This window comes from Hyaena hyaena, unplaced genomic scaffold, assembly GCF_003009895.1.
Source record: "Hyaena hyaena isolate Hyena2069 unplaced genomic scaffold, ASM300989v1 scaffold_125, whole genome shotgun sequence".
Taxonomy (NCBI): Eukaryota; Metazoa; Chordata; class Mammalia; order Carnivora; family Hyaenidae; genus Hyaena; species Hyaena hyaena.
In genome coordinates this window covers 3,346,930-3,491,108 of record NW_024080757.1, presented here as the reverse complement: position 1 = coordinate 3,491,108, position 144,179 = coordinate 3,346,930, and the positions used below count along the sequence as shown (strand labels likewise).

The window sequence follows — 144,179 nt, the reverse complement described above, 5'->3', positions numbered from 1 at the left end:
GCAGTGAGATGTTTTACCTTCCAGGGAGTACTAGTGGGCAGTTTTCTCTCCTCACTCTGAGAGGCACTAACACAGCTGCTATGGACATGCTCATGAACAGGGTTAGCCCACCGGCTGTCTGTCTCCAATTAGCCACTGTGACAGTTGTGGGTGCACTGAAGGACAGGACATACTCCCTGCACAGCCCACCTGGAAGGCCTATCTGTAGGGAGAGTAAGAGCATGCTCTGTGGGGTTAGCTACCCCCTCCCCAGGGCTGGAGCAACTTTGGAGTGATGCTTGTCATGGCCAGAATTGCCTGTTGGGTGTGACAGAATGGGAGCCACTTTGAGCTGTCTCTTCCAGGGCAGGTGGCCAGGGTGGAGAGGGTTTTCTGAGGAAGACCAGAGCAGGGCATATACTGCTAGTGAGGTAGCTGGAGAGTCTTAGACCTGGCGCTCACAAGCACCTGACTACTTAGGCGGGGCAGGGCTGTAGTTCCTGGAGAAATCTGTAGTCGCTGCCCATGTGGCACATGTCCCAACATTAGTCAGTTAATCTCCTGCACGGATACTCCAGGCACTTTTCACACTGTGCTTCTGGGAAGTGTGTCTCGTGCAGTCATTTAGCAGGTGGGCTCTTGAAGGGCAGAGACTCGGTTTCCAGTGGCCTTCCAGCTCACCCGGAGTTAAGCCCTGCTGATTGTCAAAGCTGGACATCATGTGGATTTGTCTTCCCAGTGCAGGTCCCCAGGGCCAGGGGTGTCCAGGGAGGGGTCCGATCCCCTTGCTTTCCTGGACTTGTCTTTCCAGTTTGTGATTTGTCACTCTGGCGTTTGGTTCCTAAGTATTACCACTCCAATTCTTTTTGATGTGGCCTTCTCTACAAGGTTTCCGTGGAAGATCTGTTTTGATGGTCTTCACGTCATTTTTACAGAGAGTTCTAACATGTGCAGTACTTGTTTTGGGGTGTCTTTTGGACGAAATGAGTTTAGAATTCTCAAAATTTACTTCTCCAGGGCTGACGTCATCACTCTCTGGTTGTGTAGCCAGGGGAAAGCCACTCAACTTCTTCAGATATCAGGTTCCTAACTTAAAAATGGGTGGTAATACTTTGCTTTTGTTTTTGTTTTTTGTTTTTTCTAAGGTAGAGGACGGCGCAGCATTTGACCCTACAGGAAGACAGTCATCAGTATCTGACCTTTACTCCAACAGTCATTTACTGTTTAAACAACGAACACCCAATAGGTTAAAGTAGCAATTATATTAAGTATTAAGAGTATGAATGAATGAACTAACAAACCTATCAAGGAAGGAACAGTGGTAGGGAAAATAATGAATGAAAACTTGGCTTTGTAACGTAGTATGAACTCCCTGCAATTACCTTAAATGTCCACAAGATGTCATGACTTTCCACCAATTCAGAAAAACCATTCTCATGCAAGTCCGTTTTCGATCTTTGAACAGATTCAATTTATCACTTGTAACTGTTCTGTCGTTTCTAATGTCTTTTAACTGCTTCCTTGTTTTCTCCTAAATCTTCTTCGGGAAATACTGTAAAACCTAGACTAAATGAGGCTTGAGGCTCCCTGCTCGAGGCTCCCTGCTCTAATGCTGGGAAACATGAAGAGATCACCTACTAGTGGGGTCCCCAGGTGACTGAGGTAAAACCACAGAAAGGCTGGAGACCTTGCATTAAACCTTTAACCTGCTCAGTTGTAAAGCTCCCCCCAGCACTTTCTGGTAATTCCACCACCTTCCCTGCTTCTGACTCCTGGGAAACAGTGATTCGGCAACACACTGGACTTGTAAATTGTGCTTTCTTCTTGAAATACTTCTCACACTTTGCCTCACAGGACTAATATTCAAATGACTGTAGTGAGTTTATGTGTGAGGTGTATGCATTTATCCAGTTCGAGCAGTTCTATGCTTATTAGCACGGAGTTTGCAAATCATTATTGCAAGTTTTTACACATTTAAAAAAAATAGCAAAATTATGTTAACCAGGCTCAATATTTTTACTTCAGCTATGTTTAGTATTAACAAACCTTACGTCTAATTTAAATACTTTATTCACGCAAGATCTACTAATGCAAAATATGCTTATGGATTAAAGAGTTTTAAAGGCCCCAGATAATTTTGAGGTTTTGTGTACTTTATTACTATTCTCTACTAAGATTCTTTCTCCTAATCTTTGGGATACATTATCTTCATTAATAGCAATTCAAGTCTGGTGAGGCAGTGAAGGCAGTGATCTTACTCTGTTGTAAAAAGAAGTTTCTTGGTAGGTTTTCAGAAGATCATTCAACTTTATAGACCCAAAGGGTGGTTTTGCTTTAAAGGACCGTATTTCCTATATAGACACATCCCACTTACCAAGAGGCCAAATCAAGTCACTTAGGAGGTGGCGGGTTAAATGGGGCTGCAGAGAAGCAGACCTCAGCTTTATGTTCTAATGGATTGTGAGATATGACTGAGTTATTTCTAATATATTTATTCTCAAAGTTTAATTGATATGAAATGTCATATTAGTTTCAGGTGTACAACATATTAATTTGACAGTTCTCTGTTACTCAGTGTTTACCACGATAACTGTAGTTACCATCTGTCAGTGTGTCACATGATTACAGTATTATTGACTATATTCCCTATGCCACACTTTGCATCTCTGTGACTTACTTATTTTACAACTGGATGTTTGTAGCTCTTAATCTCCTTGACCTACTTCACACATTCCCCCAATCCACTTTCTTTTTGGCAACCACCAGTTTGTTCTCTCTGAGTCTACTTCTGTTTCATTTTATTCATTTGTTTTGGTTTTTACGTTTTCTATGTAAGTGAAATCGTATATTTGTCCTTCTGTCTCTGAATTATTTAACTTAGCACGATACCACAATACCCTCTAGGTCCATCCATCTATGTTATTGTAAATGACAAAGTTTCACATTTTATACAGCTGAATAAAATTCCATTATGTGAGTGAGTGAGTGTGTGTGTGTGTGTGTGTGTGTGTGAGAGAGAGAGTGTGTGATCTTTATCTGTTTATCCTTGGATACTTAGGTTGCTTCCATATCTTGATTATTGTAAATGCTACAATAAATAGAAAGGTGCATATATCTTCTTCAAATTAGTGTTTTTATTTTCTTTGGGTAGATATCCAGAAGGGCAATTACTTGATAATACGGTATTTCTAGTTTTAATTTTTTGTAAAACCTCCGTATTTTCCACAGTGCTTCTAGCAATCTGCATTCCCACCAACAGCACATGAGGGTTCCCTTTTGCCCAAACCCTCATCAGTTCTTAATGTTTCTTGTCCTTTAGGGTCTAGCCATTCTGACAGGTGTGAGGGGATAGCTCGTGGTGATTTTGATGTGCATTTCCATGATGATTAGTGATGGTAAGTGTCTTTATCTTGTGTCTGTTGCCATCTGTATTTCTTCTTTGGAAAAGTGTCTTTAGACATTTTTTTAATGCCCATTTCAAATCAAATTATTTAGGGGGCTGTATTCGGTATTCGTTTGTATAATTTCTTTACATATTTTGGATACTAACCCCTTACAGATATATTATTTGCAAATACACTTTCCCATTTAGTGACTTGCCTTTGTTGCTGTGTTGATGGTTTCCTTTGCTGCGCAAAAGCTTTTTATTTTGGTGTAGTCCCAGTATTTGTTTTTGTTTTCATTTTGCGTTCCTCAAGAGGAATAAATAAATAATACATAAATAAATATATTGCTAAGCCAGATGTCCAAGAGATTACTGCCTATGTTTTAAGAGTTTTATGGTTTCTAGTCTCACATTTAGGTCTTTAATCCATTTTGAGTTTACTTTAAAATGTGTATAATGTGAGACAGTGGCCCAGTGTTACTCTTTTACATGCAATTGTCCAGTTTCCCCAGTGCCAATTTTGGAAAGATATTCTTTTCCTTATTGTATATTTGTGCCTCTTTTGTCATAGGTTAACTGACCATGTAAGCGTGGGTTCATTTCCGGGCTCTCTATCCTTTTCCACCGATTTATATGTCTATTTCTGTGCCAGGACAGTCCTGTTTTGGTTGCTATGGATTTGCAGTTTATCTTGATATCCAGGGTTGTATAACTCCAGCTCTGTTCTTTTGTCTCAAGATTGCTTTTGCTATTTAGACTCTTTTGTCATTCCATGCAAATGTTAGTCTTATTTGTTCTAGTTCTGTGAGAAATGCTGTTGGTATTTTGATGGGGATTGTGCTGAAACTGAAGATGGCTTTGGGTAATATATAGACCTTCTGACAATACTAATTCTTCCAATCCCTGAGCATGATACATTTTTATTTGTGTTATCCGCAGTTTCTTTCATCAGTGTTTTATCATTTTCAGGGTACAGGTTTTATCTCGTTGGCTAAATTTATTCCTAGGTATTTTTTTCTTTTTGGTGCAACTTTAATGGGATTATTAATTTATCTTTCTGCTTTGTGAATGTAAAAAGCAGCAGAGCTCTATATATTAGTTTTGTATCCTGCCACTTTACTGAATTCATTTATCAATTCTAATAGTTTTTTGGTAGCATCTTTAGGATATTCTATAGGTAGCATTATGTCATCTGCCAATAGTAACAAGCTTACTTCTTCCTTACCAACTTGGATGCTTTGTATCTATTTGCTGTGGCTAGGACTTCCGGTACTATTTTGAATAACAATGGAAACTGGATCTGTATTTTGTTCCTTATCTTACAGGAAATGCTTTCATTTTTGTCATTGAGTATGATGTTTGTTGTGGGATTTTCATATATGGCCTTTATTATGTTGAGGTTTGCTGCCTCTAAATTCACTTTATTGAATGTTTTAACATGAACAGATGTCCTGTCTTTTCAAATATTTTTTCTGCAGCTGTAGAAATTATATAATGTTTATCCTTCCTCTTATTAATGTTGTCTATCAAATAGATTGATTTGCAGATATTGAGCCATCCTGTAGTTTGGAATAAACCCCACCTGATCATGGTGAATGATTTTTTTAATGTACTGTTGAATTTCTTTTGTTAATATTTTGTTGAGGATTTTTGCATCTATGTTCATCAGGGATGTTGGTCTGTAGCGGTTTTTTGGTAGTGTTTTTGTCTGCTTTTGATATTTTGGGTAATGCGACCTTGTGGAATAGTTTGAGAAGTAATAATTCTTCTTTAAATGCTTAGTTGAATTCACCTGTGAAGCCACCTGGTCCAGAACTTTTGTTTGACTGATTCTATTTCATTACTAGGAATCTGTCTTATCAAAATTTCTATTTCTCCCTGATTCCGTTTTGAAAGATTATTATGTTTCTAGGAATTTATATGCTGCTTCTAGGTTGTCCAATTTCTTGACATATAATTTTTCATAGTATTTTATAACCTTTTTACTTATGTGTCTGGTTTGTTATTTCTCCTTCTTTATTTCTCACTTTGAGTCCCCTCTCTCTTACTTGATGAGTCTGGCTAAAGGTTTACCAATTTTCTCTTTCCAGAGAACCAGCTCTTAGTCTCATTGACTTGTTGTATTCTTTTAGACTGTATTTATTTCTGTTCTGCTCTTGATTATTAACTTCCTTCTACTAACTTTGGGCTGTCTTGTTTGCTCTTCTTTCTACTTCCTTTAGGTGTAAGATTAGATTCCTTATTAGATATTTTTTCTTGTTTCTTGAAGTGGGCCTGTATCACTAAATTTTCCTTCTTAGGACTGTTTCTGCTGCATCCCAAAGATTTCGTATCATTGTGTTTGCATTTTCATATATTTTTTATTTCCTCTATGATTTTTTTTCATTAAACCATTGGTTGTTTAATAGTTTGTGTTCTTTTCCAATTTTTTTTCTTATAATTGATTTGTAGTCTTACGACATTGTGGTCATAAACCATACTTAGTATGATTTCAGTCTTAAAGTTATTGAGACTTGTTTTGTGGCCTACCATAGTCTATCCTTGAAAATATTCCATATACACTAAAAAAGAATGTATATTCTGATTTGGGGGGAGATGGAATATTCTGTAATTATTGGTTAGTTCCATCAGATCTAATGTTTTATTCAAAGCCTGTTTCTTTGTTGATTTTCTGCAAAAGGATCTATACATTGATGTACATGGGATGTTAAAGTCTCTTACTATTATTGTATTACTCAGTTTCTCCCTTTATTCATATTTGTTTTATGTATTTAGGTGCTTGAATGTTGAGTGCATAGATATTTATAATTATTACATTCTCTTATTGGATTGTTCCATTTATTGCTGTATTGTTTAGTGTTCCCTTTATCCTCACGTAATGCCTTTGTCTTTTGATGTTTTTGTTTTAAAGTGTATTTTTTCTTTTTTTCTTTTTTTTATGTTTTTTTTAAATTTTTTTATTTTTTTTATTTCTAGGAGAGAGAGAGAGAGACAGCATGAGCAGGGGAGGGTCAGAGAGAGAGGGAGTCACAGACTGAAACAGGCTCCAGGCTCTGAGCTGGCAGTCAGCACAGAGCCCGACGCGGGGCTCGAACCCACGAACCGCGAGATCATGACCTAAGCGAAAGTTGGACGCTTAACTAACTAAGCCACCCAGGCGCCCCTAAAGTGTATTTTTTCTAATATAAGGATAACTACCCTAGCTTCCCCCCACACACACCCGCACATTTATTTCAGTCTGTATGTGCTTTAGGTTAAAGTGGATCTCTTAATAGGAAACATATAGATGGCTCTTGTTTTTTCACATATTCAGTCACCCTATGTCTTTTGATTGGAGCATTTAGTCCATTTACATTTCATATAATCACTGGTCCATATGTATTTATTGCTTTTTTCTTTTTTCTTTTTTGTAGTTCTTCTAGGTTTCTTTGTTATTCTCTGACTCTTTTCCCTTGTGGTTGAATGTCTTTATATAATGAAATGTGTGCATTATTCTCTTTATTATTTGTATATCAATTATAGGTTTTTGTTTGTGATTACCATCGAGTTCATATAGAACATCCTATGTGTATAGCAGCCTATATTAAGTTGATGATCTCAAGTTCACATACAGTGTAAAAGTCTATATTTTTACCTCTTTCCATGTTTTTAGGTATATATCATATTTTACATCTTTTTATTGTTTGTATCCCTTGACTAACTTTTGTAGATATAATTGTTTTGGCTACTTTGTGACTTGGCCTTCATACTGGCTTTATAAGTGATTAATCTACTACCTTAACTTTATGTTTGCTTTTACCAGTGAAATTTTTTTCCTTTCATAATTTTCTTCTAGTTGTGGCCTTTACTTTCCACTTAATTTCCTTTAACATTTCTTGTAAGTTGGCTTAATAGTGATACACTCCTTTAACTTTTGTCTGGGCAACTCTTTATCGCTCCTTTGATTCTGAATGATGATCTTGCTAAGTTGAGTATTCTTGGTTGTGTGTTTTTGTTTTTTGTTTTTTCCTTTCAGCAATTTACCTATACTATGCCCCTCTCTTCCAGTCCACAACATTTCTGCTAAAACATTACCTGGTAGCCTGATGGAATTTCTTTAATATGTAACTGTTTTCTTTTCTCTCACAGCTTTTAAGCTTCTATCTTTAATTTTTAAAATTTTCATTATTATGTGATTTGGTATGGGCTTACTTGAATTTACATTGTTAGGAGCCCTCTGCTTTCTAGACCTCGATGTTTGCTTCTTCTATGATTAGGGAAGTTCTGCTATTATTTCTTCAAAAATTCTCTACCCTCTTCTTTCTTTTTTCTCCTTCCACTGTCCCTATAACATGAATGTTATGCTTGATGATGTCACAGTGGCTCCTTAACCCATTCTCATTTTTTATTATTTTTTCTTTTTGGTGTTCAACTTGGTTGCTTTCCATTATCCCATTTTCCGGACCACTAATCTGTTCTTTTCCATCCTCTATTCTAAATTCTCTTATTCCCTTAGTATATTTTACATTTTAGTCACTGTATTCTTCAGCTCTGTTTTCTTTTTATATTATCTATATCTTTGTTGAAGTTTTGAGTTTATCTACTTTTTTCTTTAGTCCAGTGAGTATCTTTATGATGGTGTCTTCAAACTGTTTATCAAGTGTATTTTTTATATTTGTTTTCCATAGCTCTTTTTCTGTGCTTTTTTTTTTTTTTTTTTTTTTTTTTTTTTTTTTTTTGGACCTATTTTCTGTCTCTTCATTTTGTCTATTTCTGTTTTTCTCTGTATATTAGGTATGTTATCAAAGCCAGGCGGTCTTGAAAGTAGTGGTCTTTTGAAAAAGGGGTGCTGTGTTGTCTTGTAGTGCAGTCCCCCTTGGTCACTAGAACCAGGCATCCAAAGCTGTTCTTTCTATGGGCTCTGTGCCCACTACTGTTGTGGCTCAGCCACGGTTGCCATGGGCATGGTGGTGGGTGGGTCTGGTCTTCAGCCCAGCTGGTTGCCGTATCCCACTTCATAGTCTCTGGGCACATTGGCATGGTTCACTCCCTGTTAAATTGTGAGGCTCAGCTGCAGCCACCATGAGCTCACTGGTGGGTGGGCTGGCATTCAGCCTAGCTGTTTGCACTTCGCCTCTGTGACAGCTGCATGTACCCCACAGGGTAGGACGTTCTCCTTGCACAGCCACCTAAGAGGCTCTGCCTCAGGGACTGAAGTCATGCTGTGTGGTGTTATCTCGTCACCTCCTCAGTTACAGGACTTGCTTTGGAGCGATGCTCATCGTAGCTGGGGCTGCCTGCTTTGGCAAGACGACTAGCTGGGGTACGAATTGCTTTGGAGAGATGCCCGCCCCAGTGGCTGGGTCGGTTGGGACAGGTCTGCAGGGGAATGCCAGAGTGGAGCTTGCAGTGCCAAACACTTAGATGGAGGGTGTTAGAATTGGCTCCTGCAAGCAACTGACTGAGCTGGGGGTGGTGCAAGGCCAATGGCGCCCACTGGCATTTTTGTTCCCAGAGAAACAGGCAGATCCCACCCCTCCAGCACATGCCTTAGATTAGTCAGTAAATCTCCTTCACACATACCCCAGGCATTTTTCAAACTGCTGCTCTCTGTTGTGTCTCCCACTAAGTTATTTGTGATGCTGGCTCTGAAAGGGTGCACACTCAGTTTCCTATCTCCTCCGGCTCTCCTGGAGTTAGGCCCTGCTGATTTCTAAAGTTCCCCAAATTAAGCCCCACTGATTTTCAAAGCCAGTGTTTTCCCACTGAGGATCCCCACAGCCAGAGGTACCTAATGTGGGTTCTGATCCTCCTCGGTGCTGGAGGTGTCCCTCCTCTTTGTGGCTCATCATGCCGAGGGTTTGGATCCCAATGGCATCTCCATGCCCCCTTCCTTTTTAATGTGGTCTTCTCGCTATGACTAGCTGCGGAAGATCCGCTCAGCCAGTCTTCAGGTTGTTTTCAGAATCCGTTGCACTGATATAAGTGTTGCCTCAGGGTGTCCATGGGACAGGGTAAGCTCAGGACTCTCCTATTCTGTCATCTTCTTCCTCTCCTATCAAAGTCATTTCGTACTGACAGTAATTTTAGAAGATAAAGTTGGCAACTGACGTACCTTTTAAGCATTTTAAAAAATTACAGACCATGTTCAAGCCAGTCCCCAGTATGGCCTCACTGGCTGTTGTTCCTTGATGTGCTCACCGAAGCAGAAAAGTATGGAAGATTTTGATCACTTGGGTGTCCTCACACTGAAAAGTTAAATAAGAAAAAAAAATCCAAACTCTGTAGGAAAGTATTAGACTTTTATAAGAATAAGTGCCTATAAAAGGAATCACTAGAAAAATCACTAGAAAACAGTATATAAAAATCTCTTAAACTGCAAAAGAAAAGCTAGAAGCACAATAAAATGTTAACAGTTACTGAGATTATGGATGCCTTATCCTTTTCATGAATTTAAAACTTTCTAAAAGGAATTTTTTTAACTGAAGCAACATCAACGTCCAACAATTAGAAGCGGGTGTTTTTCAAAACTATGGCACATTTATTTACAGAATAGAAAGCAGCTATTTTAAAAAGGCTTTTAGGAAGTTTATTTAATAATGTAGGAAATGCTTATGATATTTCTGAAAATCCAGACGTGGGGTACAGAATTCTCTGAAAGACTGCACACAAAAAAGATAATAGTGGCCGCCTCCAGGGAATGAAACAAGATTGCCGAGGACAGACTTAGGAGGGAGAATTACTTTTCTCTGCAGATTTTTTAACATTGATCGGACTGGCAAAAACAAAAGTCTGGTAATACCAAGTACCGACGTGAATGTGGAGAAAGAGCTGTTATACATTGCGGGGCAAAGGGAAATTCCAATAATCGTTTGGAGGGCACTCACAGCTTGGCAGGCTGAAAAATCCCTTTATTCTGAGATCCTGTGATTCCACGTCCCCACATCTAGCTTATCATCCCCATGTGTGCAGAGACTATGCAGAGGGTGTTTTTACTGCTGCCTGGCCCAGTACCATGGAAACAGTGAATAACCTAAAGGTCTGTGGTGGACTGAATTATGTGCCCCCAAAATTGTTTTTTGATGTCCTAAACCCCAGTACTTCAGAATGTGACTATATTTGGAAATAGGGTCTTTTAAAGAGGTCATTAAAATGAAGTCATTGAGGTGAGCTCTAATCCAATATGGTGTCCTTATAAGAAGAGATTAGGACCCAGACGTGTACAGAAAGAAGACCATGTGAAGATGGAGAAAGACGGCCATCTATAGGCCAATAAGAGAGGCGTCAGAAGAAATCGACCCTGCCACAGCCGTGATCTCAGACTTCTAGCTTCCAGGACTGTGAGACAATAACTTTCTGTTGTTGAGGCCACCTAGTCTGTGGTACTTTTCTATGGCAGCCTGAGCAGAGGAATGCAAAGTGCACCAGTAGAATATGGATAAGTAAAGCCATGGTTATGCAGAAAGTAGTTCCACCAACCCCCAAAGTTGTAGAAGATGAGGGTCCCAGCAACATGGAGTTCTGTGAGTGGACAACCCCCAGGAATGTAGTTCAAGTATGTTGATCTTGTCCCACCTGAACCGCAGTGGCCAGGAGAGTTTTGGGGGTTTTTCCCCCTGTTTGTAAAATTATTTATCTTTAATTTTTAATGTTTAAAAAAAATTTTAATGTTTATTTTTGAGAGACAGAGCATGAGCAGGAAAGGGGCAGAGAGAGAGGGAAACACACAATTGGAAGCAAGCTCCATGCTCTTGAGCTGTCAGCACAGAGACTGATGCGGGGCTTGAACTCCTGAGTGGAGATCATGACCTGAGCTGAAGTCAGATGCTTAACTGACGGAGCCACCCCAGGCATCCCCAGGAGTTTGATCTAGCACCATCTCCAAAGGAAAGCCTAGGTGGTGAAGGACAAGGGAACACTATGCCTTTGGTCATTACTAAGGAGATGTATAAGACAGAGGACAGAATCCCAAAGCCAGCCTGCTTCTCCAGCATGCCCCCTCTCGCTCATCCCAGAGAAATAATCCTGCCAGGGTGAATGAAATTCATTCTTCCAGTCATTTGTTCAACCAACACTGACTCCAGTACCCCTTTGAGCCCAGCACCTTGCTAGGTATGAAAATATAAAGATAAACACAGTCTATAGTTGTCAGGTAGCTGGCTGGGGAGAGACCAATGAAATCGAGTCACTACACAAGGTATTATTGGGGAGCTATGAGCAAAACCCAGAGATGAGTGGAAGAAGACATCACAGTAAAAACAGCACCTTGCACATTGCATTTTCTCTGCTGGAAAGGGCTTTTTTGCTTTGGGAGGTGCCTGTTCAAAACAGGGAGGTCTTTCAGGCAGCAGCAATGAAAGGTACAAGGGCACAGAGCGACAAGGGCCCCGGGCTGGTTGGGGCAGGGCTCTGGGTGGGGCAGCTGCATTGTCTGGCATGAGGCGTAGGAACCAGTCTGGTGAGGGGCAGAGGGGAACAAGGTGGGTTTTAAGCTGTGGATACTAGGAGTTAGAATTCTTTTCTGAAGAAAGCTGCCTGATTGGCTGTCTAGGAAGATTCTCTGGCAGTAGCTTGCAGAAGGACTGGAAAGAGAAGGGTCTGATGACCAGGCAGAAAACCTGTCCCAGCATCCAGGGGTTTTCCAGGCCGGTGCACACAGAGAGGATTGTGACTCGGGACTGCAGCTGGAATTGCTGAAAGGTCATTTTGCCTGTGAAACACAAGACAATAGATGGAAAGTGGACCCAGAATGAATGGATGAGTGTAGCCAGCAACTGCTTAGACCGTGCACATTTTAATGTCAAAAGTGCTTATTCTGTATGAATTTTCTTTGAGAACAAAGGGGCCATTTGATCCTCGGAGCTCTGTGGATCCAGAAGGGCATAGAGAAAAGTGCTGTGCTATCCAGAAAAATGTTCCCCATCTGCCTCTGCTGGTTGGTTCAGCAGTTCTGGAAAAACTGAGAGGCGGACATGATGCCTCAGCACGTAGAAACCAGCTGGTACCCAGGTGATGCAGGTGTCCAGGCCACTGAAACACCCAATCACTCACCTGTGCTCCCATTCTCAGGCCTTAGAAGGGCATGCTCTTCCGAGAAGGCGTCATTAAAATTTAGGAGGCTTGTTTGTCCATGAGGTGCACTCTGCTGGGTCAATGAATTTGTTTCTACCTTCAACTCTACTACAGAAGAGTTCTGTGATACTTTGGGCCTCCTCAAATTCCCTGAGCCTCAGTTTCTTCAAATGTGAAAATATGAGATGAACTCAGTTGTTCCCAAACATGGCTGCACATCAGAATTACATGGGGAGTCAGTTAAGACTAATGATTCCTAGGCACAACTCCAGACCAATGGAATCAAGAAATCTAGGGAGGGAGACACTTAGAGACTGTAACCAAGTATTTGTTAAGGTATCAGTTACCTGACTATCCCCGAGGTCCCTCGCTTTGTAAGATATTCTTGTACTTACAGATTCAAATTATAGGAATCATGGCACCACCCCTAACCCTACTGGCCAACATTCTGGCCAGAATTCAGGGGGATTCTCACAGGAGGCTTAGGTGACTCCCGGACATACCTGCTCTAATCTCTAGCACTTACTGTATTCTCTGTCTCACTGGGTCTCTTCCTTTCTCTTTTCCAATGCCAGTCAAACTTGAACTGAGTCCACCTTTGTTAAGATTAAGTGTGTCTCCAGTCACGGTGGTAAGAGATAAATATTCCATAACTATCCAGTGGTTCTGCCATGTCCGATACGTAAAGGTCATGCTGACCAGTCCACCTGTGGGGATTTCCCCTTCCCCTCAGGTCCCAAATCTCTCCCATGCCACTCTTCTCCTGAGCAGTGTGCACCTAATTCCCCCCAAGTCTTGTCCATTTCCCCCACGAGGCAGTTTGCTCCATACAACCTCCATCTACTACTGAAAATCTCGGCCAGCTTTGCATATTTCAAAATGCACTAAAGATCATGGTAAACAAAAGGTCTTTGAGGAGCACAAGCACTGACGAAAGTTTCAAAACACCTTCTCTTGAATAAAATAAAATTATTTATTTTATTTTGATTCTCACCTCATGGGTTTGTTCCTTCCCCCAACCAGCAGAGAGTAATGGCAAGGTTACCACTACCTTTCATTGACAGGTACCGCTTCCCTTAGAAGATGGGAATAGTGGCAGTTGGCACTTTCTCTTCAACAATGATTTAGTCTATCTTCCTACTCCGGGTGAATTATACAGTTACCTTCAGGTTTAAAATTCTTTGTCTCTCTGAAAACAGAAGTGCTTCTGTACCAGGGGGTGAGATGGATTTGGGGGTTACCCGGACAAGGATTCAACCCCCAACTCCTCCACTAACTAGCTGGGTCATCTTGGGCAAGTGACTTCAAATCTCTGGGCCTTGGCTTCTGCATTTGCAAAAAAGAGGATAATAGTACCAAGTTCATGGAACCGTAGGAGGTAACATTAGATGGGATGGGAACCATCAGTAGTGCTAGCTTTTATCTTCTTAGCATCTGGTAGGCAACCTTGCATAAGTTTAGGGAATTAGACAAAAGCTTATGTGGGATGAGCTTTCTCTTTGCAAATACATCTTCTCCTGGACCTCATGAAGTCATGTACTGAGCATGGGACCTTTACTAAATACCCTTCCAGGGGTGCCTGGGTGGCTCAGTTGGTTAAGTGTCCAACTTTGGCTCAGGTCATAATCTTGCAGTTTGTGGGTTCGAGCCCCGCACTGGGTTCTACGCTGACAGCTCAGAGCCTGGAGCCTGTTTCAGGTTCTGTGTCTCCCTCTCTCTCTGCCCCTTCCCCATTCATGCTCTGTCTCTTTGTCTCAAAAATAAATAAGCTATAAAAATTAAAAAAAAAAAAATACCCTTCCGGGGGGGCCTAGATACCTTACTACCGCTATGCACAACTGTGAAAGTGCAGCCTGCTCCACTGGGTGGCCACTGCATTAACAAGTACTGATAAGCTACAAGGTCAACTAATTTCAGGACAAGGGCAGGCTCGATCCCAAAAGGTAGGACAGGAGTTCTGGACATGAGGCTGGAAAACAGTAATGTTGCCGTGCAGGACAGCCATCAGGCACCATGAAATGACATGGCTCCAGACTTATAAGAAGACAAGGGTGTAAGGCAACGAGTCACTGAATAATTGTGGACGCTGGGGTTGCGCTGGGCACTCCAAACCACACACCTGGACCATGTCTTTTTAGTCACACTGTGGGCTCTTTGAGGACAGAGAATGAGTCTTCAGCATCTTTTACCTACAGTACCTAACACAGTTCCAAGCCTGACCAGACATAGTAATAGTTCAGAAATTAAGTGAATGCAGGGACGCCGGGGTAGCTCAGTTGACTGAGCTTCTGACTCTTGAATTTGGCTCTAGGTCATGATCCCAGAATCAGGGGATTGAAACTCGTGTCAGGCTCCATGCTGAGCATGGAACCTACTTAAGATTCTCTCTCTCTCTCTCTCTCTCTCTCTCCCTCAGCCTCTTTGCCTGCTCACACTCTCACCCCCTCTTTAAAAAAAAAAAAAAAGAAAGAAATGAATGTGTTCATTAACGGATCAGATAGATGGACGGATGAGGGAAATTTGGGCTATATAAACTGACTGCCTGAGTGGTTATTTCACATAACAGACTTTGTGAATTCCCTGAAAACACAAACCTTTATTTCGCAAACTAGTTCTGAAAACCAGAAAATGTTTCCCAGTGCAAAAGTGACTCCATCAAAACTGTCAAGTGCAATGATGCATTAAACGAATTCATTCAATACTTCATTCAACAAACACTTACTAAATCTTTATATACCAGGCACTATGCCAAGTGCTGAAGGCAAGAAGAGAAATAAAATATTGTCCCTCAAAGGGGCTGAACACTGGTCAAATTTTTTTTAAACTTCCCATGTGGTTCTACTATGAAGCCAGGGTGGAGAAATGTTGCCCAGGATGGCTATCTTCCCAGAGCCTGCACAATGATGGAGGGCACACCCCGGCCAGTTCTGAGACCACCGGCCAACCCCTCTTTTCATCTCCGAATTTCCCAGTTTTCTCCATTTCTACTTTTCTCCCTTAAATGGCAAACATCTCAATGAATTATTTACTGCTTTTTGCAACTACTGAATAATGGTCACCTTAAAGAGAAAAAGAAAACCTGCAAAAAACCAAACTATGAAATGTATTTCTTCTATTTAATTCCAGTGTAGGTAACATACAGTGTTATATCAGTTTCAGGTGTACAATACAGTGATTGAACAATTCCATACATTACTCAGTGATTATCCTGATCAGTGTCCTCTTAATTCCCTTCACCTATTTCACCCATTTCTCCACTTACCTCCCCTCTGGTAACCATCAGTTTTTTCTCTATCATTAAGAGTCTGTTCCTTGGGTTATCTCTTTCCTTTGTTCATTTGTTTCTTAAGTTCCACATATGAATGGAATCATATGGTATTTGTCTTTCTCTGACCTATTTCACTTAGCATTATACCCTCTTGAGCCATCCATGCTATTGCAAATGGCAAGATTTCATTATTTTTATAGCTGAATAATATACCATTGTATAAATATATCACGTCGTCTTTATCCATTCACCAACTGATGTACACTTGAGCTGCTTCCATAATTTGGTTATTGTAAATAATGCTGCTATAAACATAGGGTTGCATGTATCCCTTTGAATTCGTGTTCCTGTATTTGGGTAAATACCCAGTAATGCCATTGCTGGATTGTAAGGTAGTTCTTTTTTTTTTTTTTTTTTTAATGTTTATTTTATTTCTGAGAGAGAGATACACACACACAGCATGAGCAGGGGAGGGTCAGAGCGAGAGGGAGATACAGAATCTGAAAGAGGCTCCAGGCTCTGAGCTAGCTGTGAGCACAGAGCCCGATGCGGGGCTCGAACCCACGAACCAGGAGATCATGACCTGAGCCCAAGTCGGCCGTTCAACCAACTGAGCCACCCAGGCGCCCCAAGGTAGTTCTATTTTTAATATTTTGAAGAACCTCCATACTGTTTTCCACAGTAGCTGGACCAGTTTGCAGTCCCACCAACAGTGTATGAGGGTTCCTTTGTGTCTACATCTTCAACAACTCTTGTTTCCTGTGTTTAGTCAGGAATAAAATCTATCAGAATTTAGCCATTTTGACAGATGTGAAGTGTTAATCTTATTGTGGCTTTGATTTGCTTTTCCCTGACGATGAACAATATTGAGTATACTTTCGTGTGTCAGCCATCTGGATGTCTTCTTTGGAGAAATGTCTGCTCATGTGTTCTGCCCATTTTAAATTGGATTATTTGTTTTTTGGGTGTTCAGGTGTATCAGTTATTTATATATGTTGGATATTATCCCTTTGTTGGATATGTCACTTACAAATATCTTCTTCCATTCAGTAGGTTGCCTTTTAGTTTTGCTGTTTCCCTTTGCTGTGCAGAAGATTTTTATTTTAATGCAGTTCCATTAGATTGTTTTTGCTTTTGTTTCTCTTGCCTCAGGAGACATATCTAGACAGATGTTGATATGGCCAATATCAGAGAAACCATTGCTTGTGTTCTTTTCTAGGATTTTTATGGTTTCAGGTCTCATAAAAAAAAGAAAAAGCTGATAGTATCACAATCCCAAATTTCAAGTTATAATACAAAGCTGTAGTAATCAAAACAATATGGTAGTGACACAGAAATAGACACATAATGTCTAATGGAACAGAATCAAAAGCCCAGAAGTAACTCCACAAATACATGGTCAATTAATCTTTGACAAAGGAGGCCAGAATACGCAATGGGAAAAAGACAATATCTTCAAGAAATGGTGCTAGGAAACTGTATAGCAACATGAAAAAAAATCAAGCTGGACTACTTTCTTATACCATATACAAAAAAAAAAAAAATTCAAAATGAAATGTATGTCTTTTAAACTGAAAGTTCATTGATCCAAAACTGTTTAATATATTTTTAGGACAACTTGGGTCTATAAGGTAATAGAAATAGTTCAAACCTTCTTTCTAAACTTTGGTCCTAAATTGAAACTTTTCTATGTATGAATGGTTCTCATGAGGAAAAAGTTGCTAATCACCCTTCTAGGAGGTGTCCTTTTAGTATAAGAAGACCTCAGAGATATTTCGGGCCCAGTTCTAGACTGCTGCAATAAATACTATAATAATTATCACAAATACTACAATAAAGTGAGTCAAATGAATTGTTTGGTTTCCCAGTGCATATAAAAGTTACATCTACATTATACTGCCATCTGTAAGTGTGCAACAGCATTATGTCTAAATAAAGCAATGCACATCCCTTAATTCTAAGTATTGCTTAAAAATGCTAACCATCATCTGAACTTTCAGCAAGTCATAATCTTTTTGCAGGTGGAGGGTCTTGCCTCAATGTCATTGGCTCTAGACGGATCAAGGTGGTGGTTGCTGAAGGTAGGGGTGGCTGTGGCAATTTCTTAAAATTAGTCATCAGTTAAGACTGCCACATAAATTGACTCTTCTTTTCATGAACAATTCCATTGTAGCTTGTGATGCTGCTTGACAGCATTTCACCCACAGTAGAACTTCTTCCAAAATCAGGGTCAATCCTCTCAGAACCTGCTGTTGCTTAATCAACTAAATTTATGTAATATTCAAAATCCTTTGGTGTCATTCCAAAAATCTTCACAGCATCTTCACCAGGAGCAGATTTCATCTCAAGAAATCAATTTCTTTGCTTATCCCTATGAAGCCAACTCTTGGTCCATTCAAGTTTTATCATGAGATTGGAGCAACTTAATCACATCTTTAGGCTCCACTTCTAACTCCAGTTCTTCTCTTGATGTTTCCACCACATTTACAGTTACTTCCTCTATAGAAGTCTCGAAGCCCTCAAATTCATCCATAGGGGTTGGAATCAATTTCCTCTGAACTCCTGTTCATACTGATTGTTTGGATCTCTTCTCATGAATCACAAATGTTCTTCATGGCATCTAGAATGGTGAATCCTTTCCAGATGTTCTTTTATTAAATTAATTTTTGTTGACATATAGTTGGCATGCAATGTTACATTAGTTTTCACAAATGCAACATAGTGATTCAACAAGTCTATATACATTATACAGTGGTCACGAGTGTAGCTACCCTCTGTCACCATACAATGCTATTACAATACCATGGACTATATTCCCTATGCTGTATCTTTTTTATCTCCGTGATTTATTCATTTCATAACTGGAAACCTGTGTCTCCCACTTACCTTCACTCATTTTGCTTACCCCCCCCACCTGCTCCATTCTTAAAGCCTTAAGTTTATTCTCTGTACTTATGGGTTAGTTTCTGATTTTGTTTGCTCATTTGTTTTTTTAGATTCCCATATAAGTAAAATCATATATCACTTGTTTTTCTCAGACTTCTATCACTCAACACACACTCTCTATAGCCATCCATGTTGTTGCAAATGGCAAGGATTCATTCATTTTTATGACTAAGATTTCATTGTATACATCCATTCATTGTATATATCCATATTTTATCCATGCATCTATTGATGGGCACTTGTGATGTTCCCTTATGTTGGCTTTTGTAAATAACAGGGGTATATATCTTTTTTAAAATTAATGTTTTCTGGGGCACCTGGGTGGCTCAGTCGGTTGGGCATCTGACTTTGGCTTGGCTCATTATCTCACAGTTCATGGGTTCAAGCCCTGCATCTGGCTCTGTGCTGACAGCTCAGAGACTGCAGCCTACTTCGGATTCTGTGTCTCCCTCTCTCTCTGCCCCTCCCCTGCTCACACTCTGTCTTTCTGTCTTAACAGTAAACATTAAAAACAATTTTTTTGGATCAGTGTTTTCGTTCTCTTTGGGTAAAAACTCAGAAGTGGAATTACTAGATCATGTGGTATTTTTATTTTTACTTTTTTGAGGAATCCCATTTTCCACAATGAGTTCAGCAATTTACATTCCTACCAACAGTGTACAAAGGTTCCTTTTTCTCCTTATTCTCACCAACACTTATTTCTTGTTGTGTTTTTTTTTTTTTTTAATCTAGTCATTCTAACTGGTGTAAGATACTATCTTGTTGTGGTTCTTATTTGCATTTCTTTGGGGATTAGTTATGTTGAGCATCTTTTCATATGTCTGCAGGCCAGCTATAAATCTTCTTTGGAAAAATGTTTATTCGGGTTCTCTGCCCATTTTTAAATCAGATTATTTGGGGTTTTGGGTATTGACTTGCATAATTTTTTAATATAATTCGGATATTAACCTCTTATTAAGTATATAATTTGCAAATATCTTCTCCCGTTCAGTTGGTTGTCTTTTTGGGGTTTTGACAGTTCCTTTGCTGTGGAAAAGCTTTTTATTTTCATGTAGTCCAAATAGTTTATTTTTGCTTTTGTTTTGCTTTCCTGAGAAGACATATCTAGAAAAATGGTGCTAAGGCTGAAGTCAAAGAAATTACTGCCTATGTTTTCTTCTAGGAGTTTTAAGGTTTCAGGTTTCACACTACGTCTTTAATCATTTTGAGTTTATTTTTACGTATAAGAAAGTGGTCCAGTTTTCCTTCTTTTCATGTAGCTATCCATTATTCCCACCACAATTTATCAAAGAGACTGTCTTTTCCCTATTGTATATTTTTGCCTCCTTTGTTTTTGATACTATAAGCATGGATTTATTTCTGGCTGTCTATTCTCTTTCATCGGTCTAGTGTTTGTTTTTCTGCCAGTAGCATACAATTTTGATTACTACAGCTTTGTAGTAAATCTTGAAATCTGGCCTGTGATACCTCCAGCTTTTTTGTTCTTTCTCAAGATTGATTTGACTATTTGGAGTCTTGTGGTTCCATACAAATTTTAGTTTTTTTTTTTTTTTCTAGTTCTATGAGAAATGATGTTGATATTTTCATAGGGAATACACTGAATCTGTAGACTGCTTTGGGCAGTATAGACCTCTTAACAATATTAGTTCTAATCCATGAACATGGTATATCTTTTTACTTGCTTGTATCATCTTTAATTCCTTTCATCAGTGTTTTATAGTTTTCAGAGTGTAGGTCTTTCACCTCCTTGGTTAAGTTTCTTCCTGGGTATTTTATGATTTTTGGTACAATTACAAGTGGAATTTTCTTAATTTCCCTTTTTCCTACTTCATTATTAGTGTAATGAGATGCTACAGATTTCTTTATATTAATTTTATATCCTGCAACTTTGCTGAATTCATTTATTCCAATAGTTTTCAGTGGAGTCTTTAGGGTTTTCTTAGTATCATGGCATCTGCAAATAGTGACCATTTAACATCTCCTTTTCATCTCTGATTGCTGTGGCTATGACTTCCAGTACTGTGTTGAATAAAAATAGTGAAAGTAGACCTCTTTGTGTTGTTCCTGATCTTAGATGAAAGACTTAGTTTTTCCACCAGTATGAGATTAGCTGTAGGTTTTCATATGTGGCCTTATTACTTTGAGGTATGTTCCTTCTTTTTATTTTTATTTTTTTTTAAATTTTTATTTCTAGGAGAGAGGGAGAGAGACAGCGTGAGCAGGGGAGGGGCAGAGAGAGAGGGAGACACAGACTCTGAAACAGGCTCCAGGCTCTGAGCTGGCAGTCAGCACAGAGCCCGACGCGGGGCTCAAACCCACGAACCGCGAGATCATGACCTAAGCGAAAGTCGGACGCTTAACCGACTAAGTCACCCAGGTGCCCCGAAGTATGTTCCTTCTAAACCCACTTTATTGAGAGTTTCTAACATGAATGGATGTTGTATTTTGTTAAATGCCTTTCCTATTGAGATAATTATATTATTTTTATCCTTCACTTTGTTAATGTTGTGTATCACATTGTTTCACAAATATTTAATCACCCTTGCATCACAAATCCCACTTGATAAGTGGTGAATAATCCTTTTAATACATCATTGAATGTGGCTTGCTAATATTTTTTTTGAGAATATTTACATCTATGTTCATAAGGGATATTGCTCTATAGCTCTGTTTTTGGTTGTGTCTTTGTCTAGTTTTGATATCAGGGTAATTCTGGCCTCACAGAATGTATTTGGAAACCTTCTTCCATCTTCTATTTTCTGGAATAATTTGAGGAGAATAAGTATTAAATCTTCCTTAAATACTTGGCAGAACTTACCTGTGACACCATCTGGTCCTGGACTTTTGTTTGTTGGGAGTTTTTAGATTACTGATTTAATATGGTTATGACTAACTGGTCTGTTCCAATTTTATATTTCTTCCTGATTCAGTTTTGGAAGACTGTATGTTTCTAGAACTTAATCTGTTTCTTCTCTGTTGTTCAATTTGTTGGCATATCATTTTCCTTACCAGTTTCTTAAAATCCTTTGTATTTCTGTGGTGTCAGTTGTGATTTCTCTTTTGTTTCTAATCTTATTTATGTGGGTCCTCTCTCCCTCTTTATTTTTTTCTTGATGAGTCTGGCTAAAAGCTATCTATTTTAAGCTTATTTATTTTTGAGAGAGAAAGAGCACAAGCAGGCAACGAGCACAGAGAGGAGCAGAGACTCACATGCAGGCTGCATGCTGTCGGCACAGAACCCAACATGGGGATCAAACTCATGAACCCATGAAATCATGACCTGAGCTGAAATCAAGATGCTTAAACGACTGACACCCAGGCATCCCTTTTGTTTCGTAAGGTAGGCCTGTATCACTATAAATTTCCTTTTAAAATGGCATTTGCTGTGTCTCAGATTTTGGCCATTGCGTTTTCATTTTCATTTGTCTCCACGTATTTTTTAATTTCCTCTTTTACTTCATTGACCCATTGGTTCAACAGCATGTTGTTTAGACTCTACATGTTTGTATTTTTTCCAGTTTTTTCCTCATGACTGATTTCTAGTTCAACCCACTGCAGTCAGAAAAGATGAAAATGATGTCAACCTTTTAAAATTTATTAAGGCTTGTTTTGTGGCCTAACATGTGATCGATCCTGGAGAATGTTGCATGTGCACTTGGAAAGTGTATTCTGTTGGTATTTTGTGGATGGAACGTTCATACCTGTTAAGTTCATGTGATCTATTGTTTCATTCAAAGATACTATTAGTTTTTGAGTTTCTGCCTGGATGATCTATCCATTGATTTAAGTGAGGTGTTAAAGTCTCTGTCAGTTTCTCCCTTTTTGTCTATTAATATTTGCTTTATGTATTGAGGTGTTCCAATGTCTTGTACATAGATATTCACAATTGTTACATCCTCTTGTTGGGTTGATCCCATTATCATTATGTAACGTCCTTTATGGTCCCTCACTAGTCTTTGTTTTAAAGTCCATTTTTTCTGATGTTAAGTATTGCTACATTAGTTTTTTACTTTCAGTCTGTGTCTTTAGATCTATATGCTGCTAAGTCTCTTGTAGGCAGCATATAGAAGGATCTTGTTTTTCTCTCCATTCAGTCACTCTCTGTCTTTTAAGTGGACAATTTAGGCCATTTACACTTAAAGTAATTATTGATAGGTATGTACTGAGTACATTTTGTTCACTGTTTTTTATAGGTTTGCCAGGTTTCTTTCTTGCTCTCTCCTTATGATTGGTGACTTCCTGTAGTGTATGCTTTTACTACTTTCTCTGTATTTTTGGTATATATATTTTAGATTTGGAGTTTGTGGCTACCATGTGGTTCACATGTAAAATCCTAAGTATACAGCAGTCTATATTAAGTTGATAGTCACTTTTTCACTCCCCCCTCTACATTTTATGTGTATGTTATTCCATTTTACATCTTTTTATTTATTATTTTCCTCTAATTACGGCCTTTTATTTTCCACTTAAAGAAGTACCTTTAGCATTTCTTGTAAGGCCAGTTGAGTGATGATGAACATTTTAGACTGCTGTCTCAGAAACTCTAGCTCTCCTTCAATTCAGAATGATAACCTTGCCAGGTAGAGTATTCTTGGTTGTAGGCAGGGTTTTTTTCCTTTCAGATAGGACTGGATTGTTCTGGGATGCTTTGTGACTGTGTTACCTTGGTGAGATGGCTAAAGCTGTAGTGAGCATTGACGAGGGGTATCCTGTTACATACCGTGCTGGGGCAGCCTTGGTGGGATGGCTGGGGCTGGTGTGGACTAGGTGCCTGGGTTCACAGAGGCAGTAGGCTGGCCAGGATATCTAGAATGCTGCTCCTACCCATGCTGTCATGGTGGAGGAGGAATACTAACCAAGGTGCTCATCAGCCTCTGTGACTTGAAGAAAGTTCCATCAGCTGCCCTTCCATTTGGCAGTGTACTAGGGCTAGCTCCTATATATAGTAGTTGATTCTTTAAGCCATGTTCCTGTGCCCCAGGACATCTGTGGCTGGTATGTACTAGGCACCCAGGACTCACCAAGGTGGCTGGCCAGCTATAGTGCCCAGAACCTTCCTTCTATGTTATTAAGGTAGATGGTAAACATAAACCATGGTGCTCCCCAGCCCTCCAACCTGGATAGAATTCCAGTAGATATGCTATTCTAGGGATGGATCTCTTCTCTTCTAGGTGCTCTTTTAAACCTCTTTTTTTTTCTGTGCCCCAGAGCATCTGGGGCTGGTGTGGCTAGGGGCCCAGGGCTTTCTGAGTTGGCAGGCCAGCTCTGGTGCCAGAACTTTGTTCCCAGCTGCACTGTCAAGAAAGAAGGAAAACGAGCCTGGGCGGCTCAGTCAATTAAGCATTCAAGTCTCGATTTTGGCTCATGTCCTGATCTTGTGGTTTGTGAGTTTGAGCCCCACATTGGGCCCCTCACTGGCAGTGCAAAGCTTGCTTGCGATTCTCCTTCTCTGCCCTTCCTCTGCTCATGCCTGCTCTCTCTCTCAAAAACTTATAGCAGTTCCTTTATATTCTAGTTGCCCTTTTAAACCACAGGTTTTTTTTTTTTTTTTTTTCCTGTGCCCCACATCAGATGAATCTGCTTTATGGTCCCTCAATACTATTCCTTCCCCTCTGCAGCATTGCTGGGGGGGAGCTTCCCTTCATTGCCATGCCTCCCATTTCTCTTGCCATTCTCTGTGACGTATCTTTACCTGGGCAAAAGCTGCTCAGTCCACCCCCACTCGTTCTTCAAGAGAGACTACTCTATAAATAGGTGTAGACTTCTGTATCCATGGAGGAGGGGAGTTCAGGGTCTTTCTAGGTCACCATCTTGGACGAGAACCCCAGAAAGTTTTCCATTTCCTTTGCCTGGATTCTTCAGAAGAATCTTTATCTATGGCAGCTATCCCTGCAGAGATGGAGTCCTTAATGTAAGACTTAAAAATCAAAATTCCCCCTTAATCCATGGGCTACAGCATGGATGTCGCATTAGCAGGCATGAAAACAACATTCATCTCTGTCCTCTATCAGAACCCTTGGATGACCAGGGACACTGTCAATAAGCAGTAATATTTTGAAAGAGATCTTCACTCCACCCACCCACCCCAACCCGAGAACTAGCTCTCAACTGTGGGCTTAAAATATTCAGGAAACCATGTTGACTGTTGAGTGTCCCCACCTGTATCAACTGCCTTAGCTGGATCTTCTGGAGAACTTGCAGCTTCTCCCTCTGCACTTGTTGCGTCGCCCTGCACTCTGATGTTGTGGAGATGGCTTCTTTCCTTAAACCTCATGAACCAACCTCACCTGGCTTCAAACTTTCCTTCTGCAGCTTCCTCACCTCTTTCAGCCTTCAGAGAAGTGAAGGGAGTCAGGGTCTTGTTCTGGATGATGCTTTGGCTTAAGACAGTGCTGTGGCTGGTTTGGTTTATCCAGACCACTCAAACTGTCTCCATATTGGCAATCAGGCTCTTTTGCTTTCTTACCATTCATGTGGTCATTGGAGTGACACTTTCCGTTTCCTTCAAGAACTTTTTCTTTTAAACACAGCTTGGCTGTGTGATGCAAGAGGCCTAGCTTTTAGCCAGTTTTCAACAGGACTTTCTCACCATGTCTAATCATTTCTGGGTTTTGATGTAAAGTGACAGATGTGTTTTTATTCCTTTCACTTGAACACTTAGAGGCCATTGTAGGGTGTCTAATGGGTCTGGTTTCAATATTGTGTCTCAGGAATAGGGGGATATGAGGGAACAACTGGTTGGTGAAGTCAGAACACACACAGTTCTCAAGTTTGTCGTCTGATGGGGGTGCTTCTTAGCATCCTAACACAGAATAGTAACATCAAAGATTACCATAAGAAATAGAAAATAATAAAGACGTCTGAAATATTGTGAGAATCACCAAAATGTGACAGACGTGAAGCAAGCAGATGGTGTTGGAAAAATGGTGCCAACAGACTTGCTCGACACAGGGTTGCTATTAATCTTCCATTTGTAAAAAACTAACTAAATAAATAAAACACAAAAACCTGCAGTATCTGCAAAGCACAATAAAGTGTTTGCACTGAATAAAATCCCACAATAAGAAAAACATGTCTAGGAGCCGAGCACTTTCTGACATACAGCATCTACAGGCCCAGATTCCAAAGGCCTGACTCTGGCTCCATTCTGGAATGAATCCTTGATTCTTGGCAAACACTAGAGGGGCCAATGGTTCAAGTCTGCCCAGGACTGAGGGGTCAGTAAAGTCACTGGTACCACAGGATGGTCACCCTGATGATCATTCCTCCTCTTGCTAGCAAAATTCTTCCCTCAGAAATGAAGATACTTAGATACAGTGAAACCTGAATATAAGTCATGTTGCAAGTTCAAAGACTTCACTGTAATACGGATTACTCCCAAGACTTTGTGCCCATGGTGATATAGACCATTTTTACTGGTGTGCATGTTTCTTGATCTTGTACCTCTAAATGTTCCTGTTGGAGAGAGACCCTGACAGACTGTAAGTACACATATCCCCTCTCCCCTGACATTCCTCATGGGACCAGCAAGGTAGGACTGCCCCAAGGTTACCCGGTTAAATTGGGGTGAGCCTCAAACACTGGCCAAAATGTGCTGCTGCTTAACTTCCATTATCTTACCTAAATCCTAGAGTTTAGGTTCTAGTATTCTCTGTCGGCACCATACAAACTCTTCAAGGGACAAGTGCATCACTTCACATTTCATTGCCCGAAGCAGCGGCAGGATACCTTCTGGAAATTACCAACCTGCCAAAAAGCTTTCTTGGAACTTGGATTTTAATCTCTGCTCCTTCACGAACTCTGTGACTGTGGGGCACTTAGCAAACCTCCCCCCGGATTCTCTGTTTCCTCATCTGCAAAAGGGGGTTAATCCTACCTGCAAAGTTGGGAATGAAGATAGGAAATCAAACCAAACCCTCTAAATACCTGACATATACGACAAATTGAACATGTTCATAAATGGTCAAATTTTAAGCAAGTAAAACCTGAACTTTGTGCATTTGTTAAAACTTAGAGAAACATGCAAATATACGCACGTGAGGCAGAAGGCTTTTTGTTTCAGCAAGGGGAGACTTGGCAATTCCATTCAGGAATGTTTCCTTTATATAGAAACACAGTACTCATTTGGTAAGAAACCAATTTTTGGCCATCTGATTTGAACAAATTCTCTCAACCATTCTTTCAGGGGCACACCATTGTAACATATAATTTATTATTATCAGCATCATCATTATTTTACACATTTAACACCATGTTTCTTTCTCCCACATAGACTATTACCCAGTAGAAGTCCCCGAAAGGAACCACGGCACATTCATAATAAGGATAGAAAACGGTCTTCAATATCTGCTTTCCAATATGATGATTCAACTAAAACAGATTTAATCAACTGCAAAACCAGAAAAGTGAAAATCAGCCCCTGTGTGTTTCATAGCCATGATCATTAACACCTCCATGAAATGAGGAGAGCAAAGAGAAAAATGTCTGCTGCTTCTTACCAAGCTGCTATGTAACTTTAAATTACTTTTTAAAAAACTTACTTAAAACGCATTCTGCTGCCTTTGATGGTGGAAATATTTGGGTGTTTTCTCAGGGCCATCCGTAGGCACGCAGATGGCATGTATGATATGGAAAATAGTCGCCCTTCCTAGACTCCTGGGGTACAGGAGACTCTGATTTCCAATCTTGGCTCAGTTCAGAAGAAAAAAACGGAAGAGTTCTATCTCTAGGGGAAAAAACGCAGCCTGCTTTAGGGCATGCCTGACTGTCCGTCCACTCGAGTGTTCATGGCCAAGTCCTCCTGGCTCTTTCCTTCAGGATCCCTCTCCTCCGTGGTCTTCTGAGTGCAGTCACTGGGGTCAAAGGGTCTGGGGCTTCTTAAGGAACAACCCTATCTGGATATGTTCTGGAAGATCAGCTCTGTCAGCAGCCATCTTCTGCCTTCCGGAGCAGGTGCATGGGCTCCAGAGGCTGGAAATCGTGCCAGAGGAGCAAAGCCCCAGCAGCCTGGGATGGGCAGTCTCTGGCCCCTTCTGCACACACCTCCGCACCACTCAAAGGTCCTAGGAAACATCAGATCAACTCGGCATGGCTGACTTCATGGTACAAAAAGGCTTTATAAAAATTCTCCCTGCACTTCAAAAAAAAAAATGCATGTAAACATTGCTTCTAAGGCACTGAAGGACCCTTGAGCCTTTTGGTCTCCATTTTCCAATGTTTTGCAGTTTTACATGCTCAACTTTCCTTGGAGGTATCAATCTTTTTTTTCCTTATTAACAGAGTTCAGAGTTTGAGGCTGCCTTTGAATATGAGCGTGTGGTTTGACTGGCAGAAAGAGTATTATCAGGAGACTTATGATGTGTAAATAAAAGTACATGGACCTAAAATAAAACACACACAAGAATTATATTTCACACAAGGATGCAAATAGGAAATGTCACATGGATGGGATTTCATCATCTGTAGGCCGACAAATGAAGGCACTGTTCTGGGAGGCATCTGTACTCCAGAGCTTGCCTCAATCCACCCCAACGGTGCTCCTTCGGTAGAAGAGCAGGCCAGGGATGGACTGAAAGCCCAGGACTGAGCAGAGCAAGCCCATCTGCCGATGGACACACAGTACTGTACCCCTGCCATATTCAGATTAAGAGCATTAATCCCATGATGGCCAGAAACTCCTAATGATCTGAAATCTAAGAACACACAGGACCAAATTGAAACACTATGCTCTGTTCCGCAACCACAAATGCAACTTACACCATAATCGATGAGCTCAAGGGTAACGGGTTCTTCTTGTGTGTGGTAGGAGCCAGAAGCATTCAGATTTTCAAGACCTACTCCGTTAACTTTGAAAATCGCTTTCATCCAAACGAATAAGAAAGAAGAGCTACTTTTGAGTGTGTGGATTTCTATTGTGTAAACGTGGCATTCGGCACACTGAACACAATGCAGATAATACATATCTGTAAATGCAAGTAATTAGAAACAGCTCACATTCATATAACTAACTGTTCTGTAGCCTCTTGGAAAGGCTGAACTTATACACTGTCCAATGTTTTTGGAAGATCAGAGGAAAATGTTAAAAGGAGGAAAAAAACGCAGACTGGATTCATGTATCATTCTCAGACACATTAGAATCAGATAATTCACAGAGCCCCTAAATAAATTTCCCTGAAAGTGTTTACAGAATAGTCGAGAGTTCTAACAGAAGCAAACACATCTTTGCTTATTCTTTCAATAACCATTGACTGCCTGGGATGTACAAAGCATTAAACCAGGACCTACAAAAGGCAAAGCCCTTCCTTCCTTTCGGGGGAATGGGAAACAATGTGAGCACAGGAGTAAGGGTACAACAGTGGTCCCTCCCCGTCGCTGGAGGCCAAGTTCCAAGATCCCCCAAACAGATGTCTGAAACTGGGGATAGTACTGAAACCTATATAGGGTTTTTCTCCCTGTACATACATACCTCTGATACAGTTTAATTCTTAACTTAGGCAGAGTAAGAAATTAACAATAATGAAACAGAATAATTATAACCGTGCACTGTAACAAAAGTAGGAGAGTATGGTCTCTCCTCTCTCAAAATACAGTACAATAGTACTGTATTCACCCTTGTGGTGATGGGAGATGACAAAATTAGTGACATTAGGCTACTACCAACCTTCTGACCACACATCAGGAGGAGAATCATCGGCTTCTGGAGAGTAACTGACTGCAGGTAACTGAAACAATGTAAAGCAAAACCAGGCATAATGGGGCTCCTATAATAGAACCAGCCCCAGGCAAGTAAGCAATTAATTTGCTGTCTAAATCAGGACACTGAGAGTGAAAAAGAGCTCTACAGATAGACACAGTGGCTCGACAGGTGGAAACTGGGGTTCTCAACAGGCACCCCAGCAATACTTTGTTCTTGCATTTTGCGTTAATCTTTCATGCATGGCCAAATGTACACTGAAACAATTGTTAGATTAAAGCCAAATATTTTGGAAGCCCAGGGGAAACTATTTCAATCCCCTCCTGAAGTTTAGTAACCTATTCTGCCATTCCATATTTTTCTAAAATTTTAAGAAATACTTCATTTCTTTATTATGGAAAAACTCAATATTTGTTGAGCACGCTGGTTCTGAACTAGGTACCCCAGATACACAGATGAATAAGGCATAATTCTCTCAAGGAGATGCTATCTGCAAAAGCTGCCTATACATGGCATCCTTAGACACTGAATTTAAGAAAGTCCACTACTGGGGCACCTGGGTGGCTCAGTCAGTTAAGCTTGGGCTTAACTTGGGCTCAAGTCATGATCTTGTGGTTTGTGGGTTCAAGCCTCTGTGCTGACAATTTGGAGCCTGCTTCAGATTCTGTCTCCTCCTCTCTCTGCCCCTCCCCTGTCTGTCCTCTGTCTCTCTCTCTCTCTCAAAAAATAAGTATACATCAAAAATTTTTTTTTAGTATCCTCTACTTAAAGACAAGTTCATGGGCAAGGATTTGCTTTTCACAATGAGTTTACAAAAAGGTCGGGCCATGGACCAAATGTGCCCCAGCCCTCCAATGTATGTACTGAAGCCCTAACGTCCCAAGGGAAGTTGGAGAAGTGGACTGTGGGAAGCAGTCTGGTTGGGGTGGGGCTTGTGATGGGATTAATGCCTTTACAAGATGAAAAGCCCAGAATGTGAGCTGTAGCTCCCTGTGTGTCTCTGCCACCATGTTAGGACACCGTGAGAAAGCAGCTTCCGTAAGCCAGGAAGACCGCATTCACCAGAAACCACGTCTGCCACACTTGATCTTGGGACTTCCCGGCCTCCACAACTGTGGGAAATGTGGAACTCACTTGGTCTACATTTAGTCCTAGCTGCCTGAGGTAAGACAGGTTCTTTCCTAATACATTTAAGTGTTTACTTGGGACTCATTGACAACTTAAAGAAAGAAGATTAGACAATAATTTAAAGCTGAGAGAGAAGTCACCATAGATTGAAAACCGACTAGACATAAAAATAAAGCGCATCTGAAATTTAAATGTTAAGCAGCGATGGATGTACAGAAGTGATTTACATACAACTGCCATTCATCGCCAGTCACCGAAATTAGCCCCAAGTGAGGAACAGATCTGGAGTGCAACCTGCCCCACCTCCGCTAAAAAGAAAACCATTCAATTTTCATTTCTTTCATCAGATTCAGTGATTCTCTTAAGAGATACTGAAAACACTTTGTGAGATGCAATCTATGCATATGGCTACATTGGCAACATAGGGCGGTTACAATTCAAATTAATTAAAATTAGGAAAACTCAGTTCCTCAGTCACACCAGCCACATTTCAAATGCTCAGTGGTCACAAGTGTTGGCGGCCTGATGCACTGAATAGCATTTCTATCCTGTAGAAACTTCTGGACAGAGCTCATCTGGGCAGAGAATTTTTGTTTTTGTAAATAACGGGAAATCTACTTGGGAGATCTGGATTGGTAACTATTCGATTCTCTTCCTCTAGAGCCCGAATGGAGGAGTCAGCATATTATCTCCAACAAATCACTAAGCATTATCTTCAACCAGAAGCATTCTTCCCAAGTAGCTTCTACAGAAATATTTAGTGACTGCACGCTTGTTCTTGGTCTTAAGGAGCTCCGGGTCGGAAAGTCAGGTCTAGGTGTGTGAGTTTTGTTCACTTACCCTCTCTGAACCTCCACTTCCTCTTACGACAAACAGGGATACTGATGCCTACCTCTCTCTCTCAGCTTCCCATGATCTACCCTGGATTCTTGATTCTGCCAACACGCATGTTACTCGGGGCTTCAGCGCACAGAACTTCCTCCTAGCACATGGGCCTTTTCAATGCTGTTCCCTGTGTCTGGAGCACATTCCTAGAGTGAATCAGCCTCCCATCCTCACACACACCATGCCTGTTTCACTCCCCAGGTCGTAGCACGAAGGCCGTTTTCACCCAAACGCTGCCCTTGATGCTGTGAGTCAGATTCCTATGACACGCTCTCATAAGTCTCTGTCCTGATGGGGGAGCTTAAGGCAAGCTGAGGGCAAAGCACGAGCTAGCACCCCTCCCACCTCACCCCAAGGGGGCTGTGTGTGCTACTCCTCAGACACTCTGGGCTCCCCAAGAACAAAGGAAAGGAAACAAATGGCTAATAGAGATCACAGTCATGCAGAACATGAGTTTGTCAGTTTACAAGTTTCTTAGTAAATTACAAGAAAACTTCAATCTTATCAATAGCCTGATCTCCAGAAACCTGTAGAGTCGGTTTCCTGGAGCCCCAACATTACCCTCCCCTCCATAGTGATATGGGGAACACAGGCAAGAAGGAAAGGGCAGATAAAATTAAATTTCCTTCTAACCTGCAGCACGTTGACAGATACTTGAGGCAAATACAGAGTACTGTCCTAATATTAACGTCTTACTGGGGGGTGGGGGGGGGAGCACCTTAGCTTGACAATGGCAAGGCCTCAGCTATTTTAGGAGTCCTCTTTAGCATACCAAAGTCCTTCTGGAGGCCTCCCTTTTGACTCTACCTCCCCCAACTCCATAGTTCGCATATGCATTTAATGAGTCACTCTTCACAACTCCAGTACAGCTCTTTCTGCCCACGGGTCCTGTCCCTGTGTTTTAATAAAATCACCGTTTTGCATCAAAGACCTCTTCATGAATTCTTCCTTGGCCATCAGCTCTGAACCCCAACCACTCCAAAACCTCATCAGTACCATTTACTCGGAGTACAATCTTAACGTCTGTCTCCTCTATCAAGCTATCCCCTCTCCGGGACCAGGAATGACTTCTCTACTTCTCTCACCATTTTATCCCTAGTTTCCAGGACAGTGCCCAGCAAGCAGAAGGTATTAAATGGTTTTGAGCTGAATGCAGGCATTTCTGATATAAAGTGACCCATATCTCGCATTTCGGAGTACCCTCTGCTTAAGATACTGGGGCTTGCAGAGGTACGGGGGGGTCGTGTCGGAAGCAGACAACTCAGAACCTGTGACACTTTGTAACCAGAGCCCTAACAAAAACAGCACGTAAGCCCGGCAGGTGGCTCAATGGAGCTCAAGGCAAAGCGTAGCATGTTAAAATGTAGAAGACTTGAAATGGCAAATGCTGGCTGGAGTGTATGGAGACCAGGGCAGGAAGATGGAGCTGGGAGCAAGTGGGGTCCCTATGGGTGGGTGTGGGAAGAAAATCAGCAGAGAGCCTGGGCAGTGCGGGGGGCTGGGGGAGGACCTCTCAGAAGAGGAAGCTTGGTGAAGAGGTGCTCAATTCGATGTTCTTAATCTAGAGCCAACGTGGCCTGTGCGCCTGCCTCTGTAGCAGCTGCATGCATGCAGGGCTCTTCTCGAAGATTATTTTTCCCCACTATTCTGCATCCTATGAAACATCTGTATATAAACCAGCTCTACTTCCACATTATCCTGACCTAACTCCTATGACCTAAGTGGTTATAGAACAGACGTCACTGGTAAGTGTTACACAATTCCTTCCACCTTCTCCTCCTAGGATCTGCACAAAAAAACTCTACTTACAGACTTTGGTATCTGTGTCTCACGTAGCAAGAGCTTGGATGCATTCATCAACTACCAGGAATCCGCCCCTTACAAATAGGGCATGTTTGCATTTTTTATTTTGATGCCGCTTTCCTGACCACAGCTATGCTCCAAAATTAATCTACCAAGCCCGTGCAAGCATTAAAGAATACAGGTCAGTATTTACTGAGTACAGACCCTAAGCCCAGCACCGGGCTAACCCCTTTGTATGTTTACCTCATTCAGTCCTAAAAGTGGTGCTTTGTGATGGTGAGGCTAAGCTTCATTTACAGGTGAGAAAAGCCAGGTAGAAGTTAAGCACTTGCCAGAAGTCACACAAGCAGTTGGCAAGGGTAGAAAAATATTAAATCAACAGAAGAGTGAAATAAAGGTCAGCAAAAGTAGGTTTACAGTTCATCAGGACCACTAGGGGAGGAATATAAAGAGCTCACATCCTTTCCCTAGAGGCCTCTGACTCTGGTGGGAGACATCTCCTCCGTCTACCCCGTGAGCTCACACCATAAAGCCCCCCAGGCTCCACCAGCAGTGCCACCCCACTAGCACACCGAGCACCCCTGCAGACCCCACCCACAGTCATCCCATCCAGTTCCCGCCCGTTCCTGTCCCGCTCTCAGGATGCACCCCCAGCCCCCAACACAGCCTCACCCCAGGGGAAGGAGGCAAGTGCAGCACGCTCACCCTCTGAGTTTACAATCCAGGTACCAACATAGCATCCCTTAGGTATGTCAGCAAAGCAGGAAGGGCTTCCTGTCAGCTCTGCTCGTATATAGTAAAACCTTGGTTTGAGAGCATCATTCATTCTGGAAACATGCTTGTAATCTAAAGCACTCATATGTCAAAGCGAATTTCAAGAACCATTGGCTCAGTTGTGATCATGTGACACTGGGTGGCATGTACCACTTAACATTGAGAGACGTCACTCATTTATCAAGTTCAAATTTATTAGAAGTGTTTGCTCACCATGCGGAACACTCGCAGAAGTAGTAACTTGCAATCCAAGGTTTTACTGGGTACGGCTCGGTGTATGTTGGGGTGTCTGGGATAGCCATTTCCTCCCAAAGCTTTCTATGGATACTTGGACATGGAAGCCATATTTAGAAACTCAATACTGACTGATTCAATTTGCCAACTCCCAAGTCAAACACAGAGAAGACCCACACGTTTATGAAATGGCAATGGAGAACAATGGAAACTTACTTGTATAAGCTGATGGTTGGCTCAACGGCTAACATAACAAAGGGTGCGACAGTGTAGGAGACGGCCAGCTGAGTGACTGCCCAGGTGACTACGTCATACGCAACCTTGAGGGCTTTTGAGGAAAGGAAGTAATGTCTGTAGTTGTTCCTCATCTGCAAGCCAAAGAAGGCAGAGCCAGGGTTTAAAAAAAAAAAAAAAAAGAGTTTTTTTTATTCCATGCATACAGGCAGGATACCCTGGGAACGCGGTTGATCAAAAATGCCACTATGGTTTTTACTATTGCAAATATATATATTTATGTCCACTGTTGACAAGTGTTCAAAGAACTAAGCAAAAAGGAATGTTACCTTTTGATACCTCCCAGAGAAAGGCCCTGTTTATAACCTTGGCACATTATTTTCCCATGCCTCTCTGTGCATACACATCCACATTTATATTTTCACTGATGGCACAGATTTATTTTCTAGGCTGTTTTTTTTTTCATTTAGTGAAAATTCTATTCCATGTCAAAAATATTAATTTTTAAAAAATAGTTTTTATAGAGTGCAAGCAGGGGAGGGGCAAAGAGAGGGGGAGACACAGAGTTCAAAACAGGCTCCAGGCTCCGAGCTGTCAGCACAGAGCCTGACACGGGGCCTGAACCCACAAACCGTGAGATCATCACCTGAGAGGAAGTTGGACGCTTAGCCGCCTGAGCCACCTAGGTGGCCCCCATGTCAAAAATATTAACCCGTGGGGCGCCTGGGTGGCTCAGTCGGTCAAGCATCCAACTCCAGCTCAGGGCATGATCTCACGGTTGGTGGGTTCGAGCCACGTGTTGGGCTCTGTGCTGACAGTTAGCTCAGAGCCTGGAGCCTGCTTCGGATTTTGTGTCTCCCTGTCTCTCTGACCCTCCCCTGCTCAAGTGGTCTCTCTCTCTCAGAAATAAAAAAGCATTTAAAACAATTTAAAAAAATAACCTGTGATATATTGTGGAAAAGCTAACTCTTCCACAATTAATTTGTAGGTCTTTTAATAAACGGGACTAGATTTGCCTCTAGAAAGACATCTAATTCCCAGATGCAAGAACCAAAGGCATGGTTGGAACAATGGCCGGCTTACAGGTAGGTTAGCCCCAGACCAGGCTTCCTGCAGCTTCCAGCCGAGCTAAAACACTCCTTCTTGGCCTTGAGTTCAAGATAGAGCCAGAGCCCCACCCACTGCGGGAGCACGAGCAGTATCAGAAAGCAAACTCATACCCAAGTTCATTCTCCTGGGAACACTCATCTATCATCCCCCACCTAACTTGTTTGTGAAAAATATGCCCAGGCCCCTCAAAAGAAAGGCTTGACATAAATCAATGCTTTTATACAGTTGAAATCACAGAGCTTTAAAGGCATTTTAAGGAATAATACTCTGGATAGATTAACAAATCAAATTCTGGTCTTTGTTTTAGCTTGTCTTGGCCATCTGTTCTTTACTTGTATAATCTACGGGGTATATGAATGGAAGAAAAGAAATAGTGTCCCTCGTTTTCCATGTACAGCTATATACAATATAGACTTTATTTTAAAAGTGCAGTAATCAGCATGAGTAGTAATCAATTACTCTCATTCACACATATATTCCAACAAACATTCATCTAACTAAGCAGGTAATCCACAGGGAAGTGACTCTTGTTTGGCCGTGTTCCACTGCCTAACACACAAATTGGCACAGTGGATGGCTCCTGAGACAGTCACAGGATACATGAATTAAAGAAAGAGTGAATAGCTATGCTGGGGCTCCTGAATTCACATCCAAAATAGTTTGACAAATGTCACTAAAAATCCCTGGCACCAAGGACGCCTGGGTGGCTCAGTTGGCTAAGTGTCTGACTTCAGCTTGGGCCATGATCTTGCAGTTTGTGGGTTCGAGCCCAGTGTCCGGCTCTGTGCTGACAGCTCAGATTCTGTGTCTCCCTCTTTCTCTGTCCTTCCCCAGTCTCTCTCTCTCTTAAAAATAAACAGGGGCACCTGGGTGGCTCAGTCGATTAAGCGTCCGACTTTGGCTCAGGTCATGATCTCCTGGTTTCTGGGTTCGAGCCCTGCGTCGGGCTCTGTGCTGACAGCCAGCTCAGAGCCTGGAGCCTGTTTCAGATTCTGTATCTCCCTCTCTGTCTGACCCTCCCCTGCTCACACTGTCTTTCTCTGACTTACCATTACTTACATACATGTTCGTCTCATTCTTTAAGGGCAGGTAGAATTTGTGTTTCTTTAACATGTGCTGTACAACCAGCACTAGGTAGGAATAGTCTAGGGCCAACTGATGGCTACCCAAACAAATTTCACAAAGAATTCCACACAAACTAATTTAATCGGATCAGGCATGAGTGTGTGAAGAGGTAGAGCTATCTCTAACAACACAACGTTATTGGCTGCACAGACTTTGTGAATTATTTCTCAGCTTAGGATAATGAGATGAGAAATTGAGTCTAAGCAGAATGAAGCCTGTGGAGCCTCTATTATAAATCGTCATCTATAAGTGGTAGACTGCTTAATGATTAAAACTGTTTTCATCTCTTAAGGTACAAAACATTTGTCACTCCTAAAATTCCTTGTTTTGCAAATACCATCTGTAAATAACATAAAAACAATCATTTCATGGCCAAAAATTCCTATATATTGAAGTATTTGTCTAACAGGAAGACTTTTGTTGTGTGATTTTTTCAAAAGATCACTCCCATCTCCCCCACCTACTTACGGGACCAGAAGGTAACAAACATGGAGGCAGCAGATTATTAAGGAAAAGATCCTACCACCGAAGGAAGCTTACCGTTCTGGCCGCTACTGTGACGAGGGTTCCAGTTAAGAAGGTAAAATAGTATCCAGGGTAGACGCCATGCCACAAGGCAGACAGGACAAAGGTTAGCACCGTGGGGTACCAGGGAACCCGCTCGTAGCACACTCTAGGAAGAGAGCAAGGTACAAGAAGCTATCAAAGGACCAGAAACATCTAACTACACTTGTGTCTTCAGACCACACGGAAATCATCTGATCCATTACTGATGGAGATCACGCCTAACCTCATCAGGGCCTTGCAATGTGATCCCAGTTGGCTGAACTCCATTTCCTAAATGCTACCAGACGAATTGCCTGTTTTAATCCAATCGTTTGGGGAGTAGAATATGAAGTTTTAAGCTTCATGGAACTAAATGATCTGGACCACGTCATAATGTATCTAATCAAAGTCCAAGTGGTCACTGCACCCAGCAAGAGCTCCCGCCTTATGGACGCTCACTCCACCTGTGCCCTGATCCACCAAGGATCCTGACGGATCAGTGCCACTGGCACTGATACTTTTTAAGTCAGGACAGCATCTTTAGAACTGGGTATCTTCATTCAGTCAAAATTCCAACCTGGACTTCATGCCGTCTCACGAGGAAACACTGCAGACCTGTTCATTGCTCTTGGCAAGGACTCCAGCACAAAATCAATGTGTCGGTTACATGACTCATCAGCTCTTCCAGTGTCCATTGGATTTCAATCCACAAGTGTGCTTTAAAGAATGATACTGTGAGGACTTAGACACTGTCAGCAAACACCCTGGAGATCTTTGACTTATTGCACGATTAAAACAAAGTGATGGGAACTTTCTCCCAAATTCGATCTATACATTTCCAGGGGCAGTGTAAGGAAGCCACGATGTGGTTTACTAAACAAGAGGACCCAAATAAAAAATAAAATAGAAATTCAAACAGTTAACACCAATCCACCTTGTCAAAAGTAACAGATTTGAACCCAAACTAAGGATTATGGCTTCCTCTTCACACAAAGAAAGTGCATTTGGGGAGAGAGACACAGAACCTGGGGAGCCACTTGCAATGTTTCTTTGAAATGGGGTGGTCGGCACAGGTATTTGTTCCTTACCCTCTGTATCTTTTTGTATGAATTAGATACTTTGTTTTCTAAAATGCTTTTAAAATATTTGTTACATTGTTATGTGCTCATTATGTATGTTCAGTGTTAGAACATAAATTGCTAATGGAGACAGGACTCCTGGTACACTGGGATTACCTGACACAGAAATAGAGGGTCAGGGGTGCCTGGGGGGCTCAGTCGGTTGACCATCTGACTCTTGATTTAAGCTCAGGTCATAATGGCACTGTTCATGGAATCAAGCTCTGCGCCAGGTTGTGTGCTGGCAGCGTGTAGCCTGCATGGGGGTCTCTTTCCCTCTCTCTCTGTCCCTCCCCAACTTGTACTCTCTCTCTCAAAATAAATAAACATTGAAAAAATAGAGGTTTATGCTAAGATTTTATGGTCAAATTCATAGAACAATAAGTGCAAATTTCCCAAAAGTCGCATGTTCAGCTCACCTCTCAGACAACACTGCATGAGCTAACGTTGGAATGTTCCTGTATATTGTCTCCCACCCCAATATCGGGACCTATGAAAAACGCTATGTATCAAAAACTGAATCTATAGCGTGACAGCTTCACACTCTCTCCTTGCACTCACATGATCAGAGTATTCACTAGCTAGGGTTTTCTGCTTCAAGGATAGCAGGTTATTCATTCCACATTAAGTAATGTTTCCAATTTTGGAATGTGGAGGCAAACAAAGGACAGAGGAATATGAACACAAATGTGAGGTTAAAAAGCGTGTATCTTTAAGGTACCATCAAGCTGTAAATGCCAGGGGTAAATGGAGATCTTCAGTGATTTGATGCTGCCATTGACCTTCCCTGACCTAATCTATAGGTAAGAAGCAGCACGACACAAAGGTTTAAGAGCCTGGCTCTGGAGACAGTCTGTTTGGGCTCTTATCAAGTACTCATTAGCTGTGTGACTGTGAGCAAGTGTCATAATCTCTGTTTCACTGTCCACGTCTGTAAAGTAGGGCTAACCACCATCTCGTGGCACTGATCTGAGAACTCCATGAGTGGCTGCTAGACAATGGCACTAGTAGGGGTTTAAGAACTAAAGTAAATATGCCACGCTGTGACCTCCTCACATTATTTCGGCTTTTTCACTGACAGGGCAGAGATGTTAAGGCAAAAGTGACAGAGGACACAGTGCTCCTGGCAGACGCCCATCTAAACAGAACCCAGAGCCATGAGGAATGAGGTCATTTCTTATTTTTCTTACCGCTTGAGCCAAGCAGCTGTCTGAATATTCCAGTTTTCTAAGTACATTTTGAAACTTGTGGCAGTCTAGAAAGAAGAAAATAACACCTATCATTAGCTTTAAAAATACCCCAAGTAATGGAAAGTCCTCCCCAGAATTTCCCTGGCGGCAAAGGAGATGTGCTATTTCAAACAGAGTGCTCTCTCCAGCGAGAGCACATCAGCGGGTCCATCCTGCGCAGTACAACTTTCTGGTGTTCAGACGATTCACTCTGTGCTAAAACTTGGCTTGCAAAGTCTTCATTTCCCTCAGAAAGTATTTGCAAATTATAGGAAAATTGAGGGAATGTCTTGTAGGTTTTTCTTCCCCTCTGGTTAAAAAAATTTTTTTTAAGTCATATGAGTTTTAAAAAGTAAACACTCTAAAAGGGGATTTGCCATAGGAAAAGTTTAATCCTATTGATTTAGGGCCTTTCTGGAGACAGCCCAAGTTTAATTGTCATCTTTCACTCTGTGGCCATCGGTAAACGAGGTCAGTCTTGTGAAGGGATTCTACAAATAGCTGCTCATGTTCTAGGCTTCCAGTTGGATAGAATAGGGAGAGATTTCACACATGAGGGAGTCTCTGTACAGAAAAGAAAACAAACGTCACCCAACTGGCAATGACACGGGTGCCACAAAGAGAGTTTCCAAAATAATCTATCAATTGGGTTTTCTCATTAAAAAAAAAAAAAAAAGTCTTGGGGTGGCTGGGGGGCTCAGTCTGTCAAGCGGCAGACTTCAGCTCAGGTCGTGATCTCAGAGTTCATGAGTCCAAGCCCCACGTCGGCTTCTGTGCTGACAGCTCAGAGCCTGGAGCCTGCTTTGGATTCTGTGTCCCCTTCTCTGTCTGCCCCACCCCTACTCGTGCTCTCTGTCTCAAAAATAAAAATTAAAAAAAAAAGTCTTATCAAAGGCTGGTAGTAGAAAGCATGAAGCAAACTTTCAAGAACCAGAATTCTTGGGGGTGCCTGAGTAGCTCAATTGTTTAAGTGTCTCTTGATCTCAGTTCAGGTCTTGATCTCAGAGTTGTGAGTTCAAGTCCCACATCATGATGCCTACTTAAAACAAACAAAACAAAACAGAATTCCTAATAAAGGTGGAATACAAGTGCCACTTTATTTTAGCCATAAGGAAATCTTGGGCCATACACTGGCCTAATGTAATATGTTTGGAGGGAAGGAGAGAGATGATAAGTAGGCAGATAGATTGGAGAGAAATATAATTAGATAAATAAATAGATACAGCATTTTAATTCAAAGCCCTAAGGGGTTTTATTTATGTCGTCTTTGGCTAATACAGTATGTACAGCTTCAAACTGCCTTTACTAAATCAGACTGCCTTGCTTTTCCTTAGCTCTTTGCTCTAGATCAGCTCTACTGAAAATGCAAACTTCTCTTTCTGGCTTTCTTTTCTCCCCTGACCACATACCCCTAACAAGAAGACTGTGTCTTGGTGCACAGCTGAGGGGACTGGTGAGCAGGCAAAGGGGGGCCGCTGTGAAGGACGTGTACCCGTGGCAGTGACCCAAGATTTTTGTGGAAGCCAAGAATTTTGGTGGGAAAGGAGTCATGACGTGACTCACTCAGACGTCATCTGTATAGGAATGAGGAGCTTGCAGAGTATCCACACTGCTCTTCCCAGCACGAGAAAGGTAGTGGAGGCTGCTGCTTGTCCATTTAAGATGAAAAGAAGTCCCGGGCACCCAGAAAGTGGAGAATGTCCACCATGTCCCCTTCCGGCCTAGTGTCCACCTAACAGGAAGCAGGTGGTCGGTGTCCACATCCCTGGTTTCTTGCTCTACAGGCACAGCCTATTCTGCTCAGACCCTCCGGTGGCACCCTGCCTGCCTTGGGCAGAGGAGGGGGAACCAGAACCGACAGCAAATATGAGTCCCCCAGCTACTGGACCAACCCTGCTGCATGTGGAGAACCGTGTCCTTACTCCCACTCAGCAGCAAGGAGGACCGGGTGGAAAACAGGGCCTTCCCATCCGCTCTGAGTGCTCACACAACGCCAGGGAAACCAAGGCTGACGGGGCCCGACGAGACCACCTCTAGAGACAAGGACACGTCGAGAACCGTGCTCCGAGAACACAGCCGGGGAAAAGATAAAACAAAACCCGCACTGATTCGAGTGGCGTAAATGCTATGTTCCGTGACAATTATTCTTAAAAGCAAATGGATTGGAAATGTTTCAAAAGGAACCGCGCAGAACGCTTGCAATATCACAATCTAAATACAGGAACTTCCAGTCTGTGTCCTTGACTAAAGAAAGCAGAATGTGAAATAAGAGAAGATGACATCTGTACTTTCTAGTAGAAAGAATAGGAATGTAAACAACAAAATGATTTTCCTGGCTCTTTTTCAGATTTCTGCATGTCATTCCTTGAACCATTAAACAGTCAAAAAGTAGGGATCTTCCAAAAAAATACAAAAAAACCAAAAACATGAAAAAAAAAAAAAAACAGGAAAAAGTCCAAGAGGCCACTAAACCTGGAGTTCCCTGATCCCTCAGACACTCTGAGGAAGACTATCCAGGGACACCACACTCAAAGCAAACCATTTGCTCTGTTTGCGATGGAAGCTTGATTCAAACGTGTAACAGACTCACCTCAATTTTCCAGATGTTTAGGTTAGAAAGCAGATCCCAACAGAAATTTCCATTCTTATCCACTCCGCTGAACCCAAATCCAGCTGCATTATTCACTGCATCAGCTATGGGTTTTAAAACGACACATTAGGCTACGGAACAAAAGCCACATTGCTGCTTTACAAGATATTAAATGTCTGTCTAGCTTTAAGATGGAGAGACAGGCAGCGGTCTCTCCTTGGGGAAGGAAACTGAGACAATTTAAAGGACCTGGTACCTTTATAAATGAAAGAAACATCAGTGGCTCTTTGGTGGTCTTAATGTTCATGGATGCATTTTTATTCATTCACTAGCAGTGAGTGAGCACCTGTGAACAGTAAGAAGGCACTCGATGCTCATAGAACACAAAATGAAAACAAAAGAGAAATGAATCAGAACAAAGCAATAAGGATTTAGTGACCAATTTGACATAAGGGGAGAAAGGGAGGAAGGTAAACAGACATCTAAGCTCAGAAGCAGAGGCCAGAAGAAACAGAAGATCCAGGGGACTTGGGTCCAAGAGTTATCATTAAAGATGGCACAATATGAAGTGATGGTATTAGTTCTGAAAGAGGGACTGGAGCTCATTCTAGACATACGAAGGGTGACATGCCAGTAGGTATCAGCCCAAGCTGTCAAGATACAGTTAGAAAAGTCTAGAGCACAAGACGAAGAACAGAGCCAGAGACATGAATGTGGGGCCAGCAGCCATGGAGGCCACACGTGGACCCAATTACCAAAGCATCCTACCCACAAAGCCAGCCTGAGAAAACTCCGGTTTCCATCTTTATTGCACTTCCCTGAACTTTAAGATGAGCCCCTGCAGTGAGTGTAACATTTCTGATTCCTTAATTGTGTGATTTTGTAATCAGAGACCTGATGAAATCAAGATACTTCCATTATGATGACCAGGAGACTCACTTTCTCTTTTCACTTCGTTCAAGTTAGTTCTGTTAGACTATTTTCTTAAAAAAAAAAAAAAACAAACTTCAACACGCCCCAAAAAATAATAGTCCAGATTAAAAAAAAAAATAGTCCAGATAAAAAGACACGGACAGACATTTCTCCAAAGAAGACATACAGATGGCCAAAAGACACATGAAAAGACGCTCATCATCACTTATCAGGGAAATGCAAATCGAAACTATAATGAGATACCACATTGTTACTTGTCAGAAAGGCTAAAAAACACAAGAAACAATAAGGGTTGGTGGAGAAAAAAGAACCTTCGTGGACTGTGGGTGGGAATGCAAATTCCTGCAGCCACTGTGGAAAACAGTATGGAGGTTCCTCAAAAGGTTAAAAAAAAAACACAAAAAACCTTATGATCTAGTAATTGCACTACTAGGTATTTACCACAAAAATACAAGAATACAAACTCAAAAAGATACAGCATTTATTTACCATAGCCAAACTATGGACATAGTCCAAGTATCCATCAGTGATGAATGAATAAAGGTGTGTGTGTGTGTGTTTGTGTGTGTGTGTGTGTGTGTGTGTGTGTACACATACACACAATGGAATATTATTTATCCATAAAAAATCATGAAATCTTGCCATTTATAATAACATGGATAGAACTAGAGGGTATTATCCTAGGTGAAGTAAGTCAGAGAAAGACAAATACCGTAATATTTCACTCACATGTGGAATTTAAAAAAAACAAATGAGCAAAAGGGGAAAAAAATCCCCACAAACCAAGAAACATACTTTTAACTGTAGAGAACAAACTGATGGTTACCAGAGGGGAGGTGGGCAGGGGGCTGTGAACGAGGGCCCTTGCTGAAGTGGGGAAGTGTTGAATCACTATATTCATACCTGAACCTAACATAACACTGTATGTTAACTATACTGAAAATAAAACAATAAATCACAGCACTGTCTTAGGTCTGGGGAGATCTTAGAAAACTCTTTCTTGTAGCTCTATTCATTCTTTTCTATAGGAGTTGAGGGCCAGCTCCACAGTGACTTGTGAAGGGTTACTCTAAAGAAAAACAGCCTGTTCTCTGTTTGTCTCCTTTCCTTTCGGCATGGCGGGTGACCAAACGCTGCTCCTCTGTGCTTGGCTTCACTGCGAAATGACCTGGCTTGTTTTAGGATGAGGGATGAGAAGTACTGAGCACTGCTAGGGCATTCTCCCATGCTGACTGGATGGAGACTCAGTGAACAAAGAAAAGAAGAACACAGCAAGGGTGTCCGTTAAGAAACGAAGTTTTAGGGGCACCTGGGTGGCTCAGTCGGTGAAGCATCCGACTTTGGCTTGGTCAGCACCTCGCGGTTCATGAGTCCTAGGCTCCACGTCGGGCTCTGTGCTGACAGCTCGGAGCCTGGAGCTGCTTCAGATTCTGTCTCCCTCTCTCTCCACCCCTCCCCTGCTCACACTCTGTCTCTCTCAAAAATAAGGAGAGGAGAAGCAGTTGGGGTCTTCTGGGACCAGAAGCAGGGCTGGGAGCAGCACAGCAGCCCCTCAGAACCTTCCGCCCCTCCAGCTTCATCTGAAAAGCATGGGAACAACTTCTCTTTCTGGTTCTCACTACCTTTCCGGGATGGTACAAAGCTCTCACCAGGTGTTCTCAGTGAGTGCTCCCTTCTCAGTCAGTCCTCCTAGTGGGGTGAAGGTGGTGGAGAGGGCGAGCTCCTGAGGCAGAGCCCCCGGCTTCCTGTCTCAACTGAGCAACATCCTGAACGAATGGTCCCGGGACAGTTGTCTAACATCTAGAAACCCATTCCCTTGAAAGGAAAATGGATAGAAGAATGGTACCTATTTTAAAGCCATGTTGAAAGACTTAAATGAGATATGAATAGAGCACAGAGCACGTGGTGCCTAGCCCATCGGCGCTCAAGAAATGTTAGCTTTTGTTATCACCATCCCCGTCTCGCCCAGGCTTAGTGATGCTAACATTTAACATTCTCATCACGCAGGTGGTCAACAAAGCCAGACTCTGAATGCCAGAAGAATTCTGATCCCACAGCCTGAGTGGCTAGCAGCCACTCTGCGAGAGGAATGAAAGATCAGAAATAGTGACTCTAGGATGCTACATCTCTATAGAGGATAGGGATGCGCCCTGTCTCCGAAGGGCATTCTGCCACCTCTGAATCGGATTTGGTTTTGTCTCCAAGCAGTTAGAGGTGCTAAATTCACCAGCCCCAAGCTGGCTTTACTTATATTGTCTACTTCATGATCATAGATAAATTGGACACCCGTATTTTGGAGGTTGTGATCCTTGGAACACAGCCTGGGCTGAAGTTGAGTCTCGCTAATTAGTACTAATTAGTAAGGGAAAAACAACCAGAATTGTACATGAAGTCCAAAGAAAATAGCTTTAATTATTTCAGTATATATAAACGAGAAAACGAGGCAAACACCGTGTAGCTCAGCTGAGATCCATCAAGAGGCCAGCTTTAAGGATTAAATTTATAATCACGTATAATTAGTGCATCAATTATATGTAAATGATGTTTCAAGGAGCTGAATAAAACAATTATTTGGTAAAGCAGTTTAAACATTCCCTGTTATACTATTCATTGCTTCTTTATTCATAACACAAAGGTTAATTTCAGACCAGCCCAAGCAATCCAAACTAACAAGGTTCAAATTGAGGCCATACAAATTAATGAAGTGTTTCTAGTGAAGCTATCAAAAACAGATAAAGGGAAGAGGGTACAGAAAAGAGCCAAGTCCAAAGAAAAAGCTACTCCCAATATCTGGGGCACTCCCCAAAGGGCAGAATGACACCAGACACCCCCTGTTCCCTAGAATCCCCTCCCCACCCACAGCCCCGCCAGCACAACCCACCTCGTGTTAGACTTTCCCTATGAGGCCACGGAATGGCCTTTCTTTCCTCCTAAAGCAGGAGCTGATTTAGTCCAGAAGCCAGCCCTGAAGCCCTAGGGTACAGAACATGGGAGAGGGAAAAGGAGGGAGGGGGAGAGAAAAGGAAAGTAAGTGAAGGAACAGGAGGCAGAAAAGAGCATAGGTATCAGCTCTTCCTCTCTCGCTCTCATTCTCTTACATGTGCGCGCACACACCCAGGTTAGAGCAGAGGGAAGATATTAAGTATTTCACATAGAAAACTAAGCCCGGCGCTCCAAGCATCATGGCAACCTCCTGAAGAAATTCTCATTCTCAAGTCATCAAGCAATTGCACCAAGAAAACAGGACTTTTGAAGCCTTCCAAAACAACCCGTCTCTACTCCTGGTCCCTTCTATCCTCCTCGCCTGGGGACAGCTCTCGATGTGTCCTGCCCGGATGCCGTGCACATCTCTGCGCCCACAGAGTGTAACAATCTTCACGGTAGAGAAGAGCTCTGACTCCCGCTTTGTGTTCCTCCTGGCACAGCACCTGGTACTCGACAAAAACTCCCCGAACTGAACTGAAGAGGATGGACAAAATTTGCCACGCTGCAATCTTGTTAAAAAGCCCGAAGTTAGATCTTTCTGGCCAAGTATTACATCAATACAGAGATGGTTAAAATGATAAATTCTAGTTATGTCTATTTTACCACCAAAAATAAAAGTTTAGAAGCTATAAGTCTTAATTTGGGGATAAAAACTTGCAGCATGAAATGAGGGAAAAAAACGAACTCAACTAAGTGCTATGTCTTCACTGATGGAATATGGGCTAGGCACTGAGTTTAATCATCTGTTTGACTTAATAAACCAAATCACCGCTCCCTGACATCAAGCCCCAGGTCACGCTCAGCTAAGAAGTTAAATATCCATTCCTGAAAGGGTTCCAAGTGCCAAGTAGACATGGCTGGTGTGCCTTATCAAACTCCCTTACCACACCTGGTAAGTCAACAGAAGGACTCACAGCTCACTGCAGCAAAGCTTTAAACTTTTCCAGTCTAAGATTTTTTGAAAGGAAAGAGAGAAAATCAAATTAAGTTGAATTTTCTACCACAAAAAAAAAAACAAAAACAAAACCACACACACTTGAAAAAGCTTAACCAACAATTAAGAAGCATAACCTAAACCAGCACATGCATTGGTAAATTATCCAAGCATGTATCCTGGGTTATGTACAGCCCATAAAAATTACAAGACAACCAAATCATTCTAGAATTTCCCCCTAACTTTCTGCTGTGCTGTTGGCCAGCTTTGACTGGTGGAGGAAGCTTCCAGATTTAGACATCTGTTAATAACATTGAGTTTAAATGCAACGCAGGACTGCTTTCCTCTTATCGTGGGTAATTGAGTTTGTGGATGGAGGGAGACAGAAGTCCTATGCAGTAAAATACGAAATGATACTGGCTCAGCCACCCCATTACGTATTGGATTGTGTTTTGATTAGGTGTCCCCAAATGTGGTTCTGTCACGTGAGGCCATTCCGTTGAACATACCTAACGTCCAGGCAAAGTAATACTTGGGCTTCGAGGCTTGCATGACAATATATAAGTAGCACAGTCGACTCAGAAAGCTTGCTTTATGAACAAACCAGTCATCAACCAGGCAGGTGACAGGGAAGGTCTTCGTGAGGGTCAAAAACAGAAGGAGAGACACCAAGGTCATGTACAACTTGTGGATCACAGCTCCCTGAAAATGTGGAAAAGAATCGGTGTAACCATTAGAGATTCCAGCATGAGGAAAAGCCATTTCAGCAAGGGCACGTTAAGAACAAAGCTGTGCTCAATAAACTATTTGTAAAAAAAATAAATAAATAAAAAAATAAAAGACAGAACTTTCTGGGGGGAAAAAAAAAAAAAGAACAAAGCTGTGCTAAGGCAGTATTCCCTAGAAGAGACAACAGGCATGCGTAGGACACAAATTGGATGCTGGTGAGATGGGCTACGTGTAAAGGAAGAATCCTCCCCTGACCCTTGGGGACTGAATGTGTCTAAAATGGAAGACAACTCTTACCAGCACATTCTACCAACCAGAGGTAGGTGTTTTATTACCCAAGACATAAGAGAAATAGCATTATAGGGTGGCAGTCTTCCATCAGAAAGAACCATTTCACTTGTCTTCCACTTCTGTCACCAGCAGAGCCGAGGAAATGGGTTTCAATCACCACGAGGACGACAGAGGCTTAGTTAGGAAGGATTCTGTGCAAGTTTTTAAGTGCCTGAGCCAGGACATGAGCAGGTAACGGAAAGCTTTAGGAAGGCTTCCAGGATGGTTTATGTGTAGTCTGCTCTGGCATTAAGACATGCTAGTGTTTTTTGTTTTTGTTTTTTTATGTTTATTTTTGAGAGAGGGATAGAGTGTGAGTGGGGGAGGGGCAGAGAGAGAGGGAGACACAGAATCCGAAACAGGCTCCAGGCTCTGAGCTGTCAGCACAGAGCCGGACGTGGGGCTTGAACCCATGAACCATGAGATCATGACCTGAGCCGAAGTCAGATGCTTAACCAACTGAGCCACCCAGGTGCCCCATGATGTGCTAGTGTTTTAAATGCCTCTGGACCAGGTGATTTTTGCTCAGCTTCCCTTACACTCCAGGCAATGTCACTGAACATCAATAGAATTCTAGTTCCCAACTTTAAAACAATTGGGCCACTTTCTTTTTGTAACATGGGGATATAGCAATAGCACCTCCCTCAGAGCGTTTGAGGGTTAGGTGATGAATATCTGCAGGGTGTCCAGAACAGCGTCTGGGTCCCAGTCGGATGCTCACCAGGCTTAGCCACGATGATAACAGCCCACTGGGGAAGTACCAGATTGTGAGTGCCAGCCCCCTCCCAGCAATATGTCTTCAGCCAAAATACCACCTCACCGCGTCATGTTCTCCAGGCACCAACATGCAACAGTCCCCCGGAGAGTGCTGTTAAGACTCCCCGATAACATTCTCTAAGAACATGTGAAACACAAAAGCACTACTGTGGCAGAGCCTGCCAGGACACACCTGTGGGTACCCTGATGTCTCATGGTATGGCGACCTCACTCCTACATCGCCTCAGTGACGCAGTGAGGGCGGAGACAGTGGACAGACCATAAACTGCGTAAGACCCAACACTATCAAAACTATCTGAAAATGCATGCTCGACAAGTCACTTAAATTTTCAAGTAAGTTTGCCTAGATTTTAGCATTTACAAAATATTTAACTCCAGTTTCCTGATTTTCTCCTTTTTCCAATTTTCCCTATTCCTGCAGCTAATTACAAACGCCCCATACATATAGGCTACGTGACTGGAATAAATGTAGTGTACTTGTAAAGTTCAAGAAGCGATCCTATTGTTGAGTAATTTGAAACTAATAAAATTCAAATTAAAATGAAAACGTTAAAAAAAACTCTCAAAGTCCATAGAACCAAGATTTAAGCATGCCGACGTAAAACTGGTTTCCCACACGAGAAGCAAGCTCTGCAATAAAAATCACATGTATTCTGGTTCCCATCCCTTCCCATCCCCTTTCATGACATCACCCTTTGGCTGGATATGAACTTCCACTCCTGAAGACAAAACACTCATAAATCCGAATGTGTTAACGAGCACAGTGTCAGGCACACTGTAAGCATTAAATATTGGCTGGCTGACTAATGGATCGATTGCCTTAATATTTCCAGCTAGCGAGCTCCTCTGCGAAATAAACATCTGGTGTTCCAACCTGGAAATCTGCTGCAAATCAATACCAATTCCAGTATTTTAAATGAATAGGGGTGGTGGTGGGGGCTGTTGGCCAAGCTTTTTGGTAAAGTGTTTGGCTTTTTAATTAGAACAATTACTAGGGAGAGTCAGCCCTGGCAGCAGAACTCTATGTTTCTGGAGCTCTGGGTAAATACTTGGCACTGAAAACTTACAGTGGGAGAAGGCTCCGGCAGGCTGTGGAAACCTCTCTGCTTCCAGTTCACTTCCAGCAACTTCATGTGCGTATGTCTCCCCTCAATAAAGGCTATATAATCCTTGAAATTGTTGCAAGGGCCAGCTATGACACTCATGAAGTTGAGAAGATAGCTTAAGTATTCCAAAAAAGAGGGTTTTACTCTGTGAAAATAAACAACAAGTTGAAGTCTTCGGTCTTTTTCTCTTAGATGCACCAGTAGGCCAATTCTAAACGGGTGTTGTCTCTGTAGAATATAACAGGACCTGGTCTTTCTAGGTTCCGTTTCTCCAAAAATCCACCAAAGCTAGAAACTCTGAAAGGGCAAGTTAAATCAGGGAGTGGCTCAGAGAAGGCGCGGCGCTCCGGGGCGCCCCCTGCTGGCCAGCCGCGGCTATCGACATGGAGGGTGAGGTCCGGGGTAACTGAGGCTGGAAGTCCACTTTCTCATCAACCTTAGTTGTCTAACAAGAGAAAACGAAGGTAATGAAACCTAAGACAGGGTGGGAACCTGGCCTAAAGTTAGGTGATGGAGACGCTCTGAAATGGGAAAACTCCCTCCCGACTGCCAAAACAAGTACTAAACAAATGATGGGTGGAACCCTTTTCCACTCGAAGAGAACACGCGAAACCACCACTGCAGCAGTCTCTCGTCTGCTTCGGCCCGAGGTCCTGAACAAATGACAGAAGTAGGGGCAGGAAACGAATCTGTAGAGACCGGTTCTGTGTAGTGTTTTAATGGCATTCAAAAGGGCGGGCTGGTGGTGTGGGGATAGGCTCCCTAAAATGCCATTGCTAACCAGTCACCGGAATTATGTCCTACAGCATTTACACCCTCATGGTACGGAGCAGAGAATCTGATTCATTAGTCTCTAGCAGTGGGTCTCTAATCCTTTAATGTGAAAATGAGGCATTCAATCTCCTTGGTAACTCAGGACCCTCTCTTACTTACCCTATTTCCTACACGTCTCCGGTAGGAACGCGCCACCACGGCTGTACCACCTTCCCCAACGGGCTACCCCGCGGGCCCTTCCCTTCCCTTCCCTTCCCTATCAATGCTACTGTCCTCCATCACAGCCACCCTTCCTCTCCAACACCCACACCAGCCACAATCTGTCTTCAGCCTGCTTCCTGCCTCCTATTCCCCAGCCCACACTCCCCCATCCAGCCCTTTGAGTCCGTTTTCATACCAGCATTTAATCCTCCTGACGGGCACTGACAATTCTTTCTTGAGAACCCTCAGACACACACCCAATAAAAATAACTCTGTAGTAACAGACCTAACAACCTCAGCGAAGGAGAATCTTGCGAAACCAACACAATTACAGATCCATTTCCTCTCTGGCCCAGGAACCCCGCTTCTGGGAATCCCTCCCCCCAGTATACCCAAGCCTATTTAAAATGACCAAGGAACAGGGTTATTTGTCACTTATTTGTAAAAGCCAAGGACTGAGAGACAACGCAAGTATCCACCAGCGGCAGATTCGTTAAATGAACAATATTCCATCCCTATCATGGAATGAATGTGCAGACATTGAAAAAGACGATCTCTAGAACGGACATACCAAGGGCTAGAGGACATACTGTTAAACTTACTTCACAGCGAGTCGACGTTGCTCATTAGACAGGTCTTCAGATCTTCGACCTAATCCTATAAAAAAGAAAGAAGTCAGGAATAAGATGTTTGCCGTAGATAAATCCAAAAGAGGCTTATAAAATTCAGTTGAAGAAAGTGATTTCTTTCATATTTCATTAATTTTGCTTCATAAATCATAAATGGGTCCTCTCCTTTTCCTTTTATTTTTTTAATGTCCTGGATTAAAGAGTTACCCACAAATGTGTGCATGAGGAGGAAAGTCTCTCTGTGTTCTTGTGGAAAGGGGAGAATTCAGGGATTCCTCCTATTTAACCTGCACAGTAGGTCATGGATCCCAGAGAAGTCCCACATCTCCTCCGCCTGTTACCAAAGTGCCCATGGTTTCATTGCTACATGACAGCGAGAAGCTGGCCTCTGCAGCCTGTACCAGCTTAAATACCTCCCTGAGTGTGCTGGGTGCAGACAACCGCTTATCAGCTGAGAGCATGGGTGTGCAATGGGGACAGGAACAGGGGACTTTCCTCTTCCATAAAAAAAAGAAAATGTAAGCCTGAATGCAGGGAAAACACAAAAGAATTAGCAGGTGATTCTTCTTTTAAAATTCACCCAGGGGCACCTGGGTGGCTCAGTCGGCTAAGCATCCAGCTTCGACTCAGGTCATGATCTCACGGTTCCTGAGTTCAAGCCCTGTGTTGGGCCTGTAACGACAGCTCAGAGCCTGGAGCCTGCTTTACATTCTGTGCCTCCCTCTCTCTTTGCCCCTCCCATGCTCGTGCTCTGTCTCTCTCAAAAATAAACATTAAAATTTTTTTTTAAATAAAATTCATCCATGCCAGAAAAACACCTCAACCAAATCACATGTGTGTTTCTCATAAAATTCAGATGTTAACTGGAACTGAAGTGTCATACACAAAAGAAGTTGACTTTAAAACTGTATATTCAGCTAAGACTTATGGTCACTGATCATAAAGGCAATTCAGAAACACGTCAAAAGGCAGACAGAATGTTTCTGGAATTAACTTGTTCCTCCCATACACAACAAAAAAAGAAATGGCAAATAAACATCTTGCTTCATAGAAGGGTTGTTCCAGAAAATAGGGTATACTGAGAATGCCCTAGTAAATGAAGACGGTGCGCCTGGGTGGCTCAGTTGGTTGGGCGTCTGACTTCAGCTCAGGTCATGATCTCACGGTTCATGGGTTCGATCCCCATGTTCGGCTCTGTGCTGATAACCCAGAGCCTGTTTCAGATTCTGTGTTTCCCTCTCTCTCTGCCCCTCCCCTGCTCATGCTCTGTCTCTCCGTCTCAAAAATAAACATTAAAATAAATAAGTAAATAGTAAATGAAGGCAAAAGGCGTATTTAAAAAAAAGCAGTGTTTAAAAAAAATTCATACTTTCTTCTAAGATGTCAACAATACATCTCCAGCAATCCTAGAAATTAAATTGATTTTAGCTACTGGCTTATGCTGTTACTGTTAGTCTATACCCACTATCAGCTAGACTTTTAGGTACAAAAACATTCAGCAGCTCACCCCGGTTTTCCCAGGACTTTCCCAGTTCGGGCCCTAAAAGTCTCACGTCCTGGGAAAGTGCTCAGTTCTGGGCAAACCAGGACAGACGGACACCCTAGAAAAGATCCCATGCTTGGTATGAAGTTACCTGGTTCTCTGCAAAATCATTAAATCGCCAAGGATGAACTAGGAATTTCCGGGGTCAGAATGAAATTAAATCCGTTCCCAAGCTTTAAAGAAAAATAATACTAGTTGACAGAGACTATAAATCTTCTCAACCTGTTAGCACATAAAGAAGCTTCTACCGTCTGAAAGCATTTGCCGGAGCAGGACAAAGCCATAGAATATACTTTTACTAATTGTACCTGACACCTCTTAAGCCCATAATGAAATCTTCCCCCCAGCTGAGAGTGCCAGCTTCGTCCCCTGGAGCCAGGTTTTAATTGTGTAAATCACACTTTCCCAGCCATTTCCAGGAAGGGCATGAGCAAAGAAAATGTTCAATTTTATACAAACAGTAGATTCCTCCTTCTTCCAGGAGAAGGGTCAAGCTAATCTCATTAGATGATTTTCCAAGCCAAGCAAAAACACTAAACGATATGAAACGAGCATTAAAAAATGATTAACCTGGGCGCCTGGGTGGCTCAGTCGGTTGAGAGTCCGACTTCGGCTCAGGGCATGATCTCACAGTTCCTCAGTTCGAGCCCCACATCGGGCTCTGTGCTGACGGCTCACAGCCTGGCACCTGCTTCAGATTCTGCATCTCTCTCTCTCTCTCTCTCTCTGTCCCTCCTCTGCTCACACTCTGTCTCTCTCTCAAAAAACAAATCAACATTAAAAAAAAAAGACTAATCAGCCAATAATATTTTTTATTACCTTGTGAATGAATGCTTCAGATTAAACCAAAGAAAAAGGATGCCATTTCTTCTCAACAGATTTAGAAATGAAGGGCAGAAAGCATCATACATTTAAAACATGGTAAAGGTAAACCAAAAAGTCCCTTCTTGGTGTAAAAACTTTAGGAAATTTAGATGACAGATTCAGCAGGAAAGTGGTAAATAACAGCTGGGACAATAAAAAGCTTTGATTAAAGAAATTTGCAAATTTTTGACAAGTTATAGTAAGATCTGGACTGTGGACAGAATCTAAAAATTTTTTTAATGTTTTTTAAAATTTTATTTATTTACAAAAGTTTTTTTTTAATGTTTATTCATTTTTGAGAGACAGAGAGAGACAGAGCATGAGCAGGGGAGGAGCAGAGAGAGAGGGAGACACAGAATGTGAAGCAGGCTCCAGGCTCTGAGCTGTTAGCACAGAGCCCAACATAGGGCTCAAACTCAAGAACCATAAGATCATAACCTGAGCCAAAGTCGGACGCTCAACTGACTGAGCCACCCAGGTGCCCCTTAATTTATTTTTGAGAGAGAGAAACAGAGCGTAAGCATGTGAGGGGTAGAGAGAGAGGGAAACACAGACCCTGAAGCAGCTCCAGGCTCTGAGCTGTCAGCAGAGAGCCTGACGCGCGGCTCGAACTCACAGACTGTGAGATCATGACCTGAGCCAAAGTCGGATGCTTCACTGACCGAGCCACCCAGGAGACGCCCCAGGACTATGGATATAGTCTAAACCAAGAACTCTGTCAGGCTCACTCTCAGAACCAAAAGGAGAGTCGTTTTTCTCACCATCATGAACTTGGAATGCCAAGGCCGTGATCTTCTGTGTGACAATCATCAGAGGCCTAAAAGGAAGACAGAAGATAATCGATTGGCAGAAGGGCCACTAGAAGAAACTTTTATTCTATTTGCCAGAATGGTGGTCTTTTATCTCAAAGGTTACTCAATAAAATACAAACACAATGGATTTCAAAAAACCATTCTTATTTCCCTTCTACTTTAAATAAGTCGATATGACAACAGGGAACAAGATCATACCAGAAAGCCTCTCTTGTGCTGTTACCCAAAGTGTTAAGTTCCAGTACCAGCACCACCTACGTCACCTGGAATTTGTTAAAAATGCCGACTCGTACACTCCTTCCAGAACCAGAGAATGGAAACATGCATTTTACCAAGATGTCCAGGGAACCCAGATGCACAATGACATGCGGGCAGCATCGGGGGGGGGGGGGTACCTAAATCCACTGTCCACTGTCCTACTTCCGCCTGGATAAGATACATATTCTGGCTTCTTCATTCTAGTATCTTCTAATGGGTTGTTCTGGTAAAGGCAATTCTTGCATGTACTTTTTCCATGGTAAAAGACACATTTGTGAAATGCGGCCACCTATCAATAAACCACTTAGTGACAAAAAAATAACACCAATCCTAATTTGAAAAAAGACATCAAATAAAAACTTGCCTAAGAAGTGGCATCATGTCAACAAGGATGCCAAGATAATTCAAGAGAGGCAAGAACAGTGTTCTTAAATAGTGATGGCACAACTAGACAGCCACATTAAAAAAAATACAAAATTAATTAAAACTGGATCAAAGACCTAAATGTAAAAGTGAAAAGTATAAAACTCTTAGAAGAAAACACAGGCATAAATCTTTATGACCTTAGATTTGGTGATGGTTCTTTTTTTTTTTTTTTTTTTAATGTCTATTTATTTCTGAGAGAGAGAGAGAAAGAGCACAAGCAGGGGAGGCACAGAGAGAGAGACACACACAGAATCTGAAGCAGGGTCCAGGCTTGGAACTGTCAGCACAGAGCCTGACATGGGGCTCGAGCCCACAAACTGTGAGATCATGACCTGAGCCGAAATCAGACGCTTAACCGACTGAGCCACCCACGCACTCGTTGGTGATGGGTTCTTAAATCTAACACCAAGAACAGAGGTAACAAAAGAAAGATACAAATTAAATGCATATCATTAAAACTTAAGATCTTGTGCTTCAAATCACACACAATCAAGGAAGTGAAAAGACATTTCACAGAATGTGTGAATATATGTGTAAATGATACATCTGATAAAGAACTTAGTATTGGAATATGTAAAGAACTCTCAAAATTCAGTAAGAGTAAGACAGTAACACAATTTTAAAATAGCCAAAGGATCTGAATGGACATTTCTCTAGAAAGGATATACAAATAGTAAGAAGTTGTTCTGGCTGGAGGAGAAGATGCTCAACAATAGTCAGCCATCAGAGAAATGCAAATCAAATCATATACCCCTCCGAAGCACAAGGATGACTAGAATCAAAAAGATAACAAGTATTGGCCAGGAGATGGAGAACTAGAACCTGCATACACTGCTGGTGAGAATATTAAATGGTACAATCTATTATTTTAAAAAATTTTTAATGTTTATTTTTTTAGAGAGTCAGAGTGTGAGCAGGGGAGGGGCAGAGAGAGATGGAGACACAGAGAGAGATGGAGAGCAGGCTCCAGGCTTTGAGCTGTCAGCACAGAGCCCAATGCTCTGTGCTCGAACTCACGAACCATGAGATCATGACCTGAGTCAAAGTCGGATGCTTAACTAACTGGGCCACCCAAGCACCACAGTACAAGCCACTTCAGAAAGTCTGGCAGTTTCTCAACAGGTTAAACATAGAGTTACCGTATAGCCAAGAAATTGCACTCCTAGTACATACCCATGAGAAATAAAAATATTCTTACAGAAAAACTTGCACACACGTGTTCAGAGCAACATTATTCATAACAACCCAAAGGGAAATAACCCAACTGTCTACCAACTGATGAATGAGTAAATGAAATGTGGTATGTCTATACAATAGATTATTCAGCAATAAAAACAATGAAGTACAGACACGTGCTATAATACAGATGGTCCTTGAAAACGTTATGCTAAATGAAAGAGGCCAGACACAAAAGTCATATATTGCATGGTTCCATTTACATGAAATACCTAGGACAGGCAAATCCATAGAGAAAGGAAGTGTTGCCTAAGGCTCGGGCATTGGGAGATGAGGACTAATGGCTAATGCATACAGGTTTCATGGGGGGGGGGGGGGGGCGGTGAGGATGGGTGATGAAAATGTCATATAACTAATTATGGTAATGGTTGAACTCTGTAAATCCACTCTGTAAATATATTCAGAACCAATGAACTGTATTCTTTACCGGTTTTATTTTTTTAAGTTTTTAATTTTCTAAACTTTATTTTGGAGAAACAGTGTGCATGGGCAGAAAGAGGCAAAGAGGGCAAATCCCAAGCAGGCTCCACACTGTCAGTGCTGAGCCCAATGTGGGGCTCAAACTCACAAACCAAGAGATCATGGCCTGAGCCTAAATCCTAAGTTGGATGTTTAACGGACTGAGCACATGGGCATCCCTGAATTGTATTCTTCAAATGGGTGAACTGTAGGATATGTGAATTATATTTCCCTAAGAGGAAATGGAGTTAGAATCCTCCTACATACTCACTTTCCCATGCGTGTAAGGACAAGTACCATATGCTCTTGCTCAGAAGACTTCCTCTCTCAACATTTTTCCACTGATCAATTTATTTATACTTCTCAGTAGATTAGATGCCAAATTCAGAATGCCCAAGTTACAAGATTTGAGAGTCAAATCCGTAAAGTTACTGACTTAAAAGATGAAACTCAAATACCATCCATGTTGCACTTCAGTCAAAACCTAAAATAATCCAAGACATATTTGATGATGATTGGAACCCATGCTTACTTCTTGCAAAAATGCAAAACTCAGCTACACAAGCACATACTACAAGTACAGGAGGGACATAAAAAGGCTCCTTGATGCAACCAAAGAACTTCCTCAGAACAATGAGGCCTTAAAACTTGAGCTGTACTCAGACTTTCCAGCCCCTGAGAAATGCGCCTCGTCCTAGGGTTTGTACACACTCACTAGTAGTAGGTGCTACACTTGCATCCAGGGGAACTACCTGATCAATCTGAAATCAAGGTTTGAGTCCAGCATGGTTGAGGGAGGACCATTTCTCTTTTGTCTTATAACATTTTTTTCATGATATAAAAAATATAAACAGGCCAGCTTCTGGGGAAGATGGTAAAATAGGAGGATCCTAAGCTTACCTTGTCCCACGGATCCAGCTAGACAATAGCACATCAGGGTAGATAACCCAGTGTAGTAAAAAATGACCTGAAGGGGGTGCCTGCGTGGCTCAGTCAGTTAAGTGTCTGACTTCAGCTCAGGTCATGATCTCACGGTTCGTGGGTTTGAGCCAGAGCCTGGAGCCTGTTTCGGATTCTGTGTCTCCCTCTCTCTCTGACCCTCCCCTGCTCATGCTGTCTCTCTCTCAGGAAAAAAAAAAATGACCTAAAGACTGACAGAGCAGATTCACCACAGCTAAACTTAGAGAAGAGGCCACATCAAAAAGAGTAGCAAGTGTGCAAAAGCAATTGGGAACCAAAGTGACCCATGAGACTGTCTGTGGGAAGGAGGGTCACTGTAAGCACGGAGAGGAGGGAACCCCACACCAGGCACCCAGGCACTGGGAAAATACATCCCCATCACATTTGGCTTTGAAAACCACAGGGGCTTAACTTCACCAGTTCTTAAAACCAGCAGGGCTTAACACCTAGAAGGTTAAAAAAATCAGCGGGCTCAACTCCAAGGCAGCTGCAGCTTGATAGGAAACTGAGTCCTGGACCCTAAAGAGACAGAGTAACAAACAGGCCTGCTGAGATACAGCAATCTGAAGACTACCTGGGGTACACTGTGGTACACAGGAAGGAGATTTACTCACTCATCTCAGAACGTGGCCTTGAAAGGCAGAGATCTTTAGGAGTCTTCTCTAAAAACAAAAGAGCTGGTGGGTGCCATTTCTCTCCCCTACATCCCTGCCTAAACAGGACACCTGTGGGAACCGGCTCAAATACTCTCCAACTAGCTTGCTAATACCGCACACCCCCACTCTCTTGGCCCATCCAGTCTGCCCTTGGCAGGAGTCTATCCAAAGCAACACCACAAGCTAATCTGACCCATTAGCCCAAGGTGGCGCAAATGGCCCATTAGCAACACAGGGACCAAATCCTGCCCACAACAGGCAAAGAGAGCCATTGCAGACAACTGGTCTGAAGGCAGACACAGCTCAGTCACAACAACAGGGTGCACTCTGCACACAGAGGAAACAACCATGAAGCGCCAGGTTCTGGTGAACATGGGACATTGCACCGTAGGGCACTAAAGGACCCCTTCTTCATAAGGCCACTGCTTTCAAGAGCAGGAGACACCGCTGACTTTCCTAACACACAGAAACAGACACAGAGAGTTAGACAAAATAGGATGGAGGACTATGTCCCAAATGAAAAAACAGGACAAAAATCACAGCAAGAGGGCCAAATGAAATAGAGGTAAGTAATATGCCTGAGAGATAATTTAAGGTAATGTTCACAGGGGCACCTGGGTGGCTCAGTTGGTTCAGCGTCTGACTTCGGCTCAGGTCATGATCTCATGGTTCATGGGTTCAAGCCCCGCATCGGGCTCTGTGCTGACAGCCAGCTCAGAGCCTGGAGCCTGTTTCGGATTCTGTATCTCCCTCTCCCTCTGACTCTCCTCTGCTCATGCTGTCTCTCTCTCTCTCTCTCTCAGAAATAAAACATTAAAAATAAATAAATAAATAATGTTCATAAAGATACTCAAGGGACTTAAGAGTGGAGGATCTCAGTGATACATTCAAGAAAGAGTAAACATAAATGAGCTCGTCAGAGATAAAGAACTCAGTAACTAAAATTTATTAGAAAGGACTAAATAGTGAACTAGAGAAAGCAGAAGAATGGATCCGTGAACTGGAGAACTGAGTAATGGAAAGTTATCAAGATGAATAGGAGAAAAAAGAATTATAAAAGATAAAAATAGATTAAGGGAACTGAGTGACACCATAAAATGTAAAACCATTCAGGTTATAAGGGTCCTGGAAGAAGAAAAAGAAGAGGGGGCAGAAAATTTATGTCAAGAAATAATAGGTGAGAACTTTCCTATCTGGGAAAGGAAACAAAAATCCAAATCCAGGAGCCACAGAGAGCACCCCCCCCCCCATCCAAATCAACGCAAGGAGGCTGACACCAAGACATAAAAAATTAAAATGGCAAAACACAGTGGTAAAGAGGAAATTTTTAAAACAGCAAAAGAAAATCATTACATACACAGGAAATCTCATAAGGCTATCAACAGATTTTTCAGCAGAAATTTTGCAGGCCAGAAGGGAGTAGTACAATATATTCAAGTGCTGAAAGGAAAAAATCTGCAACCAAAAATACTCTATCCAGCAAGGCTATCATTCAGAATGGAAGCAGAGATGAAGAATTCTACAGATAAGGTTGACAAAACTGATAAACCATTAGCCAGACTCATCAAAAAGAAAGAATTCAAATAAACAAAATCAGAAATGAAAGAAAAGAAGAAGCAACATCATGGAAACACAAAAAACTATAAAGAGAATATTATGAAAAATTCTATGTCAACAAAATGGCAACTTAGAAGAAATGGGAAAATACAACTTCCCAAAAATAAATCAGAAAGAAACAAATTTTGAATAGACCAATAACCGACAATAAAATTGAATCTAAAGTCTAGGATCAGATAGCTTCACAGCTAATTCCACTGAACATTTAAAGAGTTAATACCTATTATTCTCAAATAAAACAAAAAGGAAGGAAAACTTCCAAATTTATTCCATGAAGCCTCCATTACCTTGATAGCAAAATCAGATAAAGTCACTACAAAAAAAAAAAGACACTACAAGAAAAGGGAACTACAGGCCAACGTTTCTTTCTCATAAACATAGGTGCAAAAATCCTCAACAAAACAGTAAAACTAATTTATTTTTAATAAATATATTAAAAAATCATTCCCCATTTTTGAGTGGCATTTATTCCCAGGATGCAGGGGTAGTTCAATATTCACAAATCCATCAGATCAATAGAAGGATAAAAATCATGTGATTATTTAAGATGTAGAAAAACCATTTCACAAAGTACTATATCCACAGCTAACATCTTCAATGGTGAAAAACTGAGTTTTTCCCCCCCTAAGATCAGGAACAAGACAAAGATGTCCACAAAAGTGTCCTACCACTTTTATTCAACATAGTACAGAAGGTCCAGCTACAGCAATCAGACAAGAAAAGGGAATAAAAGGCATCCAAATTGGTAGTCATGAAGTAAAACTTCCACTATTTGCAGACGGCATGATACTGTATACAGAAAACTTGAAAGATTCCACCACGAAACTACTAGAAGTGATAAGAGAATTCAGTAAGATTGCAGGATACAATATCAATGTACGGAAATCCATTTCCTCTTGGATTAAGTACATTTCTATACACTAATAATGACGTAGCAAAAAGAGAAATTAAAAAAGCAATCCCATTTACGACTACACTGAAAATAATAAAATATCTAGGAACAAACTTAACCAAAGAGGTGAAAGACATGTAATCTGTAAACTATAAAACATTAATGAAAGAAATTGAAGACAACAGAAACATCGAAAAATATTCCACACTCCTGGATTGGAAGAACAAATTTTGGTAAAATGTCTACACTATCCAAAGCAATCCATAAATTTACTGTACTCCCTATCAAAATACCAATATTTTTCACAAAACTAGAATAAATACTCCTAAAATTTGTATGGAACACCAAAAGAACCTAAATTTCAAAAAAAAAATCTTGAAAAAAGAAAAAGCTGGAGGTACCACAATTCGACTTCAAGTTATATTACTAAGCTGTAGTGATCATAACAGTATGGTAGTGCCACAAACACAGACACATATTTCAACAGGACATAAAGGAGCCCAGAAGCAACTCATAATTTTATGTTCAATTAATCTTTGACAAAAGAGGAAAGAATGTGCAATGGGAAGAAGACAGTCTCTTCAGCAACTGGTGTTCGGAAAACTGGAAAGGCACATCCAAAAGAATGAAACTTGACCATTTTCTTACATCATAAACAAAAATAAACTCAAAATGGATTAAAGACCTAAATATGAGACCCAAAACCATCAAAATCCCAGAAGAGACACCAGGCAGTAATTTCTCTGACATTGGCTGTGACAACATTTTTCTAGATAGGTCTCCTGAGGCAAGGGAAACAAAAGCAAAAATAAACTACTGGGACTACATCAAAATAAAAAATTTCTTCACAGTGAAGGAAGAAGCAGTCACCAAAACTAAGAGGCAACCTACAGAATGGCAGAGGGTATTTGCAAATGACATGCCAAATAAAGGGTTAGTATGCAAAACATATAAAGAACTGATATAATGCAACACCCAAAAAACAACCCAATTAAAAATGGGCAAAAGAGATGAACAGTCATTTCTCCAAATAAGACATCCAGATGCCCAACAGACACATAAAATGATGCTGAACATCACTTATCATCAGAGAAATGCAAATCAAAACCACAAGGAAATATCACCTCACACTTATGAGCATGGCTAAAATCCAAAACACAAGAAATAACAAGTGTGGCCGAGGATGTGGGACAAAAAGGAACCCTAGTGCACTGTTGGTGAGAATGCAAACTGGCATAGTGGAAAGGCATATGGAGGCTCCTCAAAAAGTTAAAAACAGACTACCATATGATCCCGTAATTCCACCACTAGGTATTACCCAAGGAATATAAAAACACTAATTGAAAACAATATATGCACCCCTCTTTATTGCAGATTTATCATAGCCAAAATATTAAATCAGTCCAGTGTCTATCAACAGAAGAAAAGATAAAGAAAATGTGTATGTGTGTATATATATGTACATATGTATAGAGATATATATGTACATATAGACATACATACATACACACACACACACAATGGAATATTACTCAGCTAGAAGAATAAAACCTTGCCATTCGCAACAACATGGATGGACCTAGAGAGTATAATGCTAAGTGAAATCAGTCAGAGAAAGAAAAATAACATATGATCTCACTCATATTTGGAATTTAAGAAACAAAACAAAAAACAAAAACTTAACAAGAGCCAACAGACTCTTAAGTACAGAGAACAAACTGATGGTTATCAGAAGGAGGCGGGTGTGGGGATGGGTAAAATATGTGAAGGAAATTAAGACTACACTAATCATGATGAGCCCAGAGTAATGTAAAAAATTATTCACACTATACTGGACACCTGAAACTAATATGACACTCTATGTTAATTATACTGAAATTTTAAAAATAAGTCAATAGAAGGAAAAATTTATACATATATAAAGAAAGAACCACTTTTTTCTTCCTGAACTTAAGACTAATTTAATTATTCAATAACCAAATTACCCAATTTGGGTAATGAAATATAGTGAGAAATGAACAAGGGAAAATAGGCAGATGGAGATGTGATTAGGGCAGAAAGGAGGAACAATGTCACTCCCCCCCAACACACACACACAGACACAGAAAATCAATGTCTTCCAACAGACTCCGGGCAATCTACCAGAAGGGGTACCCATTCGTCCGTGTCTATTTTCTATATCATCTCCCACCAAAAAATAACCTGTCTCTTAAAACATTAAACAAAAACTCAATTTTAAACAACATTCCAATAAAACCTACCTAGTTTACCTTACTCTTTGGAGCTAAAGTGGTTACATCCTCTGTCCTGGTAAAACTGGGATTAGGCAATGATATAAAGCTGGCTGGCCAGCGTCCAGCCAGATCTGACATTCGAGGATCTTATTTCCTCCAACAGGTAATTTTAAATCCAAAAGAGTATACTTTGTATTTTTATTACTCTTTTCTTTGTAATAAAAGTCCCCTCATAATACGAATATATTAGGAAAGCAAAGGGTCAGACAAGCCTAAATTCGGCACTGGGAGAACAGGCGTATGACAAACGTCCAGTCAACAACCTGGGCGGGGACTACCATCTTGCATGACAGCCAGGGGTGCCAAATGCAACCTGAAATGTATAACTAGCAGCCTTAACTCAGCAGCTGAGGAGCACAGGAGGCTTGGACAGTACTCCCTCATCTCTGGTGCTTCTGCCCCACTGGTACCCACCACTCCCTGGATTACCACAGGAGGAGGTGAGGATATGACAACTTCAGTAGAATGTTACCAAACTCCTATCGACTGTCCCAGCATCAGGGAAGAAAAGCAGGGCTCCAGAAGTCACAGCAAACAAAACAGAGAGTTCCTTCACCTCCCCAGGACTACCACGCAAGGTAGCAGGAACTCCTCTCCACTCAGTTCAAAGTTCATCAAGTATCTGTTGGGAACCATCCAGTGGTCAGAGTAGAATGGGCTTACCCTTCTTGTTAATCTTTCCAAAGCTGTATTCTCCACATTCTGGCATTTAGCAATAACAAAACCATCAGCTCTCCATTTTGACAGGAACCCACCAAAAAGACCTGGTTAGAACTTATACTCATGTCCTTGGAATCAAATTCCAAGTAACTATACTAGTTATCAGAAAGCTGACAGAAGCCTAAAGAAGAAACATGAAATAAGCAAATCTTGAAATCTCCCTGCAAATATCACTTCTTTGCCTATATTACAGAACCCAATTGTTAGCACATACTGGGTTGGTCAGGTAGAGTGGCCAAGATGTCGTAAACCAACAGAGGAAAACATTTCTCAGGCAAATGATCACCTTGACCAGCAAGGGGTGCAGACAAGTGATATTTCTACTATGCCCCGATAAGGTAACAGGGAACACAAAGGGCTCCTCTTCTACACTTGGAGACAGTAGTGCACATACATTCATAATATACTTGCAAATATATTTAAGTGTAACTTACGATTTCTCACTGTAATCATATAAAAGAACAATTATTTTTTTGTTATTTATTTATTTTTTACAAATAGTTTATTGTCAAATTAGTTTCCACATAACACCCAGTGCTCATCCCCAAAGTGCCCTCCTCCATGCCCCTCCCCCCCTCCCCCCCACATCCATCAGTTCTCAGTTTTTGTCAGCATTCAACAGTCTCTCATGGTTTGCCTCTCTCCCTTTCCCCCACCATTTCCCCCCTTCTTCTCCCCCTTGGTCCTCCGTCAAGTTCCTCCTAATCCTCCTATACGTGCAAACATATGATATTTGTCCTTCTCTGCCTGACTTATTTCACTCAGCATAACACCCTCAAGGTCCATCCACGTTGCTACACGTGGCCAGATTTCATTGTTTCTCATTGCCATGTAGTATTCCATGGTATAGATAAACCACATCTTCTTGATCCATTCATCCGTTGATGGACACTTAGGCTCTAAAAGAACAATTATTAAAACCACCAATAAAGACCCCCTATCTTCTTAGCATTTTGATTATTTCCTTCCAGCCTTTACTATGCATGTGCACGTTTGTAAAAATGGTAATTTTTTTTTCTTTTTAAATGTTAATATTTTGAGACAGAGACAGAGTGTACTAGCAGGGGAGGGGCAGAGAGAGAGAGAGAGAGAGGGAGAGAGAATCCCAAGCAGGCTCCATGCTGTCAGCACAGAACCCGATGTGGTGCTTGATCCCTGAGCCTGAGCTGAAACCAAGAGTCAGACACTTAACTGAAAGGGAGCCACCCAGGCACTCCTAAAAATGGGAGTCTTAGGTCATGGATTAGTTTTGCAGATTTGATTTTCGATTATATTGTAAGCATTTTCCAGTGTCCTTAAACATTCTTTGAAGACATTTTCGGTAGACACATATTAGTGCCACAATTTAATCATTCACCTCTTCTGGACCATTTAGGATGCTTCCAGCTTTTCCCTACTATTGACAACGGCTGAACATACTTATGAATTCATCTGATTTCCTTAAGGTAATTCAATTCCTAGGAATTTGCCCTATCATAGAATATAAACTTAAAAAAAAAATTCCTGCTTGAAATTTTATGGCTAAGTTGCCTTCCAGAAGAGGGATGTACCAATTTATACTCCCACGATCAGTGTGTAAGTGTTTGGTTTCAGACTGTTCTCAAAAACACATGGGCAACTCAAACTGCCAATGTGATAGGAGAGCAATTAGCTGCCTGAATCTGGCCTCGCCTGCAAAGAGGAAATAAGGGTTCTTCTTTCTGCTTCCCTCAGAAAACTCAATTTGTACCCTTCTGTGAGCGAGGCAGAAAAATGAGCTCACTTCCACGAACTTCAAAGGTATCACGTACCAGCTTTATTACAAGTAACTGCTGAGCCTCCTGAGGGGGAACAGTAAGTGTTGTGGTATTTTTAACAGCCCACATTCACAGAGAAAACACTAAGGACATTTGCTGCTGCGTGTATTGATATAAACATACTAGCATCACTAATAAAAGTGTGTCTTCAGAGATATCCTCAACCATTAAGGCCAGTCTAGCCCACAAAAACTTGATTACTTTCGGAATGACAAAATGTCAAGCCCCAGAATAATTTAAAGTATGAGTTTAGGTGTTTCCCCCAAATTAAAAACATATATATGTTGTTTGACACAAACACTGATCTCATCTAATCCCACTCAATTCCCGTCTGTGCTCTTATTCTAAAGACATTATAGGGGTGCCTGGGGGGCTCAGTCAGTTAAGCATCTGACTCTCGGTTTCAGCTCAGGTCATGATCTCACGGTTCGTGGGTTTGAGCCCTGAGTCAGGCTCTGTACTGACAGTGTGGAGCCTGTTTGGGATTCTCTGTCTCCTTCTCTTCCTGACCCTCCCCCACTCGTGCACATGCACGTGCTTACTAGCTCGCTCTCTCAAAATAAAAAAAAAAAAAACATTAAAAGTAAAGACATAATAAAGTAAGTTAAGCTCTTCAGTTCGGAGAACTCTCATCAGGCTGTTTTAAAACACCAGGTTCAAACTTCAAGACAGTAAGTACTTCAGGGGCACCTGGGTGGCTAAGTCAGTTGAGCATCCAACTTTGGCTCATGTCACAATCTCAGTTTGTGGGTTCAAGCCCCGCGTTGGGCTCTGTGCTGACAGCTCAGAGCCTGGAGCCTGCTTCGTATTCTGTGCCTCCCTCTCTCTCTGACCCTCCCCTGTTCATGCTCTGTCCCTCAAAAATAAATAAAAAGCCATAAAAATTTAAAACTCTATCCCTCCACAAAACAAAATTTTTAAACTAAAATAAATGCAAGTGTTAAACAATCTCCACTCTGATGGGGAACTAGGGTTTCCCAGATGCTCATCATCAAAACAGACATGGGTAAAGAATCTCTGTAACTGACAAGTTGAGATTTAAAACATCTTATCAATTTCAGGTTAGTATGTGCCTCTCTGTTTATCCAAGACAGATTAATGTCAGTGAGGCACTGTGCATTTATGGTAGGAGGGGAAAAATAATGCTTAATAATGTTCTAGAATTCATTTTTAAAAATTTTTTAATGTTTCATTTATTCTTTGAGAGAGAGAGAGAGAGAGAGACCATGACCAGGGGAGGGGCAGAGAGAGGGAGACAGCATCCAAAGCAGGCTCCAGGCTCTGAGCTGTCAGCACAGAGCCCAACATGGCACTCAAACTCACGAACTGCGAGATCAAGACCTGAGCTGAAGCTGGACGCTCAAATGACTGAGCCACCTGGGTGCCCCAATAATGTTCTGTATTTAAAAATTAAAAAAGATATACGTTGAAGAACCAAATAGCATGGCCATCAAGCAGTTAGAGAAGTAAGTCTCACACAACTACCAGGAACAGACACATCTCTGTATCCTTCCCCAAACCACTGTGTTCTTTATAGTTCAAACATTCTATGATCTAGTGTGTAATGTCAGAGACTTCTTAATACAAAGAGATCCAAAAAATGCCCGAGGGGTGCCTGAATGGCTCAGTTGGCTAAGCATCCAGACTCTTGATTTTGGCTTGTTCGTAGGTTCAAGCCCTGTGTCAGATCTGCACTGAGAGTGCACACCCTGCTTGGATTCTCTCTCTCTGCACCTCCCCCCTCACGTTCTCTCTCTCTCAAAATAAATAAACATTAAAAAACAATTTCCAAGCACAAACATCACTTGAGGAAAGACGTCATGACCACACTGCTGGAAGTCAAGCTGACACTGATTGATTTCCATTGTCCCCTTCTGTCAAAGTCCCCAGTTTTATGGACAGAACCGAGAGAGGAGGAGGTGTGACAAGAGTGGGGGTAAATGGGGACATTGCAGGTGTTCTCACCCTGCAGGATGGGAGGCAGGGGACAGCTGCTGGCCCGTCGGAAGTTATGCCATCACAGACCACTGTGTAATGCTGTCCAAGAACTGCCATAAGTGATGATCACAAATTAGGTGGCTTAAAACCAGAAATGAATTACACCTACAAAGACCCTATTTCCAAATAAGAATACACGCAGAGGTTGAGTTTGGAGGCACATTAATCAACCCGGTACATGATGATACATATGCTCACATGTGAACTTCCCAAACTAACCTGTAGTCGGTAACTGGGAGTACATTCCACGGTCATTGCTCATCCCTGTCTCCTATAAGCAGGCTTGGAATGTTCGGGGTTCTCAGCCAGTGCCTGCTGAGTGATGAATGTATGAACCTTTTGATTCAGCACCAAAGCCCTTCCTTGGAGTGCAGATCTGCTGAGTGAGGCATCTCTCTTACATAAGCCCCGTCTGCTACCTTCACAGTCATTTCCCCCGATGGGGACTGAGGAGGTAAAAACAAGTCAAGATGCCCGCCCTGGAGAGCAACTTTAGGGCAGAATCCTACAGGACTCTAGTCTTCTCTCGTCCCCTTCCAGCCTCCCTACCCCCTTTTCATTCAACAACCATTACTTGTGATACACTGAACTTGCCTTCGTCTCTTTTCAAAGGATGACTTGCTCTCCTTTCACATCCATATACAATCAGTTCATGTAGAGGTAGGGTGTTTATATAGAAATATATAGGGTGGCTAGGTCAGTTAAGCGTCCGACTTCAGTTCATGGTCTCACAGTTCATGAGTTCGAGCCCTGCATTGGGATCTGTGCTGACAGCTCAGAGAGAGCCCAGAGCCTGCTTCTGATTCTGTCTCCCTTTCTCTCTGCCCCGCCCCCAACTTGCGCTATGTCCGTCTCTCTCCCTCAAAAACAAACATTTAAGAAAAAACAGTAGTACAAACTGGAATAACCAAGTCTGGGGGAAGAAAGCACGTATGACACTAGTTGAGCGTACAGATCAACTGCGAGAGCAGAAGCACCCTGCCCACTGATGCCAAGCGTGGTGCCCACTGACGCCAAGTCTCAGGGAGCAGGACTTCCAGGTGATGGGCAGCACCAGGCAGTGAAAGTCTCCTACTGTGCTGGGTCCAAAATGCAGTGACTAACAGAAGTGAGGGGAGGGGACGAGAGAGGGAGGGGTCGCCATCAGAGAAATCACTGTGTAAAGCAGTGATTCTGGGCTGGGTTGTGGAAAGTGAAGTAGCAGATTTCCACACAGACCAGAGTAAAAGGGCCTTCTAACCGGGGGAACGAGCAAGGCACAGGCACAGCGATGGGAACCGCCTGGCACGCACCAGGCCATGAGCTTTTCTGTAACGCTGCCCTAGGCGGTGCGCAGCAGGGGTAGGCTGAAGGAGAATCAGGCCCATATCGTCATCTACGTTAGTATTCTAGAGCTTCGCGCTGAGTGGTACGAACAGCACCGACTGGGCAAGGGGCAGGGCAGAATGAAGGGCGGCCAGTTAGGAAAGTTGCAGACACGTGGCGGTCCCAAAATGGCGGCGATGGGCATGCAGAGCAGTGGACGGAGCCTAGTAATGACAGCCAGGCTGCCGACCCGACGGGACCTGGTGACATAGGGATGTGGGACATAAGGGTGAGGGAGACAGGTTTCTGGGACTGCCACAGGCACCTGTCACAACTCTGTGCTCTTGTAGAACTGTCCCCTCTGTCTAGAACACCCTTCCCCCGACCTAAGCACACAGTTTCTCCCACACCTGGCATTGTGCCTGGCATAACGGGGACTCAAAACTGTTGCAGAAATAAATGAGTGAATATATGCTTCATGCCCTAATAAAGAAAAGATGAGACAGAGGAGAAACAGAGTAGAAACATCTACTTTGGGCTGAAGTCAAAGTTTTTTGCTCACTCTCCCAACTAAATACGGCTGGAGGGGCTCTTCATTTGCAGCTCCTAGAAACACTGAAAAACAAACTCACAGACACTAGAGAATTTCGCTCATTCATTTACGGAACACCTAATAAGCGCCAGGGGCTCTTCTAAGTATGTGCAGGTGTGGGTGTGGGTTACAGCTCCAGAGTGAAGCCAAAAAAATCAAGTTTGTTGGGGCGCCTGGGTGGCTCAGTCGGTTGGGTGTCCGACTTCAGCTCAGGTCATGATCTCTTGGTGTGTGGGTTCGAGCCCCGTGTCAGGCTCTGTGCTGACACCTCGGAGCCTGGAGCCTGTTTCAGCCTCGATGTCTCCCTCTCTCTCTGCTCGTGCTCTGTCTCTCTGTCTCTGACTCAAAATAAATAAATAAAACATTAAAAAAAATGACGTTTGTTGATTCAACACTACAGGGTGTTATGATCACTGTTTAAAAATTATGTTTAATGCCCTGGCTGTATTGTTATCTCTGCTGCTCCCGTATCTTCCACATACTGCTAATGTGTCATTAAGAAGGAGAAAGTTGTGAACTTGTTTCAGAAAATTTCAACATGCTCCACTATGTACAGGGAGGGAAAGGCAGAAAGGAGACAAGTCAGAGAGAAACGTAAAATCCCAGGAGCGCAAAGGTAGGAAGAACCGATGCATGAAAGACCAAACCACAGTCACAGAAACTTCAGGACTACAGTCTTTGTGCCCAAAAGCAACCCTCTGGCTTCCCAAGCATCTTCATGGTGGGACAGTTGAGCCGCAAAATTTGCAAAGTTCACAGAACTGAGCTGTGAGTTGCAACGCCTTTATTTCACTACCTATTCTCCAAAACTCATGAAACGAAGTCCAATTCAACCGGAGGGGAGACTCCAGGCTCCACCTGACCTCACAATGCTGCAGAGCGGGCCCAAACTCCCCAGGAAGGAACACGGTGAATATACAATGTGCTCTGCTTCGAGGTTCATTCCTCAAGATTCATACACAGGTGTTCCTCAACATCGACAAAGTTAGAATTTTCACTTCTCTGCCCACAGTGTTCACCAGGTGACCATCAGGAGAGGGGTGGCCCAGCAGGTTAAGGCCAAGGTGACAGACAAAACTTTTACATCCCAGCATGGAGACCCTCGCTGTGAGGGGTATTACCGTCTAGTCACTAGAAGCCTAGGGAATCTGGGGGAAGGGCCAAGGCAGGAACCATTTATCAGTTCGTAGGAAGAATTTCTGCATTATTAACTAGTAGGAGATAAACACCAACTCTGTTAAAAGCCTTAGAACAGGGGTTGGGACACATTTTCTGTAAAGAGCATGACAGTAAATATTGTAGGCTTTGCAGGTCACACGGTTTTGTCACAGCTACCAACTCCACCGCTGTAGTTCAAGAGCAGCCAGAGAGAACAAGTAATAACTCAGGGCCCGGTTGTGTTCTAAAGTAACTCTACAAAATCAAGCGGCAGGACAAATCCAGCCCATGGGCCATCGGCTGCCACCCCGATGTTCCTACACGGCAATAACAGCCCTGCTTCAACCTTCGACCCCAACCTCATTAGCACAGTCTTACCAGCGGACGGAGCGAGCCACTGGGGTCTCCCACGCAGCCTTGATCTTTACAGACCCCAAGAGATGCAGTCAAAGCCTGTGGTCGAACCCTCCGCCCTCAAACGAATATACTCACCCAGAAAAATCTGTAGTGAGAATCCCATAGTGGAAGATATATATTCGGCTGATGTGGCATATTGTAAGGTATCCCATTGCTACAAAAAAGGAGTATCTGAAAGCAGAAAAGAGAGGATCGGATGATTGTGTGTGGCAGTAACATGATCGGTCTTCTCTTCCTCTCCCTCCCTCCCCACATGTAGTCCGTCACAAAGTCCCCTCTGCTCTGTCTGTAACCCAGGTGATCTCCTCCCCTCACATTTACATTCACTGCCTGGGACCCTTCATCTCTTCTCACCTGCACCCTGACAGCACAATGGAGTCACCCAGGGGGCTTTACAAAGTGCCCATGCCCGGGTCTCGCCCCTGCTATTCTGGTTTAATTGGTAGAGGATACACCCAGCAGGTGCAATTCCAACGTGCAGCCAGAGCCGCAGACCAATGACCTGTAAGACCTGGCAGATTTTCCTCTTCACAGACCATCGAGTCTACGCAATGATCTTTTAATGTTTTATTTATTTCTAGGAGAGAGAAAGAGAGAGAGACAGAGAGAGAGACAGCATGAACAGGGGAGGGCCAGAGAGAGAGGGAGTCACAGACTGAAACAGGCTCCAGGCTCTGAGCTGGCAGTCAGTACAGGGCCTGACGCGGGGCTCGAGCCCACGAACCTCGAGATCATGACCTAAGCGAAAGTCGGACGCTTAACCGACCAAGCCACCCAGGTGCCCCTACACAATGATCTTTTAAACTACAGACCAGCATTAGGCCGCAGACGTCTCACTTCCTCAAATGCTTTGTTCTCTTGGGTTCTCTCCTTGTTTGCTTCCCACCTCTCTGGTTAATTCTTCCAGAGCTCATGCTTAGCTTATCTTCCTCCTCAGGTGTTAGCATTCCCAGTGCTGCTGGGCACCCCCCCCACTCCCCAAGCCCGAGGCTTCAGTTACCTCGGACCAGGGTCACTACCTGGCTTCCTTCAGAGACTGGCCCTGACTACTGGGGTATAAACCAGCAACACAAAGACAGGCAGACACACACACACACACACACACACACACACACACGCATATCATTCAGAACATTCATCGATCTGTGATCACACATATGTGACGTTAAAGAACAAAAATTCAACGGAGTAAACTCTGAAGATCTAATTATATTTTTTTAAATGTGTATTTCTAGGAGAGAGAGAGACAGCGTGAGCAGGGGAGGGTCAGAGAGAGAGGGAGTCACAGACTGAAACAGGCTCCAGGCTCTGAGCTGGCAGTCAGCACAGAGCCCGACGCGGGGCTCAAACCCACAAACCGCGAGATCATGACCTAAGCGAAAGTCAGATGCTTAACCGACTAAGCCACCCAGGTGCCCCTAATTATCTTTATTAAGCAATTTGTTGGTCTGGCAGCATCCCATTTAGCAAACAGACGGGAGCTGCAAGGAGTTGCACAAAATGGAAGGTTTTTACAGGAAGGAAGGTGGAACAGGAAGTGACTAGGAAAAGAAAAGAAGGGATTGTTTCAGGCAAGACCACTTTCCCTGAGGAGGAAGGGTCTCCTTACACGGACGACCTCCTCTTCCCTTTGAGGGATGGAGAGGGCCCATGGGACAGACTACCTCATTAATGCTGACCAGAAAATTCCTGGCTGACCGGTGAAGACTTACATTTCTGGGGGAGGTTGAAATTGCATTAAGCCCCAGTTTGCTGAGTTGGCCTAAATGACTCCATTTGGGGTCTGCCATATTTTTAAAAAAATCAATGGTAATCAAATTAACTGCGGTCTCCCTTACTAGACCAAAAGTACGATGAAGGCAAGAATGTCTTGTGTGTTTCACTCACCAGGGTGGCCTCCTGGGTGCTAAGTGAACAAAAACTAAATAAATGTAACTTGTCTTAAAAGTCTCCAATGGGCCCACTGTCCGGTCGGTCACATCAAAACTCCTAAACGCAGCAGGTGACGTGCTTCATGCACGGAGCTCTACCTTTCCCTCGTGGATCCTCTCTGAGCACGCACCAGGTCCACTTCTCTTCAGACCACGCCGGCCGCTCGCCCTCCGCAATTACAGCTGCCGTTTCCAGGCCAGGTGGCTTCCACACGCCCCTTCCTCGGCCCGCAACTCCCTCCTCCACCTTCCAGTCCGCCTAGGAACTGGCTAATCACCAGGGAAGGCTGGGCTGCCGGCCACTCCGCCCAGTGCAGGTTTGCTCTGCCCATCCCGCCCTACACCCAGCCCCATTCCTGTTCCGCTGCTGGTCATTCTCTGGGGCTCCACACCAGCCTCGGAATCGTAATGCCAAAATTACATGCATGTGTCTGTTACGCCAACTCACTGTGGCCTTGAGCACCCCAACCCCTGACCATAGAGGGGGTTCATGTGTGGTTAGCAGAAATGCACTGAAATGAGCACATTCAACATTTTAAACGGTGCAGGAGCCCAGCACAAACAGCCACAAATTTAGAAGGTGTAACATTTAAACATGGGTCAACAAATAGAGACCATGTATGTTCTCAAATTAGATCGAAATTCACAAATTCATGTTCAACTAACTCCTGAAGACCACAACCTCGGAACAGAGAGGTAGGAATCATCAAAATTCATTTGGGAGGGAGGGAGGACCGGGTAGGGAGCACGATAAAGCACTTTGTAACTTTATGTTCTCTTTGCGAACAAAGAAACAAAGATGTTCGCTTTAACTTTATGTTCTCTTTGGAACAAAGGAACAAAGAAACAAAGATGTTCGACACAAAATAAGACTTTCCCTGCCTCGGATCCATCCTTAACCCTTTCCCAAAGAGGAGGATGGTGAACAAAGCTAAGGACTAAGAGAAAACAACTCCCTGAAGAGCTGGGCAAAAGTAGAAATGCCGTTAGTTAGGTCCTCCTGCTGCTGGCCAAGCTCCGTTTTCTTTCTCCAGCCAGTTCAGGAAGGTCAAGGCAAAAGCATGAAGTAGATACAGGGGCGCCTGGGTGGCTTAGTTGGTTAGGCGTCCGACTTTCGCTTGGGTCATGATCTCGCAGTTTGTGGGTTCGAGCCCTGCGTCGGGCTCTGTACTGACCGCCAGCTCAGAGCCTGGAGCCTGTTTCAGAGTCTGTGACTCCCTCTCTCTCTGACCCTCCCCTGCTCACCCTGTCTCTCTCTCCTAGAAATAAATAAAACATTAAAAAATTAAAAAAAAAAAAGCATGAAGTAGATACAAAAGACACATTCTCCCAGGGCCCTTTTGAATGCAACCAGGCCTGCTTCCTCTTTCTCCTCAACAAGACCTACACCCATACCTTCCCCTGCCCCCCAGCCCAGCAAGGAAAGGGAGGTCAAGTCAAGAGTTCTAAGAGCCCAAGCCAGCAAGGAGAGGAGTTCAATTGAGTAGTTCTAACCAGCACCGTGTCCCAATACAACAGCACATTGTATTCGTGCTCTAGACACACCTGAAAAATCTAAGGAATCCAGGAGTGGTGGGGAGAGTACGTATTATATTCTGGAGACAGACCAACAGGATTTCAAATCCCAGCAATGGCAAAGCCAAAGTGGCAAGTCCAGGTACTAGCTATTTCAGGAAGGAGGGATGTGATAGAGACTAGGGCATGAGTGATGGGAACACTCCCCCGCTGACCTGGGTGGTGGTAACATGGATGTACTAATATGTGAAAATCCCCTGATCTGTATACCTGTTTACCTCTCTGACCTTTCATTTGTTCAACTTGGGGGGAAGGGGGAAAGAGAATGTGTAGCCCACTGAATTGTCCTAGAGAAAATATGAAAAACATGAAAATATGAAATATTAAATATATTAAAGGATACAATAAATAAGTTTATATATTAAAAATAATGAAACAGAACTATTTTTTTCATGTTTTTGTTTTTATTTTTGAGAGAGAGAGAGAGAGAGAGAGAGAGAGCGTGTGAGCAGGGGAGGGGCAGAGAGTGAGGGAGACAGAGGACCCCAAGTAGGCTGTGCGGAGACAGCAGGGAGCCCGACGCAGGGGCTCGAACTCGGGAACTCGGAGATCATGACCTGAGCTGAAGTTGGACGCTCAACAGACTGAGCCACCCTGAAACGTATCTATTTAAAAGAGCATGGCTCAGCACCTGTCACAAAGCAGGCACCCCCAAATTGGCAACTGTATCACCACATTCTCACAGAGGCCATCTATATTCTGCTCCAGAACTATATTCTCCTCCAGACGGTCTGGATATGATCAGTTAACACCTGTGATTTCTGCCCAACATAGTGGCTTAGGCAGGAAAAGAGCTGGCACCCCAAGAATTCTCTACAGAAGGAAACAAACAAGATGTCTAGAAATGGGTTAACTCCCCCTAGTAGCAAAGACTGACCTTCCCTGCCCCCCACCCCACCCTTCCCAGCCACGTGATGGAACTCTTAAAACTGGCTCAGCAAGAGGAAGAAAACAATTCACAAGAGAATCATGAAATCCTGATCCCGAAGAAACCTTAAGTTCGAACTATCACACACCCCACATTTTCTAGGTGGGAAGTCTGATGTACACAGAAGCTGCACGCCGCGTCCAAACTCACACTGCCAGATTTCCAGTCTCATGTTCTTTCCCTGCATCAATAGGAAGCAATTTCCCTCCGTCAGGAACCATGAACCACTCCCAACTTCCGCAGTCCTGGCAAAGAAAGCACTTGTGCTGGACTCCTTTTTGGTCTTATGACCCGGCCCTCTGCTACCACAATATTATTGCGGTGCAGTCACAGCCTGTCCGTAAACTGCTCGGCTCAGCCAAAGGTGGAGCATTCCATTAAGGCGGACCCTGGGCTCTGCACGGAACAAGCAAGTGCATGCAGGTTCCTGACCCTCTGAACAGCGGTCAGGATCAGGATCACACGAGTGTGGCGAGAGTGGACAAATCACCAGGTGTGAGGTAGTTAAGAATGTGCTACAGAGATGCACCCGATTCTTACTAATTGTTGAATAGCTTCCAAACTCAAGTTTGGGTTTTCCCCAGACATTTTCACCTCCCACTAAAAACAGCATTTTGTCACAATAGGAAGCAGTCCCAAAGCCCATTCTTACCAAATCAGAAATATGGATTTCCTATCCCCCTTCTGAAGGAGTGACCCTATCCCTTTCAAGGAGAGCATTCAGAAGAGAGAGGATTATAATTCAATTTTTCATAGTTCATTTGGACATGAAGTTGGGTGAAAATAAAATTTTAAAGAATGCAAAAATATTTTCCCTGAAAACATTTTTTCACTTGAAAACAGGAAATTTATAAGTAATTTACAGATTATATATTAAAAAGTTAAATTTTAATGATTTTCAGAAGGAAAACTATCATGCTAACAGTCTTCTTAACAAATCAGAGTTTTCAGGGTGCCTGGGTGGCTCAGTCGGTTGAGCCTCTAGGGATCAGAGACTCTTGATTTCAGCTCAGATCATGATCTCAGGCTCATGAGATCGAGCCCTGTGTTGCCCTCTACACTGGGGTCTATGCTGGGCATGGAACCTGCTTAAGATTCTCTCTCCCTCTGCCCCTCCCCCACTTGCACATGAACTCTCTCACACTCTCTTAAAAAAAAAAAAAATCAAAGAGCTTTCTGAAACTAAAATAAGGCATCTCCTTTTTCAGGGAAGGCATCAGAAAAGAAGTTATAACAGGACAAATGTCTTTTCAAAGGTATTCAGTCATTCATTCCGTAAATATTTATTGAGACTTTACTTGTGCCAGATATTGTTCTGGGCTCTGTGGATACAACAGTGAAGTGTGTCTTCACACATTTCAGTGTTACTGAAAGAATCGATACTGGGGTTTCGCAAAGACCACAGCAAATGCACACAAAGCTAACAAAACAGGTACCCAGGTGTCTGAATCAATTATCCAAGCACATTGCCTTCAAGGCAGAATTGACTTCTCTACCTTTAAATCAAAATATCACAATTAAGATTATTTCTTCCTCTCTTGACAGCTGTAGTGTGCATATTTGAAGTATGCAAAGTTGTGACACAGGTCCACACCTGGGAAGCCACAGCCAAATTCAAGATAACAGACATATCCGTCATCTGCCAAGTATCTTCCTGCCACTGGGATCCCTGTCGCATCTCCCTGGGCCGCCCCACCCCGGGTAACGGCTGATCTGATCTCTGTCACTCCAGGTTAGTCTGCATTTTCAAGAAGAGAATGGTGTGTGGCTTCCTTCCTTCAGCCTACTTATTTTGAAGCTTCATCCCTATCACTGTGTGTTATTATCTTTCATTCCTTTTGCTTGCTGAGCAGTATTCCACCTCAGTGACCATCTGGGTGGTTCCCAGCTGTTTCTCTTCTGACGCGAGGGGCCTGCCAACATTTTCACAAAGCTTCCTTTGAATACTCCCAGTACCTAGGGGCCCCCATGTCTCCTTTCGTTAGAGAACTCCGGATACGCCACTGTGACGTGGGGAAAGCGCCCCTTTACCCGGGAAGCACATTTTGTGGTCATGGGAAAAACCTCAGCTCGCACGGCTCCCTCCCAGAATCTTACCTGTGAATACTGGATACACTTGCAGTGACCATGATCCCGTAGCACATTAACACCAGCACAAAAAGATGCACGGAGTACCTTTAAGACATCATGGAGACAGGAGGAGGAGCATTGAGTATCCTCCAAATGATCACACCCACTGGCCACCCACACAGTGCTCCCCCTCTGCCCCCACCAGAAAGCACGCAGTCTGTCAACTCACGTTTAAGCAACAAAATAAATCAAGGAGTTTTGCTCTGTGTAATTAAGGTACTAGATCTTGAAGTGGCAGGAAGAAGTCATGACAGAGTGCCACTTGCGGTGATGGTAATACCAGGAATCCATAAATGGAATGCTTACACTTTGGCACGCATACAACGGAGAGTCCAGAAGAGCTCCTTCTTTCATTAGAACTTTTGTTTTTTTTAATTTTAAAGCACCAGGACCAAAACTTATCTTTTGAAGATACCAAGATGTTTCCCTGGTAGCTGATTCAACATACTCTTCAGGTTTTCTCAAATTTTTATTTAAGGATGAACAGCAGTATTATAGTGTCCTGAATAAATTCACAAATCTCCTTAAGTTGTACTTGTAAGAAATCTTAGTTCCTAAAGCTTTTTCCCCAACAAGTGCTACTCCCGGGGCATTTGGCCTGCTTACCTGTTAGAGAAAAGAGTCATCTATAGGCTCTCGCTGTTGAGGAATGACTCGCATTTCCTAAGATCAGCGCTAAAACTCCTGTTTTACTTTATGCACAGCACTAACACCAATTACTACTGTAACGCAAGAAAAACATCAGTATCTACTACAGGCAGGGAAGGTTCCTCATCTAGAAAATGAAACCTTGCAGCATTCCACTTACATGACCCAGGGTAACATCAGTGGAAGCACACTTTCTAGAAAAATTCACCGAACTGACTTCTAATGGATAGTCAGCTTATTGGTTCTTACAATACATGGAGATTCCTGGAACATTTCCATCATTTTACAATAGAAGTAAATATACATTTCATTTCCTGCTGGGGAAATGCCAAGAATACTGCCTCAACACACCCGAACGGTAAATACTGTAATGTCTGAGGCTCATACTCACCAGCCAAAACAAAAGATGACAAAATAGATGCCAAAGATGGTGGCAAATGCATGTCGGACATCAGGACTGGTTTTACCAGGACTCAAATAGATGCGGAACCAGAAAGCAGCGAACAAGGCAAAAAGCTGGCATGCTACAAAATTCACCTGTGTGGGAGGGAAAGGGGAGAGAGAGAGAGACTCAAAACCTTTATTTGCCCTTCTGCCTGTGTGTGAATTCTCTCTCGTCTGTTCTGATTTCCACAGCAGGGTACATCTGAGACTTGGACTTTCTCCTCAGCAGAGTGTTGTTTCGAAAAGGTTCAGGAGACGGACCAGGTAACCAGGCCCTCATCAGGTGTAACAAGTGAGCAACCTCAGTTTCGTTCCCAATTTTTTTCATTTTTTATTTATTTTTGTTAATTTTTATGCTTATATATAATTTATTGTCAAATTAGCTAACATACAGTGTATACAGTGGGCTCTTGGTTTCGGGGGTAGATTTCGTTTCCAATTTTTCAAGACGAGCCAAGGTAGCTTTCTCACCCACAGAGGGCTTCTTAATGGAAAGGGCCTCAGCGACCATGAGGTCAGTTTGCTGGGTCTCTTTCTGCCACGTCCCCAGTGCTATACCCTAAAATAAAGCACGTGTTCTATAAGAGGCACAAATGAATCAAATCCATGACGCGTCCCTCATTTAATACCTAAGAAACTAAATGCTTCTCTCCAAAATCATCAACTGTCTGACTCCAGTTTTTCTCATTTTAAATGTACACCAAATTAAAAAAATAAAATTAAAATAAAAATAAATGAATGCCAAATGAATGAGAGCGCAGTTCAAGTTCAAGGAGTGGCACTAAAAATCCACCCACACAAACAGAAACACTTCCAGTGCTACCTTGTCCCATTATTTAAATTAGGCAACAAATTTCCTTGGAAAAATCTCATTCATCTGTCTCTCAAAAATATTGTACCTGAAAGAAAATATAAAATAATCCCGATACCCCTGCAAAAGAACGACTTCACACAAAATCAAAATACATCAAGTGATGTAACCATTAATTACAAAAGAAAGAGCGGTTCAAACTTTTCAGAGTATTTGAAATGAAAACTTAGCTTTTAGAAGACACTTAACGGAAAAGGGATGGAGGATATAAACACCTGAAGAGAGCCTCCAATTCAGCCTCCATAGTTTCTCACACAACAAAAAACTGTAGCTGTTGGTGGTGAAATTTATGAGGGTTCTGGGGGGAGGGACGGAGGCAGCAACATCAGCTCCACCTGTGCTCATTTTGTTTTCCCAGTAAAAACCAAGACGACCCTGGGCCCCTGATCTATCACAGGAAGACTCAGAGAATTTTCGGTTTCGTTTTTTTTTTTTTCTTTTTTTTTTTTTAAATGTTTTATTTATTTCTAGGAGAGAGAGAGAGAGACAGCGTGAGCAGGGGAGGGTCAGAGAGAGAGGGAGTCACAGACTGAAACAGGCTCCAGGCTCCGAGCTGGCAGTCAGCACAGAGCCCGACGCGGGGCTCGAACCCACGAACCGCGAGATCATGACCCAAGCGAAAGTCGGACGCTTAACCGACTAAGCCACCCAGGCGCCCCTCAGTTTCATTTTTAAAAACTGTGCTGAGTTTCCCCTCTATCTGGAGATCACTCTTCACCGATATTTCCAAACACTTATCCCTGCTACTGCCCGCCCTCAGTTTCTACCTCAAAGACAGACAGAAGGTGAATTGTGATCTAGCCTGCATGATGCGGTCCTATCATTTTATGTAGCTTAAATACACCACCACCAACTCTCTCTCTCTCTCTCTCTCTCTCTCTCTCTCTCTCTCTCTCTCACACACACACACACACACACACGGACACACACTGGAGAGAAAAATAACCATCTTAGCCAAGTTCAAATGTAAAGGAATTGGCAACTGGAAGTTCAATGATCATCTGTAGGTGATCAACCACACATTCTTTCATTCTCTTGTCACAGCGGAATAGAGTCACTAAGGAGAGCACCCTCAGGGAAATTGGTTCTGCTCCCTGAGGTTTGCCAGTAATTACTGAGCACCCCTGTATGTGAGGAATGATCCAAAGGGTAGACTGGAGTTCTCAAGTGCAGTCCCCAGACCAGCAGGAGCAGCATCACCTGGAAAACCATCAGAAATGCAAATTCTCAGGGCACCTGGGCAGCTCAGTTGGTTAAGCATCCAAGTTCATTCAGCTCAGGTCATGATCTCACGGTTCGTGGGTGTGAGTCCTGTGTCTGACTCTGTGCTGACAGCTCTGAGCCTGGAGCCTGCTTTGGATTCTGTGTTTCCCTATCTCTCTCTGCCCCTCCCCCCTTGTACTCTGTGTGTGTCTCTCTCTCAAAAATAAATAAAACGTTAAAAATTTAAAAAATAAATGCAAATTCTCCTGCTCCACCTGAGACTTACTAAATTAAACCTTCCCAAGGTGGGTCCACCGGTCTGTGTTTTAACAGCTCCCCAAGAGATGGGGAGGCACAGTCACTTTGAGAAGCCCTGGGACAGAGGAGAAAGTAAGTACAGTGCCTGCCTTCCAGACCTTCTACTCTGAACCTACAAGTAATTGTAAAGTGTGAATTTAGTACATTATTATTATTCTCTTACATCAACCCTCTTTAGATCCAAAGTAAATAATGAGAAGTTTCATCGTTAAGGAACAATGAGACTCAGGCTAATAATCAGGGGAAAAAGACTATTGAAATAGGTAAAAATTGAGGTGGGGGAGCAGGTAAGGACTTTAAAAATACTGCTGTCTGGGGCACCTGGGTGGCTCAGTTAAGCATCCAATTTCAGCGCAGGTCATGATCTCTCAGTTCGTGAGTTCGAGCCCTGCTTCAGGCTCTGCACTGTCAGTATGGAGCCTGCTTGGGATTCTCTCTCTCCCTCTGCCTCTCTCTCTCTTAAAATAAATTTGAAAAAAACATTAAAAAAATACTGCTGCCTAGGTCCTATCCCCAACCATTCTGACATGACTGGCCTGACAGACATCAGGACTTTCTGAGGCTTCCAGGTGGTTCTGATATTCAGGCAAGATGGAGAGCACCTGACTGAGAAGTATAACAAAAGAGATCCTCAGAGGCACCCAGGAGGAAGTAGGCTTTCTCATAAAGAAGAAAAGCACAAATAAAGGACAAGGAGATTAGACTGTGGAGGCCGTGGGGCAGGGATGAGATGGAACAGATTTAAGCTCAATGGCTGTTGTCACTCAACTGGCCGAGGTACCCTCAGCCTCCTGACAGTCTCATCAGCTTGGCTTGTCTTAACGAAGGTGGGCTTTCCAACACACTTCCAGGAATGAATAAGGCTCACGGTGGGGAAACTACATCTGATCTTGTCACCCTAGTGATTGGTAAAGAGGGAAGAAAGATGCACTGGGTCACTGAAGCAATCTGCCATTTTTCAGCCATCATAATCTCTTGTGTAATCAACTGAACACCCTAGTTCTGACTCTCGGGTGTCAGCTGGGTGATCTGAGGTAATTCATTGATTAATTCTACAAACATTTACTGGTTGATGCTATATGCCAGATACTGGGTACTGCAGGGAAGATACTGTCACCACCAGCAAGTCAAGGAAAGAAGACTTATATGCTCTGGGTTTCAGTTGCTATTTTTGGGGTGTGGGGTGCAAAACGTATGCATTGGGAGACTTAGTCTCTAATGGTCTCTGATCCTAATCTAACCCAAATCCTTTCCCCTAACTGGTAGTGGTTAATGCCTAAATGTGACACCTTTAGGGACTAAAAGCTTCCTCCTACACACAGACAAAAACCACACCCTCATCCTCACCCTGGGAGTGAGTCACGGATGGCTGGATGGATGTTCCTTGCCAAACTGTTCCAAGGCAAAAGTGGAAACACACACAGCAGCACCACTTAGTTCTCGAAGGAGGCTTCTACCAGAATTGCTTTTCAACTACCAGATGTACATCTTAAAAGGCACAGCTGAACCACAGTTAGACACCTCTTCACATGCATTAGAATGGCTATTATTTTTAAAATAATGATAAGCGCTGGAAAGAATGAGGAGAAATTAGAACCCTTGTATGCTGCTGGGTAAGAATGTATGATGGTGCACCCACTGTGGAAAACAATATGGTGGATCTTCAAAAAATTAAAAATATAATTATGCACGACCCAGCAATCTCACTCTTGGGTATTTGCCCAAAAGAACTGAAAAAAAGGGGTCTTGAAGAAATATCTCCATCCATGTTTGTAGCAGTATTATTCACAATAGCCAAAATGACGGAAGCACCCCAAGTGTCTATCAATGGATGAATGGGTAAAAAAAAAATGTAAATATATACAATGGAATATTATTCAGCCTTCAAATGGGGGAGATTCAGACACATGCTACAACTTGGATGAACCTGGAGGGCATTATGCGAAGTGAATAAGTCAGTTACAAGAGGACAATTATTCTATGATTCCACTTAAACGAGGTACCTAGAATGCAGTCGTTAATTTCATACAGACCGAAAGGAGGACAGTGATTCCCAAAGACTGAAGGGTGGAGGGAAGGGGATTATTGTTTAATGGATACAGAGGTTCAGTTTTGCAAGATGAAAAGAGTTCTGGAGATGGGTAGTGGCGATGATTGTGTAACGATGTCATGTCCTTAATATCACTGAACTATACTATGTGCTTAAAAATGGTTAAAATGGAAAATTTCATATTTTGCATATTTTATCACAATTTTTTAAAAAAGTATAGGCCAAAGCATGACACCAATTTCTTTGCATTTGCAACTTCTGTGCCAACGGTGGCATGCTGCCATGACAACAGTTCATACAGGAACAGAATGAGATCCTGGCTCCTTCCCTCTCCATAGGGCCATCAAAATTAGAAGCATTGTTTTTCAGAAATACATCCCAAAGTGGCTTTGATTTGATGTATAGGATCTGCTTCCAAATAACCTTGAAGGGATGGGTAGAATGGAGTGAGTATAAATCAGTGGTTCTCAACTGGGGATGATCTGCCCCCTTCCCAGGAGACGTTTTTGGTTGTCATAACAGAAATGGCGGTGTGGGGATGCTACTGCTATCTAGTGGGTAGAGGCCAGGAAGACCACAGAATGTCCTAAAGGGCAGAGGACAGCCTCCCCCAACAAAGAATTTCCTGGCCCAGAACATCAGTAGAGCTGGTATTAAATCATAGTATAAATGGAAGACTGGCCATGAGTTGAAAACTGAGTGCTGGGCACATGAAAGTTCATTCTACTAATTTCTCCACTTTGGTGTATGTTTGAACTTTTCCATAATAAACTAGTTTTACAAATCACCCAACTCTGGAGGGCAAATCATCAGCCTGGGATGATACAGATAATAAACTCTGATGACTGCAAGCAGCTGAAACCAAGAAGGTCTCTTTATCCAAACTGGAGAAACGCTAAGTTAATAAAGTAATATATATAAGTACAGAAACAAACTAAAACAATAAACGGATCGTGTCTTCCCAAATAGCAGGGGGTGGGGGGGGAAATAAAGCCTGTTAGGAAATGACCCAACTGCTGTTAAGAAGAGAATCAAATTACAACAATTAACAAGAGAAAAAAGATCTTCCTTCAATAATAATCCTCAAATGAAGTCATTGATCCTATCCCACAACCAGCAACAGACTTAGTGTTGTCAACAAAGAGCCCAGACCCCCAGCTGCAAAAGGATCCACCACTTACTGGTTGAAGAGTGACAAAAGCTTGCTGCATTTGGACTCTTAGCTCATGTGATGGACGTAATAATAGTGGTACCAATGCACAGGGTTGTTGGGACAGAAGAATAGATAAGACTACTTGAAACAGCTCCCAGCACTGATAAGCACTTGCTAGTAATATTATTCTACATCTACTCAGTTAACATGCAAATTGTGCACAGAATAACTCCATACACAGTAACTGCTGTTGAACTATTAAGAACTGGCTTCCTTATATCTTTGGTTAGGTTTATTCCTACATATTTTGTGTTTTGTTGTGCAATTGTGAATGGGATCAGTTTCTTGATTTCTCTTTCTGTTGTTTCATTACTGGCTTATAAAAATGCAACTGATTTCTGTACGTTGATTTTTTACCCTGCAACTTTGCTGAATTCATGAATGAGTTCTAGTAGGCTTCTGGTGGAGTCTGTCGGGTTTTCTATGTAGAGTATCATGTATGATGAAAACTTATGAAGGAAATTGAAGAAGACACAGAGAAATGGAAAAAGATTCCATGCTCATGGATCGGAAGAATAATTATTGTTAAAATGTCATTACTACTCAAAGCAATCTACTCATTGAATGCAATCCCAATCAAAATTGCACCAGCATTCTTCTCAAAACTAGAACAAACTATCCAAAAATTTGTATGGAACCACAAAAGACCCCGAATAGCCAAAGTAATACTGAAGAAGAAAACCAAAACGGGAGGCCTCACCATCCCAGACTTTAGCCTCTACTACAAAGCTGTCATCATCAAGACAGTATGGTATTGGCACAAAAACAGACACATAGACCAATGGAACAGAATAGAGAACTCAGAATTGGACCCACAAATGTATGGCCAACTAATCTTTGACAAAGCGGGAAAGAGTATCCAATGGAAAAAGGACAGTCTCTTTAACAGATGGTCCTGGGAGAGCTGGACAGCAACTTGCAGAAGAATGAAACTAGATCATTTTCTCACACCATACACAAAAATAAACTCAAAATGGATAAAGGACCTGAATATGAGACAGGAAACTATCAAAACCCTAGAGGAGAAAGCAGGAAACAACCTCCTTGACCTTAATAGCAGCAATTTCTCACTTGACACATCCACAAAGGCAAGGGACTCAAGAGCAAAAATGAACTATTGGGACCTCATCAAGATAAAAAGCTTCTGCACAGCAAGGGAAACAATCAATAAAACTAATAGGCAACCAATGGAATGGGAAAAGATAGTTGCAAATGACATATCAGATAAAGGGCTAGTATCCAAAATTTATAAGAACTCACGAAACTCCACACCCAAAAAAACAAATAATCCAGTGACAAAATGGGCAGAAGACATGAACAGACACTTCTCCAAAGAGGACATCCAGATGGCCAACAGACACATGAAATGATGCTAAGCATCACGTATCATCAGGGAAATGCAGATCAAAACCACACTGAAATACCACCTTATGCCGATCAGAGTGGCTAAAATGAACAAATCAGGAGACTCTACATGCTGGCGAAGATGTGGAGAAACAGGCACCCTCCTACACTGTTGGTGGGAATGTAAACTGGTGCAGCCTCTCTGGAAAACAGTGGGGAGGTTCCTCAAAAAATTAACAAGAAAACTCCCCTATGACCCAGCAATAGCACTGCTAGGATTTATCCAAGGATACAGGAGTGCTGAGGCATAGGAGCACATGTACCCCAATGCTCATAGCAGCACTTTCAACAATAGCCAAATCATGGAAAGAGCATAAGTGTCCATCAACGGATGAATGGATCAAGAAGATGTGGTTTATCTATACCATGGAATACTCCATGGCAATGAGAAAGAATGGAATCTGGCCATGTGTAGCAACATGGATGGACCTTGAGGGTGTTATGCTGAGCGAAATAAGTCAGGCAGAGAAAGACAGATACCATACGTTTCCACTTATAGGAGGATTAGGAGAAACTTAACACAGGACCATGGGGGAGGAGAAGGGGAAAAATAGTTGGGGAGAGGGAGGGAGGCAAACCATGAGAGACTCTTGAATACTGAGAACAAACCGAGGGCTGACAGGGAGGTAGGGGAAGGGGGGTGATGGGCATGGGGTAGGGCACTTGTTGGGAGGAGCACTGGGTGTTATACGGAATCCAACTTGACAATAAACTATGAAAGGGAAAAAAAAAAAAAAAGAACTGGCTTCCCCAGTCTCCTCCCTGCTGCCTTTGTACCGATTCCCTTTCCCACCCAACATTCCGGCAGCTGCCAGAATTTTCCATGTGTCCTTTCTTCCACAGGGAGAGGCAATACCGCTTATGACAAAGAGCCAATCTCTGGGTTTTCCAGCTCCCTAGTGGGGTTTTATAAACTAAAAGCAGAGCTCAATCTGAAAAAGTCAGAGCAGTCTACAAATGCAGGAAAGATAGGGCTTTTTTTTTTCCTTCTGAAAATTCTAAAAACTTGTCTTGATATAGATCAAGAGCAAAATGGAAGAATTTAAAGCACTGAGTGTCTACTACAATCATGGAGGGGAGAAAAGTTCTTAATGATGAAATGGTTATTTTTCTGCCCAAGAAGAGAGACGGTCCGGACAGTGCACTGAAGGAGGGTCTGTGGGGCAGGACCAGCAGCCTGATATAGTGGGGGTGGGAGGGTGACAGCAGAGACGGTGGGGCCTCAGAAAGTGATGGGCGCCTGGAGAAGTCGGTTGGGATGACACAGGTGTCACCGCTGCAGATCGCCCGTCTGGCTTCCCAGCATGCAGCCCCAGGACACAGCCAGGATTGCTTCCAGAAGGCCCAGAGGCTGATGAAATAGATGGACCCCAGGCCATCCCTCAGGCCCCTCTCCCAGGCTCTAGAACAGCAGAGAGGCCGGCAGAGAGCTGGGAGGCCTCAGAGGGTCTTGCAGTTGCGTCCGGGAGAATGTTGAGTGTGAACCTGCCACCAGGAGCCACGGAGGGTGCCGCAGCGGACAGGCGAGAGAGCAGCACCAGGAGCCACGGAGGGTGCCGCAGGGGACAGCAGAGAGAGCTGCAGCGAGAGCCTGATGCCGAAGGCCACACGGAGAAGTTCCACTCAAGCAAAGGCCAGCAAGGCCCCAACAGCACAGGGACCCCAGGCCCTCACCGAGGCTACAAAGGTCTGTAGACCCCTCAGGCCTTACCTGATTCCCAGCCATAGAGGGAGAATAACTTTGAACATAACCAGCCTTAAACAGGAAGGAAGCAGCCTATAACTGGCAATGTAGCTTGAAAGCGAAATTAAGTTTAATAGGGAGAAACTGAAAAGTTACAGTTTTTGCACATTTTCTCTGGCTATAAGTTTTCGACCCATCATTATCACGATGATTAGAGATGTGCACAAAAAACTACTTAGCTCAGTGTTGTTTCTAGAAGAGGAAGGAACCTAAAAGTTCAACAATTAGTAAAGACATTAGTTAACACATGAAGGAAGTCAAGGATGCTCCCTGGATTATAATCTCTTTTGAAAGGACTGTGGTGGTGTTTGCCATAAGCCATATTTCCAACCAATTCCTGGAAATCTATTCATTGGATGACAAAAAAGCAGAATGCTAAAAAAAAATGTTAAGGCATATTTACAAGACAGAATGACGTAAGATCTACCTAAACATAGGACAAGGATACTAATTAATGGTAAACCTATGCAATAGGGCAGTATTAGTGGGTTGCCTGTGTGGCTCAGTTGGTTAAGTGTTTGACTCTCGTCTTAGGCTTGGATTGTGATGTCACGGTTTGTGGGTTCAAGCCCTGCATTGGGCTCTGCATTGACAGTGCCTAGTCTCTTGGGATTCTCTCTCTCTGCCGCTCCCCTGTTCTCTCTCTCTCTAAATAAATAAATAAACATCTTTTAAAACATCTAAAAATGAGCATTATCAAGTACCTATAATCAAATGAAAAGAATTTAACTAATTTAAAAACACAGAATATAAAATTGTGAGGTGGCTGGGTGGCTCAGTTGGTTAAGGGCCCAACTTCGGCTCACGTCACGATCTCATGGTTCATGAGTTCAAGCCCTGCTTCGTGCTCTGTGCTGACAGCTCAGAGCGTGGAGCCTGCTTCAGATTCTGTGTCTCCCTCTCTCTGCCCCTCCCTGGCTCATGCTCTGTCCCTGTTTCTGTCTGTCTGTCTCTCTCTCTCTCCCCCCATCCCTCTCTCAAAAAAACAAAAATAAACATTTTAAAAATAATAATAAAATAAAAAATAAATAAAATTGTATCTATGCCTATAACTGTGTTAAAAAACACAACAGTGGCATTAAAGAAACAGGCAAACATAACATGGAAAATGGAATTTGGTGGTTTTGTCAGAGTGACAGGAATCTGAGCAAATTTTCTGCAAAAAATTTGCTTACAGTTTGTAGTTGTAAATTTCACGTAGAATTTCTGATACACACACACACACACACACAATCAAGGCAACCTAAGAAACCCAAAATATTCTGTATTTAATAATTCTACCCACTCTAGCCACAAGGTTGAATGTATTATCACCTGCTATAGCTAACATTTAGGAAGGAGTTAGCCATAAATTAAAAAAAAAAAAAATTAACCTGTAAAAAGTTTCCTCTTAAAGAAAAACATGTTTTACAGGCGGTAAAATGTCAAGGGTAACAGTGTGGACAGCCAAGGAGAATAAAAATATGCACCATGATGCTCTTGAATAAACCCTTCACATTTAGAAGGAACATGCGTGGATGTCTTGACTTTGGGGCTGACGGACCCCCTCCCGAGCAGAAAAGAAAGCCACACTTTCATCTGTGATATGCAACAATGTCCTGTCCACCACTAGAGTGTTGTGTGGGGCCTATGCCCAAGGAAACAGCGGAGCACAGCGGTTTTGAGCAGACTCTCAGGACAAAGCCTGGCATACCTCACATTCAACAAGAGCTGGAGTTCCACAGCTCTTGCAAGATTTCAAAGTCACGACCAGGAAATAAAACACATGCCAACAGCTTTGACTCCTTATGTCACCAAAGCAGGGTCAAAGCGTGCTGCTGTGTTCAAACGTAGGTCTCCAATCCCTCTGCTGTGATGTGTTGCTGGAAAGATTTATTTAGGGATCTCTGTTCCGCGGTCTTCATATTCTTGCAACAAGAAATGAACTTTGCCAGGAGCAAGAAAGCACTGCCTTCCTCCTAATGAAGAGATGTGAGCAGTCTATTTTTAACAAACAGCAAATATTAACAGTCCAAAATTATTTCCTCCATGACAGTGGCTCACCAATGAGGTGCAGGCGACTGTCCAGGCCTGGAATGTTTCTCTCAGCAACACTGCCTTATATGTTCCCAGACAAAACCAATCTAATTAAACAATTCCTTATTTAAAGGCGAGCCATTCCCTCCTCCACAAACAGTGCTCTTCTGCATTGCCTCCTACGAATAAAAGTGGTGGGGGGAGACTACGAGAAATCCAATTCCCTTCTGTACCCCAGAACAAAAGATGTTTGTTGCCACACTCTTCAGCTACTTTGAGTTTTCAAAGAGAGCTTTGTTACACTTTTGTCCCAACCTCCCTGGAATGTCAACAAGAACTGCTTTTAAAAAAAAAAATTTTTTTTTAATGTTTATTTATTTTTGAGAGAGATAGATGGAGCACGAACAAGAGAGGGGCCGAGAGAGAGGGAGACACAGAATCCGAAGCAGGCTCCAGACTCTGAGCTGTCAGCACAGAGTCCAACACGGGGCTCAAACCCACAGACCAGGAGATCATGACCTGAGCTGAAGTCGGACACTTAACCAACTGAGCCATCCAGGTGCCCCATAACATACAAGTTTTAAGTAATAACAATACGGATTTATTGGGAATGTACATTTACTGAGCTCAACAAACCTTGGCTGTTACTCTATATGTTTCACATCCATTACCTTGTTTTAGTCTTAGCGAGCCTCAATGTCCTGCTGAGGAATCTTAGACACAAGGTGAAGGTCATGATCTCATGGCTTGTGGGTTCAAGCCACACATCGGGCTCTGTGCTGACAGCTCAGAGCCTCAAGCCTGCTTCAGATTCTGTGTCTCCTCTCTCTGCCCCTCCCCTGCTCACACTCTGTCTCTGTCTGTCTCTATCTGTCATAAATGAATAAAACATTAAAAAAAAATTTAGAGATGTTCAGACATTGCCTAGGATTGTCTCTTAAGATCTTAATCTTGTAGGATGGGGAGGCGGGACCTGGATCAGGCTGCTGGGCCCAAACTTCTGTCCAGCAACTGTTCTCTGAGGCTTACCCAGACCTTCTCTCTGGAGTTTGTATACGCACATCAGAAGCTTCCTTCCCTCAGTTCAGAGGACATCATCCAGTCCCTCTGGAGCGAGATACCCCTCCTATTAATTCTCAGGGGGAAAATCCTGTATTGGTTAGTTTAGATTGCTTAGAAAGACTTGTGGCCTACCCTATGCTGTAAATATCATATCATGTGTTAGTTATGATTTAGAATGAAAACCCTTTAAAAATGAATTCCAGGGGATACAAGAGCAAAAAATATTTATGCTGTCCATTTAGCCATGGCAGAGTAAAATCTTAAAATACATGGGTGACATGTTTTATAAGGACCTGCCTCCAGCTTGCCTCCCACCCGGCAAATCATCTAATCCTTGGCCAAGGAGGCAGGGAAGACTGACTAGAACTTGGGACCACTTGAGGAGTCCTGAAAACTCTGTCCACGAACGCCCACCCATGTCCTCTGGAGGTGTGAACTCCCTACCATACCTAACTCCATCGTTAGCCGGTTGAAAGTGACAACAAAGGGGCTCCTGGGTGGCTCAGTCGGTTAAGCATCCAACTTTGGCTCAGGTCATGATCTTGCAGTTTATGGGTTCAAGCCCCACATTGGGCTCTCTGCTGTCAGGACAGAGCCTACTTCAGATCCTCTGTTCCCCTTTCTCTGGCCCCCTTAACACTTGCACTCTCTCTCTCTCTTTCAAAAATAAGTAAACATTTATTTTTTTAAAAATGACAACAGTAACAACACAATAATGACTAGCAGCAGAATGTGTACTACACTGCAGGCTAGGTCCTTCTGAGTAACTTCTTGAACATTCACAACTCTCTGAGGCTCTTTGGGACATTCATTTTATAAAAGAGAAAATTAAGTCACAGATAGGTTCAGAAATTTCCCCAAACATCACATACCTAGTAAGTGACAACACTAGAATTTAAATTCCTGGATTCTGCTTCCAAAGCCCATCTGCTTAGCCAACCACAGATGATTCATTTAATCAAACCTTCACCTGTAATTCCAACATCTCATCTTCCAGGTGAGGAAAGGCTGAGACCAGAGATTGTCAATGACCTGGACTGGGTCACACAGCCACGGAGTGTCGGAGCTGGGATGAGAACTAAGGAGTCCTGACTCTGGTCCAGTGCGCCTGCCTGCAATTCTTGACCAGCCTTGGATGCTGGATGGACGTATACCAGGATGCAGGTCAGAGAGGGCCATGCCAGGGTGAGCTCTGAGGGAGGAGCCCCAGACTGCCAGGGGGAGGAAGGGACACTCAGGGCAGGAGAAAGCACCACTGCACAAGAAGTGCAAAGTTTGGAACAACTTTATCATCTCTTGTTTTTTCTTATTAAGATATAATTGACATATTACATATTAGTTTTGGGTATAAAAAATGACATCTGTATATATTATGAAATGACTACAGTAAGTCCAGTTAACACCCATCACCACACATAATTACACACTTTTTTGGTGATACCTTTTAAGTTTATTTTGAGAGAGAGAGAGAGAGAGAGCAAGCAGGGGAGAGGCAGAGAGAGAAGGAGAGAGAATCTGAACAGGGGCAGAGAGAGGGGCAGAGGGAATCTCAAGCAGGCACTGCACTGTCAGAGTAGAGCCCGATGTGGGGCTCAAACCCATGAACTAGGAGATCAGAACCTGAACTGCAATCAAGAGTGAGACATTTAACTGACTGAGCCATCCTGGCACCCCTTTTGGTCATAAGAACTTCTAAGACCTATCTTTTAGCAACTTTCAAATACATTAATACAGTACTGTTAACTACAGTCACCATGCTGCATATTACATCCCCATGACTTATTTATTTTATAACTGGAAGTTTGTACCTTTTGACACCCTACACACATTATGCCCAAGCCCCAGCCCCCACCTCTGGCAACCAACAATCTGTTCTCTGTATCTGTGAGTTCTGGGGGTTTCTTAGATTCCACATGTAAGTGAGATCGCATCTGATTTCATTTAGCATAATACCCTCAAAGTCCATTCATATTGACACAAATGGCAATTTTCCTTTTTTTCTTAAGTTTACTAATTTAGTTTGAGAGAGAGAAAGCGTGAGTGGGAGAGGGGCAGAAAGAGGGTGGGAGAGAGAGAGAATCCCAAGTAGGCTCCATGATGTCAGCACAGAGCCCGACGTAGGGCTCGAACCCATGAAATGTGAGATCGTGACCTCAACCAAAGTCAGACGCCCAACTGACTAAGCCACCCAGGTGCCCCTATTTTCCTTTTTTATGGTCAAATAATATTCCACTGCACATGCACGTACACGTGCACACACGCGCGTACAAACACACACACATTTCTTTTCTTTTTTTTTACATTTATTTATTTTTAAGAGAGACAAAGCAGGGGAGGGGCAGAGACAGAGGGAGAGAGACAGAATCCCAAGCAGGCTCCACACTGTCAACACAGAACCCAATGCAGGGCTCAAACTCACAAACCATGAAATCATGACCTGAGCCAAAACTTAAGAGTCAAATGCTTAACTAACTGAGCCACCCAGGTGCCCCCCCCCCAACTTTCTTCATGTATTCAGCCATCAGTGGACACTGAGGTTCCTTCTATGTGTTGGCAATGGAAAATGCTGCTACCATGAATATAGGGGTGCACATATCTTTTCAAGTTAAGAGTTTTCATTTGTTTTGGATAAATACCCAGAAGTGGAATTGCTAGATTATACGGTAGTTCTATTTCTAATTTTTCGAGGAAGCTGCATACTGTTTTCCCTGGTGTTTGCACCAGTTTACATTGTTACCAGTAGGGCACAAGGGTGCCCTTGTCTCCACAGCCTTGCCAACACTATTTCTTGTCTTTTGGATTCTAGCCATTCTGACAGGGGTGAGGGGACATCTTGTTGTGCTTCTGATTTGCATTTCCCTGATAATCAGTGATGTCGAACATGTTTTCATGTTGGCCATCTGTATGTCTTCTTTGGGAAAATCACTTATTTCAGTTCCCCTGCCCAATTTTTAATCAGATTGTTTTTTGCTATTGAGTTGTAGGAGTTCTTTATATATTTGGGATACTAATCCCTTGTTAGATTTGTGATCTGTAAGTATCTTCTACCCCATACTCTGTCTCTTCATTTTGTTGTGCAGCTTCTTAATTTGATATAGTTCTAACTTTATTTCTGCTTTTCTTGCCTTTGCTTTGGGTCCCAAATCCAAAAGATCATTGCCTAGACCTATGTCAAGGAGCTAACTACCTGTTTTCTTCCAGGAGTTTTATGGTTTCAGATCTTATAGTCAAGTCTTTAATCCATTTTGAGTTAAAATTTTTGTGTAGGGTGAAAGATAGTGGTCAAGTTTCATCCTTTTGCACGTGGCTGTCCAATTTCCTCCCAACATCTATTGAAAAGATTGTCCTTTCCCCATAATATACTTCTGGCCCCTTTGTTCTAAGTTAATTGACCATATACGCAAGTGTTTATTTCTGGGCTCTGTAGTCTGTCCCACTGTTCTGTCTGTTTTATGCCAATACAACAGTGGCTTTTGATTACTACAGCTTTGCAATATACTTTGAAATCAGGAAGCATGATGCCTCAAGTTTCATTCTTCTTTCTCAAGATTGCTTTGGCCATTCAGAGTCTTTGGTGGCTCTGTACAAACTTTACGACTGTTTGTTCTATTTCCGTGGAAAATGCCACTGGAATTTTGATAGGGATTGCACTAATTGTGCAGACTGCTTTGGGTAGTATGGACATTTTAACAATATTCCTTTTTTCTAATCCATGAGCATGGAATATCTTTCCATTTACTTGTCTCCTCTTCTATCTTTTTCATCAGTGTCTTACAGTTTTCCATGTGCAGGTCTTTCACCTCTTTGGTGAAATTTATTCCTAATATTTTATTTTTATGTAATTATAAATGAATTATTTTAATTTACCTTTATGATAGCTCATTTTTAGTGTATAGTAACACAACTGATTTTTGTACACTGATTTCACATCTTGCAACTTACTGAATTCATGTACTAGTTCTAACAGTTTATTGGTGCTGTCTTTAGGGTTTTCTATATATGATATCATGTCATCTGCAAATAGAGACAGTTTTACTTCATTCTTTCCGGTTCTGATGCCTTTATATCTTTTTCTTGCCTAACTGTTTTAGCTAGGACTTCCAGAACTATGTTGAATGAAATTAGTGAGAGTCGGTACCCCCTTGCCTTGTTCTGACTTAGGAGGGAAAGCTTTTACATCTTCACCATTGAATATGGCATTAGCTGTGGTCTCATTATATACAGCCTTTATTATTCTGAGAAATGTTCCCTCTATACCCACTTTGTCAATTATATCAGAAATGGTGGGGGCACCTGGGTGGCTCAGTCGGTTAAGCGTCCAACTTCAGCTCAGGTCATGATCTCACGGTTCATGAGTTTAAGCCCCATATCGGGCTCTGTGCTGACAGCTAGCTCAGAGACTGGAGTCTGCTTCAGATTCTAGATCTCCCTCTCTCTCTGACCCTCCCCTACTCACACTGTCTCTCTCTCTCAGAAATAAATAAAACATTTAAAAAATTTAAAAAATGATTATTGGATTTTGTCGAATACTTCTTCTGCATGTATCAAGACGGCCATATGATTTTTATCCTTCATTTTGTTAATGTGGAGTATCATCTTGGTTTGCAGATGTTGAACCATCCCTGCATCCCTGGGATGAATCTTACATGATCACGGTGTCTGACTTTTATCATATTGTTGAATTTGGTTTGCTCATATTTGTTGAAGATGTTTGCATCTCTGTTCACCAAGGATACTGGCCTATAATTTTCTTTCCTTGTGGTGTCCGTGTCGGGTTTTGGTTTCAGGGTAACGCTGGCCTCATAACATGAGTTTGGAAGTGTTCTCCCCTTTCTGTTTTTTGGAAGAATTTAAGAACTGTTATTAATTCACCAGTGAAACCATCTGGTCCCAGACTTTTATTTGTGGGGAGGTTTTTGATTATTGATTTTGGTTATGGTTTTATAATCTTGACCAGGGCCTGGATACAGGCAGATAAAGATCATCACCAGAAGCAGGTATGGGGGATGGGGGGAGTACTGTACATGTACAACATATATTCAATATATAATCTATATGTGCTTATATGTACACGTGTGTGTTTGTGTTATTTTTCACATGACCCAAATCCACCCAGCTGGGCTTGCAGTTGCCTTCTCTCAGTTGGATTCCACAGCGAAAAGTAACCTCCACTAAAAGTCTCCCACCACTCACAAGGTTAATGACATAATAACAACATCTACTTCACAAGACTGTGATGGGCACTAAACAAGAGGTGAAAGTATCGGTGCATTAGGTGAGCTACAAGCTGTCCCATCAGCTAATGGACTGCTATACAGACCACTTGATGCTGTGCTGCCCACTAGCAATTAGGGCCCAAGACCCTCTGAAGTCTGTGACTCTCAACACTAAAGACTGGAATCAACCAGGGAGCCATTTCAAAAAACCAAAACTAAAAAGGACTGATTCTAAGGCCCCACTCTGAGCTGGGGGGATTGGAGTGGGGGAAGGCCAGTCATTTGATTTTTTTTTTAAGGTCCCTGGCTGATTCTAATGTGTAGTCCGGGTCTGAGAATCACAGCTTCAACCTATTGTATTGCTCACTGGGAGGTAACAGTCAGTTTAGTCAGTGTACTTTAGGGGCACCTGGGTGGCTCAGTCAGTTAAGCGTCTGACTTCAGCTCAGGTCATAATCTTATGGTTCAAGAGTTCGAGCTCCATGTTGGGCTCTGTGCTGGCAGCCTGGAGCAGTCAGCCTGGAGCCTGCTTTAGATTCTGTGTCTCCCTCTCTCTCTACCCCTCCCCAGCTCGCACTCTCTCTCAAAAATAAGCATTTCAAAAAGTTTTTTTTAAATAAAAATAAGTGTATTTTAGAGTAATTAAAGATTTTAAATCAGGCATAAAATAGACAAGAGACTCTTAGGCTATTACCAATTATATGGAACAAGCTGCTCATTTTGTTGGTAAGGAAACTGGCTCATGGGGGGAAGAGATGGGGGACTATGGCTGGAGGTTCCCAACTCTATGGACAGCTCTGCTTCTGCCTTGTTAATAGATTCAGAACCCCACGCCCAATGTAGCCTATGACATCTTTATTGACATGTCATTGACATACACGCTTGCTGACTAACTCTAGGTACGTTTTGGCTCCTGACACTCACCACCCCATCACAGAAGAGCTCTGTCAGCTGGCAAAAGAGCTACTCAAAAGGTCCAGCGCCCTGTACCTTCTCAGAAGGTTTAAAAATGACCAGGAAAACCAACTGATTCATACATAATGGATAAAAGTCATCCAAACAAATCAAACTATTATCCTGTAGTGTGAGGACTAAATGAAACACGTCAAAAGAGGTTCATATTCTTCTTCCAGGCATCTAGCAAAACTACACCTGAATGAAGTCAATTGAAAGAAGTCATGGCGGTTCTTTTTCATCTAATTTTATTCTCCTATAAATATTAATAAATGCTCACTTTAACAACTGAAAGATCTGAGTGATAAAGTGAGAGAAGCTCACAGTCCCCCCATCCCCAAGGTTCTACACACACCAACCATTCTTTGAAAACCAGAATCCATTTTTAATACTTTTTTCTATGCTTATAAAACATGCCCATACACATTGGTTTCTCCCTTTGTTTAATACAATCATGGCATAAAAATTACTCTGTAATTCAATGTTTCACTTCACAAAGCACCGTCGACACCTTTCCAAGTCCATTCACATTGAGCCAGTATGTACTTTTCAGAGCTGCATGATATTCCATAATATGAGTTGGAATGGGGAATGTTTTCTATTTCCCATAGAATGATTTCCATAGAAATAAGATGATTTCCACAGAATGATTTCCACAGAAGTAAGATAATTTCCACCCCATTCCCTCAGAGGGAAAATATGAAAGGTCTTCACCCTGACCGGCTCACTCCCTCCTCCCCTGGGGAAGAGGAATGACTTAGCCACCTGCTGAATTTGAGAAGAGACACAGAACATGGCTAGTTGAGGCCTTCTGGGACGTCTCTCCTTGGGGACAGGTTTGTATTTAGAAAGAGCCTTCCTGCTCTATGCTCCCTGCCTCGTCCTTCCCCGGCAGTCTTGTATGGCTGCGCTACCAGTGATTGGGTGGGTAAGTCAGTCAAGGGTAAAGAGACAGGGAATCTGTTCTGGTCAATCAGATTTACCATTGATAAAGATAATATTTTGATCTCCTTCTGGCTGTCTCTTGGGTCTTCTTTCCAAGTTGGTCCACATCCAGGAGGGAAGAAAAGGGTCTTCTTAAGCTTTCCCAAATTTCAACAGTATGTAAGTGACATAATTTCCTCAAGCATTTTCTAACTTCCAAGTGGTTTCCAGGGATGTTGCGGGGGGGGGGCACAGGAAATAGTGCCATAAAAAAAGTCCTTGTACATATATCTTTATATACGGAGTATTTTATGGATAACCTCCCAGGAGTTCAGACAAGTGGCATGTTTATTTAAAATTTTAATAAATATGACCAGGTACTTTCTCTAAAAGTTGAAGCAATGTTTTACTCCCACCATCATATATGTGTATGTGTCCTTCACCTCTCACCCTTGCCAGCATTGAACACTGTCAATCTGTTTAAAATTTTTTCAATCAGGTGGTAAAACATTGGAATTGTAGTAATTCAATTTACATTTTCCTAAATACTAGTTGAGCACCTTTTCATTTATTATTCTTTGGCCAATGACTTCATTGGCCAATAGATTAACATTTTTAAGTATTTACTATAAAAAGGGAGAGTTATACAGATGAATTAAGCATGCAGATTTAATCCATAATGACAAGAGCCAGAACAGAGTTAGGGAGAGCACAAGCTGTGAGGTCAGACTGCTGGAGACAGATCCCACCCCATCGCTAACCTCTACCTGGACCACCTTAGCCAAGTTACTCAACCTGTGTCTCAAATTCTTCCATAAAATGAGGAGATGATAATACAGCTACTGTCAGAGAATTAAATGAGTTAAAAGATGTAAAGTGATTAGCACACTGCCCGTCCAGTATGAAATGCTCAATGCGTGCTAGATATTATCTCTCTTTTTTCTTTTCCATCAAGCTGTTTTCTGAATACAACAGCAAGGAGAAAAGCTCAAATGTACTAATTATAGTTGACCAATTTCTCTACACATCCTTTAGTAGAAAGCATATAAATGATGAAACATCCCCCCAAAAAAATCACTGATGGCCTACAAAATGCATCATACGCTCCCATCTAGTCAAAGACCTTTCCTAGATGAAAAGCACAATTAGTCCATCTTCTTTCCCAAATGAGATATGAGTTTGTGACTGTGCTTTCAAGAGGCCACATTCATTTTTTTTCTAACCTTTTTTTCAAACCTCATTATTTATATTAAAACTCTTAGGCATACACATTTGAAATAGAATTAAGTAAGAAACAGACGCCCAATCAGCATGGAGCATGAATTAACCATAGGATACCACAGTGTCACCTGTCTTATAAAAAAGTAACTATACCCACATGCGCACGCGCATACATGCACTCGCTGCATTTGGTTGTTTCACATCACTAAGGAGGCAGCAAGTACAAATAGCATCAGTGATTTCCCAGTGGGCAAAGTGGAAAGGTTAAATAAGGTTATTTAACGAGAGAGAAGGAAACAGATTCCCAACGTGCTTCTCTCCCCAACAACCTATGTTGCCTCCTACACACACACAAAAATCTGACTTGAACAACTTCTTTCCTGGTGGGCTTAAGTAAAAACTTTACCACTCCAAAGAAGATGCCTTTCGTAGACATGAACACTTTGCTGTCACCCATAATACTACTTGCTATTTAAGATGCTACTTTGAGCGAGATCTATGGGGACAATGGAAAACGCAGAACCAGGACTATATTTTCTTATGCAATACCCTAGGGTGTGACCAATTATCTGACTGTGTTATGAAATTCTCCAAAGTCGTACAACAGAATTTTTTTTATTTAGTTTACACTGAAAATAAAAGACCTCAACACTTGGCTTTTATAAAACAGAGACCTTGTGTGGCCAGTTGGGATAAAACACAGATATCACAATTCCAAGAGTGGAGAGAACCCCAAGGGCTGGTTGCCCTTGTATAACACGGGACCATGATAAGAGGAAAATCTGTGATTTTGCCTGGTCCCTAAGGAACGAAACTATTTTCAGCGCCTGTTATGTAACCGTCTTCTCTAGAATACGTGTTTGTAACAAAAGGGAAACTCCAATGTGGACTAAGTGTCAAAGAAATCATGCATCCTATTTTAAAAAACACCACCACCTTAGCCTACTCAACAGCAAACTATATAGAGTTTTCAAAGGTAGGACACAAATGGCCAGCTATAGGTTAAAAAATGTTTTTTAAGTAGTAGGCAAGCTTCTTTTTGGTGTCTATTAATTCTTCCATCTATATATTCGTAGAAGTAAAGGGGGGGTAGGATTTTATTTTAAAAATTAAATTCCAAAGAATCCCTAAAATCATCTTCCTTTTGTAACTCCCCCTTCCTGCCACAAACCACGGCATATCCCTAACATTCCACAACTGCTTGCCCAAGTCACCACCACGTCCTTGTTTGTCAAGGCCAAGGAGCCATATCCAGTCTTTGTCTGCCTGGAGTTCATCTGGCACTGTACTTTACTCCATGGTCTTCTTTTTTAAATTTATTTTTAATTTAATTTATTTATTTTTATTTTTTTAAGTTTATTTATTTTTGAGAGAGAGAGAGACAGAGTACAAACTGGGGAGGGTTAGAGAGAGAGGGAGACAGAATCCGAAGCAGGCTCCAGGCTCTGAGCTGTCAGCACAGAGCCAGACTCAAGGCTCAAACACACCAACCACAAGATCATGACCTGAGCCAAGGAGGCAGCTCAACTGACTAAGCCACCCAGGCGCCCCTCTATGCTCTTTCTTCCTGACGCCCTGACACCACATTCTCTCAGTTGTCTGTACCTTTCTGACCACTCCTTACCTCCTTCCTCTGAGAGCTGCTCCTCTGTTGCCCATTCTGACTAAAATGGTGCCCTTCTGGGGGCCATTCCAGGCCAGCTTTTCTTCTCATGCCACATTCTATGCCAAGGGGCCTCTCTCACTCCTGTGCCTCCAGTACAGGCTGATGACTTCCAAATCTTCTTCTCCAGCCCGGATGTCCCCCCTGAATTCCCAGACATACACCCCCATGCCTACTGGAATCCTGCTTAGATAAGCCATAGACACCTAAATTTCTGGGAGCTCCTAACAGAGCTCATCATCTTCCCTCTCCATCAACTCCTCTTGCTAGGTCTCTGATCTAAGGGTGGGACCCTTCAACCACCCACTGTTCAGACCAGAAATGAGAGAACTGCACCTCTCTCTTACATGCCCCCCAAACAGAATCAATCTCCTCACTGTATTAATTCTACCTCCTAAATCTATCTTTTTAAATTTTTTTAAACTTTTATTTATATTGAGAGACAGAGCATGAGCAGGGGAGGGGCAGAGAGAGGGAGACACAGAATCCAAAGCAGGCTCCAGGCTCTGAGCTGTCAGCACAGAGCCTGACGCGGGGCTCAAACTCACAAACTGCAAGATCACAACCTGAGCCAAAGTCTGACATCCAACTGACTGAGCCACCCGTGTGCCCCCTAAATCTATGTTTTTTTTTTTCATTTTATTTCTGAGAGAGAGAGACAGCATGAACAGGGGAGGGTCAGAGAGAGGGAGATACAGAATCTGAAGCAGGCTCCAGGCTCTGAGCTATCTGAGCTAGCTGTCAGCACAGATCCCGATGCGGGGCTCGAACCCACAAACCATGAGGTCATGACCTGAGCCGAAGTCAGACGCTCAACCGAGTCACCCAGGTGCCCCCCCCCAATCTATCTTTAATCCATTCGTCCCTCTCTCCACATCCACCTTAATTCAGGCTACAACTCATTTCACCTGGACAACTTCAACAGCCATTTACTAATCTCTCTGCCTCTGACCTTGCCCTTCCTCCTGAGTCCTTCTGATCTCAGCTTAGAGGTCACCTCCTCCAGAATGCCTTCCCTTCTGTTGCTCCCACGACACCTTCAGCTTCTGCAATCACATCACTCCTCATGCTCTGTTCTAATGATCTTACTGGACCAACAGCTTCAAGAAGGCAGAGGCCACATTTATCCTTTTGATCAATGTATGCATAGTGCCTGCTATATATTAGGTTCTCTATAGTGCGGTGAATGAATGAAAGAATGAATGAATGGTATGCTCAGAGGCAAGGGGGTAAGTGGTCAGTCAGCATGTTAGAATAGGAAACAGTAGATAGTGAAAGGCAGGGCAGAGAAGAGGTTAAGAGAAGCTCTGGAGACTAGGTTTACTCTTTATTCTATAAGAAACATAGTTTCAGACCTCTGCTAGGCATTCAGAAAATGTTTACTGGAAGGCATTTTCAGATTAAGAACAGACTGTTTTCGAGACATGGATGACTTCAAGAAGTGTGGTTCTTTGAGTTCCAAGTGTTAGTTCTTAATTATCAAAGTTATTCCATGTGCAATGGAATTTAGATGTAATTAGATGTAATTAATACAATTCAAACCCCATGGTCTCTCCCAAATCTAATTTCCATCCCCAAATGGAATGGGAAACAATATAGTTAAACCTGTTAATCCAAACCCAGCAGCATCACCGAGAGCAGGAAACTTTTACATTCTTTAACAGGAGAAAAACAAAAGAGAAGATGATAAACATGCCATGATACCAACCACTATGAAAAAGTGATTCCTGAGGATAGCTATTCTACCTACAAAAATCAAAGAAATGTCTACAGCCGTGCTTTCTCAACTTTTGCTCTTACTACCAAACAGAATGTGAAGTCAGCCTTTTCATCTTTCCAAATCTTAGTTAACAAGCGCCCTCTGTGCTTAAGTTTCAGTTCCAAAAAAAGGCAAAAGCAAATGACAATAAAAAGTCCTATAAACACCTAAGTGTAAAATGCACATATATAACCTTGATATATGCACACAGATCATCAGTAGTGTATTAAATGAACATTTCAACATAAAAAAATACATAAAAAACATGGAGGGAGGCAAACATGGCAGAAATATATGAACATGGTTTAACTTCCTCAGAGGGACTCTGAAGGAAAGGCCCATTCCTCCCCATGTCACACAAAATTGGAACTTTAGAGTCTCTGAGTATAGGAAACTAGAATTTTCTAGACCTTGGCTCCTGCCAAATAAAAATACTTCTGAAAATTAATCTAAAATCAAATCTTAACATTCCATAAAATAACCACAGACATTGAAACAGGTTCTTAAAATATACCATGACTTAATGCAAACAGAAATAATTAATGACTGATTTTGGAAAATATCTGAAATAGAGTCAAAATACATTTGGCCGTTCACAAACAGGAGGACACAAAAGAGACTTAAAATTCTGTTTGACTTAGGAAGAGACAGACCAGAGATCAGACAACTGTTGAAGTCTGAGTATGACATGCAGAGTTAGACAGTGTCGGTAAATAGTTAGGAAATCCTGGGTTTAAAATACAGAGGAATGATAAAGTCAAAAATGTTGGGGAAGGCAAATAAATAAGAAGGGAAAAGACAAAAAGGATATGGTAACAGTTGCTTCTTATACCACCACTAGAGAACTCAGGTAAGATATCAGAATCGACAGCACAATTAAGACTCTTGATAAAAATCTGGGGCGCCCGGGTGGCGTAGTTGGTTAAGCGTCCGACTTTCGCTCGGGTCATGATCTCGCGGTTCGTGGGTTCGAGCCCCGCGTCGGGCTCTGTGCTGACTGCCAGCTCTGAGCCTGGAGCCTTTTTCAGAGTCTGTGTCTCCCTCTCTCTCTGACCCTCCCCTGCTCACGCTGTCTCTCTCTCTCTCTCCTAGAAATAAATAAAGCATTTAAAAAAAAAAAAAAGACTCTTGATAAAAATCTAACTGTTTTTCCAATAGAAATGTGAAGGTCTCGTGGACCGAATCCTACTGCCTTGTTATTCTTTGGATCCCTGGCACCCAGTACACTGCCTGGCACATAAAAAGTATGTAATCTCTGTAGAAAGAATGAAGGGGAAAATACATAAAGCAGAAATCTGAAATAAATCTGAGGGAGACAGTGGGGTTACTGAGCTGCAACGGGTATCGCTCAGTGGCGCCCACAACTGGTATGCCCAAAGGGTGATCTCAGCTAGTTCCTCTCCCTTCTTTGCTTTACGGTAAGTCACATGCTATTTGGGTAGGGGCAAAATTATACTCAGGCTTTATTGATTGGAAGACTGATTTCTTTTCTCTAGAGTTGAAAAGCAAAGACAATTCTACCCTGGTGTTCTTACCATTCCACCGACCTCTTCTCAATGCCCAAGGGACAGTCCTACGCAAACACAGCGTAGGCCAGGCAGAGGTGAAGCCACTGTCTTCCTCATCCCGCAGGCCAAGCTCCAAAGGCTGCCTGGATGCCCCCAATAACCTTGAGCCAGCCACTTTCTGGGGCCTCTATGAACTCAGATGGAAAGCAGGAATAATAGTAACTGTCAAGTTTTCTGTAAAGGTTTACATGTTTCACATAAAATACAAGGTTTGAAGGAACCTTTAAAAATGGTAACACACTGGGGCGCCTGGGTGGCTTAGCCGGTTAAGCATCCGACTTTCGCTCAGGTCATGATCTCGCGGTTCGTGGGTTCGAGCCCCGCGTCAGGCTCTGTGCTGACTGACAGCTCGGAGCCTGGAGCCTGTTTCAGTCTGTGACTCCCTCTCACTCTGACCCTCCCCTGCTCACGCTGTCTCTCTCTCTCTCTCCTAGAAATAAAAAAATAAAAAAAAAAAATGGTAACACACTGGGGCGCCTGGGGGGCTCAGTCAGTTAGCGTCCAACTTCAGCTCAGGTCATGATCTCACAGTTCATGGGTTCGAGCCCCACATCGGGCTCTGTGCTGACAGCTCAGAGCCTGCAGCCTGCTTCAGTTTCTGTGTCTCCTTCTCTCTTTGCCTCTCCGCCTCTCACACTCTTGTTCTCTCTCAAAAATAAACATTAAAAAAATTTTTAAAGAATTCTATCTCAAAAAAAAAAAAAAAGAATTCTATCTCAATATGGAGGGAAACGTCCTTTGAGTTTTATGCATAACCTCTCACTCCTATAGAAGATATAATTTTGTTTTTGCAATGGCATAAACTTTAAAAAAGAAATCTACTCATTTTGCAACCCTATTAAGCAGAGATGCAACTTCCTTTCACCTGTTGTGGTTTTTCTGTTCTGTTTTACATGTGAATTGCACCATTCCACACTATAAGGCAGAAGTTACTGCCTGTTGCTACGAGTTACCAAGGATATAAATTCTATGGGGAAGAGGAGACCGAAGGGTACCTACACATAATGAAACGGGGAAGTTCCTAAAATCTGTACGTAACGCACACAGTCACGACTTGCTTACTCAATGGGTAGACTTCTAGGCCACCCCAAACACCACCATTCCCCTCTAGGGCAAAGGCTGGGCTTGCTCTGGCTACCTACGACTATGAAGAGTCCATCACTGCAAACCTTATGAAGTAGCCAATGCCACAAAAACATGCCAGTGTTGGAAGAGCATCGCAGAATTCTGGGAAAGCAGTATTTAAAAATTAATAGTTATTTTCGAGGTGATGGCACTTCCAAGTGCACCTGGAATCAGGTCAAGGCTATCCATTCTCCAACCCGGAACCGGACACTAACTGTGACAAGTTCATCGTGCACTGCAGCCAACGTCTGTTACCTGTGGGACATCAGACAATTCCTGTCATCCCTGAGACCCTAATAAGGTTTCTAACTGGTGCCGTCAGGAGGTCATATTGATGATCCATGAGTTCCTTTCTAATTCAGAAATTCTTATAAGCGTTCTAATGCTTTGGCTGCAATCAAGTGACTTAGCCTAAGACAGCAGGTGGAATGGCGTCTGCCAGCTAATGATTAACTGATTCGCTTCATGTGAAGTCACTGGTGACCACACAGACAGAATTTCCACATGGGAAATTCATAAATGGTATTGGATGGTGCAAGGTTATCCCACCAGCCACCCTTCCTCCAGGTTAGCTCACCAAACTGTACTGGGTTCCCGGTTGGTAAAAGGGACTTGCCAAGAATATACATATATTCCCTCAAAGAAGTGGGGAGAGGCAAACACTGAATCTCCCCCTCCCTCTGGCAGCTAATGCAATTGGCTTATGCTGGCCAATTCCACTCATCACAGCATGTGTTGTATCCAATGTATCTGTAGACAGATCACCTCTGCTAGTAGACTGTCCTCCTTGAACAGAGGAGCCTTAACCTGACCTCTGCATTGTTCAGAAAACACACTCCTTGGGTTCTTTCAACAAACCTCTGAGGTCAACTGATGTTCTCCAAACCGCTTCAGTTTTCCCTCATAGTCCTCTCTCAACCACGTCCAACTACCCTGGGTCTCCCCAGATCTCCTGTCCATCATTCCCCACACGGCCCTGCAATTTTCCATCTTTGTTCACTTCCATCATCTGAGATACGCCAGACAGACCTCCGGGGCAGCTCACGAACCTTTTCTGGCTCCAATAACCACCACTGGCTGTGGACTGTGTACACCCCACTCTGCCACCATCACAGAACCTGCTGCTCTAACTTTTTTGCTAACTAAACTCAAGAGTTGTCTGTACTTGGTGATTCTGCCAACAAAATCCCACTCTGAACTGCCCTAAACATGTTGTGAATTTCGGGCCTTGAAATATGGCACCCACTCCTCCTTCTACCATTTAACAAATACCAATTATTTGGGGCATTTTTTTTTTCTATTTCAAAACACAGAGTATACCCACAGACGAGTGAATTTAATGAAAATTTCATGTAATACATGGCATCTCTTATGTAAACTTGTAAAATGTTTTCAAATTAGAGGTATCGAAAGGCTTCATTAGAACCTTTTTTTTTTTTTTTTTTTTTTTGCAGTGAAGAAAGGTAATTTATTGGTGTAGCACCACCCAGGAGAATGGGAAGCTAATGCTCAAAAGTGCCCAAATCCCTGGTGGCTTTGCAAACGATGGTGTTTTTGTTTTTGTTTTTTGTTGTGGTGATGGTTGTTTTTCATCATGATAAGTGTATCCTTTAATACCCCTCCCCTATTTCACCATCCCCTCCTTTACCTCCTCTCCTTCACCTCCCCTCTGGTAGCCACCAGTCTGTTCTCTAGAGTTAAGAGTGTGTTTCTTGGTTTGTCTCTCTTTTTTTTTCTTTGCTCATTTGTTTTGTTTCTTAAATTCTACAGAAGAGTGAAATCATAGGGTGTGATTGCTCTGACTGACATATTTCACTTAGCATCATACTCTCTAGGTCCATCCATGTTGCAAATGACAAGATTTCATTCTTTTTTACAGCTAAATAATATTCCATTACATATATGTCACTTTTTTTTTGTTTTTTTTAGAGAGAGCAAGCTGAGAAGGGCAAGGGGAGAGAGAATCTGAAGTAGACTATACACTCTGTGGAGCCCAACATACAATCCCACAACTGTGGGATCATTACCTGAGCTGAAATCAAGAGTGAGATGCTCAATTGACTGAGCCACCCAGTCACATAAATTAATAGAATAATTAATTTATTATTTAGAATAATAATTATTCTATTATATAGAATATATATTATATAGAATTCTATATATATATATAGAATCTATATATATACTATACTATATATATACTATATATATATAGAAATCTATATATATACTATATATATATTCTAATATATAGAATATATTCTATTATAGAATATATATTATAGAATCTTAAAATATTATAGAAAAATAATTATTCTATTAATTTATGTGTCCATTTTTATGACAGTACCATACTGTTTTTACTACCATTTCGTAATACAACTTGAAATCTAGAATTGTGATATCTCTGGTTGTGTTTTTCTTTTTCAGGATTGCTTTGGCTATTCGAGGTCTTTTGTAGTTCCACACAAATTTTAGGATTGCTTGTTCTAGCTCTTTAAAATGTATTGTTGGATTTGGTTTCCTAGTATCTTGTTGAGGATTTTTGCATCTCTATTTATGAGAGAGATTGTTCTGTAGTTCTCTCTCTCTCTTATTTATTTTTGGTGGTGTCTTTGTCTAGTTTTGGTATCAGGGTAATGCATTGGCCTCATAAAATGAATTTGGGAGTTTTCTTTCCTCTTGTATTTTGTGGAACAGTTTGAGAAGAGTAAGTATTAACTCTTCTTTAAATGTTTAGTAAAATATACCTGTGAAACTGTTTGGTCCAAAAATAAATGAGAGAGAGAGAGAGAACTACAGAACAATATCTCTCATAAATAGAGATGCAAAATCCGAATGTATTTTGATAGGGATTCCATTAAATGTGTAGACTGCTTTGAGTAGTATAGACATTTTAACAATATTTGTTCTTCCAACCTATGAACATGGAATATCTTTCCATTTCTTTGCATCATCTTGGATTTTTTACATTAGTGTTTTACAGTTTTCAGAGTAGAAGTCTTTCACCTCTTTGGCTTATTCCTATGTATCTTTTCTACCCATAATGCTATGAAACTAGAAATCAATCCCAAGAAAAAATCTGGGAAGAGCACAAATACATGGAGGTTAAATAATACGCTACTAAGCAATGAATAGATCAACCAAGAAATCAAAGAAGAAATCAAATGAAAATCAAAACACAGTCCAAAATCTTTGGGATGCATCAAAAGTGGTTCTAAGAAGGAAGTTTATAGCAATACAGGCCTACCTCAAGAACCAAGTAAAACCTGGGGCACCTGGGTGGCTTAGTCGGTTAAGCGTCCGACTTTCGCTTAGGTCATGATCTCGCGGTTCGTGGGTTCGGGCCCTGCGTCGGGCTCTGTGCTGACTGCCAGCTCAGAGCCTGGAGCCTGTTTCAGTCTGTGACTCCCTCTCTCTCTGACCCTCCCCTGCTCACGCTGTCTCTCTCTCTCTCCTAGAAATAAATAAAACATTAAAAAAAAAAAAAAGAACCAAGTAAAATCTCAAATAAACAACCTTACACCTAAAGGAGCTACAAAAAGAATAAACAAAACCAAGCCCAGCAAAAGCAAGGAAAAAGTAAAGATGAGAGCAGAAATGAATGATAAACTAAAAAAACAAATAGATTGATGAAACCTGGAGATGGTTCTTTGAAAAGAACAACAAAATTGATAAATCTCTATCCAGACTCATCAAAAGGGAGGGAGGGAGGGAGAGAGAGAGAGAGAGAGCGAGCCGGTGCACACACAACAGAGGACTCAAATAAAATCACTAATGAAAGAGAAGAAATAACAACCAACACCACACAAGTACAAACAATTGTAACAGAATATTATGAAAATCTATATGTCAACAAATTGGACAACTTAGAAGAAATGGATAAATTCCTAGAAACATAGAACCTACCACAACTAAAGCAAGAAGAATAGAAAATTTGAACCAATTACCAGCCATGAAATTGAATCAGTAATCAAAAAAACTCCCCAAATACAAAAGTCCAGGACCAAACAGTTTCACAGGTATATTTTACTAAACATTTAAAGAAGAGTTAATACTTACTCTTCTCAAACTGTTCCACAAAATACAAGAGGAAAGAAAACTCCCAAATTCATTTTATGAGGCCAATGCATTACCCTGATACCAAAACTAGACAAAGACACCACCAAAAATAAATAAGAGAGAGTGAGAGAGAGAGAACTACAGAACAATCTCTCTCATAAATAGAGATGCAAAAATCCTCAACAAGATACTAGGAAACCAAATCCAACAATACATTTTAAAAAACCACACACCATGGTCAAGTGAAATTTGTTCCCAGGATACAAGGGTGGTTTAATATCTGCAAAACAATCAATGTGATACATCACACCAATAAGGGAAAAATAAAAGTCCTACAATCACTCCAATAGATTCGGAAACTGCATTTGACTAAGTCCAATACCATTCATGATAAAAACCCTCAACAAAGTAGGTTTAGAGGGAACATATCTCAACATAATAAAAACTGTACGTGAAAAACCCACAGTGAACATCATACCCAACAGTGAAACACTGTGAGTCTTTCCTCTGGCATCACGAACAAGACAAGTATGTCTAATCTTGCCACATTTACTCAACATAGTATTGGAAGTCCTAACCATAGCAGTCAGACAACAAAAAGAAATAAAAGGCACCCAAACTGGTAAGGAAGACATAAAACTGTCACTATTTGCAGATGACATACCATTATATATAGAAAACCCTAAAGACTCCACCAAAAAACTACCAGAATTGATAAATGAATTCAGTAAAATCATAAGATATAAAGTCAACCTACAGACATCTGTAGCATTCCTACACACTAATAATGAAACAGCAGAAAGAGAAATTAAGAAAACAATCCCACTTACAGGTACACCAAAAAGAATAAAATATCTAGAACTTAAAGAATTAAAGTTTGATGCAGCCCAAACTGAGTTTAATGAGAACTACAATTAAAAGAGAATAAAGTAGCAAATGGTTACCATGGGCCAATCAGCTTAGGCAGTGCTAACAGCATGCTAAAAATAGAAACCAGGTGGATTTAACCTTGCCTACTTGTCAGTTGCCAAAGTACTTGCCTGCTGAGGGCACTTCCCATCTGGGTAGCTGCTATGGATGAATTATGAGTGTCACTCTGGCAACAATAGAGGCCACGCTGGCCACTGCTGTGGTGACGCCCTCCTCAAGAACCACCAAAGACAGGGTTGTCAGAGCCTCCCAAAAGGGGAAGGACCATCTCAGGTGGAGGAAGTACAACATCCTGGCCCGTGTCAAATGCCCACCAGGCAACCTCTCCTTTCATCTTCTCCTTTTTAAAATTTATTCTCTTGGGGTACCTTGGCTCAGTCAGTTGAGCATCCGACTCTTGATTCTGGCTCAGACCATGATACCAGGGTCATGGGATCAACCCCCACATCGGGTTGCATGCTGAGTTTGGAGTTTGCTTGAGATCCTCTCTCCCTCTCCCTCTGCCCCTCTCCTCCACTTGCTCTCTCTCTGTCTCTAAAATAAAAAACAATAAATATATAAATAAAATGTATTTTCTATCACCTCCTTTCTGTCCTCTCCTTCTTCCTGCCCCACTTTATTCTACTTTCTCTTTCTGATCTTCTCTCTCCAGCTAGTCCTCCCCTCTTGCAAGCTAAAGTGAATGCAGACATTTGTTCAATTGAACAAATAATCCCACAAAGGCTGTGTGGGTTCAGGCATTGTGTTACATGCTACACTCTGTAGAAAAACAGCAAGTGCCCTGGCCCCTGCCTTCTTGAGAAAGGAGTGAAGTGAGTCCACAGACCACTCAAGCAAGAGGCACTGCTGATGCTCACAGAGGTGAGACACAAACCACATGAGCATCAAAGAGAGCTCACATCTGCACGGGAGTGAGATGTTAAAGAAGCAGTCATGCTAAGTGGACATTGCATGTAGAGCACAATTAAACGGTACAGGTGCATATATTTACCATCTCCACAATTAAACGGTACAGGTGCATATATTTACCATCTCATGCTTCAGATTCCTAAGAGATTATTTTACAGCTACAGTGAATTTAAGGAAGGGATAGCAGCACACACAACTTCTCATAGGGAAGCTGGTGTGATAGGATATGGCCTGGGCTTTGAGTCAGGGGGACGTGGGTTTAAGTCCCTGCTCTCCTACACAGACCTTGTTGACCCTGAACAAATTACTCAAATTCCTAAGTCATAAAATGGTAGTAATATCAGTCTACCTCTAGGGTTGCTAAGAGAGTTTGAGTATTTACTCAAACCAAAGGTTTATTCAAACCTTTACAGGCTAATAACGTTTCCTCCTGGGCCCACACATAATCAAAGACTTCTCTTTGCTAGGACACTGGGCAGAAACCGTCTCTGTTTTCTCCTCCTCTCACTCAGTCTGCCCAAGGGAGGGTATGATTGACATTGGGGGGACCCTTGCTTCCTAGAAGGGAGGGAGCAGTGCCTTCAGTGTCTCGACTCTCTCCTTAGATGACGCCCCAAAAGCTGCTCAGTCTCCCATGCCTCTCCCCACCATAGGACAAGCCCCCCACCATGCGTCCCTCCCTCCCCTGCAGCTGCTCAACCTGCCACTGGGATAGATCAGCTCAATCCGGGTTTGCAGGAGCTCCTCGTTAGCCCCAGGGCCATACTGACATCTCCAGTATAGCTTTCCCAGTATCAAAGCTGATATCCAGCACCCTAGCTGAGACCTGTGAGAATTTCTCAGCTGATCCACAGTCCATAGGAAGGGGTGAAAATGGAACCCTCACATCCACACGGTTATTATAACTTTGGAACATAATGGAGAAGTCATCACTGATGGAGGGAAAACTCGGAAAACACAATGGAAAGGACCAGTATGACATTTACTGAAAGAAGTTGACATACAGCACTGTTCAGTGGTTGAAAGTCCCGTGACCTTATCATTTGCTCCTCTCTAGAGAGGTGAGGCTATAACTACAGCCAAAGAGAACTCCCTGTCCTCTGCTCCCCTTTGTTACTCTCTTACTCAAGGTATCTGGCAGGCAGCCCTGTCCTTGAGGCTGGAATGTAACTAAAATAAACCATAATTTAATCCATGGTAATGACCTACCCAGAAAAGATAATGTGTTTACAGAAAGGGGAGGTCTGTAAGGATTCTATTAAATAACAAAAGAAAAAGAAAAAAAAATTTTTTTGAGTACATGAGTATGCTATGGGTGAACGAGTACCACAACCAGGTGACCCAGGTACAGCTGTATGATGCAGCGGGTCCATCTGACCAGCATGGCTCAATCACCATGATCATGACACCCACCCAGCTGACTCCCTTTACTTCTGATTATACTTGCAATTTGCAGGGAAAGTCTCCTACATGGGATGTAAATAGAATGACTACCCAACATCAGGATTTCTACCCTGCCTATCACTTGTATTAGTCACAGTGAATGGATAAAAAGGTATTCTGTTTGGTTGGTGTCCATTCCTGAGTCCCATCACATGTAAATACCCCAACAAAAATCAAGGTTCTAGACCAACTAGCAAAGCTAAGAACAAGACCCTGTAGAGCTGTGACTCCACCAAGTTATTGCTGCTCCCCAGAAGGCTTGCCACCCGGCTCCAAAACCTTTGACATCACTTCTCCTAAAATTGAAAGGTACTTTAGGACCGCAAGGGGGGTCTCTAGCCAGTAACTCACAGCAAGATACGCAGGAAGAGGCCCCACCTAACATCAAGACCGCCGCCACCGGTGAGAGCATGTTCAGGTGCTGGTGCTGACAGAAAAGTCCAGCCTGGCCAGCAAAAGCCGGGTCTGATGATCACAGAACCCCTGGTCATCTTGCAGATGGTCATCTTGCAGAACAGGTGGCTGGGACACCGTCTATAGTGAAGCCATCCACAAGAAGTAGACAGAGAATAGCTGGTGGCAACCCAGGGTTGGAAGCCCATGTTGGCAGAAAAGCAGAAAAGGCAACTCCCCCCTGGAAAGCAAGACCCCAGGCACTTAGCCAAGGCTGATGGCTGAGCCTTAATCCCTAGACGGATAAACAGCCCCTCTGTGTCTATAATTATCTGCTTGTGTGCCTATATTCTGGCTAAGTTTGAGTTCCCTACAGGCAAAGAATAAGCTTTACTTACCTCTGTAAGCCTAGCACCTAGGACAGTGCCCAACTCATGAAGACTGGTAACCTGCCCAAGGCATCCCAGACAGTGCACCCCAATTCTGTCCTGACTCCCCGCCTTCACCTACTGCTTCACATCAGTAAGTGACTGGAAGGAAAGAAAAGGGGGTGAGAGGGCTGGAATTTGCTGGAAGCTTCAGCACCCACAGGTACTCCATCTTCACTACACCCCTTCCTGCCTCTGGAACAAGAGTCAATAGCTTTTCCATGTGATTACAGACATAATCAGCTTTTCTAGATTTACACATAAGTGAGACCATATGGTATTTGTCTGTCTGACTCATCTCCTCTAGCAGAGTGTCTTCAATGTTCATCTGTGTTGTCACAAATGGCAGGATTTCCTTTCCTTTTTGGATAATATTCTACTGTATGTAACTTTACAGTAGAATATATACATAATCTATATATAATCTACAATCTTTATCCATTCATCCATCAATGGACACCTAGGTTGGTTGTTTCCATGTCTTGGCTATTATGAACAATGCTGCAATGAACATGGGGGTGCAGATCTCTTCAAGTTAATGATTTCCTTTCCTCTGTGTATACACTTTGACAAGGGATTGCTGGGTCACAGGGTAATTCTGTTTCTAGTATTTTGAGAAATCTCCATACTGCTCTCCTTAGTGCACAAGCAGGTAGTCCATCTTCAGTGGTGCTTCTGGTCTACCATTCCCACTGTTCTCAGTCTACAGCCCTAAGCACTTAAAAACCCATGTGTCCTGATTTTCATCACCATCCCTAAGACCCAGGCTGAGGGAATGAGAAACAGAAAGAGGGGCTAAGAAGGAGGAAAGCGCAGGACAGGACAGGAAAGGAGGAAGGGAGTAAGTGAGGACGGGAGGAAGGGAGGAGGGAAGAGAGAGAGGGCAGCAGGCTGTACTGGGACAGCGTAGGAAGATAAGACCTTGGCGTTTGGAGTAAGTTTACTGCACAGGTTCTTCCCTGGCTGGCCACTGGCCTGAATCAGGACTCAAAGACGACAGCCTAAACTGCCATGGCTTTGAGGTAGTGCCCTGCCACAGCCCTTGAAGAAGGAGCACAAACAGGAATATTCTATCAAAGGTCCATCTCAGACAATGTAAAGGGGTTTAAACTCTACCCTGGTATGGGACTTAAGAAAACCACCTGAGAAAAAAGCAATCAACTTCTGAAAGTAAATAAACTAACCAGAAATTCAGAAGAAAACCCACAGAGACTGGAGTTATTCCCAATGATCGATTTCTAGTTAATGAACGAGTTCCACACTTCGAAACATGGAAAGCAAATGAGAAGCCATACAGCTTTAAGCAAAACCTCACAGCCTGTAAACATGCTTATAAAACTATTTACCAAGTTGTTTGGAAACACTGACTTCAAACTTAAACATCTTTGGGATAAAAATAACCTATGTTTATTCCTCTGAAACATCTTTGGCCATCACAATTTGCTCATTTCAGATCTTAACCGTAAAGAACTCCAAGGACATAAGACAGGATTCCTAGGCTGTCTGGAATGTTTAAACACCAGCAAGTACATTTGCAATAACCATTTAATTAAAAAAACTAGCCTTCTTATCATGGGCACATCTTACTAATTCTGAAGACATGAACAAAGCAGTAAGCGTGCCACCGTGGAAAGTGCATGGACATTGGTATGAGACGATCAGTTCTGCCACTAGCTAGCTGGGTGTCCTTGGGCAACTGATCTAATCTCAATGAGCCTAGATCGTGTCTACCAAATGAGAATGAGAATAAGATCACTGTTAGGGTAATTCTGAAAATTCCATAACAAAATTATACATAACGTATTTTTCACACATGGCCCAATGGCTCCTTGACACACACTTAACGGGCAGTGTTCTCCAGGCTGAGTTTCTGCTCTGGGGTCCTGCAGAGCACCCCATCTTTTTCTCATCTTTCCTGTGGAAACAGTTCCAAATTCTTATTTTTACAAATCTAAAGTAATGTACAAAACCAGAAGAGATTCAGCAACGTAGAGAAGAGAGTCACATCGCTAAGAATGAGACTCCTGGATTCACTAATATGAAAGAATAAGCAGAAACAGAATCATTTCCATTGGTCATGTCAAGGAAGGAAGACATTTAACAGAACACTGGTTTTCTTCTTACATTTAAAAGTAAAATGGGAACACCATATGGAGTGTGAGTAAGAGGCCACCCTGTGAACCTGAGGAACACCCAGAAGAGACTCAGGGGTACTCAGATATGCCTTGGAGTTAAGTTGGAACAAGATACCGTAGGCTAAGAACAGTAAACACACACATATCCGCACATTCGAAGGCCAGCTCTGCCTGAGAAATAGCAAGTTGCCCGATCACCAGGGGAGACTGAAATTCCCAAGTGAGCAAAACTTCACAAGTCCCTCAGGAACCAATGTTGAGATAAACCTTCACACAATACTCAGACTATTTATGCTCTGGAAAGTCATGCATCCTCCTAAAGGCCGCCACCATATCCCAGCCAGCTCTTGAATGGTAGGAATCTTTTAAATTCCTGAGTCTTAGACTAGGATGTCCTAGGAAATTCTGACTCTGAAAGATCAAGAGTGGGACCCAGGCATCCCTGGGCTTCAAAAGCTGCCCAGATGATTGTGATGGTGACTGCTGGGTGGGAATAAATGCTGTAAACCAGACACTTTGAACCACCGCAGGCTGCTGTAGGCCCTTAAGATGTGTCTTTCAAACACACTGAGCCCCATCCCAACCCTTCCAAGCTCCCATCCACTTCACTCTTTCTGAGCAATAAATACGGATAAGTTAGTTTCCACATTTTCACCCAAAAACCAGAGCCAAGGCTATTCAGCAGGAGTGCCCCGCCTTCTTCATATCTCCACATCGAAGCGAGTCGAGCCCATTCCCACCTCCTGCGTGGAGAGTGGACCTTCTCTCGGTGTCCTCAGCTGACCAGGTGTTTGACCTCATCCCTTCCCACATTTAATCCACTCTCCATCTGTCAGCTTCTTCTCCCCAGGTTTCGACTTCACTGCTGTCTTCAAACATGGACAACTCCCTACCGTCTTAAAAAAAAACCAAACTCCCCTTAGTCCTTCCTGCCATTGTCTCTTGTCTCTCCTCTTCAAAGTCCCCAGATTTCTCTCATGCGGGGTCTACACAGACATCCATTTCCTCCCACCTTGGGCCCCTGTAACACCCTCCCCCACCTCTCCCCCATTTCCAAGCTACTAGTCTAAATGACCTTTTCCAGTCTGTACCCTCCTGGCTCCCCCTCATGCCTGGTGCTCAGCAGGGTCACTCACCAGGGCAAACGAGTCTCTGTGGTCTCAGTTCACCCCCTCTTCACTGCCCCCAAGTTCACACCTTTTCCTGGCTTCATCTGCCCCCAGATGCCAGCGATCTCCAAACTCCAACTTCCCAGCTCTGACCACTTTCCCTTCCAAACACTTCAATTTTGAAATCCTGCTCTCATCTTAACATGGCCCAAGAAGAAGTCACATTGTGAATCAACCTCTATTTCGAGTTTCCTCCTTCCTGTCAAAAGTAGGCCCATCTGCCAAGATACTCAGGACTCCAAGTGCATAACAGCTCCATCTTCCTCCTCTTCTGACACCTTCCTCGGCAACCCTATTGGCTTCATGCCTGGGAGAGCCACAAAGTAACCACCACATCACCTGTCATCTTGCACAACTATGTCACACCTTTGGGTCTTGAAGCTGTTTCCTTTTACAGTTTTTAAATACCCAAATACTAGGGCTGTTTCAAAAAACACAACACACAAAGACGTAAAATTTTAAAGTTTCCTTCACGCTCCCCAATAATCTGGATGATTACTGAGAGGGTCAAGGTCACCGTGACCAGACCACAACTACATTTTGGTAACTATCATTCCAGAGCTGAAGAGGGAGTGAGAAAAAGAAAGAGCGTTTTGATTTTTTTTTGTAATTTAAATGAGGGGCGCCTGGGTGGCTTAGTCGGTTAAGCATCCAACTTCAGCAGTCTGACTTCGGCTCAGTCATGATCTCGCGGTCCATGAGTTTGAGCCCCACATCAGGCTCTGTGCTGACAGTTCAAAGCCTGGAGCCTGCTTTGGATTCTGTGTCCCCCCTTCCCCTGCCCCTCCTCCTCTCATGTCCTGTCTTGCTCTGTCTCTCAAAAATAAATAAATGTTAAAAAATTTGTTTTAATTGAAATGAGACGTGGGATCATAATATACAGCAACTTGCTTTTACTCAGTGTGATGGATATCTTTCAACCTGCCTTCATTCTCTCTAATATTTGTATATGGTTCCATCATTTGAATATAGCATAATTTAATCTGTTCCTCTACTGCTTAACATTTAGAGATCTTATGATTTTTTAATTTTATTTTAGAGAAAGAGAGAGAGAGAGAACAAGTGGGAGAGAGGGTCAGAAGGTAAGAAAAAGAGAGAGAGAATCTCGGACAGGCTCCATGCTCAGTGCAGAGCCTGACACGGGGCTCTAACCCACAACCCTGTGATCATGACTTAAGCCAAAACCAAAAGTCAGATGCTCAACCAACTGAGCCACCCAGGCACCCTGAGATCTCATGATCTTTAAATGCCTATTGAGAAACTTTGCTCCTTAAACTACTGACTTATTTGGCAATTAATACTAACACAAGAATCACGTGGAGTGGCAGCTGGATACAAAACAGAACTCAGGACATGCAGGTAGGGATGTCAGGAAGGAAGGGCGTAGTTTCTTAACACGGGCATCATTATCATACAGCCTCTGCCTGAATACTGCCAGGGATGGGGACTTGTGAACTCTGATGGTCATCAATTCTTTCATCTACGCAACTCACAGTAAAAAGGAACTTCATGACGAATTGAAAACTACCTCCCTAAAGTTTCTGTCCCATGAATTTAACTCTGCTAAGGACACAGAATACCTGTATTCTTCAAATATCTGAAAACTTTTAACTTAAACACCCCTTCCTCCTTAACAATCCTCATATGAATCCGGTTCAGGGCTGCTCACCTTCCATCAGCTATGCCTCAGTTTTCCAGTGTCCTTCTTGAAGGTGGACAGCCGACACTAAACACCTCGGGGAGCTGTGACTACCCCACACAGCGTGGTCTGCTCTGACCACCTGTTCTTGCACAGCAGAGCAAAACATGTTCCCTGGGTCACTGTCCCCCACTTTACAAGCCAAACGGGGCAGCTGCAAAATTGCTTTGTATTCTAGTGCATTCCCAGGTTTCCCAAATAGTCCCCAATCGTTCCTGCTTCGAGGCTGCACTCCATGTCCTTAGACATAAAATGCAAGAGTGGATTAAGAGTCCAGGGTTGGAACCCAAAAGTCCTGGGTTGAAATCCTGGTTCTACTGCTCACCAGCCATGGGATCTTACACAAGTTGCATACCCTTCCACTTTTTTTCTGGGAAAATATTATTTACCACACAGGGTTGTGGTGTGGCTTACCTGAGATCATTTGCACAGAGTGTTTAGCACAGTATATAGGAAGCACTCGTAAAAAGTTTTATTTATAGCTAGATCGGCATGAAGACCAGAGGCTGAAAGAAGAAATACTACCGTATGGCAGAATAAGTATATCTATGGCCCACAGGAATCAAGCTGTATTTACCTTTCTATCCGAAGAAATAAAAAGAACTTGTATATTTTATATACCCAACTGTCTGATAAATAAATAAATAAACTGTGCCTCACTGCTTTAGAAGACGACTGATTTTCTTAATATTCCCACATGCAAAGCCACCCTGGTGGCTATGAACACACCCAAACTAACAAAGCCCCAGCATTTCAGGTGATAAGTAATGTTTACCTGATAAAAAGGAGTTCTTTCACACTTCGTAGGCACATGAAACCTACTCAGGTATCAGCTTAGATCTAATTCACTACGGTCAAAGAAAAAAGTTTCCTTTCACCACCTGTCATCCATATCTTTACTCCCTCCTCGCTCTGCCCCATCTCTTCTGCCTTGAAGCACCCTAAACTCCTTCCTCCCCAGCACCTGCAAAGTCTTTTCTTTCTGTTCACGGGATACCACCCACACCCACCTCACTGAGGCTCTGTGCTGTGGCGCTGGAGTTCTTCCCTGTTAGATTCAGAAGGAGCTGGCGATGGGGAAATGACGGCACACGACACCTACCTGTTTACTGGGCAGTCTGCTAACACCTTCCCTGGGGACCACCTACCTCATCTGATATTCACTCCAACCCCTCACTGTAGGTATCATTAGCCTATTTTACAAATCAGGAACCAGGCTCAGAATGTCTAAATAGCTTGTCCAATACATGCCTAATACTGGCTCTCAGCCTACAACCCAGCTCCCCACATGCTATTCCACCTTTCTTCCTACTCCCCTAGAGCTGAGTGAGCTCCCAGCACAGATCTCAGAGGGCACCCCAAAATCAACCGCACAGCGTGTATCTTAACTCGAGTCTCCTTTTATACAGCTAGTATTCCATCGTTCCTTGTAAGATTTTTGCATGGATTCTTGTGGCTTCATCAATATGCGCTGTCAATGGAGAAGTGAGTCGCAGAACAGCATTTCCAAGGAGGAACTATCTCAGCGAGCAATGGTGAGTGCATGGAGAGCTCTGCTGGGGGTGGTTCTGTTGTCCGATTGTACAGGAAGAGAAACACTTATCTTATGAAACAACCATTCATTCATTAAAGTCACCTGATTTGGAGCCTGAGGAGTCAGAATGAACCAGAAGTCCCTCCCATCTTTACTGAAAGTGACTTAGACACATGCAAAGATTCTTCATATATCTAATCTTCCAGCAAGAAGTAATTCTAAAGCACGAACATGTATCAGTGTAACCGCACATTTCCCTTCCATGTTTCTGACTAGAAAATTTTCTAAAAGCATACTCGTCCCAATTTCCATTTCTGACAATATGGGGAATTCAATGTTTACAGTGATGGCACAACTAATAATCCTTTAAATACAAAAGGCATCAGGGTGGGGGGAAGGGTGAAAAAGGTAAAGGGGTTAAGAGTACACTTAAGAGGAAGGAACACTGAGAAATGTACGGAACTGTTGAACCACCATATTGTACACCTGAAACTAACATAACACTGTATATTAACTACGCTGGAAATAAAATAAAAGTAAAAGAATTAAAAGCTGGGGCACCTGGGTGGCTCAGTTGGTTAGGCCTCTGACTCTTGATTTCAGCTCAGGTCATGATGTCATGGTTCATGGGATGGAGCCCCGCGTAGGGCTCTGCACTGACAGCAGATTCTCTCTCTCCAACTCTCTCTGCCCCTCCCCCACACTTCCCCTACCTCAAAATAGATACTTTTAATAAACCTGATGCTTTTTTTAATGTTTATTTATTTTTGACAGAGAGTGAGCGAGCAAGCAGGAGAGGATCAGAGAGAGAGGGGACAGAGGATCTGAATGGGCTCTGTGCTGACAGCTTCAAGGCTTATGGTAGTGAGCCTGATGCGGGGCTTGAACCCACGGACCATGAAATCATGACCTGAGCTGAAGTTGGATGCTCAAGTGACTGAGCCACCCAGGCACCACCAAAAAAAGTATTCACTTTTCAATAAACTTTGGGTTTTTTGGAACAGTTTTGGATTTACATAAAAATTACAAAGATGATACAGAGAGATATTCCATATACCCCACAGGTTCCCCTTATATCTTACATCTTATGGCACATTTGTCCCAGTTAATGAACCAATGTTGATACACAGTATTAACTAAAGTACGTACTTCATTCAGATTTCTTTAGTTTTTAATAACCCTTTTCCTGTCTCAGGATCCCATCCAGGAAACCACATTACATTTCATTGTCATGTCTCCTTAGACTCCTCTTGGTTATGATAGTTTCTCAGACTTCCCTTGTTTTTGATGACCTTGACAGTCTGAGGAGTACCAATCTGGTATTTTGTGGACATCTTCAACTCGCATTTGCCTGAGGTTTTTCTCATAATTAGACATTATGGGTTTTGGAAAGGAAGATCACAGAAATAAAGTGTCACTTTCCTCATACCATATTAATGGGAACATACTACCAATATAATTATCACTGATGATATGGACCTTTGTCACTTGGCTGAGGTCACATTTGTTAGGTTCCCCTCAGTATAGTTACTCTCACCCCCCCTTCCCTTTCCATACCATCCTTTGGGAAGGAAGTAACAATGCACAGCCCACACTTACAGTGTGGAAAGTTACACAACCAGTATTATTTAGAATTCTTCTGCAAGGAGATCTGTTTCTTTTCCCCCATTTATTCACTTACTCAATTATTTTATATCAGTATGAACTCATTGATGTCTATTTTATACTTTGGCTTATAATCTATAGAGTATAGATCTATAATTTCTACTTCTTTACATGTCTATAGTTTAAGCCTTCTTTACTTTGTTGCTCAGATTTTTCAGCTCTAGTCATACCAACCTATCAGTGGGCTCCTATGGCAATTTGACACATTCTCATCATCAGCTTTTGTTTTTGTTTTGGAGAAAAGTATTAAAAACCAACATGTGGGTACAGGTGTCCTCACTGCTAATGGAGGGTCACTCCCTGCAGACCCTTTCAGCTGACAGTGCAAGGAAATATGTGTATAGACTAACTCTTGAATATACACCCATCTATAAATATCCCTACGTGCAACCATCTATATTTACTAAGCTAAACATGAGCTCATTTTGCCAGGCCTGATCATTTCCATGCACAGCTGAACTGGTGGGAAAATTCCCCAGAAGCCAGAAACGCAAGAAAGCAGAAAGCAGACACGTGAGATTATCTGGCGTGGACTCTGGACAGTCCGGAGCTTGGGCTCCAGAGACCGAGCAGGCTGAGAAAGAAGAGACAGGAGGAAACACTGGAGACTCGGCCTAAAGTGAAGATGGGTCTTGAAGTCAGGACTCCTCCTAAAGTCCTGGAAGGCAGCCCCTCACTAGGAAAAAACCTCCCCTCCCCACAGCCACGACAGCGCGATGTGTGTTCACGTGACTCTTGGTGGGGAGACGAAATGTACAGAGACTCCGCTGAGAATGAGAGTCTGGAGGCCTGCATGTATATGCCCTGTATGGCCCCCCCCAAAAAAAAAGTCCAAAGCAGAAGATACAATTTAAGTGGGCCTGGATTGGGAATACTCCCAAGTATCCTGGCAGAAGGGAAACCCAAATTTTCTTCAAAGGGCTGTGCTTTAAATCCAGGTTTCAAAATACTCGCACGGTTAAAGTACAACAGAGCAACAAAGCGTGAGCACCCAATCAAAAATCACCAAAGACCCTTGAAAAGTAAAGAAACCAATCACAAGAACACATATTATATGACTCCATTTACAGGAAACGGCCAGGATAGGGCAATTTAGAGAGGGAGAAAGTAGATTAGTGATTGCCAGGGACCTGGAGGGGGAGAGAGGGGGAGGCAGGATTTAGGAAGAAACAGGAACTGCTAATGACATGGGTGTTTCTTCAGGGTGGGGGGGATGGGGGACAGAAATGTCCTCAAATTAGACTGGGACAATGGTTACACAACTCTGTGACTACACTAAAAGAACATTTTGAACTGTACAATTCAAACAAGTGAATTTTAAGGTACAGGATCCTGGAATAAATTTTAGAGCACATGAATGGAAAACTTGGTGAAATTCAAAAAGTCTGGGATTTATTTAATAGTTGTATATTCGTGTTGATTTTTTTCATGTTGACAGATGTGCCATGTATGATGTGGACACTGGGGAAAATTGGGTGAGGCATATGTAAAAATTCCCTGTACTATCATTACAACTTTTCTATAAATCTAAAATTCTTCCAAGACAAAGGGTTTTTTTTTTTTTTAATTACCAAAGAATGTGATCCATCTATTTCGAAGCAAAGGGCCATCTTTAAAAGGTGTGCAAGTCAGCTCTTAAAATACTGCTAAGACCTTGGTATTTTCACTTGAGTTTATGAGGGCTAATTACAAAATAATCAACAAAGGAGCTCTCTTCCAAGGCCACCATGTTCAAGGCCTTTTTGGGGAAATGAGATGCATTAGTGGTACACCTCCCCTGTGGGTGCCTAACCCGCATTTTAAGGTCTTCACTGATAGCTCTCCTTGATCGGTGGCTCTGGCTAGCCTTAGTCACTTTTTTACCTAAGGTTATTTCCTTCTGTGTAGCAACCTTCACGTAATTGTCAACTTAAATTGTTCTTAGAACCATTTTCACGGCTCTTTTCTAACTTCTCCAATTCTTCTGGAAATTTTGCAGCAGAGGATCAACGCTAGACACACATTACTCTAATAAATGTTTCAGGGTTGCCAAGTACACAAGATACGGTTTTCCAGCTTTCATACACACTTATAAGTGGCCAATTTCTAAACTGTTTTATAGCCCACTACCTGCCTTCAAATTCTCTCTGCAGTTTCAGCTCACAAAGGTGCACCCTCATAATTCATTATTCGTTGGTGTGAAGACATTGAGCCCCACCCTAAATCCTGATGAAATGATTGTTTTTAGTTTGAAACCACCTTCTGCCCTTCCTTTAAACTAAGATAGCAGAACTGGCAATCAGATAAAGATATGTCTAAAGATATTCTAAATGCCTCCGTAGAAAGATAAAAACCACATTAGTCAACTTCAGTTTTGCACCTTAGTAAAGCCAACTATAAAACTGAGGTAAATGTTAACTCAATGAGGCTGAGATTACAAAAGTACATGTGAGATAATCTACCTTTTGTACACTCCACCTCCAGGTACCATTACGTTAAAAAAAAATTGAAAATCATTTTGTCCTTTCCTCCACATAAAATGACTCTCTGAATATAATTTCATATAAATGTTGGTTCTCTCCCCGTCTGTTAAATAATCTGCAGGCAAGTGAACATGTATTGTTTGGAGAAGAACGGAGAAGGGAAGAAAAACCGCTCAACGTCCCTAGTAGACAAGAAACAGCCACCCTTCTTTACATGATCTTTTTTCCAGAGTAAAGCACCCAAATTCCTAAATTCTGATTTTACTCTAATAAAGGGATGCAGTGGTCAAGGGCAGGCCACCCCAAGATGGGGCCACTTTGGCATAAAGATTGTTTTGAGTTAAAAGCAATCAAAACTGCAGATGCAGAAAAAGCTCTTTAACTCCCCCTCCACTGCTTAAATGTACATTTGAAAGGACAGGTGGTACCAGAAAAAAGAGCTATTAACAAAGATTGCTCTTTAGTGAAGAAATGTATTTGCATAGCAGGACAACCTTTGTTTTCTAAACATCTCCTCACCTTCCTGCTAGTGGTCTTCCTCCCCTTTCTATCTCCAGACTTTTCCCCTCTCCATAGCTCAGGATGTCACAAAGTAAACTCTATGTGGCCTGAGTGTCTTTGGAATTTCCAAGTCTGTGTAGATTCCTCGTACATATGCTATTAAATTTGATTTTCTCTTGTTACTCTGTCTCATGTCAATTTGATTCTTTGTCCAGCTAGAAGGACTCTGAAGACAAAGAAAATTTCCTCCACCCCAGCAGAGGTGAAAGAAGAGATGATTCCAGAACTTCAAAGGCTAACTCAATTCAGCCGACATTCACCAAAATGTACACATTACATTTTCAGAAATAAGAAAGTAAAATATACATGTAGAATCCTTTTAACTACAGCCACTAAAAAGTGGAAAATAATGTTGGCTTGTGGGCTTTACCCTCAAAAAGTGTTTCTTTACAGGGCACCTGAGCGGCTCAGTTGGTTGAGCATCTGACTTTGGCTCAGTTAATGATCTCACCGTTTGTGAGTTTGAGCCCCACGTCAGGCTAACAGCTCAGAGCCTTGAATCTGCTTTAGATTCTGTGTCTCCCTCTCTCTCTACCCCTCCCACACTTCCATTCTGTCTCTCAAAAATAAACATTTAAAAAAATTAAAAAACAAAAAACAAACAACAAGCCTTCCTTGCTATTACTGAAGTTTCTAGAGTAACAGAATTTTAGAGCTAACCGTGTTTTCAGCAGATGGGGATACCAGGAGTTCTGAAGAAGTGCAACTGACGCCAGTTAGAGACACAGCCGTGTTCATCCCTGGGACTTGAGGACTGCAGGGATCTTTAACATTCTTATACCTCAGTCCAGAGTGTATTTCTGACCATCTGAGGGGAAACGGGAAACAACCCCAATCTTTCTCCTCACCGTATGTGCTACCGGAAGGGGCCCTCAGTGATCCCCATTGTTAAATAGGAGAGAGCGACCCAAGTTCGGAGTCACTTGTGCTAAGCCCCAATCAGCAAAGACTTAATACCTTCCCTAGTTGTGGTCTGGATTCCTCAGGAATGTAAAAAAAAAAAATTAAGTTTATTTATTTCAAGAAAGAGAGAGAGAGAGAAAGCAGGGGAGGAGCAGAGAGAGAGAATACCAAGCAGGCTCTGCACTATCAGCACAGAGCCCAATGTGAGGTTCAAACTCATGGGGCTTGAACTCATGAACCATGAGATCATTACCTAAGCCTAAATTAAGAGTCAGGTACTTAACCGACTGAGCCACCCAGGCGCCCCCCCCCCCCCCCCCCCCCCCCGAAATGTAACTAATCAATTTAGAATTACCTGGTCAGTACCAGTGAGAGAATCCCACCTGAGCCCCTTCCAGTCCTCTTAGGAAGGGGACCATGCCTGAAACAATGCATGCTTCGCTAATAAATTCCTTTTTCGGCACCCTTTTTGCATTTAAAAGTCTTTCCTTGAGGGACCTGGGTGACTCAGTCCATTGTGTGCCAGACCCCTGATTTCAGCTCAGGTCATGATCTCACAGGTCATGATATCAAGCCCCTGATGGGCTCTGCGCAGCCTGCTTGGGCTTCTTTCTCTCCCTCTCTCTCTGCCCCTCCCCTGCCTTGCACACTCTCTCTCTCTCTCTCTCAAAATAAATAAATATACATTTAAAAAATCTTTTCCTTTTCTATGGCTTGTCAGAGCTCCTTCCAATTGCTAGATGAGGTGCTGCCCGATTCATGAAATGTTGAATGGAGCCAATTTGATCTTTAAGTTGGCCCAGCTGAATTCCTGCTGTTTAATGAGAACAGAGGAGGGGGTGCCAACGTGGGGAGACCCATCCCCAACCTGCTCTCCCACCACGACCAGCACTTCACACGTCTGCTAAGGGGTATGTAAGGCAGTTCCTGGAAGCACAGAAACAGAACTCTCAGAAGAGGCAGAAAGCAATGTCACAAGAGCTCTGTATACACAGATATGAATCACTCCCTAGCAGACACTGCTAAGTTGAAAAAAAAGAAAAAAACCAACAAAGAGTGGAAGAACTGTCCACTATCGGGAAAAGAGACAAAAAGATTCTGTGCACACGTATGCAACAGCCCATCTCTGGAAAGATGTCACCGGCTGCCAGTGGGGAGGGGATCTGGGCAGCTGCAAAGTAAGGGGGGGAGGGTAGTGTGGGAGGGGACCCTTCATTATACCCTCTTTTTGCCTTGTGCCTTTGATACTAAGCATATAAGCTACATAGGCAGAAAACTAATTCTTTTACTGTCCTTTTACAAGATAAAAACCACAGGGACGCCTGGGTGGCTGAGTCAGTTAGGCCTCTGACTTTGGCTCAGGTCATGATCTCAAAAGGCTCAGGAGTTCGAGCCCCACCTTGGGCTCCATAGTGACAGCTCAGAGCCTGGAGCCCGCTTCGGATTCTCTGTCTCCCTCTGCTCCTCCCCTGCTCGTGCTCTGTCTCTAAAAATAAACATTTAAAAAAATTAAAAAAAAAATAGTCAGAAAATGTATTAATTAAAAATAACTTTTAAAAGCTTAACAAATTAAATTAAATTCAAATAAGGACAGAGTAAAATGTAATGCCAGAAAAAAAAAGAGGAAGTTTTAACTATGACATTCATAGTTTAACCACTTCGTGAAATTTCACAGAAGGACTTTTGAATTTAGCAACTTCCCCCAGGGCTTAGCAACCTTCTGTTGTCTACCTTTGCTGACAGATTCAAATTAGAGCTAGGGAATGATGAATGAGACAAAGCAGGGGTTGGCCGGGAGGGGGCTGGTTAACCACAGTCTTTGTAAGTTTAATTACTTGTTTGACACCAGCATTTAGAACCCCTGGAACGAAAACTGTTCAAAGGTTGCCCCTCCCTCTATCTTTCTCACTTTAGAGAAGCCACTGAGTTCCGTGCTAGTGTTTGGTCAATACGCCTGTGAATGGACTATTTGTCATAGGAAGAAGGTTGGGAAATCCTAGCACTATCAGTCCAGAAATGTGAAGTCAACCCTTCAAACTGCTTTAGTGCCGTTATGGACTTTCAAAACCAATCTGGAACCCGATGGCTGACTAAGGCATAGAAGATTAAGCACTCACAAGCTCAGAAAGTAGTAAGCAGAGCCCCACTGTTACAAGGAAGTGGGTACCTGATTCACCAAGGGCACATCCTTTGGAGAACTGAAAAAGCACATTACAATCAGGTTATGGAGTTCATCGTGTGGGAGACGGTCGTTTCTTAAGCCCAGAGGGATAGTGGCTTTTTCATAAAGCACATTTTTCACCAGTACAAACTACCTGAAGTTACTTTTCCCACTGAGTATGACACTGATCCTTGGCGAAATTGCTAGAAATAGCCATTAATAGGACCACAGCAAGTTTCTCCTTTATCATGTTTACTGAAAGGGTTGACTTACTTAAAATAGAAAGCTTCTGGAAAGCACACAACCTAGTTCTGTTATTAAATTTCACATACTGAATTCCTTTTACGAGTTGCTGCTACAAAGCATATTTCCAGATTGTATCTCCTTACACAGAACCTTTTTCAGAAATCTTTTTTTCATAAACATTAAGTCAGAAGACACGCTGCAAAACACTTGGGTACACGGCAACTTTTGCACATGGGACCTGACTGTGGGCTGATGCCGGAAACTTCCACATGTTGTCCACACAAATCTGAGGCAATGGGCCCAAAACTTAATATTAACCCCAAGGAATGCATACATCAACCCCACATAATAAAGGTGGGAATGGAGAATTTAAACAAGCCAAGGCTAACTTCAAACGATCAGCGCCAGGCCCTTCATTAACTTTCCAATCAGATATCAGACCCAAGAATCTGAAACGCAGGTTCCAAATAACAAACTGACCTAACCAGTTGGTAAAAACAACCCGCTCCCAAGTCTCACTGAATTTACTCATTCATTCCAATGCAAGAACATAAATAAAATTCCTCCTCGACAAACGTTTATGAAGTTCCTTGCTATGCTAAGCATAGCAAGATGACGGAGGTTTGCCCTCAGTCACAAAGAATGTCTGTCTTTTCTCCAATGGAGTCTCAGTACCTTTGCTCAAATGGCTTCCTCTTCCTGGAATATTCTGCCTGGTCCATGTGGCCCCCACATTCCCCTTCTGGTCCTAAGGCAGCAGCTCCCAGGGCCGCTGCTGAGGCCCAGTAGCCCCCGGACCATGGCACATGCTGGCATTCCCTGAAGCACACGGCACGTTGTATCGCAAGGGTTTACAGGCAAAACGTAGTAGAACAAGCGCCTATAGGTTCGTCGCTTAGACGGCGCACCCTAACCACTCTCTCCAGCCCCATTCCAACCCAGTATGTGGCACACGGTGCTCAATAACCAAGTACTAAAGGAAGCCTCCCAGACTCAGGCAAGGCAGAAAGACCAATAAATATCTAAGACGTAAGGGAAGCCCCACAATGTGGTACGCAAAGTGCCGGGGAGGGAGAGAAAAAAAGAAGGGACCCGTCTGCCCCTGGAGCGGATGGAGGGAGACAGCAAGGCCAGGGTTACAGGGCGGGGGGACGAGAAACAGGAAATGAGAAGCAGGAAGGGGACGAGGCTCAGAGAGTAAGAAGAGTGTGGGCGGGAACTGGCAGGTGCAAAAGGCGCACTGCATTTGAGGCGCAGGATCAACAGTCCCTGGGGTGACAGCACAGGGCGCTGGGAAGACAGTGGGGGAGCCGTACATGCCCAGCGTCCGACAGCCCGGGTTCAAGTCCTGCCTCCGCCCCTCGCCAGCCCCAGCGCTGCGGGCACGTTACTGCAACCCTGTAGGCGCACTGCTTAAATTGGAATTTGTGGCATAACTTTCAATAATGTCATACCAGTTAGGGGCGCCTGCGTGGCTGAGTCAGTTGAGCGCCCGACTTCGGCTCAGGTCACGATCTAGCGGTTCGTGGGTTCGAGCCCCGCGTCGGGCTCTGCGCTGACAGCCAGCTCAGAGCCTGGAGCCTGTTTCAGAGTCTGTGTCTCCCTCTCTCTCTGATCTTCCCCTGCTCATGCGGTCTCTCTCTCAAAAATAAAACATCAAAAAAATTTAAAAATAATAATAATGTCACACCAGTGAAATGAGATAAAATGTACGCTGAGCAGCTGACTGAATGCCTGAGCGCACACGCATTCAATATAGAGAGCTGTTGGTCTCATCAGGCCAGGAAGGTAAACTGAGGCCAAAGTGGGAAGAATCAACTCTGGTGTCATGACGGGAAGGTGAAAGCTTCGGAACCCACTGGGCCTCTGCTTAAAATGCCAGGAAGTACATGGTCACGCCCGCACGTTCTCTGTCCTCTCTTCAATTACTGTCAAATTAAGCCACCAGACTGCGACACCAGTCAGCATTTTCTGCGGGGCCAGCCCACCTCCCGGACTCACCCAGAGTCCCAGAGAATGCAGACGGCTCATTCTCCTGCTCTGCGCGCACAGCCCCGTGCAGGGCCACACCCTGGGACGGTCCCCAACTCCACCAGCCCTGCTCTCCCAATTCTATGGAATCCACAGCCTTGCCCTCAACACACCTTGTCACCTGACATTCGCACAATGTGACTGCAAGCTGCCCTCCACCCCCAGAGAGCCACGTCTCCGGAACCACAAAGGAACTTTCTACCACGTTTGGGTGACGCCCCAGGAAACACTGCAGTGTTCAGGGCCGGCCACTGGCCAAAGGCTTATCAGGACTTGGGGATCCCAGGGACCACCCCCACCACCTGCGCAGAACGCTGCCATCCATTTGGATTCTCACGCCCAGCCACCAAGCGCCCCTTGCTCAACTTGCAGCCACAGGCAGCTGGGACTTCCACCTCCTCCGTGACTCATCGTCCCACGCAGACCTCCTCAAAGCCCTCCCTCTGCTCTACCCAAAATCCCACTCTGCCTTCCCAGTTCTCTCCCCTCCCTCCCAGGCTTGGGGTGCCTCCAGGCATTTGCTTGTCCATTTTACCACCGAACAGGCAAGTAGAGAGAAGAGCCTCACCGCTTTTCCAAATTCCCCTTTCCTACTTTTCTTCCACCATCCTTCTGGAAAATCTGTGCTCCCTCCAGACTCAGCCCAGACTCCTCACATGAAGTGAGATGGTGCAGGGGGTGCCTGGGTGGCTCAGTCAGTTAAGCGTCTGGCTCCTGATTTCAGCTCAGGTCATGATCTCATGGCTTGTGGGATTGAGCCCCATGTCAGGCTCTGCGCTGGGAGCACAGAGCCTGCTTGGGATTCTCTCTCCTCTCTCTGCCGCTCTCCCCTGTTCTCGCGTATGCGCATGCTGTCTATCTCTCAAAATAAATGAACATTAAAAAAAAAAATGAAGTGAGAATGTGCACGCACGACAGCTGATTGAGTGCCTGATAGCAGAGTGGGTCTATGCTCTCCAGTCTGGCCATATACGCTCAGCATGCGCCAGCCTAGAGAACTTAGTTACTGCCCAGCCTTTTCCTTCTCCTCCAGCTCACATCCCCAAGTTCATGAGCTGCAATCTTTGGGAGGAAGTCTGCCAGATCCCCCGGGCCCACGGGCTGGCTAAACCTAACTGTCAGCCCTCCCCGCGTAGCCACGCCAGGGCTTTCATCACTGCCCCGGGAAGCTTCCCTAGGAAACTTCCACTCCGCCGGGGCAGCCCCTAGCTGCCTCCCCTCCTTTGCACCTGCTCCTCAGGGTCCCTCCAAAGCTCTGGATGTTTCCTTTCTCTCTCCCATCACTTCTAAGTACTTGTCAGCATCTTTCAACACCCCTTCTTCCTAACTTTCTAGCAACCTTCTCTACAAACGTCCAACTGTTTTACTTTTGCTGCTAGAAGGAGCTGCTGAAAGAGAAAAATCGCATATTGGCACAAACGCATGCTTCTAAAAGTCTGTGGTTTCCAGCACGTTGATTACACTCCGCAACCCCTTACACAGACCGCGCGCACCTCCTTCTCCCCTCCGCCGTAAAGACAACACGACGCCTTCACCCACCCTCAGATCCCTGCCCCTCCTCTGTCCCCTCCTGTACCGCTCCACAAAAGTTAAATCTTCCCACAACTCGTGCCCTTCAGTGTCTTTCCTTTGATGGTAGCATTGGTGCCCTACTTCAGTTGGCCTGAGAGTCACCTCGGGAGCCCCCCACCCCAATATCTGGATTCACCAGCTTGGACCAGATCCCAGAAACACCCACGGTAGTGGATCCTGATGACAGTCCAGGCACCACCTTTTAAGGAAAACTAATCTCCAACGAGGGTCTGCAAAATCCAATTGTCGGCCAAAATCCCAGTCCGCTCCCTGTTTTTGTGTGGCCTGCTTGCTAAAAAAATATTTTAAGGGTTGAGAATAACCAAAAGAAGAAAATTTTCCTGACACGTGAAAAATTATACGAAACTCCAATTAAAAAAATTTTTAAACGTTTATTTTTGAGAGAGACAGAACAAGTAAGGGAGGGGCAGAGAGAGAGAGGGGGAGACACAGAATCCAAAGCAGGCTCCAGGCTCTGAGCTGTCAGCACAGAGCCCAATGTGGAGCTCAAACCCATGAACCGTGAGATCATGAGCTAAGCCAAAGTTGGACGCTTAACCAACTGAGTCACCCAGGCGCCCCCAAAACTCCGATTTTAGAAGTGTCCATAAATGAAGCTTCCTGAGAATACAGCCATGCCCAATTATGTATTTACTATCTATGTATTACATATTTATTATACTTTGATGCAAAGCAGAGCTCGTAGATGTGATGGACAGGAGGGCCTGTGAAGCCAAAAATACTTACCGTGTGGCCCATTATAGAAACATTCGCAGAGCCCCAGCCTGAAGGATGAAGGACAAACACCTCACCAGGGCCCATCAGCTTCCTGGTGGTGTGACCCCCCTGCTCTCTGCCCCAACCCAGACCCCACGGTCTGCTCACCGCAGCCCCCCCGACCCCCCCAGCCCCCACTTTAAAGGGTTCTTAGTTCCCAGAAACGAGCACAGTTACATTCATCCACACCTGTGTGTGTGTTCTCACTACCCACTTTGCCTGATAAATTCTCCATCATCCTACAAGACCCAACATGTGCCCTTCTTCACCCGCAAGAGGCTCTCTGACAACCACGCCTCACCCCTCCACAAAGCAGAACAGATCTTTCCCTCCGCTGTGGCCCCTCTCTGCTTGATTAATTTGTATCCCAGTGTGCTGTGTGGAGCAGTGGCTCTCAGACTTCGGGGTGCTTCAGCACCACGGGGGGGCTCATTAAACCACCCAGGGCTGTGCCTGTCCCCAGAGCAGCAGATGGGGCACTAGGGAGAGAATGTACATTCCTTTTTTGTTCTCATTTATTTTTGAGAGATAGAGAGTACACGCGTGTGAGTGAGGGAAGGGCAGAAAGAGAGGGGTAGACAGAGGATCCGAAGCAGGCTCTGCATTGACAGCAGCAAATCTGGGGCTCAAACTCACAAACCGTGAGATCACAACCTGAGCCAAAGTTGGATGCTCAATGGACTGAGCCCCCCAGGCGCCTCTGAGAATGTACATTTCTAGCCGGTTTCCAAGCTGCTGCTGCTGGTCCATGTGCAACACCGGCTGACATATGCATCCCTGTCTCACTCCACAAGACTTTTGAGGATGGGTCCTATTTTATTCCTGTTTGAATCATCACAGCCCAACAAACCCCAAGGAACGTGTGGGGAACACAGTAGAAACTCAATACTCGCTGCTTGCAGTCTAAATGAATTATTTGCTTCCTGATAGCCAATCATTTTCAATATCAGACAATAAGGGGGTAGCAAGGGGCGTGCAGACCTGACTTTGCGTGAACTACTGAGGCCAAAACAAAAAACAAAAAAACCCCACCAAACTAAAGTAACTCTCTGCAGGGCTGATGTTGCCTGCTGTATGCCCACACCCATGCTGGGCTAGGATGGACTGGAAAGCCCCAAGGTGAAGAGCAGATTGTTCAAGTCAGAAACCCAAGGGTACAGCCTGGAGGCAGCATCAGTGGGGGATGCAGAGGGGGTGGACTAGGCAAATCTCCCAACAAGGGCCGATCTGCTGTCCACTTTAAAAACAAGCTTCTATACGCTGAAGTTTGATAATGCATATCATTATCATCGGCACATATTGTCACCAATGGTAAATATTTGTTGAGTATCTACTATTGCCTTGGAATACAAGGCGCGATAAAATCTCTACCTCAAGGAGGCAATAAATTAGTTTGAAATTCAGCATATAAACACAGCAAGATAACTACCAAGATGAGATTATGTTTACTAAGTGTCAAATGTAAACCGTGTTAAAGGTAAATAGTAAACTTGGGGCGCCTGGGTGGGTCAGTCGGGTAAGCGTCCAACTTCAGCTCAGGTCATGATCTCACGGTTCGTGGGTTCGAGCCTCGCGTCAGGCTCTGTGCTGACAGCTCGGAGCCTGGAGCCTGCTTTGGATTCTGTGTCTCCCTCTCTCTCTGCCCCTCCCCCGCTCTTGCTCTGTCTCTGTCTCAAAAATGAATAAACATTAAAAAATTTTTTGAAGGATAAATAGTAAATTCTACAGGAATCCAACACATCCAATGGCTTTCCCTTCTCCATTCCACCAGAGCGCCATCTGCAAACTTCTGTGGGCATCTGCACAAGTCAGGAGTGTGCACCACCTGTATACTTGCAGGGGTCCTCTCTCTCCTCTTCTGGCACGTAAGCCCTTCCGGAACAGGGACCTTGATGCTTTGTATCCTTGTCTTTGTACCACCTGGCCAGGTACCTGGCACTAACAGCATTAAATACATATTTAATTGATTTCATAACAGCTGTGGAATGTGAGCTGAGCTTTTAACCAAGGGCAACATCTAGCTAAGAAGAGACATGCAGGCTGGGCTTCCAAGAACGTACAAGGAAACAACCAGTGACAAAAAGATCCAGGCAAGTGAAGAAATCTTGTGGGCAGAGGCCCCAGCGGAATAATCAAAACTCACTACTGGGATAGCCATTTGTCATGAACGCCAGGTCTTTAGAGCTGGTCTTCATTCACCCAGCCTTTTACACCGTAACACAAGTTTATGTTAATTGTCCTAAACCTTTGCTGCTTTAATTTCAAAATCATTTCCTGGATTCTCATGTCTTAGTCTATTTTTCCCTTACCCTTCCTCTGATTAGGTTGGGGGGGCGGGGGGCAGAGTGGGAGGGGAATAAAACCCAGACAAGGAATCCTAATTCAACAAAGCATTGCTACTCTATGTAAAAGTACACAAGGTTTGGGGTGACAGTCAGTAAAAATAGCTTTGGCCCCCAGAGCTCCCCACCACCAGAATGGAAATTCCTTAAATCAGGAAACCATTTCTTGCTCAGCTTTCAAAACTCCTAGGATTTGACCACACACCACACAAATTAATAACATCAGTATCCATCCATTGCGGAGGTTAAATCAGTCTTGCCAACTTTAAAAGCTATGGTTAGTTTAGGGGCACCTGGGTGTCTCAGTTGGTTAAGCGTCCGACTCTTGATTTCAGCTCAGGTCACCATCTGCGGTTCTTGAGCTCAAGCCCCACATAGGGCTTTGCAGTGACAGCCTTGAGCCTGTTTGGGATTCTCTCTCTCTCTCTCTCAAAATAAATAAATAAACGTTTAAAAGAAAAAGAAAGAAAGAAAGAAAGAGAGAGAGAGAAAAGAGAGAAAAGAGAGAAAAGAAAGAAAAGAAAGAAAAGAAAGAAAGAAAGAGGGGTGCCTGAATGGCTCAGTTGGTTAACTGTCCAACTTTGACTCAGGTCATGATCTTGCAGTTCATGAGTTCGGGCCCCGTGCTGGGCTCTGCGCTGACGGCTCGGAGCCTGGAGCCTGCTTCTGATTCTGTCTCCCTCTCTCTCTGCCCCTCCCCTGCTCATGCTCTGTCCCTCTCTCTCAAAAATAAATAAACATTAAAAATTTTAAGAAAGAAAGAAAGGAAGGAAGGGAGGAAGAGAGAAAGAAAGCCATCCTTAGTTTAATGGCAGATCATGTCACATTCCACAACCAAAACCAAGTGGAAAGGAAATGAGCAGATGACATAAAAAATAAGACAAAACACTCATCCTTTGTTCCCTGATCCACTGCAAATGGAAAAGAAGAGTTCTTACCTAACTTATCCTGGGTAAGTCAAGCTTTACACCTAAAGAATGCTACCAGTTGTCGGCACCCCATACGTGCTACACAGAGACTCACGGTCTCAGAAATCCAGTGCTCAACACACTCACCGGTGACGCACCTGTGGAGGCGCCTAGGCCATCATCCACTTCCTACCCTCTGCGCCTGAATTCTGTGCTCTGCTTGTTTCGAATTACTCAAGATGATTTCACCTCTGACATCCCTAGGAAGACGTCAGACTAGTAAAGTCCTCAGAGATGAAAACCATAGACTTCTCCTCAAGATCACCCCCAAGCTTTCCCGGGAGTTAACCGAACAGATGAGTGAAAGAACCAAATGAAAGATAAGACTTCTTCACTCGCACAGTAGAATGCTCAACAGATATTTCAGGCTTTTGCAAATAATAAGCTACTCGACACAGGGACACTCAAAAGCCAAAGACATTCTGAAGAAGTGCATTCAATTCAGAAATTAGGAATATAAGCGTGAAATGCTAACATGGCGGAAGAGTCCATGTCTTCAAGTGGCCCATGAGGAGCGGCCCAGGGACGTGTTTCATCACTTAGCACAGTGCGGGCCAATACAAAGCCCCTCCCCAAGGGCGCAGAAGCAAACATCTGGTGAGGACTGTGCTCCTCTTCCTGGATGGTCCTCCACACCTGGCTCTACCTTTCTCTTCCAAGCTCTGTGTCCCAGGAGGAGGCCTGCAGAGCGCACCCCCGGGCACCCCAGGCCGGTCACCCTTAGGTGTGCGCTGACCACTGCAGGCACGGGCAAGAGACGGGAGGGCTGTGGGGTGAAGAGGAGAAGGGCTGAGGTTCTCTCTCTCAGCTGCCCTCCTGCAGGGGTGGATGAGGCGGGCACTGGGCAACCGTAACAAGACCTCCTCGCCTTTCCCCTTCTGCATCCAGGTCTTAGTACAGGAGCTTCCTCCGGTGGTTCCGTTAACACACCCACATCCCTCCATGTAGTTCATTACGGTGCCTTCAGTGCACGGAGTTGTTTCCCGCCAGGACCCTGTGCGAATGAAGGGCCTTTCTGATGCAGGGCACTTTGTATCTACATAAAATTTCTCAACTCCAAAATGTAGTGGTTTTTTTTTAGAAAGAGACAGCACAAGCGGGAGAGAAGGGCAGAGGGAGAGAGAGAGAATCCTAAGCAGGCTCCATTCTCAGCATGGAGCCCAACACAGAGCCTGGGATCATGACCTGAGCTGAAATCAAGAGTCACACAGTCAACTAACTGAGCCCCCCAGGCACCCCCAAAATGTAGAACTCATTGCCGTTTCCCATTTTACACACAAGGGCACTCCAGCTCTGGGAAGCTGAATGTCAGCCAGCCGTCACAGAGGCACTCACGAAAGAAGTCTGCTTGCAGGCCAGGTCAAGTCTGACATCTCAGACTTTACAATGGCCTTGAAAGTATGAGGGAGAGGGGTGCCTGGGTGGCTCAGTCGGTTAAGCACGGGACTTCAGCTCAGGTCAAGATCTCACAGTTCGTGGGTTTGAGCCCTGCGTGGGGCTCTGGGCTGACAGCTCAGAGCCTGGAGCTGCCTCAGATTCTGTGTCTCCCTCTCTCTCTGGCCCTCCCCAGCTTGCACTCTCTCTCTCTCTCTCAAAAATAAATAAATTAAGTAAATAAACATTATAAAGTGTGAGGGAGAAAAACACTTCAAGCTTCCAAATTCTCAAGCCACAATTTAGCCTCAAACCACATTATTTATGGTTTGGGATTTTCGTCAGGCTTTAAATAAGCGAGCTGGGGCATTGCCCTATATGTACTTCTGCCAAGAATCACTCAGATATGTCCCTGATGGAGGGCGGTGGGGCCATCCAAAGATCAAAGACATCATGGGGCAGTGGGGGAGAGAGGGGTCCTTCCTTATCCATCACCCACTTTTTTCTTTCAGTTTATCCCAGAAATCCCCTTCTCCCAGCCTTAAACATCCTTAAGGCTCTTTTATTCTTTTTTATAAATTAAAAACAGGGTTCCTTCGACAGAAACCCAGGAGAGTGGGGACGAGGGTGGATGAGTTAAAAAGCACTTGGTAACATCATACTGGCACCTCCCAGTCGTAACTTGCCAGGATTCCTTAACTATCCCTTTCCATGCAAAAATCCTCCCCAGATCTCTGTCTCTAGCAATGCCAAATAACTTAAAACAGAAAACGCAACTAAAATAAATTCTGATGGGGGTTGGTGCTGGGGCTGCAGGGGTAAGTGCAAAACACATTCCCCTTAAGGAAAGTCAGCTATGAGTTATAGCGGTTTCAGGGCAAAAGCATTTGCTAATATCTCTGCCTTTGCCTAAGTCCCTGGGTGTCTCCCATCCTCATCATAAATTGAAGAGTAATTTACAAAAGCACCAGTTAGCATCTAATACCCCTCCCAATCTGCTAACTTTCTGGATTTTGCAACTGATGAGAAGGCAAATGGCCAGACGAGGTGGAGCTCTGAATCAGATCTTTGGAGGCAGTCAGGTAGAAGGGTAGCTCAGTAAACAGTATCTGAATAAGGCAAATCTCCAGATCTCACTTCCTCATTGCAGAAGGAATGTGAGTGGAGAGGAGAGCAGGTATACTCCCATTCTGGGGAGGGTGGTGGCGGGGGGGTGGAGAGAAGAAAAAGAAGATCACTAGTGAAAAGCCGAGGAAGAAACTTGGAGCAAAACTCAGTATGAAACTAAACCGGAGTGGAATGGGCAGTCCTCCAACACACCTCACTCCACTTAAATCAACACATATTTATTGACTCACCATGAAATACATGGCAGATCTAGCTTGTTGCACCTACGTACAGAGACCAGAAAATGAGTAAGACAGCCTCAACCCTCAGGCAGATTTCTTACCAGGAATTATACAGTTGTCTATTGCTATTTTCAGCTTTAATGATAAGCAGACAATTCCTGGACAGCCCAGGACACTTCTGTGGGGCCTCTCTTCTCCCACTAACCTAAGCCACTCAGGAGCCTCCAACCTCAAGTTACTCTTGAATGAACAAACTGAAGGTCCTTGAGAAACCATGGTAGTCTTGTGTAAGTCCTCACTTTCCGATGGACGTCACACGTGCTACAAAATAAGTGTCCCCCTGATCAGACAAGTCTCACCACCCAAGTCTAAAACCAACGTGTCTGTTCAAAAGCAATACTCTGCAGAAACAGACTAACCATGAGAGACTCTTGAATGCTGAGAACAAACTGAGGACTGATGGGTGTGGGGGGGAAGGGGGAGATGGGCATGGAGGAGGGCACTTGTGGGGATGAGCACTGGGTGTTATATGGAAACCAACTTGACAATAAACTATTTGTAAAAAAAAAAAACAAACAAACGATATTTAAGTAAAAAAAAAAAAAAAAAAGAAAGAAACAGACTAACCCGGCTTATCTTTTAAGGAGCGAAATCTATATGAAAAATAATCAAGACTCGACTACACTGATGGGGAAAAAAAAAAAAACACAAAACACCTGATTCATTTATCAGACTAGCTTCGAACTTGGTGACAGGAAACGAGGCAACCCAAAACCTCAAAAAGAAAACACTATATATCATCTGAGCCTGTTTTTCAGAGTATACCAATTTTTTTTTTTTTTCACACTTACAGGGCAAAAGCGTGGTCAGAAGAAAAGCCCACCTGTCGAGCTGGTAGCTGTGAAATCTGCTATGGGGCTGGGGCTGGGGGTGAGGGTGGGGACCTGCGGTGGCGAAGGGTCCCCGCAGCCGCGCTCCCGCGGGGGCTGGGGAGGCGGGTCCCCCCGCGCCCGCGCCCCGCGCCCGCCGTTACCTGGTCCAGCGGGATGCCCAGGAGCTCGCTGAGCGGGTGCAGGCAGGTGGAGCCCGTCGTGCGGTACGAGGGGCTGGCCGCCGGCTCTGCTGCCATCCTGCATCTTCGGGAGGCGCCCCCCGGCCCCAGCCCGCGCCGCCCGGCTCGCCCGGCTCGCCCTGCTCCGGCCCCAGCGCCCGTGGGCGGCTGCCCCAGCCGTGCGCGCGCGCGCGCGGCCGCCCTGCTCGCGGGGAGCGCGCGACCAGGCCCGGGGCCGCGGCGGGCGCAGACTCCCGGCGCGCGAGCTCGGGGCAGGCGCGGCGGCCCCGGCGCGCCCCGCTTCCCGCCGGCCTCCCTCGGCGCTCATTGGCTCGCCGGAGGGGGGCGGGGCGGAGGGAACCGGGGAAGCGCCGCCCGGCCCGCCCCGCGCGGCCTGAACCCCCGCCGACCCGCGAGAGCGAAAGCGACGCCAGCGGGCGCCGCCGCCTCGCCCTGCGGCCGCTGGCGGGCAGCCCCGGGGGCGGGAGGCGCCCGTCCGCTTCCTTCTCCCGAGCTCGCCAGCCTTCCTCCCCGCGCCCCGGAGAGACCTCCGCCCGGCCACTCCGGCGGGCGCCACGCCCCGGGAGCACCCCGGGCCCCACCCTGGTCTGGCCCCGCCGCCGCCTCGGCGCCCCTCCCCCACCCCTCCCCGGGCCCCCGCGCCGGCTAGCGTTTCCTGCGCTGTCCTTCGGAGCCTGCTCCCTCGCAGTCCCTGCTGCAGACGGTGAATCTGCGGGGGGCTGGAGGCCCGGGAAGACCCCCGGGCGGCAAGCCAGCGCCCCCGGGACGCAGCCTCCCCTGGCCGCGTTCCTCCTACACCCGGATCCGGGTCACACCAGCTAATGAGGGGACTGCTAGCTTCTGGTCCTTTCCGCCCATCCCTTTGGTTTGGGAAGCATTTGACCTCTCTAAGAAACGGTGTTTCCCTTAGGCTCTGTGCGTTCTGATCCATGTTACCATGCACGTGTTCCCGAGAGGGAGACTGTTCTCTCGGTCCCCAGGGGGAGACGGACGTATCACGGGCACTCAGAAAACGGTTTCAGTTTGGAGAATCAGGGAAGTCTCGAAGAGCCTTCCCAGGAGTTGCTGGACGCCTGCTGAAGAAGCAAGCTTTCAGGAAAGCAGTGCGCTGAGCTGATGGGTATAAAACCCGGGGAAAGGGGGGGCGCCAGGGTGGCTCAGTCGGTTAGGCGTCTGACTTCGGCTCAGGTCATGATCCCACAGTTCGTGGGTTCGAGCCCCGCGTCGGGCTCTGTGCTGACAGCTCAGAGCCTGGAGCCTGTTTCAGATTCTGTGTCTCTCTCTCTGACCCTCCCCTGTTCACACTGTCTCTCTCTCTCTCTCAGAAATAAATAACAAAACAAAAAAATAAAACAAAACAAAACAAAACAGGGGAAAGGGAGCCTATGCGGACCCCAGCATACACGGGGAAACCAAACCCAAACGTTTGCATCAGGAGTTTACCTGGGAGTTGTTACTTAGCCAAGGAGAATCCAAACAGGCAGGCAGTGATGTTCAGGCAGACCTAATACTGTTATCAGCGTGGCCTCCAGCTTATCCTGCAGACCTGCCCGACAGACACTGGTGGTAACAACTTCTCCCCCCCAGCTCAGCCCTCGCGCTTGCATTCTCCAGGGGTTTAATCACCAGCAAGCTGCCCAAAAGTTCCTAATGCCAGGCCAGAGTTTCTCAACATACGATCCCCCATGCACAGGTTTAAAAAAAAAAAAAAAAAGAGTCTTTACCTCCACTCCCTGTCCCCATGGAGATGTTCTAGGAGGTCACTAACACTAGTTAACAATCTCTGCTTTACTCACACCACACCCACATTCACACTCACTGAGGCATATGATTGCAGATTAGCTAGGCTAGACTGGTTCATTAGATATCACACAGTTCTAGAAACTGACCAGAACTGAAACCATGCCCTCTTACCCTGAGCAGGGTGACAGCTTAAGTGAGGTGTTTGAGGGCAAGAAGGGGCTTGGAAGCCTGCTTAAAACATAAAAATTAAATAAAAATAAAACAAAATAAATAAAATCAACAGTTAGATGTGAACTCCCAGGAAGGAAAGCGAGGCCAGTTTGGGCGGTATTTATGAAACAAGCAATCAGACCACTCATAATCTTCTACAAACAAATCCATGTTCCTCAACTTCAGATAATGGCCTTCACATTGTCATAGATTTAAAAGAACAAGAGTAGGGGCTTCTGGGTCTCTCAGTTGGTCAAGGGGCCAACTTTGGACCTGGTTGTGATCTTGTAGTTTGTGAGTTCAAACGCTGTGTCGGGCGCTGTGCTGACAGCTGGGAGCCTGAACGCTGCTTCAGATTCTGTGTCTCCCTCTTTCTCTGCCCCTCCCCAGCTCACACTTTGTCTCTCTCTCAAAAATAAACTTTAAAAATTTTTAATTAAAAAAATTAAAATAAAAGGACAAGAGTACCCATGTACAGATTACCTTCTGCTCAACAAACCACAGTCTAAAACTTTCCCTTAAAAATGCAGTAACTATGCTCAGACCCTGAAAACAAAATGTCACAGGACTTAAATCTTAACAGTTCTGTTCTAGTGATATTGTAATACAATTAATGCTAAAAGAACTATCAGGTGCAGTATCAAGAGAATGAAATAGTTCCACTATTGATTAATCAAACAGGCCATTAAAGAATGGGCTATAATTCTAAGACATCTGAGAGATCCACCATGGACACATTACTCCCTTTTCCTTCTCATTGATCTCTGTTCACATTCTGTCAACTGTAGATTCATAATAATTGTTATTATATATTAGCTACAGCTTTACAAAGTTGTTTCATTTATCTGCAACAATAGCCCATGTGGTAGTTACTGTAATCAATATTTTACAGATGAGAAAACTGGAGTGTTTTTTTTTTTTTTTTTTTATATTTATTTTCTGAGAGAGAGAGAGCCAGAGACAGAGCATGAGCAGGGCAGGGTCAGAGAGAGAGGGAGACACAGACTCTGAAGCAGGCTTCAGGCTCTGAGCTGTCAGCACAGAGCCAACGCAGGGCTCGAATTCACAGACCCCGAGATCATGACCCAAGCCAGAGTCGGACGCTTAACTGACTGAGCCACCCAGGCGCCCTGAGAAAACTGGAGTTTAGAAAGTTTAGTATCATAGTTGTTTTAAGGGAGGTTAAGCAAAAACGAAAAACAAAACACCAAACATGTCTTTCTGATTCCAGAGCCTGGGCTTTCAGTCATTATGCCACATTGCCTTCTCTGAAACAAAGCATTTCTCTGTCTATCAAGAGGCCCACCCACACAGGTGACATGGGCCTGTCATTCCTATGGACAGGAATTACATTTACTGTTCAAAACTGACAAGGCAGGGGTGGGGTTATCTGCAGTCTGCTCAGCCTGTTTTCTGTCGGCAGAAGAATGAGTCTTGATATCAAGATCGGTTGTTTAATCTCCCGTACGGAACCGTGCTCAGACTGTGAACTCATCCAGAAGATCCAGTGCTCATCCTGACGACTGGTTTAAAATTAAAGGCCAGGCAAAAAAGACCCGGAAACATTTCTGGCATGGTTCAGGAAGACAGCGTGATACTGTGGACTGATAGAAACTCAAGACCAGTCACATGAGCGGCCGGAACCAGCCAACGATGCTCAAACACCGAAACTGAATTAAAACAGTCCTCATGGGGCACCCGGGAGGCTCCATTGGTTAAGCGTCCAGTGTTGATTTCAGCTAAGGTCATGATCTCAGGGCTCATTAGTTGGAGCCTCATATCAGCCTCTGTGCTGACAGCGTAGAGCCTGCTTGGGATTCTCTCTCTCCCCCTCTCTCTGCTCCTCCCCTGCTCTCTCTCTCTCTCAAAATAAATAAATAAAACTTTAAAAAAGTAACTACTCACTGATAACTGAATGCAGAAATAAAGCCTGCAAACAAAACTCTATTAGCTAAAAAGACTCAGAACAATATATTTATAAGTATGATTTTAACTTCTAAATGTCAGGACTGGAGCCTAAGACCTAGAGGAGGAGCAGATTAACAAATTAGTTCTGCTTAGCTGAAGCTCCCCTTTTAGGAGCTGACATTTTTAACTTTAGTGTTTTGGGAATGAGGGCTTCCCCAAACGCATCCCTGCATTCTTAAGTGGAGTTAGTGATCACAACCGAATTTTTATTGGTGACTCAGGCATTACAGTGAATGAGAACCCATTCCGCAATGCAGCAACGTCTCGGAGTCCACTGATGCATCAAGAGTTTGTCCTTGCCCTAAATTATATCTGAAGAAGTCAACTTTCTCAGTTACCATGTTTACTTTCCGGCTTTTCAATCTTCTCTTCTGCTCTCGTATTCCGACTGTCGCTGCCTTGCCTGCCATTTTGATTCTCCTGTGATCTTGAGAACTCCATAGATTGCCTTCACTAGGCTTTGGCTGAGTGCCTTAGGAGTTCTTGAAGAAGTGAAGTATTTCGATTTTAAGTAAACCCATACTATCTATTTTGGATATTGAGAGGCTTCCCCCCCTTACTTCCTGCTTCTTTGGCTGTGTTCCAACTACTTACTCCTGCCAAAGAA

At 43.3% G+C, this 144,179-nt stretch overlaps 1 protein-coding gene across 2 annotated transcripts; it reads right to left on the bottom strand.

The window, feature by feature from the left end:
• Positions 1 to 27,315: 27,315 nt before the first annotated feature.
• MBOAT1 (membrane bound O-acyltransferase domain containing 1) lies at positions 27,316 to 140,551 on the bottom strand. 2 transcript variants are annotated; one of them, XM_039237466.1, is made up of 14 exons: positions 140,535 to 140,551; positions 101,351 to 101,354; positions 79,103 to 79,248; positions 78,031 to 78,108; positions 71,575 to 71,670; positions 54,665 to 54,720; positions 51,470 to 51,524; positions 49,854 to 50,037; positions 47,460 to 47,652; positions 42,099 to 42,202; positions 39,470 to 39,534; positions 37,156 to 37,288; positions 34,363 to 34,514; positions 27,316 to 28,009 (listed from the first exon to the last, which is right to left on the bottom strand). In XM_039237466.1, the coding sequence occupies exons 4-14, from the start codon at positions 78,075 to 78,077 to the stop codon at positions 27,883 to 27,885; spliced, it is 1,212 nt and encodes a 403-aa protein (XP_039093397.1). In that variant the 5' UTR covers positions 78,078 to 78,108; positions 79,103 to 79,248; positions 101,351 to 101,354; positions 140,535 to 140,551; the 3' UTR covers positions 27,316 to 27,882. The 2 variants fall into 2 exon arrangements, with proteins under 2 accessions (XP_039093397.1, XP_039093396.1); XM_039237465.1 differs by lacking the exons at positions 101,351 to 101,354; positions 140,535 to 140,551 and adding an exon at positions 139,613 to 139,907.
• Between the last annotated feature and the right edge of the window lie 3,628 nt (positions 140,552 to 144,179).

Bases quoted from the DNA above. Each gene is read 5' to 3' on its own strand.
- MBOAT1 (XM_039237465.1), bottom strand. From the start codon at position 139,708: ATGGCAGCAGAGCCGGCGGCCAGCCCCTCGTACCGCACGACGGGCTCC. The intron at 79,249-139,612 runs GTAACGGCGGGC...CCTCCCACACAG, and splicing joins TGGGCATCCCGCTGGACCAG to GTGAATTTTGTAGCATGCCA. The intron at 51,525-54,664 runs GTGAGAAAAACG...TCTTTTTTATAG, and splicing joins GGCATTCCAAGTTCATGATG to GATTAGGTCGAAGATCTGAA.